Source organism: Neoarius graeffei, chromosome 15, assembly GCF_027579695.1.
Source record: "Neoarius graeffei isolate fNeoGra1 chromosome 15, fNeoGra1.pri, whole genome shotgun sequence".
In the NCBI taxonomy this organism is placed as follows: domain Eukaryota; kingdom Metazoa; phylum Chordata; class Actinopteri; order Siluriformes; family Ariidae; genus Neoarius; species Neoarius graeffei.
This window is the reverse complement of record NC_083583.1, coordinates 64,761,323-64,905,501: the sequence shown is the minus strand read 5'-3', so window position 1 is coordinate 64,905,501 and position 144,179 is coordinate 64,761,323. Positions and strand designations below refer to the sequence as shown.

The 144,179-nt window shown below is 41.6% G+C and overlaps 1 protein-coding gene across 1 annotated transcript; it reads left to right on the top strand.

Moving 5' to 3' along the window:
* Positions 1–30,753: 30,753 nt before the first annotated feature.
* col6a1 (collagen, type VI, alpha 1) lies at positions 30,754–87,617 on the top strand. Its single transcript, XM_060941756.1, has 35 exons — positions 30,754–31,170; positions 33,725–33,851; positions 34,941–35,144; positions 35,569–35,728; positions 35,984–36,097; positions 36,350–36,370; positions 36,485–36,505; positions 36,627–36,671; positions 36,935–36,988; positions 37,793–37,837; positions 37,955–37,981; positions 38,071–38,097; positions 38,189–38,233; positions 42,390–42,443; positions 43,086–43,148; positions 43,284–43,346; positions 43,527–43,580; positions 43,955–43,990; positions 44,134–44,196; positions 46,762–46,824; positions 53,989–54,051; positions 54,142–54,204; positions 54,303–54,353; positions 54,443–54,478; positions 54,639–54,701; positions 72,154–72,219; positions 75,442–75,477; positions 78,680–78,716; positions 79,254–79,262; positions 79,417–79,550; positions 79,677–79,786; positions 79,889–80,081; positions 80,399–80,573; positions 80,677–80,706; positions 86,324–87,617. The coding sequence occupies exons 1-35, from the start codon at positions 31,083–31,085 to the stop codon at positions 86,941–86,943; spliced, it is 3,060 nt and encodes a 1,019-aa protein (XP_060797739.1). The 5' UTR covers positions 30,754–31,082; the 3' UTR covers positions 86,944–87,617.
* The last annotated feature ends 56,562 nt before the right edge of the window (positions 87,618–144,179 follow it).

Genomic DNA, 144,179 nt, shown 5'->3' with positions numbered 1-144,179 from the left:
GACTGGTAAAGTTATCAATTGGTTAAAATCATACTTAAAAGATAGAAGCTTCTTTGTTACCCTGGGAAATTGTTCCTCAACGTCAATGTCCTTGACCTGTGGTGTCCCCCAGGGGTCGATTCTTGGACCATTACTTTTCAACCTTTATATGCTCCCACTTGGGCAAATTATCAATAAAAATTCAATTTTGTATCACTGCTATGCAGATGATACCCAAATTTATTTTGCTCTATCACCAAATGACTATGCCCCCCTTGAATGTCTCTACCAGTGCATCGATCAAATCAATAGCTGGATGTCACAAAATTTTCTCCAGTTGAACACAGATAAAACAGAAGTAATTCTATTTGGAAAAAAAGATGAAAGACTCAGGATTACCACTATTCTTGACACAAAAGGGATTAAAACTAAAGAAATGGTTAAAAATCTTGGTGTTTTCATTGACAGCGAACTAAACTTTGACAGTCACATGAAAGCAATCACTAAAACGGCATTTTATCACCTAAAAAACATTTCCAAACTAAGAGGACTTATGTCAAAAAATGATCTGGAAAAACTAATACATGCCTTCATCTCTAGTAGGGTTGATTACTGCAATGGCCTTTTCACAGGCCTGCCAAAAAAAACCGTCAAACGACTTCAGCTGGTTCAAAATGCAGCGGCGAGGGTTCTCACACGAACAAAAAGAGCAGAGCACATTACCCCAATTCTAAGGTCCCTTCACTGGCTTCCAGTAAGCTACAGAATTGACTTTAAAGTATTGCTGCTGGTGTATAAATCTCTAAATGGTACAGGGCCCAATTACCTCTCTGATATGTTGCAGCGGCCTAACCCAATCAGATCTACCAGATCGCAACAGAAAAATTTACTATTAAAACCAGTTGTTAAAACAAAGTGTGGTGACGCAGCTTTTAGCTACTATGCAGTACATCTATGGAACCAACTGCCAGAGGACATTAAAAATGCTCCTGCTGTTGGCAGCTTCAAATCTAGGTTAAAGACCAAGCTGTTCTCAGATGCTTTCTGTTAAATAATTAATATTTTTTACATTTTTTATAATCTTTACTTTCTCTGTATGTTTTAAATTTACTTTAATTTTATTCCGCTGGTTTCTTTTTCTTTTTCTCCTTTTTTCTTTTTGGCATTTTATTATTTTATTTCTACTATTGTTTAATTCTTATTATTTTCTTTTAATTCTTTTAATTGTTTTAGATTAAAAATAAAATTATTTTATGTAATTTTATTTCTCTATTGTTTACTGTTTTTGTTTTTGCTTCTGTAAAGCACATTGAACTGCCATTGTGTATGAAATGTGCTATATAAATAAACTTGCCTTGCCTTGCCTTGATTTTTCACTGCACATTTTAAGGAGTATGCCATATAAATAATTATTAAATACAGGACACTTTTTTTATGGAATAAAAGCATGTATTCTCTTCCCTTCTAGCAGGTTTCATTTATTTGGTTTGATAGTATGCAATATTGTTAGCGTATCACTTATCCTATGTGTATTACCTCACTCTCCCCAATGGAGAATGAGTGTGCAATATGGTTTACGATATTGCATGGTTGTCAAGACAACATAATGTCACATCGGAGCTGATGCGAATATTCAATGAGAGAGTTTTCCACTGCGCATGCGCAGAAATATTTCTTTGTTCGCTGGGAAACAGGAAGATGTGTTGAGCACCCGAAAGGCTACCAAAACTTCATTTGACATTCTTCATGCATATTTACAAGAGAAAAACATACCAACGGACATCGATAAACTGGAAAAGAGTGTGTGTATGTATAATAATAATGGCTTTTTTCATGGTATATCAGATATATTGCATTCAGCTACTTGTCTTTGGTTCGTTCAGTATCATGCTAGCTGAATTGAATATCTCTGATATGCCACTCAATGCCAGCCAACATTATTAAATGTTGAAATTCTCCTGTGCCGACATTTTAAAATTGTACTATTGTGTTGACTTTCCAGCCAGACACAATGTCACCTGTTGTTAAGGGTGGCGAGATGTAGTGAGTTAGGATCCAATAGCAGAACACAAACCAGTAAATCCAATGAATAAAAAATTATTTAATTAAAGTCCAAAAAGAGTCAACAAACAAAAATAGCAAAAATAATCCAGACAACAACAAGGTAGACAAAAACAAAGTGCTAATATGAAAAAACATGAAAAATCTCATCTCATTATCTCTAGCCGCTTTATCCTGTTCTACAGGGTCGCAGGCAAGCTGGAGCCTATCCCAGCTGACTATGGGCGAAAGGTGGGGTACACCCTGGACAAGTCGCCAGGTCATCACAGGGCCGACACATAGAACCATTCACACTCACACCTACGGTCAATTTAGAGTCACCAGTTAACCTAACCTGCATGTCTTTGGACTGTGGGGAAAACCGGAGCACCCGGAGGAAACCCACGCAGACACGGGGAGAACATGCAAACTCCGCACAGAAAGGCCCTCGCCGGCCACGGGGCTCAAACCCGGACCTTCTTGCTGTGAGGCGACAGCGCTAACCACTACGCCACCGTGCCGCCCCGATCTGAGATTATAGGAGTCTATTGCTAGCTTTGAAAGCACAGGCCATAATTGCAAGTTATTATACGGCTAGCTCCAAGGTGTACATGAAGTCTGACATGCACAAGACAAGAAAAGAAAGGGAAACAATCAAATACTACATCATACTGTAACTTTGTGACTTTGTTGAAGGTCTTGGCATATGTACGCACATGCACAATATTCATCACGTCTGGCAAAATTCATCACAGGCAAAAAGTGATGCCTCAAGTAAAATGCAATATTACTCTGCCATATTAGCAGAACCACAACTCTACAAACAGTTCTACAATAATCAAAGGTTAAAGTTGTGTGTGTGTGTGTGTGTGAGAGAGAGAGAGAGAGAGAAACCAAATGTCAAAATCATGTGTCCATCTTGTACTGACCCTGTCCCTGCAGGATCTTTCATGCTGCTGTGTGTTTGCTTAACCTTTAGTCCACAGAAGCGCTGTCTCTACCAGTGTCATTGAACTTTATATTTTATCTTTTACACAAGCTATTTTATTACAACTATTTTGCAGATAACACTACCACCCCGATTCCAAAAAAGTTGGGACAAAGTACAAATTGTAAATAAAAACTGAATGCAATAATTTACAAATCTCAAAAACTGATATTGTATTCACAATAGAACATAGAGAACATATCAAATGTCAAAAGTGAGACATTTTGAAATTTCATGCCAAATATTGGCTCATTTAAAATTTCATGGCAGCAACACATCTCAAAAAAGTTGGGACAGGGGCAATAAGAGGCTGGAAAAGTTAAAGGTACAAAAAAGGAACAGCTGGAGGACCAAATTGCAACTCATTAGGTCAATTGGCAATAGGTCATTAACATGACTGGGTATAAAAAGAGCATCTTGGAGTGGCAGCGGCTCTCAGAAGTAAAGATGGGAAGAGGATCACCAATCCCCCTAATTCTGTGCCGACAAATAATGGAGCAATATCAGAAAGGAGTTCGACAGTGTAAAATTGCAAAGAGTTTGAACATATCATCATCTACAGTCCATAATATCATCAAAAGATTCAGAGAATCTGGAAGAATCTCTGTGCATAAGGGTCAAGGCCAGAAAACCATACTGGGTGCCCGTGATCTTCGGGCCCTTAGACGGCACTGCATCACATACAGGCATGCTTCTGTATTGGAAATCACAAAATGGGCTCAGGAATATTTTCAGAGAACATTATCTGTGAACACAACTCACCGTGCCATCCACCGTTGCCAGCTAAAACTCTATAGTTCAAAGAAGAAGCCGTATCTAAACATGATCCAGAAGCGCAGACGTCTTCTCTGGGCCAAGGCTCATTTAAAATGGACTGTGGCAAAGTGGAAAACTGTTCTGTGGTCAGACGAATCAAAATTTGAAGTTCTTTATGGAAATCAGGGACGCCGTGTCATTCGGACTAAAGAGGAGAAGGACGAACCAAGTTGTTATCAGCGCTCAGTTCAGAAGCCTGCATCTCTGATGGTAGGGGGTTGCATTAGTGCATGTGGCATGGGCAACTTACACATCTGGAAAGACACCATCAATGCTGAAAGGTATATCCAGGTTCTAGAGCAACATATGCTCCCATCCAGATGACGTCTCTTTCAGGGAAGACCTTGCATTTTCCAACATGACAATGCCAAACCACATACTGCATCAATTACAGCATCATGGCTGCGTAGAAGAAGGGTCCGAGTACTGAACTGGCCAGCCTGCAGTCCAGATCTTTCACCCATAGAAAACATTTGGCGCATCATAAAACGGAAGATACGACAAAAAAGACCTAAGACAGTTGAGCAACTAGAATCCTACATTAGACAAGAATGGGTTAACATTCCTATCCCTAAACTTGAGCAACTTGTCTCCTCAGTCCCCAGACGTTTACAGACTGTTGTAAAGAGAAAAGGGGATGTCTCACAGTGGGAAACATGGCCTTGTCCCAACTTTTTTGAGATGTGTTGTTGTCATGAAATTTAAAATCACATAATTTTTCTTTTTAAATGATACATTTTCTCAGTTTAAACATTTGATATGTCATCTATGTTCTATTCTGAATAAAATATGGAATTTTGAAACTTCCACATCATTGCATTCCGTTTTTATTCACAATTTGTACTTTGTCCCAACTTTTTTGGAATCAGGGTTGTAATTCACATTTTTTTCCCTCAAGGTCCTTGTTATTCACCTAATTTGGCCTTTTGAGAAGTAACCTTGAGGTGCCTCTGTAAATGTGTTTATCCTGGAAAATGACATTGACTAATTTAAACAGTATGCATTACTTTTTTTTTAATCTCTCTCAGAATCCTCAAATAAGATGATGTAATGTTGACCAGCCTTGCTCTCATGGTCAAATATAGCCATGTACCTCATAGAACACACACACACACACACACACACACACACACACACAACCAGAAGTGACAACAACAACAAGAGCTTAAGAATGAGACAAACAGAATCAGGAACTTTAAATAGTGACACTAATTAAGTGAAATAGGTCTGAGTGATCAATGAACATGTGGCAAGGTCATGTGACATGTAGAAACTGACGAGTAGTGTAGTTCCATGCCATTCAGTGCTGCCATGACACCAGGTAGAAATGTGCACAGTTCATCTCTTAAGTTCTACACACAGACACATGGCCACGGACAGAAAGTTGAACATAAAACATGAAGAAAAAGATACTTATGGTACACAAGTCCATTCAATGGTTGCAATTTTTATTGTTTCCACTAGGAGGCAGAAAATACATATGAGAGGTATCGTGCATGTTGTGTGCTAATGTGCAATGGAAATGTGGAGCATATTTTCTCAAGGCTGAGCCCTTCTCCAGAGGAAGTTTGTCTCCCTGGAGTCATCTCGTTAGTCCTTTTAATCTAAATCTGAAACCTGATTGCCACCCTCCCACTTGTATTTCCTGTTATTATCTCCAAGCTAGAGCCAGTCAACACAAGGGAGCAGCTAAAAAGCCAAGAAGTGCCAGAATATCCAACACGAGTACACATTTTCTGCTAAAATGATGTTTTGGATAGCAGTGCTTTCCACCAATTTCTTCAGAAAACATTCATCATTCTGAGACTCTGCATGTTTCATGATTTTGTTTTTTTTGGGGGGGGGATGTTGGCAATGTTATGACACTTCTGTGGACAATAGTATTGCAATGATATGTTTTGATACAGTAAAATGAGATTGCAAATATTGTGAAGTTACAAAAGGTGAAGTCACTGTGGTTATTGAGGTCTCAGCTCCTGCTGTAACTTGCTACTGGTTACACAGAGTTCATTTGTAGGCCTACTGAACAAGATTGAATATTAGGATGAGTACTCTGGATCACACCTCATAGACTGATTCACTGTGAACATGATTGCCATTATCGTTATCCACTAGACATAATGCATCTGTAGATATAATATATTTGCTGTCTATTATTGCTTTTTCTATGAGCATGTGTTCAGTATCAAGAACTGTTTCAACTCAAAAGCACATGATGTTAACAGATGGTGTGAACTTCATTTCTTCCAACATTGATTAAAAAAACACAACAGCAACGATCAGAAGTTTCAGACTGAACACATTTATGACTTTCTTCATTTGGTCAGCGTTTTTTCAGAAACAGCATTTCCAAGGAAGAGGACTGAAAGGGAATCACATTCAACAAATCAGTTTGTTTACTAAATACTTTATATTTTTATGGATATTGTGAAATTTCTCTTGAAAAGTATGCATCATAATGTTTCTAACAACTGATCTCCTCCTAACTTACTGCAGCTGCATTTTCTCCTTCAACTCAGTGCTGACACAGTACCCCTGTGACTAGAACATGCATTTGCTAAAGCTCATCAGCCCAGATCTAGGGACTGTAAGCTTGTTCCCAGACCACGGTAGCAGACAAGTATAGGAAATAAGGGACTTTTCGTTCCTACTTCTCCCCATCTGTTAGGCAGATTACAACTACAGATTATTACACCCATCATGATGCTTATAGACAGATGAAGGATTAACAGGTCTATCACGAACAAACTGTTAGTAATTCTCTTTAATTGTATTTCTCTCTGTCTTTTCTGTCACCTTTATGTCTATGTTTTCTTTTTTGTTGTACACCCATGTACACTACCGTTCAAGAGTTTGGGGTCACTTTGAAATTTCCTTATTTTTGAAATAAAAGCACTGTTCTTTTCAATGAAGATCACTTGAACTAATCAGAAATCCACTCTATACATTGCTAATGTGGTAAATGACTATTCTAGCTGCAAATGTCTGGTTTTTGGTGCAATATCTCCATAGGTGTATAGAGGCCCATTTCCAGCAACTATCACTCCAGTGTTCTAATGGTACAATGTGTTTGCTCATTGCCTCAGAAGGCTAATGGATGATTAGAAAACCCTTGTACAATCATGTTAGCACAGCTGAAAACAGTTCAGCTCTTTAGAGAAGCTATAAAACTGACCTTCCTTTGAGCAGATTGAGTTTCTGGAGCATCACATTTGTGGGGTCGATTAAATGCTCAAAATGGCCAGAAAAATGTCTTGACTATATTTTCTATTCATTTTACAATGTATGGTGGTAAATGTGACTTTTCATGGAAAACACAAAATTGTCTGGGTGACCCCAAACTTTTGAATGGTAGTGTATGTGCTTCCCTACAAACGCTTCTCTCTCTTGTGGTCATGCCCATACCTGCTTTTTCTCACACACTACCATAGCTGTACATTCATTCTCAGTCTTATTGCACTGCATACTCAGATGCTCATAAATCTTTCAGGTAACTTTCTTCCATTACGCTAAGGTAATTATACCTCAATTTAGCATGGTAGGCACCAAACCTAAAACAAACAAACTCATCTAAACTCTTAAGCTATCTGTAATTCACAAGCATAATCAGAAAATTTGTGCTATTCAAATTAATTCCTGACCACAGATCATTGATGTTACAGGTCAGCCCACACTGAACAAGAGAGAAGATTAAAAAGATGACACTCAGTTTGCGTTTCATGCATCTCTCTCTTTGCACCTGTGACAGATAACGACTAATTATTTCATTTTGATCTATGGTAAAATTGCTCAAATAGTTTCTTCTCCAGCAGGTTTTACCACAATAATGAGGTTTACAGACTTTTCTCACTCCTACCAGCACCATACTGGTCCTGTAAAGTCCCTCCAATTCTCTGTGAACTTGATTGCAAATCTCTTTCAAAGAAATTATACCCCCAAAATATCTCCATATCTCACATCTTACCAGAAAATATAAAATTGCTAGAAGATACTGGTTGGCTACGCCATGTACAGAACAATATGAAACATACTAGGTAGCCAGTTTTGATGACATAAAAAAAACACCAGAGTATCCAAACTTTTTAGTTTTGGGATGACCCCATACTGCTGCATTTTGGTGTAACACAGGTTTAATCACTGGATTTAGCAGGCAACAATCAAGACATTTGTTATAGTAATCTAATGTAGAAGTTAGAAACAAATAATAATAATAATAATAATAATAACATCTAGTAACTTTACATCATGTATAAATAGTCTATTCCTTATTTTGGCAATATTCTCGAACCAAAATAACTAGCTGTGGCAGCGAGGGTGTAGTCAAGCATTGGTTGTGAATGGCGAGGAGTCAGGTTGAACCAGCACATAACGTAATGAGTTACACCTGTGTCAAATTACTGGCTGTCTATTAACTTGTGCCTCTGTGTGTTTTGCAAATAGCCAGTAATGTGAGAGAGCGCTGCGTTCCCAATGTGTGTGTGTTTATCATAGTATTCACTGAAAAGTGAAAGTGAGAATAAAGTGCGCCTTGAATTATTGCACCTGTTTCCAATTCCTCATTGTCCAAACATAAAAGCTGGTGCTGAAACCTGGGATTTGCGGAACAAACACCACCATGGAGTCCAAACCAGTCAGCGAGCTCCTCCAGACCCTCACTGTCGACGTCCAATGCTAGCACCAAGAGCTCCTCACACTGTTATTGAACAGGAGAAGCGCTTCCAGGCCCTGTGTGAGGCCCAGGTGAAGGGCTGGCAGGTGGTGGGGAGCTTGGTCCAGTCAACGGATACTCCAGCGGTTGCTCCTGTGGTCAAAATGGGGCCACAGGACAACCCAAAAGCCTTCCTCAAGCTGTTTGAATGCATTGCACAGGCAACTTGCTTATTGCCACTCCTGTCAGGGGAAGCACAGCTTGTGGCTTGACAGCTCCCTGTCACCAGCATGGTGGAGTACCCGGACTTAACATGGGTTATATTGTGATGGGTTGGCTGCGGATCCGAGGAACATCACCAGCAGTTCCGTGGACTGGCCTTTAGCAAAGTTAGCCACCTGATTGTGTTTGCACAGCAGCTCTGAGAGGCCTGCCCATGGTGGCTGCTGGCAGGCAAATGCAATGTGGAGGACGTCACTGATCACTTGACACTTGAGCAGTTCATCACCAACTGCCTATTGAGATCTCGATGTGAATCCACTGTCATCGTGCAGCGTCATTGGAGGAGGTGGACTGGCTGGCAAAGGTGCTTAGCCCAAGCCTCACCCATCCACTTATCCTGGGGACAGATTGGCCGGTATTTAAAACATGAAGAAAACAGTTAGTAGTGGATAGGTCCTTCATTACCACATCATGGGGGAATCCTACGGCAACATTGGCTGGGGAGGTGGTCCCAGGGTCGTCCACATTAGCTCCACGTCATGATGACATGTAGAGTGTTGCGAGCCCTGCTCCTCCTCTCTCTCTGGGAAATCCCTCAGGGGATTTCCCACTGGAGCAGAAGCATGATGAGTCTCTGAAATATGCTTTTGACCAAGTGAGAGTAATTGATGGTCAAAACCTCCAGCCTAATGTTGTGCTTTCCTTTCCATATTTGTGACCCCTCACCGAATCCAGGGACACATGTCGGCCGAAACGAATCCGAGATAATCGCAAAAGAAGCATTTTTTTTTCGAAATTTGTGATTTTTGTCTTTTTCCATCATGTGCAAGTTGAGATCTTGAAGAATGCAATCAGTATTTCAGATAATAGATTGTTTTGTTGGAAAAGCATACATTTTTTGTTGCAAATTGTCTCGTTTTTGTCAGGACTGTAGCCTGCTGGGGGGTGTGGGTAAATTACCATATGGGCCATTCACATGATGATTTAAGTCTTTTGTTTTGTTTTTTCGCGAATCAGCTGTATGATGCGGGCTGAGTGCGTGGCTACTTAACTGCATACAGGCGTGTGATTTCACTATGGAATGAATTACTAAACAGAGCGCAGAGGAGCTGAAAACCGCGACGCAAACAGACACACGGTATTTACATCGGAGATAACCATTTCTAGCAAAAAAAACCACAACCTCGTTTTCCAGATTGAATGGAATACTTGAATGATTGGATGATACACGGACCGTTCTAGGATTACATTCCATCGGAGGCATTGGTGTGTGTAAGGCGACGTTTCTCTTTCTGATGGGGTAAGTTTATTAATCTAAGGCTATGTGGTTATTTTTGCATGTAACGGAGTGTGTTGTGGTTTGGTTAAGCCTAGGTCACAACCGGACGTACGATTTTTTGGCCGTGTGATTTTTGGCGTTTCCCAAATCGCTGCGTTTTGTTTTTTTTCATGGAGGAAGACGCGCATTGGCCGTAAGTTTGTCTTGCAACCTGAAAAAAACGTAAGCGCCCGTAGAGTTTGTTTGACATGACAAAGAACCTCTGCGGCCGGTCTGCGGCTCGAAAATCAGCACATCACATGCGCGCTCTCGTGCGTTTCATGCGCACTCTCCATGTGTTTCTTGCATTTTTTGCCTGTAGACCGGCTGTAGGAGCACGGTACGGCCGGTTGTGACCGAGGCTTTACATGAAACTAGTGTTGTGTTAGTTGTGTCATCATCGTGCTATCTTTCTTTCTTACGGTGTGAGTAATTTTTCAACCACAAAACGTTAAAGTATACTTTAGGACTTATTTTTGTACTTCATAATTGTTTTGGGCATACTTTGCATGGAAGGAAAATTGACGTGGTGATCTTTGTTTGCATGAAAGTAGCATCATGCTAGCTCATAGGGGGTAGGGCTTTCCTTAATGTCATGCAAATGAGCACCATTATGTGCCCGCCCTGCACTCAGAGTAGTTGAGATGGAAAACTTTGAGGGCGATTTTCTCCCTTTTCTGTTTTAAGAAGTATACACTTTCAAAAGGCCACACATTCTTCAAATATTGTCAGATCTCCACATGGAAGGCATCATTGGAAAGCTTAGAAACTGTACTTTCTGAATCTGTCAATAACTCTAAATGCCCCTGGGCAGACATGTGTCCCTGGATTCTGTGATCTGCCACATTTTTGTATTATTAAGGATAGGCTATATCAAATGATACAGGACACTCAGAAGAGCCAACACACTTGTTGGTCCCAAAGAGCCGTAAGGAACTTTTATTCCATGCAGCTCTTCAAAATCCCATAGCTGGGCACTTGGGTCAGAACAAAACACTAAATTTTATCATGGCTCATTTCTGTTGGCCAGGGATTCGCACCGATGTCCACAGGTGGTTTTCCACCACTGACTGGAGCATGTTCAAACAGGCGGCCACCTACAACAACAACACAGATCTCCAGGAGTACACGGAGACCGTCACTGCCTACATGAGGATGTGCATGGACGACGTTACGGTCACCAGAACCATCTCTATTTGGGCCAATCAGAAGCCGCCTTCAGAGCTGGGGACGAGGTGGGCCTGAGGACAGCTAGGGCCAATCTGTTACGAGGCATCAGGGTGGCCAAGAGACAGTATTCCAGGCACATTGCTGACCATTTCAACGACAGCAGAGACACCAGGAACCTATGGTGGGGGATTCAGACCATCACAGACTACAAGCCCCCGCCACAGACCTGTGACAACTCCACGTCTCTGCTGAATCAGTTGAACAACTTCTTTGCTCGCTTTGAGGCAGACAACAGCACCACGGCACAAAAGACCCCACCACCTCCCGGCGACCAGGTGTTGACACTGTCCCCAGACAGTGTGAGGAGAGTTCTCAGGATGACAAATGCACGAAAAGCCCTGGGTCCTGATAACATTCCTGGTCGTGTCCTGAGAGACTGTGCCGAGGAGCTCACAGATGTCTTTACAGACATCTTCAACATCTTGTTGAGACAGGCTGTTGTCCCCACGTGCCTCAAAACCACCACCATCATCCTGGTCCCGAAGAAGCAGTCTCCCTCCTGCTTCAATGACTACCGCCCTGTCATACTCGCTCCCATCCTCATAAAGTGCTTCGAGCGGCTAGTCATAAGGCATATCAAGTCTGCCCTCCCCCCCGCCCTGGATCCTTTCCAGTTTGCATATCAGTCCAACCGTTCGACCGATGATGCCATCTCCACTGCCCTCCACTCAGCCCTCACCCACCTGGAGACAAAAGACTCGTATGTCAGAATGCTGTTCATAGACTTTAGCTCAGCATTCAACACAATCATTCCTCAGCAGCTCATTCATAAACTGGACCAGCTGGGACTTAACACCTCCCTGTGCAACTGGCTGCTGGACTTCCTGACGGGGATACCACAGACTGTACGGGTTGGCAGCAACTCCTCCAGCACCATCACACTGAACACGGGGGCCCCCCAAGGATGTGTGCTAAGCCCCCTCCTCTTCACTCTGCTGACCCACGACTGCACACCAACATCCAGCTCAAGTCTCTTCACTAAGTTTGTGGATGACACGACTGTAGTGGGTCTCATCAACAATGGTGATGAGACAATCTACAGGAGTGAGGTGAGCCGCTTGGCCATGTGGTGCAAGGACAACAATCTCCGTCTGAACGTGGAAAAGACGAAGGAGATTGTTGTGGACTTCAGGAGAGAGCACACCCAGCATGCTCCACTATCTATCGACGGTGCTGCAGTGGAGAGGGTGAGCAGCACCAAGTTTCTGGGTGTGCACATCTCTGAAGACCTGTCCTGGAGCAACAACACCGCATCACTGGCCAAAAAAGCCCAACAGCGTCTGTACTTCCTCCGCAAAATGAGGAGAGCAAGAGCCCCGGCCCCCATCATGCACACTTTCTACAGAGGCACCATTGAGAACATTCTGACCAGCTGCATCACCGTGTGGTACGGCACCTGCACCGTGTCCTGCTGCAAGTCTCTGCAGCGCATCGTGAGAGCAGCTGAGAGGATCATTGGTGTCTCTCTCCCTTCTCTAATGGATATTTATAACTCCCACCTCACCCGCAAAGCCATCAGGATTGCAGGTGACCCCACCCACCCATCTCACAGCCTCTTCAGCCTGCTGGCGTCGGGGAGGAGACTGCGGAGTCTCCGGGCCAAAACCAGCAGGCTCAAGAACAGTTTCTTTCCCCAGGCAGTCAGGAAGCTCAACTCCCTCCCTGTTCTGCCCCTCCTCCCCCCTCTGCCCCCTGCCACAGATTCTGCTCGCACACCCCCCTTCAGCATCTGACATGTCATCCTCACAGTTTCCCCCCAACACACACACACACACACACACACACACACACACACACATCTCATCGTTCATTAACACACTGAACTCAGGGACCGCACATCTCACTTTACCTCGCTCATTTGCACTATTCCGCACTACCTCATCTTAACAGCTGCTAGTTTGTTTATACTGCTTATTTCATGTTTCCCTGCTATACCTCAAGTGCCCTTGACTGTTTGGTTATTTGAACCAATTTATGTGTGTGTGTGTGTGTGTGTGTGTGTGTGTGTGTGTGTGTGTGTGTGTGTGTGTGTGTGTGTTTAGTCTGCGTCTAGTTCATATCTAGAGTGTTTATACTGTTTATATTGTCTGTTTGAGTGTTTAGTCTGTGTGTAGTTCTTATCTAGTGTTTACACTGTTTATATTGTCTGAATGTTTAGTCTATGTCTTGTTCTTATCTAGTGTTTATACTGTTTATTTATACTGTTTATATTGTTTGTCTGAGTGTTTAGTCTATGTCTAGTTCCTATCTAGAGTGTTTATACTGTTTATATTGTTGTTTGTTTTTTTCAATTATTCAATTTTTATTTATTGCATTGCCTGTTTGCACCGTGGGTCAGAGAGGACTGAAATTTCATCTGTGCTGTATGTCGAGCATGTATAGCATATTTGACAATAAAGTTGACTTGACTTGGCTTGTCATGAATGCCAGCTAGTAAACCTAGCAGCCATGCCAAAAGCACCACTGTGCCCATTACCATTAACTGAGCTCCCCTTCAAAAGAATTGGCATGGATCTTATCAGGTCATTAGATCGAGCTGCATGCAGGTATCGCTTTGTGTTAGTCATAGTGAATTATGCAACACGAGACCCAAAAGCAGTGCCTCCCCACAATATCTCTGCACATCATGTTGCAGAAGCACTCTTCTGCATTCTCTCGTGAGTCAGGATTCTGAAAGAAATCCTGACTGATCAAGGCTCTACTTTTATATCATGCACACTATGTGAACTGTACGGATTATTGGGAATTAAATTGAGTCATACCAGTGTTTACCATCCACAGACAGACAGGCTGGTCAAACAATTTAAGCAAACACTTAAAAAACGTGGTTCGTAAGTTCATTCACAGGAATGCTAGAAACTGGTAAAAGTGACTAGACCCTCTGTTGTTTGCAGTGTGCGAGATCCCACAAGCCTCCACTGGGTTTTCCCCATTTGAATTGCTGTATGGGCGCAAGCCCCGTGGTGTCTTTAGATAATATTAAAGAAAATTGGGAGGAAGGACCTTTACAAAGCAAAAATTAAATTAAGTACATTCTTGACCTAAGAGCAAAACTCCACACACTGAGTTACATAACCCAGGAGAATTTGCTCCAGGCACAATAACATCTATCCTGCCTGTACAACAGAGAGACCTGGCTAAGGGAATTTACACAGGGAGATAAAGTGCTCATTTTACTGCCCACGCCGAGCTCAAAATTACTTGGCAAGTGGCAAGAGCCCTTTGAGGATACACGGTGAACTGGGGAGGTCGACTATGAGATCAGACGCACAGATAGAGGTGATGCATGTCAAATTTACCACCTCAATCTCCTGAAACTGTGGAGAGAGGAGGTTCCTGTGTCTCTGGCAATGATAGTTCCAGAGAGGGCGGAGCTGGTACCAGAGGTAAGTCCAAAAGGTATGGCCCAATTCACCTTGGTCCCCTGTGGAGACCATCTCTCACAGTAACAGAGAACACAGGTTATCAGGCTGCAGGAGGAATTCTGCAATGTGTTTTCACCCCTCTCTGGTCGCACTGACCTCACAGAACACCACATTGAGACTCACCTGGGCGTGGTGGTGTGCACCTGCCCATATTGGCTCCCCAAGCACAAGAAAAATGTGGTTTGCGATGAACTCAAGGCGATGCTTGACATGGGAGTAATTGAGGAGTCACACAGGGACTGGAGCAGCCCGGTGGTCTTAGTTCCCAAGACTGACGGGACAGTCTGGTTCTGTGTGGACTATAGAAAAGTCATTGCAGTGTCTAAATTTGACGCATATCTGATGCCTCGCTTTGATGAACTGCTCGATCAGTTAGGCATGGCTTGCTTTTATTTGACACTGAATTTGACAAAGGGATATTGGTAGATCCCTTTGACTCTATTATCCTGGGAAAAACAACCTTTTCCATTCTGTTTGGTTTACACCAATTTGTCACCCTTTTGTTTGAGTTGTTTGGGGCCCTAGTGACATTTCAGTAACTCATGGACCAAATCCTCCGTCCCCACAATGCATATACTGCTATCTAATTAGATAACATTATTATGTATAGTAATGATTGGCAGTGGCATTAACAACATCTAAGGGCTATCCTGATGTCAGTGAGGCATGCTGGGCTCACAGCCAACCTGAAAAAGTGTGCAATTGGATGGGTGGAAGTACAGTATCTGGGCTTCCACTTAGGCCATGGGCAGGTATGTCCCCAAATTGTTAAGACTGCAGCAATTGCGGCCTGCCCAAGACCTAAGATCAAAAAGGGGATGAGGCAGTTCCTGCAGCTGGCTATTATAGATTAGGGATAAAATTAGCTCTTGTTTAAAGTCTTAAATTTTCTGTAAAGCTGCTTTGTGACAATGATGTTAAAAGCACTATAAAAATAAACTTGACTTGACTATAGGCGTTTTGTGCCTAACTTTTTGGATGTCACCAAACGGCTGACTGATCTCACTAAAAAGGGCCACCAGATCCAGTCCAGTGGACAGAGCCATATGAACGGGCTTTTGCTCAAATTAAAGTGGTTTTGTGGGGGGGCCCGCTGTTGCATTAACCTGACTTTTCTCTCCCTTTTGTTTTAAAGACTGATGCATCAGACAGAGGGCTGGGGGCCGTTTTGTCACAGGTAGTGGAGGGGGGGGGGGAGCGCCCAGTGCTTTACATCAGCCACAAGCTCTCAATGCAAGAGTTGAAGAACAGCACCATAGAGAAGGAGTGTTTGGCCATCAAGTGGGTGGTCCTCACACTCTGGTACTACCTGCTAGGACACTCTTTCACCCTCTGTTCCAACCATGACCCACTCCAGTGGCTCCACCGCATGAAGGATGCCAATGCGTGGATCACCTGTTAGTGTCTGGCCCTTCACCCCTTCAAATTCAAGGTGAGCCACAGCCTGGGGGAGCAGATGGTAGTAGCAGATTACTTCTCCCACTAGGGGGGAGTTAGCTGCAGGCTGGACGGCTCCCCAGCCTGAGTTGGGTGGTGGGGGTATGTGGCAATGAGGGTGTGCTCGAGTGTTAGCTGTGAACACTGAGGATTCAGATTGAACCAGCAGGTAACAGGTGACGAGTTACACCTGTGTCTAATTACTGGTTGTCTATTAATATGTATCTCTGTGTGTCTTGCAGATAGACAGTAATGAGAGAGAGAGAGCAAGAGAGAGAGAGAGAGAGATGTGCTCCCAATCTGTGTGTTTATCATCATATTCACTGAAAAGTGAAAGTGAGAATAAAGTGCACCTTGAATTGTCGCACCTGTCTCCAATTCCTCATTGTCCAAACATAAAAAGTTGTTGTACTAGCATTCTGTTTCACATCTTCTAACCACCACGATCAGTGTTTAACACATGGATAATCTAGCATAATGTCATGATAAACTGATCCAAAGACTGACTGGAAGCATATTCAGATATGTTCACCATACTTATCCCACTGAGAGGAGTTATGTTGACCTTGTAGAATCTAGAGAAAGTGCATGGTTACAACCATGTAAACTTCCTCATAAGCATGCATTTATGTACTGTCTATGAGAAGGAGATGCCCCTTGTAGAGTGGCATGTCACTGCAGGGGCCATGTGTCTGGCCCCTAAAAGTCAAGGTGATGGCCTCCACCACCCAATCAGCCAGGCTCTACTTAGAAAGGGGGGTTTCCCTTCATGGTAGGGATGTCATCATAGGGGCCCGGTGTCTAACCTAGCTGTAGGTCAAGGTGATGTCCATCACCCAGTGGGACAATCTGTGTCATGCAACTTGCTGTGATGATCTGCAATGTCCACTGTATACACTTTCTACAAAGACTTGGATTTCCAAGATTTAGTATGGAGCAGTGCACCAGATCCAGGTGATGGAGTGCACACCATTTGCAAAACAGTTTCCACATGAGAGCTTACAAGAAGAAGAAGAAGCCTTTATTTGTCACATGTACACTCAAGCACAGACTTAAGCACACAGTGAAATTCCACCTCTGCATTTAATTCATCTAAAGCAGTGAACACACACATGCACACACAAGTGAGAAATGAGCACACACACATACCCAGAGCAGTGGGCAGCTCTGCTACAGTGCCCGGAGAGCAGTTGGGGGATAGGTGCCTTGCTGAAGGGCACTTCAGCCCAACCTCAGGCCATAGCTGCCCCATGTTAACCTAACCGCATGTCTTTGGACTGTGGGAGAAACTGGAGCACCTGGAGGAAACCCACGCAGACACGGAGGGAACATGCAAACTCCACACAGAAAGGCCCCTGTCGACCACTGGCCTCAAACCCAGAACCTTCTTGTTGTGAGGCGACAGTGCTAACCACTACACCACCATGCTGCCCAAGGCAAATGCACTCAGGATTCTTATCTTCAAAAATGTCTCTTGAACTGTTGGGTCAAAGATCCACAACCTTCACTTTCCTGTAAGGGGCCAACCAACAGGTGCAGACAATCTGGCCAAGTGTGACAAATTCTAGGGAAAAGCTGCCAAGATGTTCTCTCTACTCATGAAAGCTGCAGTAAAAATTGTGCCATCACAGAAAGTTATGCTCTCACCAAGGCTGGCCATGGATGGGCTCAGTAGTGGAGCTTTCATGGACGGTGGAAAGCATCATTCAACTTTGCACCACCATGGTCACTGCTCTATCTGACTGTGGTGACTTTGTTTGAATGGAACAGCATTTTGAAGTCTCTTGGTTAGAAGAATTTGAGGGCTAGAGAGATACAGTGGTGCTTGAAAGTTTGTGAACCCTTTAGAATTTTCTACATTTCTGCATAAATATGACCTAAAACATCATCAGATTTTCACACAAGTCCTAAAAGTAGATAAAGAGAACCCAGTTAAACAAATGAGATACAAATATCATACTTGGTCATTTGTTTATCAAGGAAAATGATCCAATTTTACATATCTGTGAATGGCAAAAGTATGTGAACCTCTAGGATTAGCAGTTAATTTGAAAGTGAAATTAGAGTCAGGTGTTTTCAATCAGTGGGATGACAATCAGGTGTGAGTGGGCATCCTGTTTTGTTTAAAGAACAGGGATCTATCAAAGTCTGATCTTCACAACACATGTTTGTGGAAGTGTATCATGGCATGAACAAAGATGATTTCTGAGGACCTCAGAAAAAGCGTTGTTGATGCTCATCAGGCTGGAAAAGGTTACAAAACCATCACTAAAGAGTTTGGACTCCACCAATCCACAGTCAGACAAATTGTGTACAAATGGAGGAAATTTAAGACCATTGTTACCCTCCCCAGGAGTAGCAAACCAACAAAGATCACTCCAAGAGCAAGGCATGTAATAGTCAGCGAGGTCACAATGGACCCCAGGGTAACTTCTGAGCAACTGAAGGCCTCTCTCACATTGGCTAATGTTAATGTTCATGAGTCCACCATCAGGAGAACACTGAACAACAATGGTGTGTGTGGCAGGGTTGCAAGGAGAAGGCCACTGCTCTCCAAAAAGAACATTGCTGCTTGTCTGCAGTTTGCTAAAGATCATGTGGACAAGCCAGAATGCTATTGGAAAAATGTTTTGTGGAAAGATGAGACCAAAAAAGAACTTTTTGGTTTAAGTGAGAAGCGTTCTGTTTGGAGAAAGGAAAACACTGCATCTCAGCATAAGAACCTTATCCCATCTGTGAAACATGGTGGTGGTAGTATCATGGTTTGGGCCTGTTTTGCTGCATCTGGGCCAGGACGGCTTGCCATCATTGATGGAACAATGAATTCTGAATTATAACAGTGAATTCTAAAGGAAAATGTCAGGACATCTGTCCATGAACTGAATCTCAAGAAAAGGTGGGTCATGCAGCAAGACGTTGACCCTAAGCACACAAGTCATTCTACCAAAGAATGGTTAAAGAAGAATAAAGTTAATGTTTTGGAATGGCCAAGTCAAAGTCCTGATCTTAATCCAATCGAAATGTTGTGGAAGGACCTGAAGCAACCAGTTCATGTGAGGAAACCCACCAACATCCCAGAGTTGAAGCTGTTCTGTATGGAGGAATGGGCTAAAATTCCTCCAAGCCGGTGTGCAGGACTGATCAACAGTTACCGGAAACATTTAGTTGCAGTTATTGCTGCACAAGGGGGTCACACCAGATATTGAAAGCAAAGGTTCACATACTTTTGCCACTCACAGATATGTAATATTGGATCATTTTCCTCAATAAATAAATGACCAAGTATAATATTTTTGTCTCATTTGTTTAACTGGGTTCTCTTTATCTACTTTTAGGACTTGTGTGAAAATCTGATGATGTTTTAGGTCATATTTATGCAGAAATGTAGAAAATTCTAAAGGGTTCACAAACTTTCAAGCACCACTGTATCTCTCTAGCCCACAAATTCTTCTAACCAAGAGACTTCAAAATGCTGTTCCATTCAAACAAAGTCACCACAGTAAGATAGAGCAGTGACCATGGTGGTGCAAAGTTGAATGATGCTTTCCACCGTCCATGAAAGCTCCACTATTGAGCCCATCCATGGCCAGCCTTGGTGAGAGCATAACTTTCTGTGATGGCACAATTTTTAGCCCGATTATGCCCTAGATTTCCGGACTCTGGACTCATTCCATCAGTGGATGGAATGAGCCAGCATTAAAGCCGGTGTTTCGCCAAGGACTTCACCCCTCAGTATTGTGTGAACTAGCATGCTGCGATGAACATCTCACTCTGGACGCTCTCATTGATCTCGCCATTTGGCTCGACCATCTGTTATCCAGCCGCCCATCCCTCCAGGAGGAAGCCAAGCCTGCCATGACCTCTGATTTTCCTTCTCCCATCAAAGTTTCTTGTGCTCACCTAAAATTCTCTCCATGCTTCCATGGAAGGCGGTTGCATTCTCTCTGCTCTCCCTCTCCCTCCTTTTTTTTCCCTGCTTGTGCTTCTTTGTCTTGTCTCATCTGCTGTACTTTTTGAAGAGACTCTCCCCACATTACTTTCTAAACTAAAAAAAGCATGGAATTGATAAACTGGTCTCCTAACGAAATTGACACAGTTTTCTCGATGAGAAGCCTGGGTTTGGGGGAACCCGCTTGTCCTGCCAGAACGTTTGCGACTGGTTACGCGATGGACGCGTGGGAGCGGTGGCGAGTCGTGTGCCTGGCGATTCTTTCTGTGGAGGACATTGAAGATATCTATCTATTCAGAACCATGATTACAGGACTTTTGCTGATTGGATTAGGCATTGCCCTGGTATATCGAGGAAATCAGACAATGGTGACAGCTGTTCAAAGCCCCACAAAGCTGCCCAATATGATTGAAGCAGTGGGCAAAGCTGTCAGCACTCAGACTGTGGATATTCAGAACTTGAACCACAATATGGTTGTTATCTTGGAGAAGCTTTCGGCTTTGCAAGGAATAAGTTTTTCGGAGGCCAATTTGAACAGAATGGACGAAATGGACAGATATGGATGAGTGGTGTGGACGTGCAAAGACTGCATCTGGAAAGACCAAACAATTTATATCTTATCGACATTTGGCTCCCTGAGACAGCACTGGCCTCAGTTAAGGCTGTTGCTGAGACAACATTTCCCCCTGAAGGTCACTGCTGGGAGACGCTCTCGAATTCCTCGCATTCCTTCTTCAACTTTCCGCGGTCGCCATTTTCACCCCCAGTGTGACAAGCAGGTGCATGACCAGCACCTTCATGGCTGCAGGAGCGGGCAGTTGCTTGCTTGCGCTGGGTTACCTCTACCTCCTCCCCTGGTCCACATCTGCGAGGGCGATGAGTGGAAGACCGTCTTCAGTTCCAGCACTGGCCATTTTGAGTACCGGGTCATGCCTTATGGCCTCTCTTTAGTGCCAAGCATGTTCCAGTGCCTCATTAATGACATGCTGTGAGACATGTTGGGGAGGTATGTCATAGCTTACATTGATGACATCCTGATCTACTCCCCTGATGAAAAAAGTCATTGTAACCATGTTCAATCAGTACTCAAGCTCCTGTCTAAAAACCATCTCTGTGTCAAGGCTGAGAAGTGTGAATTTCACATGCATAAGATCTCTTTCCTGGGGATCTCTTTCCTGGGGTACATCATCAGTGCTGAGGGGGTCAGCATGGACCCCTCTAAGGTAACTGCAGTCACATCCTGGCCCGTACCCACCTCGATGAAGGAGCGCCAACATTTCCTAGGCTTCACAAACTTTTATCATTGTTTCATTAGAGGGTTCAGCACCCTCGCGGCACCCTGACCTCCCTCCTGAAGAAGGGACCCAAACACCTCCACTGGAACCCCACAGCCGAAGAGGCCTTTGTCAGACTCAAAATGGCTTTCACCACAGCCCCTATCCTTCAGCATCTGGACCCGACCTGACCTTTCACGGTCAAAGTGAGCACCTCAGAGATTAGTGTAGGAGGGGTTCTCTCCCAGCGGTTCAGCGAAAGGCCCAAGTTCCACCTGGTAGCATTCTTCTCCAAAAAGCTCACTACAGCAGAGAGAAACTATGACGTCGGGAACCGAGAGCTACTGGCCATCAAGCTCGCCTTAGAGGAATGGAGGCACTGGTTGGAGGGGGCCACACACCCCTTTGTCATTTTCACTGATCATAAAAACCTAGAGTATCTCAAGAAGGCAAAGCAACTGAACCCATGCCAAACCCAGTGGGCAACGTCACGATATCCTATCATCCTGGTACCAAAAACACCAAGGCTGATGCCCTGCTAGACATCTTCTGCCCATCTCTTCACAACCATAAACTACAACACCCAAGAACCACAGCACCCACTATTGCCTGTCTATTAATTACACCTGTCACTCATTTCCTGGTTAATCAGCCCATGCTATATAAACACCTCTCCCACACTCACTCGGGTATCATTCAGTGTCTTACCTGTCATACCAAGCCTTGTTATTCTGCCTGCCTTATCGTGCTCTCAATACTTGTTATTGTCTCATTCTTGTTACTCTTTAGTCTAGCCTTTATTACTCTGTCTGCCAATTGATCGACCCCTGCCCATCCCTCGATTTCGTCTAGTGTTTTGGATTTGTTTGCCAGTCTGTTTTCCCTGCTCTCCCCTGCACATACATCCATAAGTGCCTGCATCCTGTCAATTCTTCAGTATGTGGCAGACATTATTATGCTTGGTATTTAAATTCAGGCAGGTTGTGAAGTGTGGCACTGGCTTTTGCAGAGAATGTAAAATTCACTAACTGCAGCTGCACTATAGTTCCTTTGAGCTTGTTGGAATTTAGGGAATTGTGGTTGAGTGAATTTATATGTGAACGAGGCTCCAAAGCAGAAGTAGAGCATCAGGATGTTCCAGAGGGCAGAAGGAATCAGGATCACTGTTCGGCAGTAGATGTAATATCTGTAGCTTGACAGAGAGAGAAGAGGGGGAGGGTGGAACACAGACTATTAGGTTATCTTGTAATGGTACATTGACATGTACATTGAATACAGAGTGAAAACAGGAACTCTGGCAAGGCTAGCCATGACATCATAACTAAAGAGAGAGCCAGTACATAGCAGACAGGAGAACACCCTGGAACATAAAGAGGGCAACCACTGAGTGAACTTGAGAGAGTAGGGGAGCAACACCATCCAAACATCTCAGTTGAGCAAAACCTAAGAGAAAAGCTATTAACAATATTTGGAAGGCTGTTCCATAACTCAGGGGCTCTGTAAGTGAAAGCTCTGCTCCCTACTGTATCCTTCATTATTCTATGATCCAACAAAGATCCTGCACCTTTTGATCAAAGCAAGCATGGAAGATCATAAAAGACCAAAGGTTCACTCAGATACTGTGGTATGAGACCATTCAGTGTTTTATGGGTCATTAGTAGCATTTTACACTGCAAAAAATGGCCTTTCAAAAATAAGAAATAAAAGATTAAAACAAAGCATATTTTCTTGAATCAGGTGAAAAAAATCTGCCAATGGAACTATTCAAATTTGACTTGGTAAGATTTCTTAAAGTAAGATGAAAAATCTAACCTGTTTTTAGATTAAATAATTCCAAAATAAGATTGGGGAACTTATTATGCAAGATCTGATTAACTCAAAATAATCAAAATAGTTCTTATAACAAGATCGTACTTCTTACATTTAGCCATTCAAGTCATTTTTATTTATTTCATTTTAAGGGTATTTCACTTAAATTCATGACAAAGTCTTAGCAGTAAAAACTGAATTTAAGATAAATATACTAATATTAGGATTGTTAAATTCTACAACTAAGCATTGCTAGCTTAAAAGATTCTCCTTTTGTGACCTGTAATTAGTAAAATACTCTAGATATGAGACCAGAGACTATCTTGAATCAAGTTGACGACACATGTAGCATTGCAACAAGTTTATTTTTTTTTCCCATTTCAACATTCAATCATTAAAACATCTCTTAAGATTCCACTTCCCCAGGACCTCAGGCACCAAAAAAAAATAAAATAAAAAAAAGTATATGCATTTTGACTTACAGTGCTTACACAACGCCAAAGCAACAGTGCATTTTGGGGGCACTGACTATTCATGTGTACGAGGGGTTTACAAGATCAGGCACAAAAAAACCCAAACAAACAAGCAAGCAAGCAAAAAAAAAAAAACCCACTGAACTTAACTCACAGCATTCCAAAAAGACCTCACTAAAACGCCCTCCACTCACTCATAGCCTTTTTGAAGGCACTTGTCTGGTCTAGAGTATGTACAGCATCTAGAAGGACCTCACTCTGAATGACTGAGAAAACAGTCGCAGTAAACTTAGGATATGTAAGGGGGAGTTGAATTGTAATGAAAGATTCAAAGATTTCAGTAAAGTTCATTTATTCCCAAAACAAGCATACTTTGTTTTTTTTTCTTGAAACAAGATGAACCGCGGGCGGCACGGTGGTGTAGTGGTTAGCGCTGTCGCCTCACAGCAAGAAGGTCCTGGGTTCGAGCCCCGGGGCCGGCGAGGGCCTTTCTGTGCGGAGTTTGCATGTTCTCCCCGTGTCCGCGTGGGTTTCCTCCGGGTGCTCCGGTTTCCCCCACAGTCCAAAGACATGCAGGTTAGGTTAACGGGTGACTCTAAATTGACCGTAGGTGTGAATGTGAGTGTGAATGGTTGTCTGTGTCTATGTGTCAGCCCTGTGATGACCTGGCGACTTGTCCAGGGTGTACCCCGCCTTTCGCCCGTAGTCAGCTGGGATAGGCTCCAGCTTGCCTGCGACCCTGTAGAAGGATAAAGCGGCTAGAGATAATGTGATGTGATGTGTGTGTGTGAAGATGAACCGCATTTGACAAATGTCCAAAATGTACTTACTTGTTTTAAAAAAAACTTGTTTTATTTTCAAAGGTGCTCCAAATAAGACTTTTTCAACACATTTTGTCTATACAAGATTTTCAAGATGGACTGTCTAAAAACTAGCCTTTCTAGCTAAATGAGGTTTTGCTTGTTGGGCAATTATGTCTTATAATAAGGGTGGCTAGATGTTTTGACTTGAAAATAGACAAATAAACTTCCTAAGATTTTTATTTTTTGCAGTTATATTTAGTGCAAAATTTTACTGGGAGCCAACGCAGTGGGCATAGTGATGATATGGTCATATCTTTTCATTCTACTAAGGACTCTGGCTGCTGCATTCTGGACTAACTGGAGCTTGTTTGTGCACCTACTGGAACATCTAGACAGCAAGGCATTACAATAATCCAGCCTAGAGGTAATAAAAACATAAACTAGCTCTTATATATCATGTAGTGACATTATATTTCTCATCTTAGCATTTGTTTTCCCCAGCTATAGGACCTTAAAATATGAATCATGCACATCTATTGATATGAACCAGTCTTGTGCCTGTACAGCATGAATAACATCTGGTAGCCCTAACATGCAAAACAGGAGAGCTCTTAGGATCAACTTCATCCCTATCAAATCATTAAAAAAAGAATCCCTCAAAATATCCTTCATGGGCAGGTTCTACAGGACTTTCATGCTGGTTGTAAGAAGGGGGTGCTGTTAAGGGCCTGATCCATACAGTAAATACCCTCTGACACCTACTAGGGACTATAATCCATTATGTCATAGCTAAAATGCACATCACAGAGATGGGTATAGCAGCTGTCCAAAACCTCCCTTCAAGTGTGGTTACAAAAGCATGGTAGGAACCTGCTAACATTGCATATGAGCTGTTACACTGCAAAAAATGATCTTAGCAAGTGAAAATATTTTGAAAATAGTTGAAAGGATCTAGCATTTCCTAATAGAAGAATACAAGACACCAATTCTGAGATTATTAAACCTAGTTCTACATTGCAACCAACTTATTCTAAGATGTCTTTTCAAGTAAAAACATCTGTTCATGCAGCAAGATCATTTCACTAATATTAAGTAATTTTCTCCTCAAATTCAGTTTTCAATTTTTTTGCAGTGTAGGGGCCAACGCTGAGCATCTGTCAGTTCACAATCAGACTTGAAATCCACATGTCCACAGATATAATGTCCCTGTGGTCCTTGGAATCAGAGAATCAGTTCTCAGGGTATAAGGTCTCTGCTTAAGGGTGCAAGTTTCCATTTTGTGTGACTTACAATGAATTATTTCATCTGTGTACTATATTTGATGCCAGTTTATGACTAACAGGTTGCTTAGGCTAGGAAGGTATGTCCTCCCAGAGCAGGGGCTGTCTGAACTGGATACTGCTTCTTGAAATTGGTCAATGCCAAGGCAGCAGGTACAGCTTGTGTTTGCCTATGGCTTCCAACCTACATAACTGTGAATCCTTCAGCATGGCTGGTTAGTTACTCAGAGCTGAAGATGCATATAGTGGAACCCAGCTAGCTTGGAAACCATCCATAAGAAGCACATTATGGCAGAAAAATCACTCTAATTCACTAGCAGAATGTAATGACAGACCTCTAATACATAGTCATGTATTTAAAAGTTGGGGAATGAAACACAAATTTTAGGGAACAAAAACCCACCATGAGGCATTAATGGAGAATACTCAACTCCAGGACCAGTGTCTCTGTGGAGAGATTGTGTTGGACTAACTAAGTGGAGGCTCAGTGTTGGAGAGCAAAAATGAATGAAATACACTCAAAGCAGCTGTAAACAGGTGAAAGGGGATGATAGGATGTTACAAGTCCTTCACCAGCTTTGGAAGACAAGTTGCCTGTAGCTCTGACCATATTCACAAGCTGCACATGAGGTCTGACATTTGTATGAGGTAAGAAGAAAAATGGCTGGTTTGATATTAAATACTAGATCATATGGTCAAATCAGGATTTTTTTTCAAGTTCTTGACATGTATGTGCATATGGTGGGATGCAATAGAACCCTAGTATACCTTCATACCTACTCTAAATTGCCTATAGGTGTGAATGTATGTATGAGTGCACAGAAAGTAACCCTCCATTCTGCTGCTGCAATTCTGGCCAAATCAACCAAAAATGGTTCGCCTCAAGCCTGGATTGGGTTCGGCAGTGATGACAATGATACCATCATACAACCCCGATTCCAAAAAAGTTGGGACAAAGTACAAATTGTAAATAAAAACAGAATGCAATGATGTGGAAGTTTCAAAATTCCATATTTTATTCAGAATAGAACATAGATGACATATCAAATGTTTAAACTGAGAAAATGTATCATTTAAAGAGAAAAATTAGGTGATTTTAAATTTCATAACAACAACACATCTCAAAAAAGTTGGGACAAGGCCATGTTTCCCACTGTGAGACATCCCCTTTTCTCTTTACAACAGTCTGTAAACATCTGGGGACTGAGGAGACAAGTTGCTCAAGTTTAGGGATAGGAATGTTAACCCATTCTTGTCTAATGTAGGATTCTAGTTACTCAACTGTCTTAGGTCTTTTTTGTCATGTCTTCCGTTTTATGATGCGCCAAATGTTTTCTATGGGTGAAAGATCTGGACTGCAGGCTGGCCAGTTCAGTACTCGGACCCTTCTTCTACGCAGCCATGATGCTGTAATTGATGCAGTATGTGGTTTGGCATTGTTATGTTGGAAAATGCAAGGTCTTCCCTGAAAGAGATGACGTCTGGATGGGAGCATATGTTGCTCTAGAACCTGGATATACCTTTCAGCATTGATGGTGTCTTTCCAGATGTGTAAGCTGCCCATGCCACACACACTAATGCAACCCCATACCATCAGACCATCAGAGATGCAGGCTTCTGAACTGAGCGCTGATAACAACTTGGGTCATCCTTCTCCTCTTTAGTCCGAATGACACGGCATCCCTGATTTCCATAAAGAACTTCAAATTTTGATTTGTCTGACCACAGAACAGTTTTCCACTTTGCCACAGTCCATTTTAAATGAGCCTTGGCCCAGAGAAGACGTCTGCGCTTCTGGATCATGTTTAGATACGGCTTCTTCTTTGAACTATAGAGTTTCAGCTGGCAACGGCGGATGGCACGGTGAATTGTGTTCACAGATAATGTTCTCTGGAAATATCCCTGAGCCCATTTTGTGATTTCCAATACAGAAGCATGCCTGTATGTGATGCAGTGGCGTCTAAGGGCCCGAAGATCACGGGCACCCAGTATGGCTTTCCGGCCTTGACCCTTATGCACAGAGATTCTTCCAGATTCTCTGAATCTTTTGATGATATTATGCACTGTAGATGATGATATGTTCAAACTCTTTGCAATTTTACACTGTCGAACTCCTTTCTGATATTGCTCCACTATTTGTCGGCGCAGAATTAGGGGGATTGGTGATCCTCTTCCCATCTTTACTTCTGAGAGCCGCTGCCACTCCAAGATGCTCTTTTTATACCCAGTCATGTTAATGACCTATTGCCAATTGACCTAATGAGTTGCAATTTGGTCCTCCAGCTGTTCCTTTTTTGTACCTTTAACTTTTCCAGCCTCTTATTGCCCCGTCCCAACTTTTTTGAGATGTGTTGCTGTCATGAAATTTCAAATGAGCCAATATTTGGCATGAAATTTCAAAATGTCTCACTTTTGACATTTGATATGTTGTCTATGTTCTATTGTGAATACAATATCAGTTTTTGAGATTTGTAAATTATTGAATTCCATTTTTATTTACAATTTGTACTTTGTCCCAACTTTTTTGGAATCGGGGTTGTACATTACACCGTGTTTAGGGAAGCATAGTGGTTATAGCTGTAATCATTGCTGCTTTACAGCTTCAGGGTCACATGTTTGATCCTGGGCTAGGCTAAAATTGCCCATAGTGGGCAAATGTCTGTGTGCATGGTGTCACGTGATGAACTGATGTCCCATCCAGGGTGTGTTCCAGCATCACTCACAGTATTCCTGGGATCCAGTCTATGACCCTGACCCAGATAAAGCAGCTACTGAAGATGATTGAATGAATGAATGAATGAATGAATGAATGAATGAATGCCATGTTTACATGTCCTAACTTGTCCTGTATACTTACCATGTACTTATATATGTATTCCATGACTGTTAATGTACACAGTCCTGGATAAACATATATGTGGTGTTTTATACTGGGATTTTGCCAATGCAGTCAGTCATTCTTGTTTACCAATGCAATCATTTGTTTACCAATGCAATCTTGTTTGCCAATGCATTTTTAAGAGCCCTGCCTTCTAACCTTGCTGCTTGACCCTGCACATTCTTTCCTGGCCCTTTGACTAGTCACTTTGGCCTACCTTAAATTGGTACAAATGCTAATAAAAAAGGCTGATCCATTTCCTTTGGTACATTATTGAACATCTAATTATTCAATGCAAACAGAGCAGTCTTGTCCAACACTACATCCTAGGGTACATCACATGTGGAAAATTCTACGTCACTGATCCTGTCATGTTTAAAAAAAAATCTCCAAATAAAAAAAATGCAAAGAAAAAGTCAAATATTACAGTAGAAGACAACTGACTGATGTTACTGACCCCATATTCCATCTCTCTCTCTCTCTTTCTCTCTCGCTCTCTCACACACACACACACACACACACACACACACACACACACACACACACACACACACACACACACACACACACACACACACACACAAAAGTTCCAACAAACGAAGGCCTGCAGCTGCCAGAATCTCTCCAGATTTACACTGTCTCCAGTATTAAATGCTGATTAGTACCAGATGGCTTTTTCTTTCCTGTTCTTCTCTCTCAGTCCAAAATGCTTTCATGGGATGAAAAAAAGAAAGGAGTAGAAGCATGAGATCAGTGGAAAAAGCATGCTCTCTCCTGTAATAGAATTTTCAAAGAGAAAAGAAGCGTTGCTTTGGAAGAGAACTGTTTGTCTGATTTCCTACATTTGCCACCAGACAACTGTTTTTTTCTCTAAAACAATAAGCATTCACTGCATTCACAGACTCACACTGCAGATTACACATCCATTCATCCATATAGAGACTGTCAAACATGCATAATCTTCACCACACAAACAGCAAATGAGTGCATGCACCAACCTCGATAAGTTGCACACATACCACCTACTGCACTTGGTAGCCACTGGTGTTCCCTGTTTACTCATGCAGCATGGTCACCCTTAAGTTTCTCCTTTACCTCATCTTCCTTTGTAAGAGCTCATATAGTCCTGAGTACAGTCAGAGCTCACCATTAACATGGGAAAAATCCTGTCCTGTAGGAAAATTTGCTCAAGTTTTCCTTCTGTTTTTTTTTAAATTGAAAAATAAGCATATACAATTGGCCCAGTGTGTCAAACCTTGCTTGCTATTCATTCGTTCATTCATGAACTGTCCAACAATAACAATGGGATATACATAAATCCAGTCCAAATAACATAACGGATTTACAAAGTATATTTAGCAAATACTATTGGGTTTACAATCTTGCCAATACTGTACAATAGTAACACTAACAAATACAGAAGAGCTTGAAAAAAAACTGATGATTTTTTTCAAAATATGAAAAGAAGGAAAAATAGAAAAGCTGCTATGAAGTCTGATTTGGGCTTTGATTTCACTGATTGGGCTATATGTCCCCCCATATATTAACATGAACTAATGTGTAATTTGGTTGACAGTTTATCGAATTATGGCTTAGACTTGTGACGACACATTGGTGGCGCTGTTTCTCTTTCACAAACAGGAATATGAATGTCATCCAGTGACTCCCATTTTGGAGCTCAGTGAGTTCAGGTTACAGGTCTGATGTTGAAGAGAAGCAGATGTTTGGAAAGCTTCACCACTGTGCAGCAACAAGATCCATCATCAAACAGTCTCTCTCTCTCTCTCTCTCTCTCTCTCTCTCTCTCATCCCCTGTCTGTGAATCTTTTTCTTTCTACAACTTATGTCACCCCAGTACTCCAACATCTGAGATGTTCCAGATGCACCTATGTCCAGTTTCTGCCTAATCTTAGGAATCTGAATCACTTCATTAGTATTTATCTTGTACAGGTCACATTAGGTTGCAGTTTATCACACACATACTGACATAAAGCTCATCATTTGCGTACAGTTAAAGTGCAGTGCAGCATGCAAGACTATCGGTTCCTTCAGATTTGTTTGAGGACAGGACAGTGCAGAAAGAGGAAACATGCAGTTTCAGCAGTGACCACAGGGCTGGTCATGGTTCTGAGGTCCACTACACACGCACACACCACTGGATTTGACATGCAATCCAAAACCCCATGCGCAATCACCAGAACGCCATCTCACTGAAAGACTTAAGAGTTTTGGTTCTGCCATTATGTTTCTTTAAGTGCATTATAATATATAGCAGAGAATGGAGGGAGGATGATGGTGAACTCCTCCTTCTGAAATCTTGGGCTGGGCTTTAAGGCGCTCCTGTGGACCTGCGTACTGAGTGGACGCGCCATCCCGCCGTCCTTATCCGCTACTGCAGCCATTAAACCCAAGCAAAAGTCATTTTTTAATCCTGTTCGTCATCCAGACCTTTCACTGTATCCTCCCCTGTCACGGCTTTGCACGGTCACCGTGCAAGGAATTGCAAAAGGGCCATGGCGCAAAATAGGTTTCTTTTAGCGGCTCTTCTCTTTTGCTCAGCGTGGGCAGGACTGTCGGCTCAGGACAAACATACGTTCAGAGGTAATAATCTCTCAATTTTCTTTTTAGTTCGTTTGGTATCAAGAGTTTGACATTTGACCAGTTGCACTATTTCTCCTTATTGGTGTTTGGGCGTTTGGACACGTTTCTGTGCGTAACGCTTTGTGGAAAGCGCGTTACTCATGTCAACATTTGAGCCTTATAAAATATATTAAATCTCACTGTTTTCTCTGTCATGGTGCTAGTGATCAGCTAACAAAAGATTAAACTTTGTCATGCTTTGAGAAAGTCATGAAAGCGGTGCGCTCTAAAGACTGTGTGATGGTGAGAGATTGGAACGGCAGTGTAGTGCCCAATGCCCGAGTGATGCTGCGTAAAGATGGATGATAAGCAAGAGTTTTGCTTCTGTTTATGTAGCTAATACAGGTTAATATAGCACAGAGAATAGAATGGTGTGTTTATGATCATTATTAATTGTGTTTTGATTTGTGCTTTTGACATTTTGCCTTAAATTAAGTTTGAAAAATGCTGAAAGTGCACAACAGCCTCCAACTGGCTTTGTGTACATTTTGTTGCATTCTATATATGTTGGCAAACTATGAGAGGAAACAAAAATTGTATTGTAATTTGGTAAAGATTATTTTTTTTTAAAAACTTGTACGAGTACTTATGAGTCATGTGACCAGATCATGTGATACATACCCATCACTGGGCTGGCAAGATGGTGGCTTAGAGCCATGATTTTTGGTTTTGGATTGAGTTTGTTTTGGGTTTATCAAACACATAGTGTATCAGGTGTACAAATACACATATTTGTGCTCAGTCAGTTAGATGTAAATATGATGCTTATTTGTAAGTCCATAACACAGCAGCATGATACGCCCCAACAAAGGATCAGTTTCTGAATTCTATTTTTGAACTCATACACCACTGGCTCTTCAGGGTTTCTTAGCGTATCACTACAGTCATGAACATGTTTACATACACAAAATATTCCAGATTTTGCCCTTCTTCAACCCCCCACCCCACAATATTCCATTTAAATGGCTAATGAACCTGAATATTCCACTAATATTCCCATTTACATGCAGCCATGCATACTTGGATTAACATAAAACGCCCCCATGTTGGTTTGTATACAACGCACTGAGCTGACAGTAAGCAGGCAAGTGGCCGTGTGTCACAAACTGCCATAAAAATGTCCAATTGAGATGCATGTTACAAATGGGTTATATGCTCTTAAAACACACAATCTCAATGTATCCCACGTCTTAATGAGAAAATGCTGAATTTGGAATAATGCCAAATTTGACCTGTATCAAATTCTGAATATTGTCATATTTGGAATATTAGTGTGCATGTAAAGGTGCTTAGTGTAAACTCTACAACATACACTCACCATCCTCTTTATGAAACACCAGTGCACCTGCTCATTTATGCAGTTATCTGATCAGACAATCATGTGGCAGCAGCACAATGCATCAAATCATACAGATACAGAGCAAGAGCTTCAGTTAATGTTCACATCAAACATCAGAATGGGGGAAAAATTTGATCTCTGTGAATTATCCGTGGCAGGGTGGTTGGTACCAGATGGACTGGTTTGAGTATTTCAGAAACTGCTGATCTCCTGGGGTTTTTCACACAACAGTCTCTAGAGTTTACAGAGAATGGTGCGAAAAACCATCGAGTGAATGGTCGACAGTTCTGCGGCTGGAAACAAACACCTTGTTGATAAGAGAGGTCAGAGGAAAATGGCCAGATTGCTTCATGCTACCAGGAAGGACATAGTAACTCATATATTCACTCTTTACTGCTGTGGTGAGCAGAAAAACGTCTCAGCATGCACAAAACATTGAATTGTGTGGTGGATGGGCCACAGCAGCAGAATATCAAACCAGGTTCCACTCCTGTCAACCACAAACAAGAACCTGAGGCTATCATGGACACAGACTCACCCAAACTGAACAGTTGGAGATTAGAAAAAAAATCTCCTGGTCGCTTTCCAGTCTTCAACTGTCCAATTTGTGTGAGTCTATACCAGTGTGTAGTCTTCTGCTTTTGTAGCCCATCCACTGATGTGTTGTACAGTTGGAGATGCTTTTCTGCTCACCATGTGTGTAAAGAGTGATTATTTAAATTAGTATAGACTTCCTGTAAGCTCAGAACAGTCTGGTCATTCTTCTCTGATCTCTCATCAACTAGGTGTTTCTGCTTGCAGACCCTCCACTCACAGGATGTTTTTTTGTTTTTCACACCATTCTGTGTAAACTCTACAGACTATTGTGTGTGAAAATTCCAGATCAGCAGTTTCTGAAATACTCAAACCAGTCCATCTGGTCCCAACAACCATGCCACGGTTAAAGTCACTGAGATCACATGTTTTCCCTCATTCTGATGTTTGATGTCAACATTAACTGAAGCTCTTGACCTGTATCTGATGATTAGGTAACTGCATGAATGTACAGGTGTTCCTATTAAAGTGGACGTGAGTGTATGTACACAATAACGTTTGAGTCGATTTGTAAACTGGTTAATGAGTTGACTGGTATTTCTTAAGTTCACAGTGTAACTGATTTTTTTTCTCCTACTATAGAATGCCCTGTGGACCTGTTCTTTGTGCTGGACACATCAGAGAGTGTGGCCCTCCGAGGCGATGCACATTATTATTTCAACAAGATCAAAGACTTCGCCATTCGCTTCATCCATGAACTGAAGGATACGTATGTGATATAAATGAATATGGCACCCCTAGAGTGCATGCTCATGCAGCACTTAACTGCAACAAATGAAAATCATTTGTATAACATGAAATTTTTCAAACTCTAACTGTGACGCACGCTGATTGCCAGTGAATGTGTTGCCTTGAAAATTTCCTTCAACATGTAATACAACAAAAGTCATACATATTTTATATGGAAGTAAATATAATTTCCAGAACTCTCAGTAACAAGTGTTGCCAAGCAAAACAAACCTCGCCCAGCAGCCCTTATTTTATACCTATATATTGATAATGGTAATATTTCTCAATCATCAGCTGTCATATTATTTTCCTATGAAAATCCATGACCTTGAGTTTAATATTTCAAAGTCATTCAAGGTCAAAGATCATGGTGCCAAATGAAAGCCCAAATGGCACTTCCTATAAGTTGATAATGGTAAATATCTGTCTCCCATCAACCTTTTTCAAGTTACAGCCCTCTGAAAATCAGTGACCTTGAGTTTGACCTTTCAAGGTCACTCAAGGTCAAAGATCATGGTGCCAAATGAAAGGCCATACGGGAGTTCCTATATGCTCATAATAGTAAACATCTGTCTATAGGCAACCGTTTTTGAGTTATTATGGAAAATGTTATTTTGACCGAAGGGTTGACCTTGACCCAATTACCCCCAAAATTTATTCAGGTAATCTACGGACCATTGCCCACCTACCCTGAAAATTTGAAGTCAATTGGTGCAACTGCCAACATGCTAGATTGTTAACAGACAGACAGACAGACAGACAGACAGACAGACAGACACACACACACACACACACACACACACACACACACACACACACACACACACAAACAAACAAACAAACAAACAAACCACACTGATTAACAATACCTTGCCCCATTTACTCTGTTGCAGGCAAGGTAATCATTCAGTTGATCTTACCATGATGATTCCTTGGGAGATTGTGACCCTCCCAAGCTCCAATTTAATTTAATTCATTAGGACTACAATATTTAGTGGATATTCAAATTATTGTACTGACATTGATTTGATTGCATTTCATGTTAAATGAGTGTTCTTTTTTTTGCCAGTCGCCAGCCATGTGACCGTTATCTAGCATGGAATTCAGGAGCTTTACACTACAGTGATGAGGTGGAGGTGGTGCACAGCCTGGTGGATATGAACCCAGGTGGTCGCAATGCGCTTGAAAAAGCCATTTCCTCTATTAAATATATTGGCAAGGGAACCTACACTGACTGCGCCATTAAGCAGGGTCTTGCAGAGCTGCTCATAGGGTATGTAAAGACACACACATTTCAGATACAAGAAGTATCTTTCCAAAGTCAACAACAGGCTGTGTTAAATTTCACTGAAGGTGTAACCATGCAAATTGTCTTAAGAATTAATTAGAATTGGATTCTTAATATGAATTAGTATTAATTTGCTTGGGAAGATGTAGTCTGGTTTAGACTCCGATAGTAAAACTGTTAGCAGCCTAGTTGGAGTGTGTTCTCAAATTTGTATGTTTTTACACATAAAAATGTTTAGAAAATCAAAGCTTAATTTGCATAAGTTCTTTATTGTTTGCCCAAAAACTGTCCTTAACTTTCCATTATAAATGAGTTTGAGTCGAGGGAAACATGGTGAAATTCTTGACCAGAAATGGCTGCAATATTCCTGTAATTTCCTAATTCCACACACTTTTTTTTTTGTCTCCAGTGGCTCTTACTATCATGAGAATAAGTACCTTGTGGTTGTGACAGACGGTCACCCTATCAGTGGTTATAAAGAGCCCTGTGGAGGGATTCAAGAGGCAGCGAACGAGGCCAGGCAGCATGGCATCAAAGTGTTTGCTGTGGCCATCACCCCAGACCAGGAGGTACTGCTCCCTGAGCCAGTACCATTTCTGGCATTTGGGAAAAAATATATAATTCATTAAAACAGAGTGTGTCCCTTTGAAAAGTTAGATGTACAGTATATTAGGAAGCGGTTTTAATCTCTGGTAGCTATAAGATGGGAGATGTTCTATATATTAAAAGCTTGCATTTAGATGGATTATAAATAGGTCTAATTATGACTGTTTTTATTTTTTTTTTATTTTTACCTTCCCTGACTCCTGTTATGCTTCTATTAGGAGTCCAGATTGTCTGTCATTGCCACAGACATGAGGTACAGGCAGAACTTCACTGCTGCGGACAAAACCTCATCCCTACATATGGATACAATCAACACTATCATTGAAATGATCGTGAGTCCACCTATAGAGAATGTCACCATATTCCTGTGAATTTTGTAAGAGGATTATTATATCTATGAACAGTTGGTTGCTTTTACATGACAGCATGGTTTAACATTGAAGGAGTACAATTTCCTATTTGAGGATGTCAGCATTCTAATTACTGTAGAGTTCACTGTTTATGGATTATTTGGATTCATATCTTGGTTTTGATTTTGCTAACTCTATTATTCTTGTTGTTTATATTCTCAAACCAATGACCAGACCAATGAAACAAAGGATGTGGTATGTTCATTTAACCTACTTTGTTTAATAATCATCTTTGCATATATTTCTCTGTAATTTTTTATCATAACTCTAATGGTGTAAAACTTATTTTTCTCACCTCTTTCTTTGCAGTGTTGCTCCTTTGACTGCACTGTGAGTATTACTGGTGACCCCCTCATCACACCAGCACAGATGTGATTACTTACACTGTGGAATCTGTATTCTTTTAAATGGCTTTTTATTTATTTATTTATTTATTTATTTATTTTGACAGGCGCCCAGTGGTCTAGCTGGCCGCCCCGGGGAAAAAGGATACCAGGTAAGCCTGAATGTACTGTATATATTAAATATCATAAAATATAAATGCAGTTAGCCCTGCGATCATTTGGCGACTTGTCCAGGGTGTACCCCGCCTCTAGTCAGCTGGGATAGGCTCCAGCTTGCCCGCGACCCTGTAGGACAGGATAAAGCGGCTAGAGATAATGAGAGGAGATGAGATTTTGACAGTTCTTGAAGTTACAGTACATATAGCAGGAGCCATATATGCATGCTGTCACTAATGTTCCTGTTATGTCTTAACAGGGGGAGCCTGGGAGACAAGGCCTGCCAGGAGAGAAAGGAGAAGCTGGAGCACAGGTAACCCACCAATTACATCACATTACCTTGTATTCCAGCACATCCTTCTCTGTCATAACTTCACTATACTGTACTTTCAGAACACATTCATGTAGACATCTGCTTATGTAGACAGATAAATGAGACCTATGTTCTCTGACCTATGTAAGTGCATGACGAAGGTGTTATTTTTCTTCTTAGTCATGTAGTTTTCCAACTCTCATATTTTCAGTAGTTGTTAAATGTCCCACATCCTGGCTTTCCCAACTGGTGTGTAATCCCACTGGAATAACTTAGCAAAGACTTGTAAGCCTGACATTTTGCGGCATTCACAGCCAGTAAGGCTTTTGCCCTATACAGGTTTACTCTTTGCACTCCCTCGCATTACATTGTTCTGGAACAGGATCAGCTTCCCCATTAAACAGTGTGTGTACTAAGCCAACAATTCCATTATTTTAAGGCAATGGTTTATAACCATGTCAACTCAGCGTAATTTATAGTATAAAGCAATTTAAATAGGCATAAGCACACAATCCTGGGTAAGCTTACAAAAATCTAGGGATTAGATATTACAGACAGTGGTTTTGCTATCTCTAGGAAAAGGAAGGATGAGATGAGGACTGTAGGAGAACTGTACAGCAATTCTAATAGAGCTGACTTTGCTAATAGAGCCAGTTTGTATTCAAAATGATGAGCTCAATCATGCAAATAAATGAAATGGTTTGAAAGTTGCTCACTCACATTTGTTTAATGATTGTCTAAAGAATCTTGCTTTTCTTATTGCATATTTGTTGTTGTTATTGTTGTTTTTTTCTTGGCTGATAGGGAAGGACTGGTGATCCTGGTCCAGTTGGTTATCAAGGCATGAAGGTTTGTTTTTGTAGTTATTCCAAAAAGGAATATTTATGTTTTACCTCATTTAAGATTTAGTAAGCGTTCTCTTACTGGAAAGGTAGCTTATATATTTGCTTCTGGACTTTCTTTTAGGGAGACCAAGGAGAAAGAGGACTGAAGGTGAGAAGTCACAAGTCACGCTGGCAAAGAGACAATCTGGCTGAGCCTTTTTTTAAAAAACTAATCTAATCTTGTTCTTTTTTATGCAGGGAGAAAGAGGCCACAAGGGCTTCAAGGTAAGGCTCCAGTCACTGATTAGAAATTGTTTTCTGTAAATTTGCACACACATTTTGCTCAAGTTATAATATTACTCAATTATCCTTCTAGGGTGACAAAGGACAGTCTGGAAGGGATGGAGTTGATGGGGCTAAGGTGAGGTTTTTATTTATTTATTTATTTATTTATTTATTTATTTATTTTCTAATTTCATATTTTGTAAATTATGTTGAGTGCTTGTAATGAAATAATGACATTATTACTTCCCTCAAGTCTGGATACACTTTGCTATCTGCTGTAATATCTGCTGCCCTGTGCTTGAGAGATGTATCAAGATATTCTGTTCCCCATTAGTGAAGTGTCTTCACACACAGTTTTACTTATGTAGGGTTTTTTGGAATTGTTGGATCATTTGATGATTTTGAAATCACCCTTTGAAAGTGAACCTAAACATAAAGCATGAAAGGTGGGGTCATGTAAGAGTGAAAGTGAAAATTAACCAGGAGAAGCAATCTGTCAAGTGCAAAATTGACTGCAAATGCTTTTGCTATCATAACAGCACTGGCACTGCTGACTATTATGGAAATCTTATTTTAAGAGCCTGGTGTTTTGTTTTGTTTTTTTAATTGGATGTGAATAGTTTTTTTAGTTGTGGTCAGGCTCCCATCCGAACTGATAATCGCAATCATCAGTTTTTCTTTGGCTAATCAGACACAAGGTACACCACCACTCTTGCCAGAGTAGTTGGGGTTAGGTGCTTTGCTCAAGCAACCTTTTGGTTAACCATTAGTCCATGGCTTCCCCATGTTCAAAAACATTTTATATTTCATCCATGCACATAAAAAGGACAGACACAGCAGGACAGATGACTATTGTTTGTTCCACAACTGGTGTAAATATACAGTCCAGTCAAAAGTTCGTACACCCCTACTCATTCAAAGATTGCGAATTCGCTTAGTGGTTAGCGTGTGTACCTCTTGATCAGGAAATTATGAGTTCTACTTGCTGCCGGGTCATACCAAAGACCATTGTAAAAATGGTACCTACTGCCGTCTGGCAAAGCACACTGCAATATAGATGCAAGTGGGGAAGTCAAACTCTAGCAACAAACCAGAGGACTAGCCCCCCACTGTAACCCTAGCTGTATAGGCGAGAGGCCGAGGGCTATCGAAACGAGGATTGGCGCCACACCCATACACCTCAAATAGCTGATTAGTACTGGGACAGGAGACTGCCTGGGAAGACCAGATTCTGGTGTGAGAGGGACTTTGACTTGACTCATTCATAGGTTTTTCTGTAATTGTGACTATTTTCTACATTGTAGAACAATTCTGAAGACATCAAAACTGTGAAATAACATGGAACATATACAGAATTATGTACTAAGCAAAAAAAACAAACAAAAAAACATATTTTAGATTCTTCAAAGAAGCCAGCATTCACCTTGATGATGCTTTGTATACTACTGGCATTATCTTAACCAGCTTCATGAGGTAGTCACCTGGAATGCTTTTCAGTTAACAGCTGTGCCTCATCAAAAGTTAATTAGTGGACGAGTTTCTTGCCTCTTAATGTGTTTGAGATCAAATATTAATTAATAAAAATACAGTAAATAGTCCTATTCCACAACTGTAGTAATCCATATTATATCAATAACTGCTCAACTAAGTAAAGAGAAACAACATCCATCATTACTTTAAGATATGAAGTGACTTTTAATTTATAAAAATTAAGAAAAACATTGAATTAGAAGGTGTGTCCAAACTTTTGACTGGTAATGTAAATGCTTATTAAAATAGAAGCACAACAAAAAGATGATTCATAAAAGCTTCCTGTGTGAAATGGCCTTCAGTAGCCATGAGTTGGCATTAAGTAGCTGTAAGAAAATAAGAAAAATATAAATAACCAAATATAAATATCCGTAAAATGACCAAACCATAAATAGCATTTTCAGTCAGTTTTTCCCTTGAGGTCCAAGTGAGATCCAATAACTTTCACATTCTCCCTTGCATGGCTTCTTTTTATGCACTATGCAAGTAGCACTCACCAGTACACAGTACCATTTTCTGAATATATATTTTTTTTCTTTTTGAATAATGTATCAAAGATTCAATTTCAGTCAGATTACTGTGGTATTCATGGCAGGGCTTCACAATTACTTAATTGTTAAAATAATTAAAGGGCACATATCAAAAACTCACTTTTTCAGTGCTTGTGCGCATACATTGAGATATCTGGAGTGCCTACCAACCCACAAACTCCTGAAATAAGACAACATTTCTTTGGGCTTCAACAAGCTGTTCAGATTTGGCTTGTCTTTCTATGTTATAAGCTGAGCTCATTAGAATTATGTCACCCCCTCATCTGAGTAACTTCACTCATAGCTTTTGAAAAAACTTGTGAATGACAAAAGTGCTACCTGATTGGATGGCGGAAGAGGGGGGTAGGTTGAGCAGTGGCTCATTAAAATTTAAAGGAACAGGGCTGTTTGGGTGAGAACGGAACTGTGGTACTTTATTCTTGTTGTATTTTGACCAAAGCATGTCACAGACATTTCATTAAGACCTCAGGGAACTGTGTCAACTTGTGGGAAAGGGGTATATGTCACCTTTAAAACATCTTAAATACAGTATGATAACTGTATTTAGTGCCATGTTTCAAAATCATTTTTGAATTATGAATATTTGTATTTAAAATAAAAATGTGCAGACTTGTATTGAAGTCTCCACATTTGTGACACTCCCACTAAAATATCAACGTAAACTGTAATGAAAAAATATCAGCAAACTAGTTAGTTCTGCCACTAAAGGCCCGGTCCCACTGCACTTACGGATGCAAAGAGGATGTAAAACGTAAAAAAATCTTTGCCATCCGTTGGAAAACGCTATGAATCCGTTGTGTACTCATTGCATACGTGCTTCATACGCTCTATCCATCGAGCATCCGTCCACTGTGATTTCATCCGCGCAAAAAGTTTTGAGCTGCACAATACTTTTAGAACGGATGAACTTTCCGCCGTGTACGATGTAAATCCGCGACATATACGAGCAACAAACGTTCTATGTCCGTTATCATCCGTTAAACGTCTGCTGTATCCTCTCTGCATCCTCTGGGCATCCTCGCAACTCACATCCGCTGCAGCTGAAAACGGAAAGAGGGAGGAAAGATAAGGTACATGAAACGTCTATTCATCGTTAGTAGCACGGAAATAGAAAGGATGTAAGCGTATGCATCTCGTATATAAAGTATTCAAAACGGACAAAGCGTTTATATCTGGGATGTATCTCGTATATTTAGGATGTCTGGAGTATGTCTAGAGTATGCAGAAGGACACCTAGCAGCAGTCTCATCATCACAGTCAGTGTCAGGGGGTGGGGTGCTGGTTCTGACCTTCTTCACCTTGCCAGGGCTTGAACGAGTAGGCATGGACTTCCTTTTCTTGCCTGATTGGCGCACCATGGTGTTGATACAAGATGTAGTAGAGATGTATCAATGTAGCCTTCTTCAAAAACGAGATGTAGTAGAGATGTATCGATGTAGCCGCCAGCACGTCTTTCTGCTTTATGCTGACGGCGTGCGTGCTGCATCCCTTTATATCCGCGGAGCAGACGCAATTCATACCCCCCGCATGCGCAGTGAACGGTCTGCATCCGATATACATCCGCGCAACATCCCCTTTGTTTCCGTTAGGCGTACGTGATGCATCCCCTTCATCCGCTATGCATCCGCTCTTTCTGCTATGCGTCCGCTTCTCAGTTATCACCGGTAACCCCTTCAGAGCTGTCATCCACTTCCATCCGCTTTCATCCGCTAGGCTTCCTATGAACATGCGTTTAACATCCCCGCTATATACTACCCACGTCCGTTCTTTTCCGTTCTGTTTTCGCAAATTTTCGCCAATTTTGTCCATTTCTGGAGCGGATGAAAACGGATAGAGCCACCCCCGAAATTTTGCTCGTCCGCTGTGTCCTTTTTGCATACGTTTTGTGTCCATCGGCCAGTGGGACCGGGCCTTAAAATGAAAAATATTGAACTCTGTAAGTGAAATGCAATCATATGTCATTACAAAAATATGACTGCATTGCACACGCTCAGTAAACCCCATTATATCAGATCATTCCATTATTGTGTTTTATGGCAGTCATACCATTTATAAGACATTGTCAAATCAGCAGCTGCTTCAGATTCCTCCTGAGACTTCTTCCCATACTCTAGCTTTTTACATATTTCCTCCATCCTGGAAATCCCTCACTGTTATCCATATCAAGCTCAATATTTATATTGGAGTGTGTTTTTATGTTTTGTCTTTCAGGGTGAGCCAGGGTTTGATGGTCTACAAGGTTGCAAAGGGTCACCTGGGCACGATGTAAGTCTCAGCCTTTTCAAGATTTTAAATGCTTCTTCTTCCAAGTGTGTGTGTGTGTGTGTACTAGGAGACTTTAGGTTACTGCTCTGCAGCATGACCTCATGAGGGCACAACTCTTGCAGTATTGCCATGGTAGCATGATAAATATTTTAAAAGGATAAGACCCTGTCTGAGGATTCAGTGTACAGTATACCAGGGATTTTTTTCTACATTAAACACCTGCTGCTGAATAAAGTGTAGCTATAGAAATTCTGCAATCCCTTCAGCAATCCTTGATTGGCTGAGATGCAGCATTTTCCCCCCCATCCATAGCTGATTGGATAAATCTATGGACATACTGCCCCTCAAGCCACATGATTGCATTTTTCATATGTCAGTCAGAGACTATGCACTGAACAGCTGTTTATGCTCAGCGTGCATCTGGAGCACAGGACTGAGGATGTTTGCTTCTCAAAGACCCAAACATTTACCAGACCTGACATCCTGGCCACTCTCTCCGATCACGCATTAGACTGTTTGTACTTTATTTACATTCTTTAATGAGTCTGATTATAGACAAGTGTGACTTTTTAGTCTAGATCTGGTGACAGAAACCTACAGTTCTAAGCAGGCCTATGGGACATTTTTCTTCTTTTATTAAAGGGTCTCCCAGGAGAACCAGGCCCAAAAGGAGACCCTGGTCCTTATGGACAAAAAGGAGCAAAAGTAAGAAACTGATTTTATATTTTTGTTCATTTTTTTCCCCATTGGTCAACACTGGAAAGAAATTTGTCCTGTCGTCTTCACATGACCATGGTTGAGATTTTCTGTGATCTGAAGCTGAATGTATTTTCATCTTAGGGAGAACCTGGCGCAGATGGTGGAGCAGGGAGACCTGGTAACTATGGACGCACTGGAAATAAGGTTCAAAGCTTACAATCTTTGCTTTTGCTTGTAGTATCTAAGATCATTTTAGTGCATCAAGCTGGGTTGATCCAGTACTGTGGTCTGTGAGAGCCACAGATGTTTTTCAGTGCCACGTCCCTTTATGACCCTTTAGGATGCTGTCCCATCAACTCATCCATGATGTATTTTTTTTCATAGGGTGACAGAGGACCGAGAGGAGCGAATGGGGATAAAGGAGAAAGAGGAGATGATGTAAGTGGTTTTGTTTCTTCTTCTTTTTCTCAGCTGTTCTGCATGGTGTCTCAAGCACATGGATTCCTAATTTTACTTGATTTTGACTCATAAAATTCTCCAAGCCATTGAATCAGTTTATTATAGGCTGAAAACCATTCCACTTTATGCCATGATACTGTTGTTCTGAGCATTGTGTGTTTGTATAAAATGGGTCTGAATGGCCAGTAAGTTTGGCACACTGATGCAATTATAGTTTGTTTGGCACATTGCTCATGTGTATCAGTGTGTAAATGTGTTAATGTTTTTCATTTGTATGTTTTTGTAGGTGTGTGTTCTCCATAGTCTATTATAGGCCAATGATAAATAACAGTGATACGTTTTCTGGTTTTTAGGGATCACAAGGACCAGATGGCCTGAGAGGCGAAAGAGTAATATTTATAATAATATTTTCATTGGTTACACTTAGAGGCCTGGTTTTTTTTTTTAGTTTTAGATTTGATTATGTAGACATGTGCTATGTAAACTGTAGGTTTCCATGAATAAGGCATTTTATAATTTAATCCTTTTGTAGGGTTTACCAGGTGAGAAAGGTGAACCAGGTGCCCGTGGGAACAGAGGACCAAGAGGAGACTCTGTAAGTTTTTATGTTACTCTTAGGGAATTTAGGGTTATCTGACCTTATATTCAGCATAATTACAGTTTAAAGTGCTGGTTATGATATTTGGAGCATTTTAATGGGAGGGTAGTGTCATGATTGATATGTGTCTTCACTGATATTATGGTGGAATTTAAGCAGTTTTATAACATATTCATATTTATTTTTTTGCGGTCCGGTTTCCATCAAATCCTGTGCTCTGATTGGCTGGCGAGTGGGTCCGTATCGTACGGTACGGACCCCAGTTACGGACCCCGGTTACGGACCTCTGGCGACTCGCTCGTTCACAACAACAACAAACACAGTAGCAATTTTTGTCAACATTTATCTTTTTTATAAGATTTATTTCAGATTTTTATCAAAAATCTTATAAATTTTTGCCAGCATTTCTCAGCATAATAGCATTAATTTTACAGCATGGATAGTGATAACGACAGTCTTCACAGCGAAAGCGAGTTTTACTACCCCAAGGAAGAAGAAATAAAATAAAACATTTCAGGAGAAAGCTAAAAACCTGTAACTGTTGCTAACGCCGAGCAAAAACATGGCTGAATCTTGAATGACTCAATTTTGTATAAATAGGGGACTACATAGGCGGCAAAATGTCGTTTTTTTTTTCCTGCCATGGAAGTGCACTTGTATACCGAGGAGGAAGCAATTTGCATTACAGCCGTGAATGAGGATTCAAAATAGCATTAATTTTACAGCATGGATAGCGATAACGACAGTGTTCACAGCAAAAGCGAGTTTTACTACCCTGAGGAAGACAAAATAAAAGAAAACATTTCAGGAGAAAGCTAAAAACCTGTAACTTGCTAACACCGAGCAAAAACATGGCTGAATCCTGAATGACTCAATTTTGTATAAATAGGGGACTACATAGGCAGCAAAATGTAGTTTTTTTTCTGCCATGGAAGTGCACTTGTATACCGAGGAGGAAGCAATTTGCATTATAGCCATGAATGAGGATTCAAAATGGCGGCTCGCCTCGGTTTTCCCTTTCAGGCGCTCTCATTTTTTGTTTGAATTTGGTAAAGAAAAAAATAAACATATTATTTACCGGCTTAAGGTTGGTCCATATGGTGAAATACCGTGACCTCGGCCTTGAATCCTGACCTTGGCCCAGAGGGCCTTGGTCAGTATTTTCAAGACCTCGGTCACGGTATTTCACGATATGGACCGACCTTAAGCTGGTAAATAACATATATGTATTTACACATTAATCACATACAGTTACGTTTACACAAGCTCACTGCATGTGGCCCATTCTATAATTGCGGGTACATTTCAAGTGTTGACTCTGGTAGTCATCATCTGTTATCATTAAACAGGGCAATCCATCAGTAGAATTGATGGTAACAGAGTTGACATTTTTCCCAACATTTTGTGTCTTAACTCCACATGCTAACCTCAAACTAGCTACCACATGGCATGTATAAAAACAGAATTTTATGGATTTTAATCATATTGTTGTTTTTAAAAAATGAGTGAGAGATTCACTCCAATATCACAATAACAGAGTTGACGGATAATTAATCCACTGTTGGTGTAGCCTCAACATTTTGTTCAAATTAATGAGAGAAGAAACATAACATACCTCACTGCCTTTCTGGAGTTTCCTGCCAGAGAAAGTGACTTCTCTTGGTATAGGTGTCATGCATATTATTAAGTCTTTGTGGATTTTATGTGGTTTTATAACAGTTGACAAGAACATTGGGACAGATAAAATATATTATTATTATTATTATTATTACTGAAATTTTACATAATACAGAAAATAGACTTTCTATTCAACTGATTTTATAACAGTCAATAGAATAAGCCCCAAAAAACAGTTGAATTCAAGTTCAAGTTGAATGTATGAATCAGAAGTTGAAGACAGACAATAATGTGGGGGTAGGTGTCATTTAGTCAATGTTTTGTAGATAAATTGGGTCTAAAATGGACATCAAACATTGCTATTGGTAAAAGTTTGTCATAATTTGCATTACTGTTCAAAACTGATTCAATAAATATTTCTTTTGTGGAAAATAACAAAAGGTTTATCTCGGAGATGCAAAATGTACCCTGAATTCTAGAATGACCCATATCTACTGCATTTAATCCAGTAAGCTGAAGTTAGTATAATGTATAGGATCACTTGAAGTGTAGTGGTGATCTACTCTACCATATTGTTCATTCAGGCAGGTACTTTATAAACAGATGAAATGTTAGTAATAATCTCTGTAGGAATGTATTTTTATACCCATCAATATAAAGACAAGCAGGTATTGCCTGCATTTAATGATGCCTGTGGAAAACAGTGAATGTGATTGGGATCTGGGGAACGAAATTCTGGAGGAAATCACTGGAAAGGGAAAAACCTGTCAAGATAAACTTCATTGTTAAACTGCACTAAAGTTGAATATTTTAGTAAATGTACACATCATATTATTGAGGGGAAAAAAGAATGCTGCATACCACCTTGAACATGAATGAATGTAATGACGAAATTAATGAAGTAATAATTTGAATTTTTAAAAAAGTGACCTTTGAACGTTGTAGGGTGAGCCAGGTCCTCGGGGCGAGCCAGGACGTGAAGGATCAGCTGGACCTAATGGTGATCCAGTAAGTGACAAAGTCATGCATGCTTTTAACTAATCTAATGTAAACCCTAACACTTTTAGTCGTATCCACCAAAATGTAATTTTCGACATAGATAAAACGGTGATAGGTTCAGAATCCTTAAACATCACCAATGGCTTTTTTTTTCTTCATTACAAAGAAAAATGGTTGAATAATTAAAACATGAAATATATGAGGACTGCACACAGGATTGAGGACTTGGTTGACTAGATGATATGTGAGTCTTCTAAACTTCGAAGAGGCTTGAAAGCCAGAAGCTGATCTCAGAACTCAGGCATTTTGTGAGGCTCCGCCCCATTTGTCTAAAGACACAGATGTTGGTTGTTGGTTAAGAGGCACACCAGAGACCAGAGGAAGTGTCCGTTTCAACTGATTTAGGTAATGAGATGATATGAAAGAAGTAAAAACAAGAATAAAAGTTTTAGATTTATAATATCCTGAGTCTGACTGGTTCCCAGATGTCCCAGAGAGGCTCCTCAGTCCAAATCTAAGTTACTGACTCATTTTAAGGGACCCTTTAGATACCTGATTATTTCTGTTGCTTTTATCTCAAATTCCCCTTAGTTATTGGCCAAGATTTTCTTGTACATGTCTTTTTTTCTTTTTCTTTTTTTTTTAATTGCAGTATAAGACTGCATTTTCCAGTTACTGTCTTCATTTTAAAAGTTGAATCTGACCGTCTGGACATGATCACAGGCCAGCTGCAACGTTTCCTACTGTGTCGTATTACAGTGTGACAAAATCATGATTTAGCAAACCTAATCAGAATTTCATGACCATTACAAAATTAGATTGAAATTTATAAATGTTTCCAGTTAAGATAATTGATGAATAACTTCATGCAAACATCCATTCTCAGCTACACACACTTGTAAATCTCTGAGCCTCTCACATCACTATTGAGATGAATGGTCACTTCAGTTTCATAATTTTACCATGGGTATCTTTCATTTAAAAAAAAATGCACAGTGTTTGCTTTGTGAGGTCAAAGATTCTTCACTGCAACAAATGTCATCTTAGCAAGTGAAAATAACTTAAATATACTCACACTTTTCTAATATTTCCTATTACAACCCCGATTCCAAAAAAGTTGGGACAAAGTACAAATTGTAAATAAAAATGGAATGCAATAATTTACAAATCTCAAAAACTGATATTGTATTCACAATAGAACATAGACAACATATCAAATGTCGAAAGTGAGACATTTTGAAATTTCATGCCAAATATTGGCTCATTTGAAATTTCATGACAGCAACACATCTCAAAAAAGTTGGGACAGGGGCAATAAGAGGCTGGAAAAGTTAAAGGTACAAAAAAGGAACAGCTGGAGGACCAAATTGCAACTCATTAGGTCAATTGGCAATAGGTCATTAACATGACTGGGTATAAAAAGAGCATCTTGGAGTGGCAGCGGCTCTCAGAAGTAAAGATGGGAAGAGGATCACCAATCCCCCTAATTCTGCGCCGACAAATAGTGGAGCAATATCAGAAAGGAGTTCGACAGTGTAAAATTGCAAAGAGTTTGAACATATCATCATCTACAGTGCATAATATCATCAAAAGATTCAGAGAATCTGGAAGAATCTCTGTTCGTAAGGGTCAAGGCCAGAAAACCATACTGGGTGCCTGTGATCTTCAGGCCCTTAGACAGCACTGCATCACATACAGGCATGCTTCTGTATTGGAAATCACAAAATGGGCTCAGGAATATTTCCAGAGAACATTATCTGTGAACACAATTCACCATGCCATCCGCCATTGCCAGCTGAAACTCTATAGTTCAAAGAAGAAGCCGTATCTAAACATGATCCAGAAGCGCAGACGTCTTCTCTGGGCTAAGGCTCATTTAAAATGGACTATGGCAAAGTGGAAAACTGTTCTGTGGTCAGACAAATCAAAATTTGAAGTTCTTTATGGAAATCAGGGACGCCGTGTCATTCGGACTAAAGAGGAGAAGGACGACCCAAGTTGTTATCAGCGCTCAGTTCCGAAGCCTGCATCTCTGATGGTATGGGGTTGCATTAGTGCGTGTGGCATGGGCAGCTTACACATCTGGAAAGACACCATCAATGCTGAAAGGTATATCCAGGTTCTAGAGCAATATATGCTCCCATCCAGATGACGTTTCTTTCAGGGAAGACCTTGCATTTTCCAACATGACAATGCCAAACCACATACTGCATCAATTACAGCATCATGGCTGCGTAGAAGAAGGGTCCGGGTACTGAACTGGCCAGCCTGCAGTCCAGATCTTTCACCCACAGAAAACATTTGGCGCATCATAAAACGGAAGATACGACAAAAAAGACCTAAGACAGTTGAGCAACTAGAATCCTACATTAGACAAGAATGGGTTAACATTCCTATCCCTAAACTTGAGCAACTTGTCTCCTCAGTCCCCAGACATTTACAGACTGTTGTAAAGAGAAAAGGGGATGTCTCACAGTGGGAAACATGGCCTTGTCCCAACTTTTTTGAGATGTGTTGTTGTCATGAAATTTAAAATCACCTAATTTTTCTCTTTAAATGATACATTTTCTCAGTTTAAACATTTGATATGTCATCTATGTTCTATTCTGAATAAAATATGGAATTTTGAAACTTCCACATCATTGCATTCCATTTTTATTTATAATTTGTACTTTGTCCCAACTTTTTTGGAATCGGGGTTGTATAAGATTACCATAAACCGAATATAGGTTTATTGTACCTATTTCTAGACATTTTTACTCATTTCAAGCTTTAAATTTGTTTCTGTTGCCAGATATTTTTTTACTATATTCAGTGTATTTCCTCTTGCTAAGATGTGATTATTTGCAGTGAAAGGAATAGGAAAAAAAATACTGTAATAACATACTAAGAACACAAGGTGATATTTAAAAAAAAGGGTTTATTTGTCAAAATGCAATTTTAATAATCAGAGTGATCACCTCTCATACATATTTTTCCTAAACTTGAATTTGACAACCTAATACAAACTGACTGAGTACACTTTTACTTTTTTAACTTTCACTGGAACATTTTTTTTTTTTGCCAGTTGGAAAGGGTAAGGAAGTAGATGAAGTTGGAAATCTTGATGAGTTTCATAATATATGAGTAAAAGCCACGTATTTTTTTTTCCAAATCCTCCATTTAGTTCATTCTTTCTTGTTCCATGATTCCTTCTGAGGAAAAATAACAGCTGCATATAAACAATAATGTAGTTTCTATGGAGTCATAAATGTATTTCTGGCTTATGACTCAACGCTTAAAAAATCGGTAGAAAGTTGAACACTAGATAAGTGTAACTTTTGTTGAACACTGCAAAAAAATATATCTTGGCAAGTGAGAATATATTGAAAATAGTTGAAACCATCTAGCATTTCCTATTGGAAGAATACAAGACACCAATTCTGAGATTATTAAATCTAGTTCTAGATTGCAACTAACTTATTCTAAGATGTCTTATCAAGTAAAAATATCTGTCCATGCAGCAAGATAATTTCACTAGTATTAACAAATTTTCTCCTCAAATTCAATTTTCAGTTTTTTGCAGTGAACTTGTTTTATGCAATTTTTCATGGGTGTTTCAATGGCCATGCAAACATACCCTAGGATTTAGACTTAAAAATGGATTAAAAATATCTGGTTGTGACAATAAACGGAATCTGATCTATGTGTTGATAAATGTGGCAGCCTGTTGTTTTGCATTTGCATGAATCTCAACCAAAAGTTCTGTATTTTAACCTCTGATTACCCCTAAAGGTGAAAAGGAAAAAATTGCTTTTAAAGACTCATAGTTCCACTGAGACAACACAGTGATTGTCTAATAAGGACTGAAGACCTTTGTGTGATTTTGTTAAATAAATTTTCCCATCATTATTGTTCATTACTGTATTGTTCATAAATTAATGGAATATGGAATTAATGAAGAGTACATTTTCCCCATTATTATTGTTTGCCATGGGGCAGCACTGTGGTGCAGTGGTTAGCACTGTCGCCTCACAGCAAGAAGGTCCAGGGTTTGAGCCCAGTGGCCGACGGGGGCCTTTCTGTGTGGAGTTTACATGTTCTCGCCGTGTCTGTGTGGGTTTTCTCCGGGTGCTCCGGTTTCTCCCACAGTCCAAAGACATGCAGGTTAGGCTACTTGGTGGCTCTAAATTGACCGTAGGTGTGAATGGTTGTTTGTCTCTATGTGTCATCCCTGAGATGATCTGGTGACTTGTCCACTGCAAAAACTGGCTATCTAACCAAGTCTTACAAGCTTATATTCAGACAAGAAAACTTTTTGATCTTGTTTTGAGAGTGATATGCGAAGCAATAGCAGATTGTGTAAAATTATTAATCTTGTTTTGAGAATATATGTCTTCTATTTCTTCCTAAGTTGCTAAATCATAAAATTAGTTACTTTAAATGCATATTAGGCCAAATTATATCACTGAGACACTGTTTGAGATCACATTCAATCTTTCACAACCATTTTTAGTTGTGAAAACTTGTTTCAGGACCTCCCAGTAACAATCACACGCTTAGTTAAATAATGATGACATAGTGTACAATGTATGTCATTAATTGCATCATAACTTTTTGCACGTTTGTGTACGCAGTGTTTCAAGCATTTGTTGCTATTTGAAGAAGCAATTCAAATAAATATTGTTGAAGAGGATACTGTGCTTGATTTCATTTAGTGTAAATGCTTTGTCTTATTTTAAGACAGAAAACCTAAAAACAATTATTGAATTCAGACTATTCATCTTGTTTAGTTGCTCCTGTTTTAAGATCTTTTCTTTCAAAATTAGAAAGAAACAACAATCAAAGAAGCACTTACAGGCTAATTTTGAGTTTATTTAACTTAATGAAGAGCTTGAAATGAGTGTTTAACCACTTGTTTTAAGATATTTCTCACTTGTCTAATGCCTATATATTTTTTCTTATTTCAAGAAATCTTACCAAGTGTAATTATCTTACTGCACTGGCAGATTGTTTCACTTGATTATAGTCTAAATGTTCTCAAATTTATTATGTTTTTCCTTACATTAGGATGGCTAGTTTTTGCAGTGTCCAGGGTGTACCCCGCATCTCACCCATAGTCAACTGGGATAGGCTCCAGCTTGCCTACGACCCTGCAGAGGATAAGCGATTATGGATAATGGATGGATGGATTGTTTGCCACCAAATTAACAATAAGTACTATATTGCTATTTGAGAGAAAAATGGCGTCTGACTTTTGCACACTACTGTAGCTATCCAATAACTTGATCAAATGTAACGTAACATTCATCGTGTGAGGAAATCGCACTTCACAAGAAAGCATGATTTTAGATGTCTTTAAGCAGACTGACTGTTTTCTCAGCATGTTCTTGCTAAATGCCTCCTTATCTAGTTATGTGATCTTTGCACAGAGTCTAAGCAAGATTTAAAAGTGAATCAAAACAATTCTGCATTGTGGTGGAGAAATATATTTATAATTTCTTAAAGTAGAACTGTCAAAGTGTGCTATAGAGAGAAAAATGCAATTTTGCATTTTTCTTAACCAGAGTGATTGCCAACGAATTTTCCCAGACCACCACATGTATACAATTAACTGGTAATGGATTATATGTTTAGTTTTGACTCTCCATCTATCCATATATCCATTGTCCTACTGAGGGTCATGATTGATCCAGTCCCAGCTCATGCTGGACAATTGACGGGGTACACCCTGGACAGGTCACCAATCTAGCACAGAGAGATAGACAGTCATTCACACTCACACCTATGGGCAATTTAAAGTAGCCAGTTGACCTAATCAACATGTCTTTGGACTGTACGAGGAAACTGGAGCACCTGGAGGAAACCCACCCAGACACGAGGAGAACATGCAAACTCCACACAGAAAGGCCGCAGTCGGCCGGCAGGTTGGAACCTGGAACCTGCATGCTATGAGATGACAGTGCTAATCACTGCATCACTGTGCCACCCCTTAGTTTTGACTAAACATAATAAATTATTAGGTACAGGCAATTGACAAATTAATGGAAAAACCAACAAAATGTCTTATTAAAATTGCTGAGCTGCCACAATTCAGCAGAACAGCCTCAATGTGTCTTGACATCCCTAGTCTCTGGAACTATTATAACAATTCATACAGTATAATAGTTCTAATAGTTGTTTTCAGATCTTTTGCTATGACATTTGAAATTGAGCTAAGATGCAGTCAATTCCTGTTGATTGTCCTTGAGATGTTCTACTACTACTGTGATTAAAGTGTGTATTTGGTAAATTTAGCTGATTGGACATGGTTGGGAATGGCACACACCTGTTTATATAAAGCCCCTGAGCTGACTGAGCAAATAAACGGCCATGAGGGCATAATGACTTCCAGTATAAGATCTTGGAATGTAATCTGCACAAGGGAACCATAAATTTTCTGAAGTTTTAAAGATTCCAAAGACCACAGTGACTTCCAACATTTTTAAATAGAATATTCAGAAACAACTGTCCAGCCAAACAGCAAATGGGGAAAGCATTTGGGAAACTATAAGGGAAGGATCAAAGATCCCAAATATCACTATGACAGAACTCTAGAAGTAGAGAATGTGCCAGAAGGACAGCTACAGTATCTCTACAACAATCAGGCGTTTATGGCCAAACACAGGTCACTTCTCACATGACCGCTCTCAAGGAGTTTGTCAAAAGGCAGTTTTCTATGGTTAAAACTCTGGTCTCATTGGCCTGAATATGCTAAGTGTTATATCTCAATGAGAACCTACAGCCTACTGCTCATCACCTCTCCAAGTTCATCCCTACGTTGAAACACAGCAGTGGCAGAATCATGCTCTGGGGATCGCAGGGACTGGGTGGCTTTTCAGGATTGAGGGAAAGATAATGGAACTCAGTACAGAGATATCATTAAAGAAAATCTGCTCAAGGTTCACCTTCCTACACAACAGTGACCTGAAATACTCAGCAGTGTCTGTCCTTAAATGGCCCAATCAGAGTCCAGACTTGACTCAAAGTCTAATAAAGAGTAAAGAGTCTGAATAAATAAATAATTTACAATATGTGTATGCTTTTTCATTATTTGGCATTTTTTGTTGATTAATGAGAAAAAAAATCTATTAATTCATAATATATAACTCATAAGTCATTGTCATTAAAATTTACATTTTCATTAAATCTCAGGGTGAGGCAGGAAAGCCTGGGTCTCCAGGTTACCGTGGTGATGAGGGTCCCCCAGGACAAGAGGTAGGTGATTTTAAAACCTAGAGCATGGCATTTTCTGCTCTTACATACTGATTACAAAACACAGTATGTTCATCCTTTTTCTTTTTTTAGGGTAGTAAAGGGCCCAGAGGAATCAAAGGCGCCCCAGGAGACAGAGGTCTTATGGGAGAGAGGGTGTGTTAGTCTTGTTCACATTCTGTATCAAATAAACAAAGAGGCAGATTTCTACAAACAGGAATCTACAAACCGGCCAATGTGATTATGTTGTTTAGGGAGACGACGGACCACCAGGAAATGGAACAGAGGGTTGCCATGGTTTCCAGGTATATCAGTACTCTCATGAAAATGTATTCAAAAAAATCTCCATTGTTTCATTGAGGTTGATGTACCTTTTGTCTTTTCCCCGTCCTAGGGTTATCATGGTCAAAGGGGAGATCCTGGAAATTCTGTAAGTATCAAGTGCTCAAAAAGTTTTCTCTTTCATTCACAACTGGTTGCTTTTACTAGTGTTTTTACTGACATTGGATAATATTAATGGTGAGATTATACCTAGTCTGTTGTCCAGTCTGTAAAGCTCAATTCCTTATTCATTCTCTCGTCCTCTTCAGGGAAGCAGAGGAACACCAGGGCCCAAAGGGGATGACGGCGAACCTGGTGAACCTGGTTCAGATGTGAGTACCTAAGAAGAGTCAAAATAGTTCAGTAGCACTGGTGCAATTGTTGTTTTCTCACCAGAAAACCATATTGCAAATACCTTTCTTGACCACACCTCCTGTCCTATTTCTGACCTTCATCTGTCTATCACTTCCCTCCCTTTCCTCCCTGCCCTTTAATTGTCTATCCTTCATTCAACTCACTATTTTTGTGTCAACTATAAAGTGTTTACTGAGACCTGTGCAGCTTTTCTCTTTGATGGTAGCATGGTTTCTGGCACCAGATTTACGTAAGTGTAGGCAGCTGTATCTATCTTGTTATGGACACAAGGGAAACCTTTAGCAGACAGGTAACATATTTTTACTACATAAATTAGACTTTGATTCAAAAGGATGCCTTGTGACAGTATTTAATGGTGTGAGAAACATTTTGAGGACATTGCTCTAGGCTATTTCTTTCCATTTTTGAACTAAAAAAATGGAAAATGACTTATGAATCCTATGATTAACAGAAAGTGAAAAGTTAAGCTTAATGCTTACATTTTGAATAAACTGCTGTTGTATTATTTGGGCTGTCATGGTTGTCTTTTTGAATAACACCAACTAACTCCTGCAACTTGGTCTAGTATATATCTGCTGGAGTTTGTTATACCTTATTTTACAGGGACACATCAGCCCTACCTACAGCAATAACGTCTTTTATAAGTTTTTATCCCCCGCTGACCGAAAGGCCCAAAGGGGGATTATGTCGTGGCGATTTCTGTCCGTCCCGGGAAGGGTGCTCACATTCTGAAATCAATTCCTCTCACAATTTTTGGAGGAATGTCTCCAAACTTGGCAGGATTCTTTGGTATACATTGCTAATATGCATATTGTAATTTCGTTAAATTTGGTCACATTTTACCAGAATTACAGCCCTTGATTTAACAAAATTATAATTTGCCAATTTCATGAAAATATGTTTTCCTTCTGAAATCAACTCCTCTCACAATTTTTTGGAGGAATTTCACGAAACTTGACAAGAGGCATTGTTATATGTCGGTAGTATTGTTATTTCGTTCACATTTTACCAAAATTATGGCATAGTTGCCAGCAGGGGATATTGTGCTTTCAGAGCACTCTCGTTCTAAATAACATCACTGCACAGGACTTGAAAATTTGTACTTAAAATCACAAACATTTCAACAGTTTTTCACTTTTTATACCTTACTCTTGTGGACTATAAGAAAGTGAGTCAATATTAGAAATACACTATATGCTGCCTTCTGACCACAGGTAACATGTCCAATATATGACCTGTAAATCTGAACTTCTGCACAGTTAATTTCCATCTCAAAAAGTAATTTTTGGCAGCAGAGAGACACAAAAATCTGAAGTTTGATTTTTGGACTATTGTGGACATGAAAAGTGATTGTGAACCAGCCCTTTGATGATAAATAGTTTTGGTAGCAACTCTTAGATTGTTCTCCATAAAGTGTTTCTTTGGAAAGTCAAAGTTCAGCCAACAATGCACTTTACTGATGCCAAACTCCTCAGCCACCATGCTGATTGTAATAAATCACATATGCTCCATCTGACAGATGAATCTTCAGCCCTAACAAAACACCACTTGTACAGCCAGTTCGATATTGAGATTAGACACAGGAGCAGGGTTTTTTTTGTGTGTGTGTCACACACACACACACACACACACACACACACACACACACACACACACATTGCCATGCACTGTAAAAAATGATTTGTTGTTTTAACTTAAAGTTAGTGCAAAGGCTGCCTTAAAATTTTGAGTTCACTGAAATTAATATAGTAAGTTCACAACAATTTAACTTACTATGTGAATTTCAATGAACTCGATTTTAAGGCAGCCCTTGCACTAACTTTAAGTTAAAACAACAAATCATTTTTTACAGTGTGTGATTTCAAGTGTATTTGGTTCAAGCCACATCAAAGAGGTTCTCTAGTTTCAGTACATATGTGATGTATTATATGTTAGAACAACAGTGTGAATAGCATTGGATTGGCTGGGGGAAAAACATGGGGAAAGTTGCCATTCATGACTACCAGTATGGTGGAATGGGTTGAAACTGACCAAACAGGAAAGTGGAAGACAACGTGTTGGAAAAGTTTGCAAGATATTTTTGTAGAGAAAGCTCAACAAATGCAGAACAAAAATTAATTAAGATTAGTCTTGCATTATATTGGAACACATTATTAAAGCTAGGGTAGGCAACAATTGAACAAACCAGCAAGAGTAAGCTTGATTTTGAAAGTATCCAACTGAAAAATCCCACGCCCCTCCCTCCAAAGCCACTCCTCCAAAGCACATGAATACACACTGCCTGACTACTGCTAGAGGATGAGTCTGCAAGATGAATCTTTCTCATAACTACAAAACACACAAATAAACTACATCACCACATTTGTAAAATGTCTCGTTCAAAGTCAATATCGATGAAGATAAATACCATCAAACAACATTCACTCCCAACTACAATGCAGCCACTAGCAAACATATACACAGATAGATTACGTAGTGTAGCTAACATTAGTGTTAGGCTAATACATACAGTACTGACATATGTAGTTAGTTAAGTTGATTACATAGATCAGGAAAATAACAAATTCCCACCCAAAACAGAATAAACCAGATAATTACCTGCTCAACAGAAATCCAGCAATTATGGTGTCACTTTTCAGGCCTTTTCAACTCCTTCAGTTGTCGCCATCATTGAAAAGCCATACCGATGTTCACTCTAGTTTGACTTCTTGCTTTATCCAACCTCTTTTTCATCATAGCCTTTTCTACTTCAATCTTTCTTTTCTTGCTTTGTTTAGCAGTGAAACCTGTTGCAGGTATAATAAGTGTAAATGGAAATTTTGGCTGCCTTTCTTTTGCCATTCTTGGGCAATTAGCTGGCTGGCTTTAGCAATATATCTGCCTAGCCTTGTGGAAGACTCTGGTCACATGCAATGAGTGCATGGGCAGAGTGAACACAGCTAGGCAGGTAGACAGGCAGGTAGGCCATCCAGTTATTTCATGCAGACCAAATTAAATGATTGGACAGGGTTTTTACAGCCCTGCGACTGCAGCTGGTGATGGATTTAAAAAAAAAAAATTTTCATCAGTGCATATGGTTTATTAATTGCTTTCAAGATGTAAAGAGAATTTCAAGAAATATAACAAAAAATGCTTCTAAAATAAATTGCTTACTCTAGCTTTAAGTTATGTCATTACAGGTTCTTAATTTAAATAAAATACAATTACACTGAAATGGTTTTAAGCACTTGTGTTTGGAATATAGTCTTCTTTAAAGCAGTGTGTTGTGCTCTTTTGGAGGAGTTGTGTTTACACATAACTGCTTCATATTTGCTATATGTACCGTGCAGCCATTCAACTAAACAGCATTAAGTCTTGAGCATTTTTCACGTTGTCTGTGTTTACATGATGTTGGAAATCCTGTCCAATTGAATAAACAGTTCAGTCTCACTGGGTTGCTAATGAACAGTGGCTGAAAATGTTCTGTGAAGAGTTCATTCTAGCATGGGTTTGTTTATTGTTCATGAGTTATGGATGATGGAGAAGTCTAGTTGGAGAGTCTGGTCCCAAAAGGACAGCCTGAGGAAATGCTAGATTATGTATTATTGGACATTTGGCTCCTTAACAAGTTTGTGTGCTTTTGCAGAACAGTACTGTAATAATTTGTATTTTGATGAGGTTTGTGTTCTCAGATCCAAATAAAGTAATAAAGAGGGAGGGTAAAGGCTGGCACGCAAACTAGGATTTGGGCCAACTTTCCCATGCAATCCAATGTAATGTCATGCAAGCTTAGCTCACACCTGGAGCCCACATGGTGATTTTACAGTTGGTTAAATAAATGGGTCCAACAAGTAAAATTCAGTATGTGTTTGATGAACTGTTACACTTGTTTGTATTTCAGTAATGAGATTGGTTTGATTGGTTACTTGTAAGTAGTCATAATTAAAAGTGCTTTCAGTTGTGTGTTTTCAGGCTCACAGTATCACAACATTCAGTCGAATGTAAAGAGTATTCTTGGAAAACAGGCTTATTTGTTTAACTCTGTCAAAGACAGTAAATTCAGACATCTCATCTCATTATCTCTAGCCGCTTTATCCTCTTCTACAGGGTCGCAGGCAAGCTGGAGCCTATCCCAGCTGACTATGGGCGAAAGGCGGGGTACACCCTGGACAAGTCGCCAGGTCATCACAAGGCTGACGCAGAGACACAGACAACCATTCACACTCACATTCATACCTACGGTCAATTTAGAGTCACCAGTTAACCTAACCTGCATGTCTTTTGGACTGTGGGGGAAACCGGAGCACCCGGAGGAAACCCATGCGGGCACGAGGAGAACATGCAAACTCCGCACAGAAAGGCCCTCGCCGGCCACGGGGCTCGAACCCAGACCTTCTTGCTGTGAGGCGACCGTGCTAACCACTACACCACCGTGCCGCCCTTAAATTCAGACATATTAGGCAAAAATTCTTTATGCATCTCCCTTATCTCAACATTTCTACCTCCCCAGTGCTTATGGGCTGAACCACATTTGACAAGTAAAAACATATGATATCAGAGGGACTTTTAAACCTTTCCGTAAAACAAGGAATGGTGTGTCTACAAAAAGTAAGAGAAGATTAGAAAACATTGCCATAACTCCAGTCATGTCACCTGACCAATAATCTACTTGTTATAATAATCATCTGAACAAGAAGCACAAGCTGAATAAGAAATGTTTGAACTCATCCTCAGAGGCCTCTTGATTAAGGGCCTTGTTTTTGGCCATAACGTGTATGCTTTTGGAGCACAGAAATGTTGTACAGACCAAAAAAATGATTTGCAAAATTATGGTGATTCCAGATTCATTTTTTACAGTGTAGTTTCACATCTAAGTCCAAAAAGCCTGGCTAAAACCCTTTTTTCCCCCTGAAAAGGTAAAAACTGGTGAGTGTAACCACTGAAAGAACACGCAGTGAAGCAATTATGTTTACTTCTGACAGTAAAAGTCTAAAATCAGTGAAGATCTTAGTTTTTAAAAATGTACAACCCCAAATCAGAAAAAGTTGGGATGGTATGGAAAATGCATACGTGATTTCTAAATTTAATTTGACTTGTCTTTCATTGCAGACAGTATGAACCCATGAGATTTCATGTTTTGTCTGGTCAACTTCATTTTATTAGCTCATCCGGTCGACAGGCAATGAACTTTATACCATCGTGCTGTCTGTCATCTATCTGTCGTCTGTCGTCCGTCCGGCGTCATTCACATTTCACGAAAATCGCTTCTTCTCTCTCAATTCTTCACCAATTATTCTTCTTTCTGGCAGGAAGGTAGGTCTGCCTGGGGTGCATATAACTTCTATCCAGATTTGCTTAATTCAATTACTAATGAAGTTATGGACTAATTTAAGTCTTAATGAGCAGTTCAACAAAAATCGGTTCTTCTCAGTCAATTCCTTGTCATTTTGGATTCTTTCTGGCAAAAAAGTAGGTATTCCTAGGGTGTATAGAGCTTGTATATAGCTTGCAACATTTATTGCACAAGGTGGCCCACTTTAGATCGTTCCTTCTGGACTAGATGGGGCCGGAGTGAGCTACGCCATCATTGGTAGTCTCATTTGTTTATATACATCCATTCCTGCATTTCAGGTCTGTAACATGTTCCAAAAAAAGTTAGGATGAGGCAATTTAGGGCTAGTAATGAGGTAAAATAATTAAATTATGATGTAATTTGAAACAGGTGATGTTACCTAGTGATTGTATTCATGATTTGTTACAAAAGCAGAAAGTCCTAGACTTTGAGGAGCAAAGATGAGCTGAAGATCTCCAGTTTGTCAACAAATGTGTGAGAAAATTATTAAAATGTTTAAAAATAATGTTCCTCAAAGAAAGATAGGAAGGGACTTGGATATTTTGCCCTCTGAGGGGCATAATATCATTAAATGATTCAAAGATTCTAGAGGAATTTCATTGTGTAAAGGGCAAGAGCACAAGCCTAAGCTGAACACCCGTGATCTTTGACCCCTCAGATAGCACTGCATCAAGAACCGTCATTCATCTACAGCTGATATAACCACATGGGGTCGGGGTTACTTTGGCAAACCTTTGTCAAGCTACAATACAGAGTTATATCCACAAATGCCAGTTAAAACTTTACTGTGCAAAAAGGAAACCTTATGTTACCTGTGTCCAGAAACACCATTGACTTCTCTGGGCTCAGAAGTATCTAAGATGGACCATCACACAGTGGAAACATGTATTGTGGTCAGAAGAAACAGCATTCCAAGTCTTTTTTTGGAAGAAATGGACATTGTGTGCTCTGGACCAAAGACAAAAAGGACCATCCAGACTGTTACCAACAAGTCCAAAAGCCAGGGCCTGTCATGATATGGGGTTGTGTCAGTGCCCTTGGCAAAGGTAACTTACACTTCTGTGATGGCAACATTAATGGAGAAATGTACATTGAGATTTTGAAACAACAGATGCTGCCTTCAAGACGACATCTTTTCCAGGGATAATTCAACAAGACAATGCAAAACTACATTCCAAAAGCATTATTGCAGAAGAAGAGGGTGTGAGTGCTGGACTGGCCAGCCTGCAGTCCTGACCTTTCCCCAATAGAAAATGTATTGCAAATTTTAAAACGAAAAATGTGACAATGATGACTGCATACTGTTACACAACCTTAAGACCTGTTTGCAGGAAGAATGGGACAAAATAACACCTGAAACGCTTCATCACTTGGTGTCTTCAGTCCCTAAAAGTCTTTTAAGTGTTATGAGAAGGAATGGCAACATTACAAAGTGGTAAATGTTTTACCATCCCAATTTTCAATGCAATACAGGTCAAATATTATTTACAAATTGTTGTTTTCAGTTTTAATTTCAATTTCAACATACCATCCCAACTTTTTCTGATTTGGGGTTGTAAATTTAAGATAAACTGAAATAATTGGATGTATAATCAAGAAACACACTAATCTGCTCAGTTCTTTTAATGTAGGGATGCTTACTGTTATTGATATATATTTATTTTCACTTCACACACGCTGCAAAATGATGCCAGTGTTTGTCCTGAATATAGTATACAATTGTGTTTGTATGCGTTGTCTTGAAGATAATGTTAATATTGTGAAAGGGAGTTCTAGTACTCTTCCTATGCTCTGTCTTCTTCTGTTTTGGTTCATGTAAAGAAGACAGACATGTGTCTTTCATGTTAAGTTGCAAGTTGAAACTCAACAAATAGTTACTTGAAACAAGATCAGACAGTCCAAAATAGCAGGCAAAGGAGTATTGGTAAATACAGAAAAAGGTCAAAACCATAGAATTAATATAGTAAGAGTATCCAAGCAAAAGAAGAACAAATCAGAGTGTCTCAACAGGAAAATAAACCATAACAAACATAGCAGAGGTTAAATCCAGAAAAACCTAAACCAGCAGACAAATGGCATGAGGTTTAGAATTGTATGCAGAAGACAAACAAGATTTAGAAATGATCTGACAGGAGTAATTACACTGTATATTCAGAAGTTAATGAGCTAAGTGAGATAATTTAGTAGGCTGGTAAACTTGAATGAGGCTGACTGGCTGACTGATTGGAGAAGTGAGAATGACTGAAATCTGGGGGATCCTGGGGTTCTCTCCCAGCAAGTCCTAGTTGGGCATGTGATAACGCCAACTGCAAGTACGTCCTCAGTGGTTAAGAGCAGGCTTGTTGAGATGTGAATGGTAAAAATTTATGAAGACTGTACTTGACCCTGCTCCTCTCCTCAGGGCTGTATCTTTACCAGTCAACAAGGTATTGCATGTGTCCTCCTCAATGGGTCTAACAGGTTTCAAACTGAATATGCCATTGCCACCGCAATGTCCAGTGGTGGGCAGTGTGTTCCCTATCACCCTCCTTACAATAATGAATATGGATTCATGGGCTTTAACGTTCAATTGTGTAATTTCCATCATATAGGAATTGCTACGTTAAGCAGCCAGTTGATCGTGTCTCGGTCCAACAATGCCAGGCCTCTATGGCCATGTGGGGTGCCAAAGGTCGGGCACTCATTGATGATGTGCGAGACCGTCTGGCTAGCCCCACATTGGCAGGCGTCTGAGGGGCTTGCTCCTGTCATCTTCAGGAATGACTTGGTCCTCCCCCAGCCTGTTTGGAGGTGGTTGAGCTGAACCCATGCCTTCCGCGAGAGGGTATGTCCAGGTGGTCTTAGAGAAGGGGTGCTGATGAAGGAGTGCAGGTTGGTGTTTAAGTCCTTCCATTCATCACTCCATCTCCTTTCCATCCATGTGTCGGAGGCAGGGCCAGATCTTATAAGCTCGGCAGCTCTAGTGGCGAAATGTTGCCTCGAGATCCGTTGGAGTATGTCCTGCGGTACTGGGATGATGCTATTTCTGCCAGGTTGAATTGCCTTCTCTGCGAGTTTGAGGATCTGAAAGTCGCGCCTTATTTTTGATGGATGGATTCTGGATAGTACGGGTAGCATCTCTGTTGGAGTTGGCTTCAGAGTGCCAGAGATGATGTGCATTGCTTCATTGAGGACAACATCAACTGATTTGGTGTGAATACTATGAGACCAGGCCGCTGCAGCATATTCGGCAGTAGAGTAGTCAAGTCAAGTCAAGTTTATTTGTATAGCGCTTTTAACAATAAACATTGTCGCAAAGCAGCTTTACAGAATTTGAACGACTTAAAACATGAGCTAATTTTGTCCCTAATCTATCCCCAATGAGCAAGCCTGTGGTGACGGTGGCAAGGAAAAACTCCCTCAAACGACATGAGGAAGAAACCTCAAGAGTATACAAGTGCGAGGACTGATGTGCGCAGTGTCGTGAAACTGGCTCCCCACTCTAGGCCACAGAGTTTCCTTATTAGGTTGACGCGCTTGGATGTTTTGTTGACGACGTTCTTTAAGTGAGGCCCAAATGTTAAGCTGCAGTCAAATGTGACGCTTAGGTAAACAGGTACAGGGTCGAAGCTTAGCTTCTTGCCCTCCATTCTCACTTCAAGCTCCGTTTTGGCAAGTCGGGTCAACAGGTGGTAGATCGAACAGACAGTCTTTGACTCACTTACTTTCAGATGCCAAAGACGAAAATAGCTGCAGAGAATAGATAAATCTGTCTCTAGGATGGTCTGGATCTCCTCGTATGTTTTGGCTTGGGCCGCAATTGCACTGTCGTCCGCATACAGGTACTTAGTTGCTGAGGTAGCAGGGTAGTCCATGATGTAGATGTTGAAGAGGATGGGAGCAAGTACAGATCCCTGTGGTAAGCCGTTTCGGAGCTGGCGATTTCTGCTTCGCTCACTGCTTGAGGTGGTGACATAGAAGGATCGGTTCTGGAGCATGAGCATAATGAACTTCACAAGCTTCACATCAGGGATCGTTTGTAGGAGCTTCAGATAGAGGCCACGATGCCACACGGTGTCGTAGGCGGCTGTTAGATCGATGTATACGACTCCAACTTTTTCTTTCTTCTGAAAGGCACCTTCTATGTCATTTACAAGGCGAACTATTTGGTCTGTTGTGGATCTACCTTTACGAAAACCTGCCTGGAATTGTGGAAGATTTATTTCCACCATGTCGTTGATGCGTGCCAGGATTACCCTCTCCATCAGCTTGTATGGTATACAAAGCAGTGAGATTGGCCTGTAGCTCTTGGGATCTTCAGCAGGTTTTTTAGGTTTGAGGATAGCAACCACATTGGCCTTGCGCCAGATAGCAGGGATGGTCAGGGTTGACAGGCAGTTTGAGAGGAACAGGCGTAGCCAGTTAAGGACGTTGAACCCCAAGTGCTTGAGGAATTCTGTGTGGACCAGGTCTATTCCAGGAGCTTTGCCGTTTTTCAGGCACAGGATAGCATCTATGAGTTGTTCTAAAGTCACTGGTCCAGAGAGGCCAGATGAGGCAGGTTGTGATGCAGTGGCTTCTCTTATTTCCCTGTTAACCTCATAGGTGTGACGCTTGGATTTGGTGCTCTTGTCTCTCCATTTCCCGTTCTCCACAAGCACAGACAAGATAGAATTAGCAGTAACAAGGCAAGGCTTGGGTTTGCTGCTTTGTCCTGAAAGGTGGTTGATCATACTCCATGCCTTCCGGCTTGAATGGGTAAAGTCGATTGATATGACCCTTTCATCCCAGCGTGCTTGCCTCTTTTCTCTGAGGATCTGCATTAAGTGGTTGCTTTTGGATGGTTTCTCCTCAATTCTAGCGGCGTTATAGGCTTGGAAGGCTGCCTCGCACTCACTGTCCCAGCAGGGGATATAGCTGTTACGTCTGCCCCGGGCAATGGAGGCCTTAGCGGCTGAGTTAAGCATGGATGTGAAAGCCTTGTACGTCTCTGACGCTGGTCGAGAGGGGTCTGGGAGCTCGGAGAATAGCGAGTCGGCGAGCAAGGTAAATTTACTCCAATCTGCTTTACGAAAATTCCATCTCTTTTTCCCGAGACTATTGACCTTCATCCCTACTTCGGTACTGATTATAATTGGGCAGTGCCCAGATCGGGGAAATTTATCCAGTACAGATCTTTTACATGAGCTCGCCAATGAGTTTGAGACAAAACATAGATCGGGGTTAGTCCAGGTCTTATGTCGACCAGAGAAAAATGACTTGCCGTCATTGGCATTGTAGAACAGGTAGAGGTCCGATGCTTCGGCCCATTGGGCAATCATCTCTCCATTAGTATTGGTATCCAGGTAGCCCCGTAGGGTATTTCTGCTGTTGAAATCGCCGCAAGCAATAGTTGTAGAAGTAACCGAAGGGAGGTGATGAATGCAGACTATTTCAAGCGGGGGCTTGTATATATTTACTACAGACACATCTCCAATGGGGCGGCACGGTGATGTAGCGGTTAGCGCTGTCGCCTCACAGTAAGAAGGTCCGGGTTCGAGCCCCGTGGCCGGCGAGGGCCTTTCTGTGTGGAGTTTGCATGTTCTCCCCGTGTCCGCGTGGGTTTCCTCCGGGTGCTCCGGTTTCCCCCACAGTCTAAAGACATGCAGGTTAGGTTAACTGGTGACTCTAAATTGACCGTAGGTGTGAATGTGAGTGTGAATGGTTGTCTGTGTCTATGTGTCAGCCCTGTGATGACCTGGCAACTTGTCCAGGGTGTACCCCGCCTTTCGCCCGTAGTCAGCTGGGATAGGCTCCAGCTTGCCTGCGACCCTGTAGAACAGGATAAAGCGGCTAGAGATAATGAGATGAGATGAGACATCTCCAATGGTGGCACAGATCCACTGTATTCAGTTGTTCTCTGGCGATCTTTGAATAGATGTTACATCATGTGCGTATGTCGCTAGTCCATGATGTTTGCTTGGTATAAAGGCTATGGTATTATAGCCTTCGATGTTAAGGTTCTCTTCTGCAACGGCATGGGTCTCTTGCAGGAGTATAACGCTGATGTTATTTTTATCTGCAAAGTGGCGGATGAGGTCTTTTTTAGTTCTTGTTAGTCCTTCAGCATTCAGCTGTAGGATACTGATATTGCTGCTAGTCATAACTTCAAGTATGTATAGCTTCCTTGATCTGGAAATTGAGTTGCTGAGATTAGCTGACCTAAGTCGTTACTAGGATCACCACGTAGAGGTTCTCAGCTTGATCCCTTGGGCTTTAACAAGGAGACATGAAACAAGAGTGAAATATGGTACTGCTGAAGGAACTGTATACTTTAAGTAGCAATTTATTCCACTCAAAACTATAAAAGTTTAGTGGGGTGCCTCCATGACAAATATCTGCTTGCTATTTCTGTGGAGTACAAGGTTCTCCAATCTTTGATGGTTTTTCCCCCAAATCTGTTCATTCCACTTTATCCATTCATTCATGGTTGGGCAGTCAATAAGCAAGGACAACCCAACATGCACATTAATAGGGTCAAACCAGTTAAGAAATGGCTTAGGGAACTTTGTGCTCTTTTGACCCACAGCAGGTAACGCAAACCAGGTGACCTTGAAGTGAGTGGCGCTACTCTCAGGGTGCAAGTTTTATGGTCATCAGTTCCAGGTTACCAGTATCATAGCTTGCCAGAGAAAAATGCTATGCGGTACATTTTTGGTGGATTTCCCTGCTGCTAAGAAATCACAGCCACGACATACGATTTTCCCTCTATTTTTTCTTGTTTATTGCCTAGCAGGGTTGATGATAAATTACGTTTTTCATTCATCAATCCTGATAAGATTATACACACCACTGAGATTAAACTTGGCAAAATAGCTAGGTCCTCTCAGCTGTTCAAGGGATGAAGGCATGAAAGGGAGTGGACAGGGATACTTCATGATAATGCTATTAAGTTTTCTGTAGTCAACACATGGCTGAAGGCCCCTTTTTTTCAACACAAAAAAGGGTTCTACAGCAGCTGGAGACTTTGAGAGCCTGATATACTTTGGACCAAAGACCTCTGAAATACAGTTATCCAAAGCCTTACCTTCTACTGGGGACAGAGGACAGGGCCTAACCCTGGGAGGTGAGTAACCCACTTGAGCTGTATAGAGTAGTCATACAGCTGGCATAGGAGAAGCACAGTGGCCTTCTTCTAATTAAAATCCTCCAAGAGGTCATGATACAAGATAGAGATCTCTACAGGAATCAGATTGGAAGGCCTTTTAACAGAGTTGGATGTAACTAGCAGTTGGGGCTTTAATATACATGAGTGCAAACAAGAATCTGGCCAGGAAACAATATTTAATAGTCCCATTAAATCTGTGGGTTATATTTTAAGGAACTAGAGAAGTCCCAGAATACTATGGTACTGCGTAGACTTGATTACAAAGAGGGAATGTTCCTCTTGCTGACAAAGAGGATAAGAGGTCGTGTGATGCAAGTTGGAGTCAGTCTGAGCCAGATCCAACGAGTCTCTCATACAGTGCTTGAATCCATATAGTGGGCGAGACTGGTGAGATGGAGGTGTCTAACTGATCAACAAGTTAATATTCAATGAAGTTTCCTGCAGCACTAGAGTCACTCAGAGGTGACATGATATGGGATACTGGGGACAAATGCAGTGGTTGAGATATGAAACGCTCAGGAATGATCACTGCATTAGCACAAAAGGTCACCTTGACACACTTTCTTGAATTGTGAACCCTGTATAGTCAAGGTCAGGTTTCACAAGTTACTGATGATGGGTCCTAGCTGTCTGGAATACAAACCCATTACCTCCTCTGATGCCTCCTGCTCCAAGGGTTCTGGGAGTTCAGTGTGTAATAGTGGAGAGTTGTCACCCTATCATCTGGAGCTCATGAGTTTGAATCCTGATGAGGCCATAGCCATCCATGGTCAAGGAGTCCATCAGAGCAAAATTGGTCAAGCTTTCATGAATCACAGCAACATGAGCCAATCAAGTGTGTTTTTGATCTCATGCATGCAGTAGTGGTTAGTGATTTCTGCAGAGCGTTTTACATTGACCCCTTGATGTTGTATGAGCAGTTTGAAAAGATGCAGTTGGCTGTCTTCGCTTGCCTTAGAGGTAGCACATGATGGTCTTTGCCCTCCCTGATTGGTATCTGCCATGTGATAGGGGAGACCTGTGTGTGGGTCGGAATTGGCTAAGATTAAATCTGGGAAAAATAAAAATCAGTCTGCTCTGAAACCCTTCTATAAGCAACCAAAACAGTCTCATTCCAGCTGCTACTGACAACCAATGCATTATGGTCAAGCACATTACAGAAGAAGTAGGAGATGGGAAGTTGTTGAGCAAAATACAGCAAGTGCCTGAGCAAAAACCACTGGCATTGCAAAGAGTTGCTGTTGTAATTCTCTGAGAGAGGTAAGAGAAAGGGTAAGGGGAACATTTTGGCATTAGAGCTTGGAGAAGAACCGATGTTCTGGTATGTCTGAGGAAAGGGATGATGTCAGGAAATTGCCACTGCAGGGGACTGAGGGAGGATGGCTGTTATGTATGCCCCTGTAACAGTTCCTGATGTGGGTGGAGCACAGAAGCACAGCAGGCGAGAGTTGATGTTCACATACATGCTTTTTATTTGACTTATTTTAGCTTTTCAGCTTCCTTCCTTCCTTCATTAACACACATGCATTGGGGTCGGGGAGATCCTCTTCTCTGCTCTCCCCCTCCTTTTATGCTCGATCCCTGCAACAAACAAACACACCCACACACATTAATGGACACCAGGTGTAATGACTTAGCCACTTACCTTCCCCGACCCTGCCCTCCATTCACAAACTGCCGCTTGGCCACGCCCCCATTGCCACAGCCCATCAACTGAGACTGTAAGAATGGAAAGTTGTTGTTGATGTTGGCCATAGAGTCTTCCTTGAACAGTGGAAGAGTTTCCAAACCTGCCATTTCCTTGGATGACAAAGTCTTATGCCCAGAGTTGGCTGGTATGAATGGGTTAGCAGTGCAAAACTCCCCTCTCTTTCAAACATAAAAACACAGTTCCAGTTTTGGTGTCCAGTTTTGTTTTTGGAATAATGTACATGGAATGATATGAAGAAGCAAAACAGCCTGATTTCTTTCCAGCCCAGACTGTAGACTTATACAGCTTATCTGACCATCATCTCAGCTGTTTACGCCAAGTGAAGCCCTAGATTTCATGTACATTTGAGCTGATATTTTGCTGTCCATGCTGCTGATACACTAGAACAAAACATCAGAAGTGACTGAGAATGTGAAATACAATTGCGTGTGAACAAAGTTGGTTATTTATCCTGCCATCCTTTTCCCTCTAAAATCTGTTTGGAAGAGAAACAGATTGAGCACATAATGTCCAAACCAAGTGTAGACTGTCCAAATGCAAATTACAGAAAAAGGACAGTTAACAGAAATGTATGTTTAGTTAATTTATTTGGTATTCAGAGAAAACAGGGCAGTAGCCTAGGAGAGCATTGTAGGCTTGAAACACAAGACAAAAAGCACAAACAGCTGCCTTTCTGCATGTATCTGGCTGCCTAAAGGTAAGTAGGGGTGTGTGTGTGTGTGTGTGAGAGAGAGAGAGAGAGAGAGAGAGACAGACAGACAGACAGAGAGATCATTCTTATTATTGATTATTAACCAACTATGCCGCTTTTCCACTACAAACGTGGCTGAGCCGTGCCGTGCTGAGTCGAGCTGAGTCGGGCTGAGCGGGGCTGTTGGAGTTGCATTTCGACTACAACCGCGCTGAACCGTGCTGGCTGGAAGTGGGTGGACACATTGGGTGGAGTTAGCGAAAGTGGGTGGACGTCACGTGATGTCGTTAAGCAGCGCAAACAGTGACATCAGTGACAGTGGCGGAACAAGTCAGAGCCGGGCCGGGGGCGGGGCAAATGACCGGGCCCTTTATTAAAGCAATCATAACATCATTTTAGGCTACAAAATGTCCGCAACTGCGGTGTTTACCAATTTCAACACTACCGGGTGCAACTATGTTATTTAGTACATCAAGTCCTTCAAACGAACATGTAACTCAGAAACAAAAAACATTAGGATACTGTACATGGCTCATAATAAAACATCAATAGCCTATACTGCGCACATTATTTGAAGGGCATACGAATGAGCGCTCAGAGGTTGCAACGGTGACAGGAAGAGTCAGAAATAAAAGGAGGGCGGTGCAAACCTCACTGAATGCACTGTGTTTACCAATTTCAACACTACGGGGTGCAACTATGTTATTTTGTACATTAAGTCCTTCAAACGAACATGTAACTCAGAAACAAAAAACATTAGGTGACATACTGTACATGGCTCATAATAAAACATCAATAGCCTACTGCGCGCATTATTTGAAGGGCATACGACGAGCCTTGCGCTCCGCGAACTCGTCCACGATGCTCTATGTCACTGATTCAGTGAGCTTTTAAGCGGTAGTCTCACGACCCGGATAGTAAACAATAAACATGGAGGACATGGTGTCGTTAGTGTTGCTGGTCTTGGTGCTGTGGCTTGTTGTCACCGACAACGCGGACAGATACTGGCAAGAGCGTATAGATGAGGCGAGGCGCATAAGGCTTCAGAAATTCTCGTAATTCGTAATTATTCTTCTTCCGGGTTTGCGGTGTTTACAGATCCCAGCGCGCTCGCGGGGCGTGTGTGGGCATGTGAGGACACTCCTCCTCACCAATCAGTGCACAGGGGAGTGTCTGCTCACGCCCCCAACCTCACTCGGCACGGCTTGGCTCGCTTCAGCCCCACTCCAAAACGGTGCGAGTTTTAGGGGCTAAGCAGGGCTGAAACGAGCTGAGTCGTGCTGGTTTTTGGTAGTCGAAACGCGAGCCGTGTCGGGCTGAAGTGAGCTGAAGCGAGCTGAAGTGAGCTGAAAAAGGGTAGTGGAAAAGGGCCATTAGGGGCTAAGCAGGGCTGAAACGAGCTGAGTCGTGCTGGTTTTTGGTAGTCGAAACGCGAGCCGTGTCGGGCTGAAGTGAGCTGAAGCGAGCTGAAGTGAGCTGAAAAAGGGTAGTGGAAAAGGGCCATAATAGTTTCATTTTACCAGCCATTATTACATATGATGGACTGTTGGACACTGAAACTTATGACGACTGCAGGTTAAGACTCAATAGTACTCAGTAAACAATTACTCATGTGGTTTATTACACAAGTTATGAGTTGATCTTGTATTTCCTTCAAAGATAGTGAGAGGAACTTTTTTTTTTGTATTGGATGTCTGTTTACCTCGAAGTACGTAGCAAAGTCTGCTAGTCGGCTAATTTAAGGTGGAACATCAGAAGCTTTTTTGCTCGCTGCTTAGTATTTAAAGGATGATGAGTATATTGAATGAGACATACCATTGCACGTGTTTACAAATTTGCCAATTTTGAATATATTGTTTGTATTACTCAGTTCACTGAATTATACAGAATAGTGACAATAGTGGCACCTTTGTTTAATTCTACAGTATTACATCGGGCATACATTGTCCTCGGGCTGCTCATGGGGTCTGCACTGTCTTTTTGAGAGGTTCTATCAGACTATATTACAAATTTGAACCATCTCGATCATGCCTGTGTCTCCCTCATATCTAAATCTGCAGTTGTTTTTCAGGGGTGAGCCATGTTCTGTTCATTAAGGCTATTTTTAAAAGTTCTTGTGTGATTAATTTAATGGGGTTTCTGCAGTGTCTTTCATACCCAAGGGGTTTGACTTTGTCAGATGTCTGTGGAAGTAATTACAGCAAGGCAAAACAATCTTTCATATCATGACTTTGATGCTTGTCGGCTTTAAAGTGTGGAATTTGAGGGAAATAGAACTAGTATGAGTGAGGCAGCTGTAAAAGAACCACAGCTGGTTGGTATTATCCAACCAGTGTGACCATGATCTAGTCAAAACAGCATAGATGCACTTGTATTAATTGGTTTGTGCAAGTTAATTTAATAGGAGCTGAAAGCTTGAAGCTAGAAATACTTGTGCTTCAAAAATAGATTATATTACATGTTAAGATTATTCTGTGCAATTATTCAATATTTCTACATGGGTTGTATTTAACTTTTATTGACTTTGGGTGTCTTCTTATATTTTGTAGAACGATAAACCAGGATCACCTGGGCCGAAAGGAGCAAAAGGACATCGAGGGCCTGAAGGATTACCTGTGAGTAAAACAAACAAACAAACAAACAAACAAACCCTAATTAAATTTTCCCTCAATTTGATTTTACTGCTCTTGCTATAACCCAGCGTAGATCATTGTACATTTTATTGTATGTCCTGAACACAGTGCTTTTTCATGTTACCTTCAACTAGGCAGTCAAGTGAAACCAACCTCCACATCTTTCCAAACTGCAGCTCATGCTGCATATCACAGGGCAGAATAACACACTCCTCCATGTATGCAGGACACTTTGCCCTGCTCTACATACAGTGTCTTGCAAAAGTATTCATCCCCCTTGGTGTTTGTCCTGTTTTGTCGCATTACATGCTATAATTAAAATGGATTTTTGAGGGTTAGCACCATTTGATTTACACAATATGCCTACCACTTTAAAGGTGCAAATTGTTCTTTTATTGTGACACAAAGAATAAATAAGATGAAAAAAAAAACAGAAATCTGGAGTGTGCATCGGTATTTACCCCCTTTTGTATGAAACCCCTAAATAAGAGCTGGTCCAACCAATTCACTTCATGTCACATAATTAGATGATTAAGATCCACCTGTGTGCAATCAAAGTGTCACATGATCTGTCACATGATGTCTGTATAAATCAACCTGTTCTGGAAGGACCCTGACTCTGCAACACTATGAAGCAAGCAACATGAAAACCAAGGAGCACTCCAAATAGGTCAGAGACAAAGATGTGGAGAAGTATAGATCAGGGTTCGGTTATAAAAAATATCCCAAACTTTGAATATCCCACGGAGTACCATTAAATCCATTATAACAAAATGGAAAGAAAATGTCACCACTACAAACCTGACAAGAAAAGGCCGCCCAACAAAACTCACAGACTGGGCAAGCAGGGCATTAATCAGAAATGCAACGAAGACACCAAAGATAACACTGAAGGAGCTGCAAAGATCCACAGCGGAGATGGGAGTATCTATCCGTAGGACCACTTCAAGCCGTACACTCCACAGAGCGGGGCTTTATGGAAGAGTGGCTGAAAAAAGCCACTGCTTAAGAAAACATGTTTGGAATTTGACCAACAGCATGTGGCAGACTCCCCAAATACATGAAAGGAGATTCTTTGATCAAACAAGCCTAAAATTGATCTTTTTGGCCATCATGGGAAATGCCATGTGTGGCGCAAACCCAACACCCTGAGAACACCATTCCTACAGTGAAGCATGGTGGTGGCAGCATCATGCTGTGGGGATGTTTTTCATCTGCAGGGACAGGAAAGCTGGTCAGGATTGAAGGAAAGATGGATGGCACTAAATATAGGGCAATTCTGGAGGAAAACCTGTTTGAGTCAGCCAGAGGTTTGAGACTGGGACGAAGGTTCATGTTCCAGCAGGACAATGACCCTAAACATACTGCTAAAGCTACACTGAAGTGGTTTAAAGGGAAACATTTAAATGTCTTGGAATGGCCTAATCAAAGCCCAGACCTTAATCCAATTGAGAATCTGTGGCATAACTTGAAGATTGCTGTACACCAATGCAACCCATCTAACTTGAAGGAGTTGGAGCAGTTTTGCCTTGAGGAATAGGCAAAAATCCCAGTGGCTAGATGTGCCATCTAATAGAGACATACCCCAAGAGACTTGCAGCTGCAATTGCAGCAAAAAGTGACTTTACAAAGTATTGACTTTGGAGAGTGAATACCTATGCACACTCTAGATTTCTGTTTTTTCATCTTAATTATTGTTTGTGTCACAATAAAACAATAATTTTCACCTTTAAAGTGGTAGGCATGTTGTGTAAATCAAATAGTGCTAACCCCCCCCAAATCCATTTTAATTCCATCTTGTAATACAACAAAACAGGACAAATACCAAGGGGGATGAATACTTTTGCAAGACACTGTAGATAACCTCACAGACATCCATGATTGGCTAGGGTTGCTGTAATTAACAGGAGAGAGACAGTATGCAATCCCTTAACCCTGAGAGCACAGCCAGTCTTGCTCACATGGATGGCTCTGGCATCATCTGAATTAAATCTCCAAATGGTGAGGTAAATGCCATTCTGTTGTACAACGCTGGAGCCTTGTTCACAGTTCAGAAAGAACCAAAGTTTGAGAACAAAGTGTTCAGTAAACAAATCGTTCTCATATTTTTTCCTGAATGTTAAATAAAAGGCAAAAAACAGATTTTAAAAAAAGTTGACTACTTTTGAACTGTGGGATCAGGTGTGTAAGATCCTGTATTAAGAAAATAATAGCAGTAAAAACTCCTTTTCTGTGCTGATGTTGTATGTGTATATATACTGGGCACAGATTTTGGACCAGTTCTGAATGTTGTTTCATGAGTTACAAGCCTGGGGGAAGAGCCTGCTTGCTCTCAGGCAGAAATTCCATCATGGTCCCTTCTGGACACCATCCATGAAGGAGGAGACTTCTACCTCAAAAATGCTCTTATTTGGAGCTTGATGTCTCTAACGGCTTGGATCAACTTTTCCCTGGCAGAAATCCTTCTATGTAAGAAGAATGAAAGGCTTGCCTTGTACTATCCAGGCCAGCACTATAGAAGGAGCAAATAATGTTCACATTTTCTGTGTGATCAGTAGTGCAAGTTAAGTGTATTCTGTATATACATATACAGTATCAATCAAAAGTTTGGACACACCTACTCATTCGTAGCTTTTTCTGTATTTTGACTATTTTCTACAATACTGAAGGCATCAAAACTATGAAATAACATATAGAACATATATAGAATTATGTGGGGAAAAGTGTTAAATAAAATACATTAGGTCTTTTAGATTCTTCAAAATAGCCAGCATATCCCTTGATGATGCTTTGCACACTATTGGCATTATCTTAACCAGCTTTGTGAGGTAGTCACCTGGAATGCTTTTCAATTAGCAGGTGTGTCTCGTCAAAAGTTAATTAGTGGACGAGTTTCTTGCCTTCTTAATGTGTTTGAGATCAAATAGTAAATAATAATAATAATAATAATAATACAGTAAATAGCCCTATTCCACAACTGTAGTAATCCAAATTATGTCAAGAACTGCTCAACTAAGTAAAGAGAAACGACATCCATTGTTACTTTAAGACATGAAGTGTATTTTAATTAATAAAAATAAAGAAAATACATTGAATTAGAAGGTGTGTTCAAACTTATGATTGGTGCTGTATACACACACACACACACACACACAGACACACATTTATACATATTTTTTTCAATCTTTCCTTTCTAATGACCAGGGACCTCCTGGACCTCCTGGGCCTCCTGGAATTGATGTAAGTTGGGCTTGAACTATCAGACTTGTCCATTAAATACATTGCATGTTGCATGCATCTACATCCTGATTCATCTGATTCGACAAGTTTAAGAGTGCCAAATCCTTTTCACCCCTTTGGACTCCTGAGAAAATACATACAAATGAGAAATTACTGTTTGTACTGAAACATGATCATAACTTCTTCTTTAACGTTAACACTAGTGACATTGTTTTAGTAGCAGTGATGTCATCCAATCTGAAGTAATGAGGATTGAATCAGTTTTCTTAACATAATTCACTCTTTGAGAATTAATCAAAACCAAAATGTCCAAAGTGTTTTGAAAGAAAGTATGAAGTGTTCTTTCTGAACAGTGGTTCCAGACTAGGAGCTCACAGTCAAGCACCATTTTCCTGCAGCGGAAATAACAAACTGTTCAACTCACCCCAGGCCAATTCTCATTGAAGTATTTCCGTTTTAACTGCTTAAAAGCTGGAATAGTTTAACACAGCTGATGTTATCCAGTTAACATGAGCTATCGATCTACGTGCTATCTACTTGCTATCAAATGTGAGCACACATTTGGCTTACTGCATGGTTTTTAAATTAAAAAAACAAACAAACAGTACCTGTGTTTTATGTAGTAATAATTCAAGAGTTTCTGAGAGGATCTCGAAGCAACTGCTCTGTATAAAGGTACAAAATCCAGTGAGATGTTTATGCCAGTAGATTAATTTTATTAATCTTGACAGGTATTAAACTTGTATAAGCCAAATTCTGATATTTGAAGATTTAAAAAAAAGTTATTTTGTTAAAATTACTGTTAATTATCTCTCAGTATGCCCTGTGATGACCTGGCGACTTGTCTAGGGTGTACCCCACCTTTCGCCCATAGTCAGCTGGGATAGGCTCCAGCTTGCCTGTGACCCTGCAGAACAGGATAAAGTGGCTAGAGATAATGAGATGAGATGAGATCTCTCAGTATCACAATGAGTTCCTTTCTTAATATTACCACAGAAAATGTTCTTCATATATATTTTTAATAACGGATCTCAACTCCTCTCTATACTTTTCTTTTGCTTGAACATTTTTTTTGACTTCTTGTAGAAGTTAATCAGTGTTGTACTTGATGAAAATTATTTATGAGTTTATGCATCCCTGTTTTAGATTTATTCTTTCAGGAATCTGTACTTGCAACGGCTGAAGAGAATAAGTAGCATATCTAAAAATCTGATTGCACATGCATATTCCCCAGCTTTATTAGGGTTTTTAGTAAATCGGGGCATACGTTTTTTTTTTTTTTTGCTATAACTGTCTTCTTCATTGTGTCTTAAGGGTATGCAAACATTTGTGCTTACATTAATTGATAGTAGCGTTTATCATTCTGTGTGTGAAGGGTTATTTTAATACAGAAATACATTCTCGAATATGCAGCACTCTTGTTAGTACTGCCGTGCCAGATTATTAAAGGTGCCCTTCCACCAGAAACGTTTAATACTGTCTCTTTTTGAAATACCATAGTTCACTCTGAGTTGCATATGCATGCTGCATGTGAAAATGTAATTCTACTCCCATTCCCTGTATTAGCTTATGAAAGAAAATAATCGGAAAAACGAGAGGATCAGAAAAAGCCATACGAAGTTACGTCACTTCGAAAATTAGTATTCATGGCCTCGCCCACCTTGGCTTGTGACTGCCCATGGGAAGAAAGTGCGAGGAGAAAGACGTAATTCGCCCCAAGCCGCAGCGCGGTGCTCCGCATCCGTTTCGTTTCTAACGGTGGCTCCAGCCCGACTTTGCACGCTCGTAACTCGGGCAGGGGAGGTCCCAGCCTCCCCAGACTTGGCAGCCAGCGACCTCTGCCCCCTCCCGAAGGAACCAGTGCTGCCAGGGCGGGCTAGCTCCGCGCCACGGGACGTAATTCGCCCCGAGGCGCGGCGCGGCGCTCCGCATCAGTTTCATTTCAACTGCGGCTCCAGCCTGACTTTGCACGCTCGTAACTTGGGCATGGGAGGTCCCAGCCTCGGCAGCCAGTGGCCTCTGCCCTCTCCCGAACGAAAGAAAGAGTGCTCCCTGGGCGGGCTAGCTCTGCGCCTCGGGACGTAATTCACCCAACCCTAACCCTAGGTCCCAGCCTCCCCAGACTTGGCAGCCAGCGACCCCTGCCCTCTCCCGAACAAACCAGCACTGCCAGGGCCCGTCAGCTCCCAGCCAGGGGACGTTATTCTCCCCACACCCGCCGAGGCGAGCTCCGCTCCGTGCCTCATGCCTTGATGAGAGCCGCTGCCGCAGGGAGTATTCAATTAAATAAATAAATAAATAAATAAATAAATGAACAAATTAACGACTCCCTCCCAGTCACACACACACACACACACACACATGCGCACGCACATACACACAAGCGTTCTGGTTGGGGAGAGAGCTCCCTTCCTCTGCTCTCCCTCTCCTCTTATAGGGCGCGGTCACTGGGGAAGACACACAAACACACGTTAATTCCCGTCAGGTGCAGTGATTCTGCCACTTACCTTCCCTGACTCCGCCCTCCATTCACAGACTGACGCTCAGCCATGCCCCCGCTGCCACATCTACATTGTTATTGGTCAAAACATCGATGTCGAGACCATAATAGCCAATCGAAACAGTTTTTACAAAGACACCCACATCCGCTTGTTCTGACCCACTGGAGGTAGCGTCACAGTGCTGTTAGCCAATCAGAGGTAACACGTTTACTGATTGCTGTTAGCTAATCAGAGGTAACACTTTACATGTCATGAATATTAATGATTAAGAGCTGAAATCCTGTTGTTCTCCCACCACCCACTCCTCCACCAAACTAGAACAGCCTGAAACAGGAGAACCACAGCATTTTTTTCACCAAAACCGGCTCACAGGGCATTCATTCATAGACCACCACACAATTAATGAAAAAACGATGCAAGGGGACCTTTAATGAAAACAGGAAAATACACAAAAGTGACCTTTATATCATGGCCAGGTGGCATAATTTGCATCTATTTATACATTTTAGTTTTAAAATATGTTTTTAAATAAGAAACCGGTTTCTCCCAGTAACTAGAGTTCAGGTGGGTGTCCTGTATTACAGAGTTTCTTTTAAGACTGACTTAGAACGTAAGATTTATTGTGTATCTCAGAGTTAAGCTCTTAGTCAAGGGGGGGTTTGTTGCTTTTTTTTAAATTAATTAAATTTTTTTTTTTGTAGGACTGTGAGATCCTGGATATTATCATGAGGATGTGCTGTAAGTAAGCTGTGACCATTGCCATTTTTCCAAAGTCTTTTGACCCATAATATTTTTCCTAATCCTCCCCCTGGTAGGTTAAAACTGAGCGCACACTATCAACTTAAGACAGATTTGGGGAAATTTATTTGCAAGTTAAAAAAAAAAAAGAAAAAAGAACGACAAGCCATACTAGAAAATAAGGACTATGACCAGCTGTTCATTAAGGCCACTGAGCCATTTTTGTGAATTCCCATAAAAATGTCATACATACATACTAGATTGGGCAAAACATATAAATACAATAGTTGTAATAGAAAGAGAGAAGCTTGATATGAACAGATGGGTGTGAATTGAGAGCTTACTAATAATTAAACTAATAATTGTGATTTAATGCCAAGAAAAGCATGCTTTTCGAAGACCATTTCAGAGCAACAGCATATGCTGCTTTGTCTTTACTGGGCTAATTTTTAATCTCTGCTTGTTTTATTACTTCCTTTCACACAGTGCAATGGAAAATCTAATTCTCAAGGGTTTTATTTTTATTTTTTCTTTCAGCTTGTTGTGGTGAGTAGACTTCTCATCTCTGGCTTTCAAATGTGCAAGAGGAAATGGCTCCAGCACTATTTGGTTTGGATTAGAACTTGTGCTTTTAAGGAAAAAAAAAAGAGAGAAACAGTTGTTCTTAGAATTGAAATTTTGCTGCTTTGTGTTTGTTTAGAGTGCAAGTGTGGACCCCTGAACATTACCTTTGTTGTGGACAGCTCTGAGAGTATCGGTGCTAACAACTTTGCAATTGCTAAGGACTTCATCGTAGCTGTTATTGACAGATTGGTCAGGGATCAGCAAGTCAAAGTAAGGCTCTTAAAGTGATTTTTTTTTCAGTTGTATGTGGACAAACGGATTGAAAAATTACCATTTTAAAAATAAAGGGTTTGTGTGTTCTGTGCAGTCAAATGCCTCTTTCCATATTGTGTGCAGTTTGGCTTAGCCGATTCTCATGTTGGTGTGGTGCAGTACAGTGGTGAAAGGGCTCAAGAGGTTGTGAAGCTTGGTGACCCCAACATCACCAACATAAGAGAACTCAAGGAGTACATTGATCAAATACTTCATGGAAATATTAAGTACCTTTGGTTAAACATTTGCCTGCCTGTCCTGTATGTCTGATTTCTCGTCTTGTCCCCCCCCTTAAGGGCTATTAAGCGGTTGAATTGGTTGGCTGAAGCCACATACACCGGAGAAGCCCTTGAATTTTCATGGAATAATTTGATCAGACGGCTAGACACGAACTACTCAAACAGTGTGGTGCTAGTCCTGACTGATGGTCGTTCAGATACTAAGAGAGACAGCGTGCCTCTAAACATACTGTGTGGCCGAGGCCTACAGGTAAGAATATCCATGCCGTTTAGAAAGTTTAAGGGTCTTTTCTTACCTCTAGCATGAAATAATACATTTTATCTCCTTAAAACATACCCTGTTCAGTAATAGTAGAATGCCTGGTGCTTGTCTCTATTTCTTTAGAGCACATTTTTAAATTGATTATTTCTTTGAAGATATGCTATATTTCATTGGACTAAACAGAACCATAAGGAACATAGAAGACTTTTCCAACTTTAATAACTACAGTTTACATTTTAAAGAATATAATACTCGCATAACTTGTTAAAAATGTCTTGTATGATACAGTACCTGTTTTGTGATAGGTTGTTGGTGTAGGTGTTATAGACTATTCAGGTACACAGCCCAACAGTGATCAGGTGCAAGACGTGAGCTGTTCAAGTGATCGGGATAAACCAGGCACCTCCTTTGTCCTTAACAACTTCGGCATGCTCCTGGATGATGCTTTCCTCCAAAATGTAACCAACAATATGTGTCAAAGTAAGAGGCAGACAGTGCATAATGTTTTCCTTTCCTTTAGGAAGCAACTGACCTACAGTATATGGAACATGAAAACAATTTGTCCCATGTTTTTGTTTTTCAGATAAGAAGTGCCCCAATTACACTTGTCCAAGTAAGTGTTTATATAATTTTAGATGAAAGAAAGATTCTGCCCTGTCTACTTATACTAAAATAGAAAACAGGTGAATGTTTAAGCCAGTATGGCCAAAGGTTTTTGGACACTTGACCATCACACCCATATGTGGTTCTTCTCAAAACTGTTGCCGCAAAATTGGAAGCACACAGTTGTGTAGAATTTTTTTTTTTATGCTGTAACATTACATTTTGCAGGGCTCGAAATTCATATATTTTTTCACCAGCCAGCTGGACTAGTTACCCTCCAAAGTAACTAGCCAAAAAGAAAATCAACTCACCAAAATTTGTTCATGTATGAATTTTACTTCTGTCAAAAGTAACACAAAAGAGAGTAGTTACCATTGTTCATGACTAATGTGCATTTATTTCAAGACCCGAGTATTTTGATACTGTTTTTTTTTGCACACTTTACAAATTGGCATTTGCTGTTCCACGTCCTCCTCGCGATATCCAAAAAAATGCCAGATGACTGACCCCTTACTAGTTCTTTTAGGAACCAATTCGTCTGCTTCCATTTTTTATTTGTCGCTGAAATTGACAGAGCTTACACGGTAGCCAATGCAACACCAGCGATTGCACGAACTGAGTCAGCGCTGACTAGAAACCAGAAACTGGAACTAGAAAATCTTCCCGCAAGCAGTGTTGCCAGATACTGCTGACGTTTTCCAGCCCAAAATATGTTCAAAACCCGCCAAAATGCACTTAAAACCGCCCAAATGGGCGGGAAACCACCCAGTCTGACAACACTGCCCGCAAGTTCCTTTCAGCACCTAGATGTCGCCCGGGATTGGTTGGCGAGTGTGTGACGTTATTGTTTTTTTTTTACCCTTAGGCAGCCTCTCACGTTACTGCCTGAGGGACAGGGAGAAAACCACCGGAACAGGTTTTAAACAAACGCAACAAACATGAAACAAACGCAAGTCGGCAGATGACCATAAAATACTCAATAGTTATGATATAATAATTATATGTATCTCACACAGAATTTTCGGAGATATATCGAGTATATTCGATATATCACACAGCCCTAGTCTGAATCTTTGTTTGATATATATTTTTCATTTTCAACTAGCCAGCCGGGCTGGCTAGTGACAGGAATTACCCGCCAAATGACAAATTAAGTCGCCGCGGGTGACTGGACCACCGCAAATTTCGAGCCCTGTTTTTGTCTTCACTGGAACCAAAAGGTCCAAACCCGTTCCAGCATGACAATGCCCCTGTGCACAAAGTATCCTGCACAGAGCCCTGACCTCAACCTCAGTGAACACCTTTGGGATAAACTGGAATGCAGACTACACCCCAGTCCTCCTCACCTAACATCAGTGACTGAACTCACAAATGCTCTTGTGACTGAATGACAGCCACGCCCTAAAATCTAGTGGAAAACCTTCCCAGAAGAGTGGAACTTATTATAATAGCAAAGGTGGATTGAATTTAGAATGTGATGTTTACTTATCAGCAATTGGACATGTAATTGGTCAGGTGTCCACATACATTACCAGTCAAAAGTTTTGGCACCCATTGTAATTCAATTTTTTTCCCTTTATTTTTATTAATTAAAATACACTTCCGGCGGCACAGTGGTGTAGTGGTTAGCGCTGTCGCCTCACAGCAAGAAGGTCCGGGTTCGAGCCCCGTGGCCGGCGAGGGCCTTTCTGTGTGGAGTTTGCATGTTTTCCCCGTGTCCGCGTGGGTTTCCTCCGGGTGCTCCGGTTTCCCCCACAGTCCAAAGACATGCAGGTTAGGTTAACTGGTGACTCTAAATTGACCGTAGGTGTGAATGTGAGTGTGAATGGTTGTCTGTGTCTATGTGTCAGCCTTGTGATGATCTGGCGACTTGTCCAGGGTGTACCCCGCCTTTCGCCTGTAGTCAGCTGGGATAGGCTCCAGCTTGCCTGCGACCCTGTAGAACAGGATAAAGCGGCTAGCGATAATGAGATGAGATGAATACACTTCCTGTCTTAAAGTAATGATGGATGTCATTTCTCTTTACTTAGTCGAACAGTTCTTGACATAATATGGATTACTACAGTTGTGGAATAGGGCTATTTACTGGATTTTTATTATTTACTATTTATTGTTTGATGGTCTTAAAAGCATTAAGAAGGCAAGAAATTCCACTAATTAACTTTTGATGAGGCACACCTGTTAATTGAAAAGCATTCCAGGTGACTACCTCATGAAGCTGCTTAAGATAATGCCAATTGTGTGCAAAGCATCAAGGTAAATGGTGACTACTTTGAAGAATCTAAAATATGAAACATTTTGTTTGGTTTTTTAACACTTTTTTCTTTACCACATAATTCCAGATATGTTCCAGATGTTATTTCATAGTTTTGCTGTCTTTAGTATTGTTCTACAATGTAGATAGACAAAATACAGAAAAACCTATGAATGAGTAGGCGTGTCCAAAGTGTTGACTGGTACTGTACTTTTGGCCATATAGTGGATATGCATTATTTTGCTTTTGTCCAATGAGCCTTTGGCATTTAGATCTAGGAAAAACATACAAACTTACTTGTCAGCCACTGGGTTTTCAATATGGAACCAACAACAGAAACTGGATAACGTCCTTTTATTTAATACATAGACATATTTAAGCGAGCTCTTTAACAAAATTTTAATCTAAAAATGTACAGTGGTGCTTGAAAGTTTGTGAACCCTTTAGAATTTTCTATGTTTCTGCATAAATATGACCTAAAACAACATCAGATTTTCACACAAGTCCTAAAAGCAGATAAAGAGAACCCAGTTAAACAAATGAGACAAAAATATTATACTTGGTCATTTATTTATTGAGGGAAATGATCCAATATTACATATCTGTGAGTGGCAAAAGTATGTGAACCCTTGCTTTCAGTATGTGGTGTGACCCCCCCTTGTGCAGAAATAACTAAATGTTTCTGGTAACTGTTGATCGGTCCTGCACACCGGCTTGGAGGAATTTTAGCCCATTCCTCCATACAGAACAGCTTCAACTCTGGGATGTTGGTGGGTTTCCTCACATGAACTGCTCGCTTCAGGTCCTTCCACAACATTTCAATTGGATCAAGGTCAGGACGTTGACTTGGCCATTCCAAAACATTAACTTTATTCTTCTTTAACCATTCTTTGGCAGAACGACTTGTGTGCTTAGGGTCATTGTCTTGCTGCATGACCCACCTTCTCTTGAGATTCAGTTCATGGACAGATGATCTGACATTTTCCTTTAGAATTTGCTGGTATAATTCAGAATTCATTGTTCCATCAATAATGACAAGCCATCCTGGCCCAGATGCAGCAAAATGGGCCCAAACCATGATACTACCACCACCATGTTTCACAGATGGGAGAAGGTTCTTATGCTGGAATGCAGTGTTTTCCTTTCTCCAAACATAATGCTTCTCATTTAAACCAAAATGTTCTATTTTGGTCTCATCCATCCACAAAACATTTTTCCAATAGCCTTCTGGCTTGTCCACATGATCTTTAGCAAACTGCAGCCAAACAGCAATGTTCTTTTTGGAGAGCAGTGGCTTTCTCCTTGCAACCCTGCCATGCACACCATTGTTGTTCAGTGTTCTCCTGATGGTGGACTCATGAACATTAACATTAGCCAATGTGAGAGAGGCCTTCAGTTGTTTAGAAGTTACGGTACCATGGGGTCCTTTGTGACCTTGCCGACTATTATACGCCTTGCTCTTGGAGTGATCTTTGTTGGTCTGCCACTCCTGGGGAGGGTAACAATGGTCTCAAATTTCCTCCATTTGTACACAATCTGTCTGACTGTGGATTGGTGGAGTCCAAACTCTTTAGAGATGGTTTTGTAACCTTTTCCAGCCTGATGAGCAACAACAATGCTTTTTCTGAGGTCCTCAGAAAGCTCCTTTGTTTGTGCCATGATACACTTTCACAAACGTGTTGTGAAGCTCAGACTTTGATAGATCCCTGTTCTTTAAATAAAGCAAGGTGCTCACTCACACCTGATTGTCATCCCATTGATTGAAAATACCCGACTCTAATTTCACCTTCCAATTAACTGCTAATCCTAGAGGTTCACATACTTTTGCTACTCACAGATATGCAAGATAGACAAAAGTAAGAACAAAATCGAACCAAAACTCCAAGAGTGGCAACACGCCTACCGTAAAGGCAGAAGCACATCAGACCTGATTTTCGCCATCAGGCAGTTAACAGAGAAGTCATGGGAGTATAACAAATAAAAGCAATATTGCTTTTATTGATCTAGCAAAAGCATTTGATTCTGTGCCACACAAAAACTTATGGAACATTCTCAGTATGAAATATGACATCAAAGGAAGACTGTTAGAAGCAATTAAAAGTACCCATGAACCTTGCACCTGCACTGTTATGACTGGATATCCCCACAACAAATGGTTTGATGTCAAAAGTGGTGGCAGTGTCCTTTCTCCTATACTGTTTATTGCATACCTAGACATTGTCCTTCAAGAAGTTAACAAAGAACAGACTGACATATTCCAAACTTTTGGATATGCAGATGACATTTGCCAATGGGAAAGGAGTATAGACGCAATAAAGTATGCCTTAGAAAGGTATGATGATGAGTTCACAAATGCAGGAATGAAAATGAACAAAGAAAGTGGCAAAACAGAAGTCCTGGTCTTTGGTAGAAACCCCCCAAACACTGAAATTACAGTCAACAGAGACACTATTGGGAGGGTTGAACAGGCCAAGTACCTAGGCTCAGTTACATCCAAAGAATCAGGTAACAAAGCTGAAATCACAGAAAGAATCAGCAACTTCAGCAGACAAGCTGCCGCCCTCCAACCAGTGCTCTGAGACAAACTAGTTTCAAACGAAGTAAAGAAGACAATTTTTAACACCATTTTAAAACTAGGCCTTCTATATGGCTGTGAATCCTGAGTGTTAACCAAGAAAGACATCAGTAGACTACAAGCTGCGGAAATGAAAGTGGTCCATACCATGCTAGGGAAGACGAGAGCGGACAGACTGAGAAATACCCACCTAAGAGGAATCCTTGGTATAACATCGATAGAAGAAGACATAGAAAGGGCATCCCTTAGATGGCTAGGGCATGTCGAAAGAATGGAAGATGGAAGGATTCCAAAAATAGCATTCAAATACAAACCAAAGGGCAAGCGCCCTCTCGGCAGACCTAGGAAAAGGTGGAAGGACAACATACAATAAATATTAACAAAGTACAAACTGGGCAGACTAGACAGACTTGAGGAGGAGGGGGTCTTCCAAGACCGAGAGGAATGGAGAAGGCGATGCTCTCAACTGACAGGCCCTAAGGCCTATCTGGGGAAGATGTAAGATGTAAGAAGAAGAAGATATGTAATATTGGATCATTTTCTTCAATAAATAAATGACCAAGTATAATATTTTTGACTCATTTGTTTCACTGGGTTCTCTTTATCTACTTTTAGGACTTGTGTGAAAATCTGATGATGTTTTAGGTCATATTTATGCAGAAATGTAGAAAATTCTAAAGGGTTCACAAACTTTCAAGCATCACTGTAAATGTATTAAACCATAATCTTCAAACTATAAATCCTTGAGATTTTGTTTTCATGACCTTTAAAACACCTGTCTAATATTTTGTGTTTCAGTTTCCTTTACGGATTCCACCGATATCCTGATTATGATGGATAGCTCAGCTAGCGTGGGTGCCAGAAACTTTAAGTTGACCCAGAATTTCACAGACAAGCTGGTCAAGCGCTTCCTGACTGCAGATAAAAGTCAAAACACTGAGGTCCGTGTTGCCGTTGGGCAGTACAGTGATACCGCTAAGCTAGAAGCTGGCTTTTTTAACAATTACACTGTAGTGGCTGCTCAGCTCGCAGAAGCCAAATTCCAGAATGCTGGCACGCAGGTGATCGAGGCACTCCATTTTGCCATTGACCAATTCAAAGGAGGCCGGAACAGGAAGAAGAAGCTGCTGGTGTTTTCAGATGGGCGCTCACAAGGCATGAACACTAGGCAATTAGAAGAGATGGTAAGGGAAGTTAACACAAACGGCATTGAGCTTTATGTTCTGGCTGTTGAGAATCATCTGAATCAGTACAACCTGCAGATTTTGGCAAGTCGTGGACGGCCTGATGACAATATCTATGCCTCCCGCCATCTAATTAGAGCTCCTGACTATCACTCCTTGCTTAGGGGAGTATTTTACCAAACTGTGTCCCGGAAGATTTCACTGGATTCAGTAGTGTATGTCAGGTCTTCTTAATACGCAGGAGCTGATTGTGAAGTGGGAGGGTGAAAAGTAATACATACACAGGGGGTGGGGCAATAGAGCACAAGTTGTTGTTGTTGTTTTCATTAATTTGTGATCCATATTTCATTTTACATCATGTAGGGATTCTCTGAGTTATATATGAGAGATACCGGTATGTCATTTATGTGCCTTTGAAAGTTAAAGGGATTAAGAAAAAGAGTAATTTCACAGTCATGATTAAAAAGCATGTGCATTTCCTCGATGTTAGGATCATTCATATACATTGGATTATTTTCTCGAAAACTACTTTCTCATCTCATCATACCTTCATCAACATTATCATCTCCTTTAAACATACAGTACAGTACAAGCAGTTTCCTTCGGAATCAATAAAGTTTTCTGATTTTACATGCTCAGATTGTCTTTTTGAAGCCTGAATAAATCAATTCCCATTTTTATCCTCTTTTATATTTCATATCACTTGAATGTAAATTTGGTGCTATCAGCATACACTCAGGCTCATTTAAATGCAAACGCAAATTTGAAATGTTATAGTGCTTTTAATCAAAGATTGTTTTTACCAATGGGAATATGTAAAATTTTATACATTATAAATGTATTTTAAATTAGTCATGGGGATGCTGTAGAGGGACTTTTTTCCAATAAAGAATGCTTCACCCACTAAATCTATGTCTTTTGTGTAACACTAATCAAACATCCCACTGACCAGCAGTGAATTTAACCAGAGTTAGCGAAATTCCTCATGTTGCTTTAAATCTGTGCCAATTCATTGTCATTAAAAAAAAAAAAGTCTTATGATAAATTAATAAGTTGAAACTTGGAAAGCTTGTCTAAAACAGCTTAAACAAAGTGTTCCAAGTGAGCTATATTTTATTCATGTGTTAGATATACTGTATGGGTCCAGTTTCTAGAGTGCCTTGGCATTACATTAAACTTCAAGGTTGTGGCTTTGACTTATGATGTCTAGCAAGATAAGTTATTAATGAACAGTCATGTCATGTGGAAATGATATACAGTACCTTGCAAAAGTATTCATCCCCCTTGGTGTTTGTCCTGTTTTGTCGCATTACAAGATGGAATTAAAATGGATTTTTGGAGGGTTAGGCACCATTTGATTTAGACAACTTGCCTACCACTTTAAAGGCACACATTGTTTTTTTATTGTGACACAAACAATAATTAAGATGAAAAAACAGAAATCTGGAGTGTGCATAGGTATTCACCCCCCAGAGTCAGTACTTTGTAGAGCCACCTTTTGCTACAATTACAGCTGCAAGTCTCTTGGGGTATGTCTCTATTAGCTTAGCACATCTAGCCACTGGGATTTTTGCCCATTCCTCAAGGCAAAACTGCTTCAACTCCTTCAAGTTAGATAGGTTGTGTTGGTGTACAGCAATCTTCAAGTTATGCCACAGATTCTCAATTGGATTGAGGTCTGGGCTTTGATTAGGCCATTCCAAGACATTTAAATGTTTCCCTTTAAATCACTCCAGTGTAGCTTTAGCATACAACGCCATACATGGCATTTCCTATGATGGCCAAAAAGTTAAATTTTTGTCTCATTTGACCAGAGAATGTTCTTCCATGTGTTTGGGGAGTCTCCCACATGCTGTTGGGCAAACTCCAAATGTGTTTTCTTCAGCAATGTTTTTTTTCTGGCCACTCTTCCATCAAGCCCCACTCTATGGGGTATACAGCTTAAAGTGGTCCTATGGACATACTCCCATATCCACTGTGGATCTTTGCAGCTCCTTCAGTGTTATCTTTGGTGTCTTTGTTGCATCTCTGATTGATGCCCTCCTGTGAGTTTTGGTGGGAAGCTTTCTCTTGTCAGGTTTGTAGTTGTGCCATATTCTTTCCATTTTGATATAATGGATTTAATGGTGCTCCCTGGGATATTCAAAGTTTGGGATATTTTTTAGAACCCAACCCTGATCTATACTTCTCCACAACTTTGTCTATGACCTGTTTGGAGTGCTCCTTGGTTTTCATGTTGCTTGCTTAGTAGTGTTGCAGAGTCAGGGTCTTTCCAGAATAGGTTGATTTATACAGACATCATGTGACAGATCATGTGACACTTTGATTACACACAGGCAGATCATAATCAAAAAATTATGTGACTTATGAAGTGAATTGGTTGGACCAGCTCTTATTTAGGGGTTTCATACAAAAGGGGGTGAATACCTATGCACACTCCAGATTTCTGTTTTTTCTTAATAATTGTTTGTGTCACAATGAAAAACAATGTGCACCTTTAAAGTGGTAGGCATATTGTGTAAATCAAATGGTGCTAACCCTCCAAAAATCCATTTTAATTCCATCTTGTAATGCGACAAAACAGGACAAACACCAAGGGGGATAAATAATTTTGCAAGGCACTGTAATAGAATTAAGTTCTGTAAAAACTGAGTTTTGGGTGAAAGATCATGTGTGAACTTTGTAGCACATGGAGAAGATGCCCTTTAGACAAAGGTTCAATGTGTTGTTTGTTCTGAGATGCTTTTCAGCTCACCACAGATGTAAAGAGTACTAATTTGAGTAGCTGTAGTCTTCTTGTCAGTTTGAACCAGTCTGCCCATTCCCCTGTGACCTCTCATCAGCAAGGCATTTTAGCTCACTGGATGATTTTTTTAACCATTCTGTGTGAGCTCTACAAACTGTTCCATGCAAAAATCCCAGAAGATTGGAACTTTCTGAAGTGAAATACCCCAAACAACCATCTGGCACTAACAATTATGCAACAGTCAAAGTCGCTGAATTTATATTTCTTGAATCTACCATTGGTAAATGCTTTTTAATGACAGCTCTGTTTTAATATGTCAAGTTTTTTTAAACTTTAAAAATCATGTTTTAGGAGTGTTAAAATAAATTACCATTTCTTACTCTTCACTCCTGGGTGGATCATGCATTGTTTCTCCTGAACCCTTTAACTATTAGATGGAGTGTCCTCTCTCCAGAACCCTTGCATAGACTTTTCCTTAGAGGCTGTAAAGTGTAATTCTCCTCCAATTGGAACATACTCTCTGGTCCCCTTTAAAAAAAAAGGGGGGGGGGGGACCACTATCCACTGCAAAGGGACTGCTAAAGATTTCCATTTCTGGCCAAATCTCTTCCAAGCTTCAGCCTTACCACCATGAAGGTTTCTATAGTAACTTCAGCTGCAGAAACAGGCTCCCAAGCACCAAAGATTTCTGGCACTGTTTGTAAAGTCCACTGGGTTCAGTTAAGTTCCTGAATATGATCCTTCCATTGCTGAACAACAGAGTAGAAATCACAACCTAGTACAGGTCAACACTTCCTTACACATTAACAGAGTTTGTGCATGGTCTTGTCTTTTCCAGTTTGAGGTCACCTGAAATTCTTTCCAACATCCTCCCATACCTCAGCTTTTGCTTCTACAGCTGCATTTGTTGCAGCCCTTTCTTATGTCTCAGTTGAATAAAGACAGCTTTCAGTGAACATTAATCAGAAGACCTTCTTCTTCAGCTTGACAGACTCAGATTCAGACTCAACACTGCACAAAATATACCAGAATCCAGGGATGATTTGCCCAGACATTTCCATGTTGGGTACTCTCTGATCATGGCATTGTCAAAAAATCTCCAGGTATGATCCAGATCCTTGCAAGAATTTAAAAAAGATATCTCTGGATTCTTGGAGTTTTGGTACAGTGTAATGCCTCAACCTTAAGTCAGTGCAACAGAGTATCTTACTGAAGCCACCATGAGGAACTCTCAAATAACCCAGAATGTGCTCTTGTGAGTTTGCTAGGTACATCTTCCTGGTGCTTTGTGCAATGTTTCTTTCAATGGGGCCACCCCCAACAAAGTACGCTTGATTTTCTTCAGGGAAAGATGACTGCCTGACATGCTACAATCATGGATCAATGCAAAAATAACATAATGCATTCAAACAATGTGATAATGTCCACTGCTTTAACAAACCCACTAGAACCACTGCTGTCATCAGTGAACTCAGGCACACTGCAACCATCAAAATGTAAGGAAGCATTTCTGAACAGCTGATGTTCTGTGTTCTGATAGATACTGTATGCCTGATTGGTAATAACAACATATTTCTGGCATGTGGTCAGCACACTCTTCTTGAGATTCACAAGAGCACCTTAGCACCTGAACATGTGCCAGCATGAATGCATCTTTGCCTGCCTTTTAGAAAGTGAAACTATCTCCAGATTGTCTGGTTAGACAAAAAGCAATGGCCATGGTTTACAAGCCTTAAAGAATTTTTTAGAGGTTATGTCTCCTGATTGTATGTACCTATCTCCTGTTGAACTTTACGTTATCGATAGAGTTGTGATTCTTTCCTATTTGGAGGCCAGGTTGGGCAATTTGTTGCAAAAAAAAAAAAGATGGCAGGACTCCTGAGTGACTGTTGCTTTAGCAGAGCATTTAGGGGGAAATGAACAGGACAACTATGTACAGACAAAGCTCTCTATGAGATACGCAGATGAAAAGTGACTAAGGACTGTAGCGCGGACAATGCGTGGATGGAGCACAGAGGACGGCAGGACAACGTTTGGGAGGTAGTAACAGCGTATTTTATTAATAAACTTTTCAGTCTAAAAGAACTCGCAGCACACAGACACACTCTCAGCCTCCACTCCCGGGTCGCGCTCCCTCTGCTCTCTCTCAGCCTCTTAAAATAGGGAGCGGTTTACTGGGAAAACACACACAAAACACAGGTTAATTACCGTCAGGTGTAGCGAATCTGCCACTCACCTTCCCCGGCTCCACCCTCCTGTCACAGACCGATGCTTGACCACGCCCCCGCTGCCACATACCCCCACCGCCCGACTCAGGCCGGGCGCCCGTCCGGCCCGCAGCCGACTCCCCCCCCCCTTGACGGGAGAGGAAGTCCGCCACGACCATCTGCGCCCCCGGCCTGTGGACCACCTTGAAGTTGAAGGGTTGGAGTGCCAGATACCAACGGGTGATCCGCGCGTTGGCATCCTTCATGCGGTGGAGCCACTGGAGGGGCGTGTGGTCCGAACAGAGGGTGAAAGAGCGCCCCAGCAGGTAGTAACGGAGGGCGAGGACCGCCCACTTGATCGCCAGGCACTCCTTCTCAATGGTGCTGTAGCGCCCCTCACGCACTGACAGCTTGCGGCTGATGTATAGGACTGGGCGGTCCTCCCCCTCCACCTGCTGGGACAAAACGGCCCCCAGCCCTCTGTCCGACGCATCCGTCTGCAACAAAAAAGGGAGAGAGAAGTCAGGGGAGTGTAAGAGTGGCCCCCCACACAGTGCAGCCTTTACCTCAGAGAAAGCCCGCTGGCACTGCTCCGTCCACTGGACCGGATCTGGTGCCCCCTTTTTAGTGAGGTCAGTCAGCGGGCTGGTGACGTCCGAATAATTAGGTATAAACCTACGATAGTAGCCAGCCAGCCCCAGGAACTGTCTCACCCCCTTTTTGGTCTTGGGCCTTGGGCAGGCCGCAATCGCTGCAGTCTTATTAATTTGGGGACGCACCTGCCCGTTGCCCAAGTGGAAGCCCAGATACCGTACTTCCACCCGCCCAATCGCACACTTCTTCGGGTTGGCTGTGAGCCCCGCTCGCCTCAGCGACCTAAGGACGGCCCTCAGGTGTTGCAGGTGCCGCTGCCAGTCATTGCTATAAATGATGATGTCGTCTAGGTACGCGGCCGCATAGGTGGCGTGCGGCCGGAGGACTCGGTCCATCAGCCGCTGAAACGTAGCGGGCGCCCCAAACAGCCCAAACGGAAGTGTGACGAACTGGTGTAAGCCGAACGGTGTGGAAAAGGCCGTTTTCTCTCGGGATAATGGAGTCAAGGGGATCTGCCAATATCCCTTCGTCAAATCCAGTGTCGAGTAAAAGCGAGCCGTGCCTAGTCGATCGAGCAGCTCATCAATACGAGGCATTGGGTATGCGTCGAATTTAGACACCGCGTTGACTTTTCTATAGTCCACACAGAACCGGACCGACCCGTCGGCCTTGGGAACCAAGACCACCGGGCTGCTCCAGTCACTGTGGGACTCCTCGACGATGCCCATTTCGAGCATGGCCTGAAGTTCTTCCCGAACCACCTTTTTTTTGTGTTCGGGTAGTCTATAAGGGCGGCTACGCACTACATCCCCCCCCGGGGGCGTCTCTATGTGGTGTTCTATGAGGTTCGTGCGACCGGGCAGGGGCGAGAACACATCCGAAAACTCGGCCTGCAACTGGGCGACCTCCGCGAGTTGGGTCGGGGAGAGGTGGTCTCCACAGGGGACCGGAGAGGTACGTGATGCCAATGACCCTTTGGGGACCTCCGGCCCCAGCTCCGCCTTCTCCGGAACTACCGACACCAACGCCACGGGGACCTCCTCATTCCAGAGTTTCAGCAGATTGAGGTGGTAGATCTGTCGCGCCCCCTCCCTGTCCGTTCGCCTAACCTCGTAGTCGACGTCCCCGACTCGCCGTGTGACCTCAAAGGGTCCTTGCCACTTGGCGATTAATTTGGAGCTCGATGTGGGCAACAGGACGAGTACCTTCTCTCCCGGAGTGAACTCTCTAAGGCGCGTGCCCTTGTTGTACAGGCGGACTTGCCGTTCCTGGGCCTGCCGCAAATTCTCCTGAGTTAGGTGGGTGAGCGTGTGGAGTTTTGCGCGCAGATCCATAACGTACTGAATTTCGTTTTTGCTCTGTGAAGGTCCCTCCTCCCAATTTTCCCGCAGTACATCTAAGATGCCGCGCGGCTTACGCCCGTATAATAATTCAAACGGGGAAAACCCCGTGGAGGCTTGGGGGACCTCTCGCACTGCAAACAACAAGGGTTCGAGCCACTTATCCCAGTTACGTGCGTCCTCACTTACGAATTTTTAAATAATATTCTTGAGGGTGCGATTGAACCGTTCAACTAAACCGTCCGTCTGTGGGTGATAAACGCTGGTGCGGATCGGCTTAATACCTAGTAGCCCATACAGTTCGCTCAGTGTTCGTGACATAAACGAGGTGCCTTGGTCAGTCAGAATCTCTTTCGGGATTCCAACCCGGGAGATGACGTGGAAGAGGGCCTCTGCAATACTGCGTGCTGAGATATTGCGAAGAGGCACCGCTTCCGGGTATCGCGTTGCATAGTCCACCAGGACTAATATAAAGCGGTACCCTCGTGTTGACCGATCTAATGGCCCAACGAGATCCATCCCAATTCTTTCGAACGGGGTCTCGATTAATGGTAGGGGGCGCAAGGGCGCTTTTGGAATGGCCGCTGGATTTACTAACTGGCATTCGCGGCACGCCGTACACCACTTACGGACGTCGCCGCGAATCCCCGGCCAATAGAATCGGGCCATTATCCGGGCGAGTGTCTTATCCTGCCCGAGGTGTCCAGCCATGGGATTAAAGTGGGCCGCCTGGAATACCAATTCCCGGCGGCTCTTTGGAATTAATAACTGGGTGACTCGCTCTTTCGTCTGAGTGTCCTGCGTCACTCGATATAATCTATCCTTCAAAATGGAAAAATAGGGGAAGGACGGGGTGGCGTTCGGCTGGAGCGTTTGACCATCGATTACTCTCACTTGGTCAAACGCGTGTCGCAGAGTCTCGTCTCGCGATTGTTCCAGTGGGAAATCCACGAGGGATTCCCCAATAGAAAGAGGAGGGGCCGGCGGCTCCTCCCCCTGTCGCGGAGGTGATGTAGACGGCTCTGCGACCGCCGCTCCAGCCAAAGCGACACCGGGACCCTCCCCCGTCAACCGGCAGGACCCACTCTTTACTAGGCGTGCCATTAAACCCCGAAATCCCGGCCAATCGGTCCCCAAGATCAAAGAGTGGGTAAGGCGAGGATTAACCGCCGCCTTCACTATAGATTTTTCCCCTCTAAAATATATGTGGACTGACACCAACGGGTAGCTGTGAATATCCCCGTGCACACACAACACCTTCACCCCTTGTGCTCCCCCCAATGCCTCGTCTTGCACCAGGCTTTGGCGGATCGAGGTCTGATTGCAGCCTGAATCCACCAACGCCTGATATGTAGCCCCTTGTACACTTACCGGTATGCGATACGCTCCGGCCCGATCGAGGGCAGCCTCTGGCGCGTCGGGGATCCGCACCACCGCCCCCACCTCCATCGCTGCACATTGTTGCTGCAGGTGGCCCGGTTCCCCGCAGCGCCAGCAAACCAGCCCGGGCCTCCCCTCTGCAACTGTGTTCTGGGGCTCACTCACCTGAGGGGGGGGAGAGACAGACACAGAAGGGAGAAACGGGAGGGCACCACGGGTGCGGCGGGCCGGCTGGGGTGGGGCCGGCCCCCGCCTCCGTGGTGGGGGAATGGGGCGAGGACGGGACACGGGAGGAGGGGGGGAAGACAGAGAGAGAGGGGGGGAAGACAGAGAGAGAGAAGAGGAGACAGAAGACGATGTCATCCGTTGTCCTGCCGCCGGTACAGCCGCCAGATGATCCTCCGCCAGTCCTACGGCCTGATCCAGCGACGCCGGGCGGTGGCACTGGACCCACTCCGCGGTTCCGGCTGGTAAGCGGGCAACGAACTGTTCCAGCGCCACCTGGTCGATGATTCCCTCGGCGTCGCGATCTTCGGCCCTCAGCCACCGCCAGCAGGCGTCCCGGAGCTGCTGGCCAAACGCGAACGGGCTGCCGGCTTCCTCCATCCGCAGCGCGCGGAAGCGCTGGCGCTGCTGCTCCGGCGTGCGCCCCACGCGCTGGAGGACGGCCCGGCGAAGGTCAGCGTAGGCCAGCCGGCGGTCGGCGGGGAGCTGTAATGCGGCCAGCTGCGCCTCTCCAGTCAGGAGGGGGAGGAGGCGCGCCGCGCGCTGCTCCATCGGCCACCCCGAGGCTTCGGCGACCTGCTCGAACAAGGTGATGAAAGCCTCGGGGTCGTCCTGCGGGCCCATCTTGGTCACAGTGAGGGGAGACGGGCCCGCGGCCGGGGCGCTGGTGGACCCCGCCGACGCGAAGAGCCGCCGGAACGCCTCTCGATCTTCCTGTTGAGCCAGCACCAGGGCTTCGAAGCGGCGCTCCTGCTCCGTTCGGAGCGTGACGAGTGCCTGGTGCTGGCTCTGCTGAGCCGTGGCGAGGGCGTGGACCAAGTCCGCGAACGGGGAGGATTCCATGGAGCTGTAGCACTGGTGCTCCACCTTTTCCCGGGTTTCGGCACCACTGTAGCGCGGACAATGCGTGGATGGAGCACAGAGGACGGCAGGACAACGTTTGGGAGGTAGTAACAGCGTATTTTATTAATAAACTTTTCAGTCTAAAAGAACTCGCAGCACACAGACACACTCTCAGCCTCCACTCCCGGGTCGCGCTCCCTCTGCTCTCTCTCAGCCTCTTAAAATAGGGAGCGGTTTACTGGGAAAACACACACAAAACACAGGTTAATTACCGTCAGGTGTAGCGAATCTGCCACTCACCTTCCCCGGCTCCACCCTCCTGTCACAGACCGATGCTTGACCACGCCCCCGCTGCCACAAGGACAAATTTGTTGTGCAACAATTTCGATCAGGTAAGAAATTGGCAACCCAGCCTCCTTGACCCTATCCAGGTGAAGGGATTGTACATGTAGGCATAACAGGTGAAAATTCAAATTCAGTCCAAATTGCTTGAAACTGCTCCCATTGAATTCAGAATTGAATGCAGAACAACATACTTTTTTACAGAATTAAAATATGTTCATCTGTTCTTGAGATATTACAAATCAAAGATTGAAGAAACGGCTTAATTTTTAGAAAGCCGCCATAATATTCCGTATGAAGATCACATGGTCCAAAATGGGCCTCATTAACCAATGAGATCAAATGTTTTTGCTTAATAACTTTTCTATTTTTCAAGATATTTACATGCAAAGTGGTAGGCACGTAAATGGTTGTACACTGAATACAAAGTTTGAAAAATTAGTAAAAAAAATTAAGCAAATTAGTTTTTAATTCAGATTAATTATGCCAATTAGGTAAAAACTTTAAATCGGTACACTCAATAAAAAAGGAAATAAAAGATTTCTAATACCCTCTTTGTGCTCTATAGGGCTTTGTATTTCACAAAAGCAGGGTCTACTAGTGTTTATATGAAAGAATATAAATGATTATTTTGATTAATATTCACAGATTTCAAGGCTAATGCTGAAAAAAACTGTGTGATCCACAATCAATAAACAATTTAAATTAATTGAATTGAAATTGACACTCGCGTTTCTGATTTCTGTTTTTTTATATTATTCTGACCACTAAGAGCTCAATATTTTTTAGCAAAACAACTACAGTTGTATTCTAAAATAGTTATTTACATGAAACAGCTTGATTTGAAAAAATAAGTAGGTAAAGCTATGAAAACTCACTTCAAAGTCTTCCGTGAATCATAACATTAAAGCTAGCAGATGGAAAATTTTGCTGAATACTTAATCAGAAACAGTGAGAGGAAGAGAACATCCCTATAAAAGTTATCTGACTGATATTCACAAGTGATTCAGTCAGAAACCCATCAGAAAAGAGAGAGCCTGACTGCTTTCCGGTGACTCAAAAAGCACCAGCAGTTTCCCAACATCCCACGAGCAGAGAATGTACTCTGTTGCATAGACATCCTATTATTACGTAGACGGAGCATCCAACATAAATTCTAAAAGCACTGACGAGACACGGGGCCGCCATCTTGGAGTGGTGATACGCTGCACTCAGTGTAATGCGCTGGCTCGCATTTTTTTGTCATACATGTAGCTATGATAAAGGATAGCGGCGGGGTTATTATTCATAGTTGGCTTCACGTTAATAGAATATCCTGATATTAAGTGAACAGACGTCGGATATTAATCACCGTTTCCTCAACTTCAACAAGTTGAGGAAACGGTGATTAATATCCTACAAAAAATGTGTGAATACTAAATACATTAGATATAAACAGCTTAACGTTTTTCTATCGGCTACAACCACCAATCTGTTGCAATGGATAGGGTAAATTCAGGTAAAGTGGGACACTTTTTTAAATAAAATGCGGTTTTAACAATCTAAATCCATTATAATGATTCAAATGTGTGTATGTTTTCTTTAAATAGATTGTTAAGAACATATCAAAGGGGAAATTAATCTAGTCAGTGAATTTATAAGAGCCTTTTACATCCTTCAACACAATCTGACACCCCCTTCAGCAAAGCTGATGTATTCAGGTTGAGTGGGGCACTTTGTTTGGTATGTAGGACAATGTGTGATGACCATATATTGACCACAAACTTTTTTTTTTGAAACCGAGAAAAATTTGACAGGTTAACATAGGTTAACAGCCCTACCCCTAACACAAGCTAGACTGTACATTTATACCCGTTGGCGTTCACAATCATCATAATTTCTTCATCATTTATTTCGACTTTATCATATTTAATTTCATTCATGTCTATTATTGTCATAGTCTTATGTATTAGACTAGTGCTACCTGATGAAGATTTAAGTCTCTTAGCTCCTTCTCAGCTCTGGTAATATACTATTTAAAAAAAACAACAAATAGTATGGTAATGTTAAATCTTACTTGTGAAAAGTAATCCCCCTGCTTCTGTTTGAAATGGTTCGCTCGTTTGAGCAGGAGTACGCTGAGCACCAGCCTGGCATCTTGTCTCTTGTCTTCTTCTTCAGTCGTGTAGTATGGTGCAGTAATAGACATTACCTTGATATATATGAGTATCTCGCGCTTATCTCACCACTCCAAGATGGCGACTGTATTTCTCGTGTCAGAACAGCCAACGCTCCGTCTACGTAATAATAGGATGTCTATGCTCTGTTGTACCAACTTCAACCTGCCATTACTCCCAAAGTACTGAACAGATCTTAACAAGATACATTTCTTTTGAAAGTAGAAATTATAAGCTGCTTAATGATAGTATTCATGATAGAAAATATTCAAGAGTTAAGCAATGACAAAGTTGTAAACTTAGACGAGTGTCTGCATGGACAGTTTTCACAGCACAGCCAGCGAGAGTCTGATATGCCTAGTACATGGCCCAGCATGGTAGTGTGTCTATAATGGTTTGCTCCAGGATGAGATCAAAACTGTGACAAATTCTGGGACCAGAGAGTGTCTCCCTGTAATTAGGACTAGAATATTGCATTTTTTGAGCTTGGGTCACAGCAAGCAACTCCAATCCAGCCTTTGTGTACAACAAAACAACACAAATAAGCAATGATGTGCCTCATTGTGCGTGCTCTTGGCATCTCACTGAAATCGTGGGGATGTTGCCAGAAATGCCTACAAAAATATGAACTCTGGGTCACAGTGTAGTGAAAAAAGGCACAGAGTACATCAGGCTGCATCAGAGCTTTCCCAGGATGGATTGTCCCCAGGCAAACTGTGCAGGCATCATCGTGATCTTTCTCATGCAGAGAAAACCCACAGCCCAAAGTACAGGGACAAATGCCCAGTATTTCTGAGTTAAGGCTGGACTACTATATGGAAAGCTATTAGGAATCTAAACAGCAGCTAATTTGGAGACTTTCTACAGCAAGTTTGAAAATGTTAGTAAAACCTTTCAAAAATAGTCCTCTGTAGAAAGCTGACATGCCAAGTGAAGATGCTGTTGTTCTCACCAATGTAGCAACTCACTGAATTGAAATCTCATCTCATCTCATTATCTCTAGCCACTTTATCCTTCTACAGGGTCGCAGGCAAGCTGGAGCCTATCCCAGCTGACTACGGGTGAAAGGCGGGGTACACCCTGGACAAGTCGCCAGGTCATCACAGGGCTGACACATAGACACAGACAACCATTCACACTCACATTCACACCTACGGTCAATTTAGAGTCACCAGTTAACCTAACCTGCATGTCTTTGGCCTGTGGGGGAAACCGGAGCACCCGGAGGAAACCCACGCGGACACGGGGAGAACATGCAAACTCCGCACAGAAAGGCCCTCGCCGGCCCCGGGGCTCGAACCCAGGACCTTCTTGCTGTGAGGCGACAGCGCTAACCACTACACCACCGTGCCGCCCTGAATTGAAATATCTGTGGTAAAGTAAAAATTTTGAGTTTACAACCTAACAATCTAGAATAACTCAGACATACAAGATGTACAAACTATATCTGAAAAAAAATGTCTAATTGGGTATTGTAACAACTTTATCAGGGTGGGAAATGGGGAACTAGAGACAGATGCTGGAATTCAAGTTTTTTTTTAACTGATATGCTCAGAGTTCTTCTGTCTTCATTTTTCATTATGTACATCAAGTTTCATAATTTGTCTGTTTGTTGAATATAAACCAGTAATTTACATGGACATTTCAAAAATTATGCAATTCTATTTCCAAATAACTGTACTCCCCCCCACACACACACACAATTCCACAGAAGGTAAACTGTGCTTCTTCTGTGGAAATTGGGCCTTGTTGATGTGGGAATGGTTTAGAAAGGGGCGAAGGTTTGGCAGAACAGCCTAGGCTAACAATTCCCAGCTGCGATGTCTCCAAGCAATACGATTCAACATCTGCAAGAAATCATCTCCAGAAGGGCTTCTCAAGATGAAGGATGAAAGTAGCAAAAAAAAAGTTGCACTGCAAAAAAGGACAAAAAGACAGCAGAACAGAAAGTTGCACAAGAGTTTTCTTTTAAAAAAAAACAATACAATTATTTTCTCTTTAATTTTTTTACGTTCTGAAGTGGGAGTGAGGTGAAGTGGAGAGAGAAAGGATGAACTTTTCCATAAGCCAATGCCACAATGTGTTCCAAATGTGCTGAATCAATTAGAAGAGCTAGTGATGGTCAGGGTTTTACAAAAAGAGAGAGAGAGAGAGAGAGAGAGAGAGAGAGAGAAATCAGGTTAAATGAAATCCCCAGTAAACAGTACTGTGGAAAATGTGAGTCATGAACGAACCACTGAAAGTTGGCCATCCACCAGCAAACAGAAGCAAGATGAAGAAAAGATGAAGAATTTCACATGGCTGGTAAAGTTTTCATGTTTTGTATGTATGAGATTCTTTTTATTCTGTTTTCTGGATTCATTCTGAAAAGTGTGTCAGATGACTGGTGTACACCAAGTTTGAACAAAGAATGCCAACCACAAAAACAGCAAAAGAATACAGATTTCTGATTTTGCATCATGTCACTCGGCACATTATTTCACTCAGTCAGCAAAGTCATACTCAGGAAACTCCTGTGTTTCCTCTGGCTTGCACACCAAGTGACGCCCAAACAACTAAACAACCATAAAACCACAGCTTGTTTGCATCAAGGGGTGACTCAGTGGAAGTACCCAGTCATTCATTAATACTCGACTCTTAATAGCAAGACTCTTCTAAATTTCAGTTGAGACATTCTTTCCCACTGAAGACAAGACTCAGTTTTTTGAATAAACCTACTGTTTAGAAGTCCTCAGAGAAGTTGTGGACTCAAATTAGAAACCAGTAAGCAAAGAGGGAAACAATTACCATGAATATTGGATGCCATTATATTAAATTGCATTGTATATTGAATGTAGTACCATTACATGCAAACTAATGCCTCCTTTTCACTGCATTAATTTTTTTTTCTGCAATATTGCACTATTATACTGATGAGCCACTGGGAGTGAGTGAGTAGAACTAGCTAACTAGCTATGTCACTGCCCCCTGTCCTTTATAATGTGGCATATAAGGGTGTAACTGAATATGAATACATTATTCAGATTGAGCAGATAATGCATCCAAAATTAATACATATACAGATCCAAACTGTACATGGAGTATTTAGGAGTTTATTTTATTTTATTTTTAGAAAGCTTGCCAGTTTCATACGTGAGTGCACTGGGATTGTACAGGATAAAAGCAAAAATAGTTGAGGGGGCACAAGGTTTTTACTTAAATGTGCAGTTTGAAAGAACAGCTGTTAAAGGAGCTTGTGTGGAGGGTTGGCAAGTTTTCAGGGTCAACAGCCCAAACTATTTGGCCAGGGGATGAATTGTTTTCTCAGTCTTTTCATGAGAAACAAGTCAACAGTTGTGCACATTTCTGATTCACAATGTCTATCTACAATACACAGATATTACACACAGAACCTGGTCATCCCTGTTCATGGAATAAAGATTAAGTTCCTTCACCTTATATGATTCAGAGATCCACTATTTGTTTTTTCATTTGTGGTTTGCTCCAGGAGTCCAACCTCAACATTGTATTACTGATATCCAAATAAAATAATATTTCTTCCATATTTTGGTACAAACAATTAAAATGCTTTTATTTGTACAGCCCCTGCTCCATATCGCCCATGAAGGGAGCACACTGTGTACAGGGCAATAGACTGTATCCCTGCTGGGCTCTCCAAAATAATCCATCCATCCATTATCTGTAGCTGGGTCAATCCATGTGAAATCACCAGAAGCCTCGCCACTGACTACCTCATATTTGCTTCATACTTTCTGGAAATATTGTCAGTGTGCCCAATAAATAGTGTACAAAATTTTAGGCTTGTACCTTCATTAGTTTCTGAGATATAGGGGCTTTTAAAAAAGGGGCGTGACCCCAATTTCACTGTTGAAACGCGTGCTACAGAAAACGGACCTAAATTCCATAAGTCATTACTTTTAAACTATTCATGCAAGATACATGAAATTTTCAAGGATTGTTCTTCAATGCTAGACGCCTTTAAATACTAAAATAGAAAGTTCACAGTTCAATATTTGCCAAGTTATGGCTTGCTGAAAATCATAAAACAACAGCCAATGTACTCTTCATCCATTTGCAGTGTATATTAGAGCAAAGAATGAAGATGGTAAAAAAGTAACGAAATGTATCTCTATCTGCATAATAAGTGACTGCCTTAAGCATGATACAGTGGCCGTGCATGTATTCTTAAAAAAGGTTTTACCATATGTATGCCATTTACATCCCCAGCTGAAAAAGGTCATTTACTTCAGTGACGGATCAGCAGCCCAATACAAAAACTATAAAAATTTCACAAATCTAATAAAGCATGCAGACGATTTTGGACTTTTGGCAGAATGGCATTTCTTTGCCACTTCTCATGGTAAATCACCCTGTGATGGTATTGGAGGCGCTGTAAAGTAGTCAGCAGCTCGAGCTAGCTTACAGACAGTTATGAGTAATCACATACTAACCCCATCTGATCTGCTTTTGTGGGCAGAAAAACATACCAAGAACATCCATTTCATCTGGGTTGGTACAGGGAAAGTTATGGAGAGTGGAAAAGCATTGGAGACAAGATTTTCAAGGTCAGCTACTATTCCTGGAACAGGAGACAACCACTCATTTGTTCCAATCATGTCCAACCAGCTGCAGGTCAGCAGGGTGTCAGGTGGTCCTAGCTTCATTGTGGATATGAGTGGGAATCGGCCACAAGTAATGCATAAAACCCCTTTTAAATCAGCAGTCTCTCTGGCAGATACAATTCCTGGTAAATATGTTGTATGTTTGTATGACAGACAGTGGTGGATAGGCAACATTCATGCATTATCAGAGGAGGAACAAGATGTACAAGTAACATTTATGCATCCTCATGGTCCCTTTCAGACTTACAGCTGGCCCAGGAGAGAGGATAACTGTTGGGTCCCTCTGCTGCATGTCATGAAAATCATTGATGCAGTATAAACTTCCATCTGATGTGGAAAAGCAAATCAGTACACTGTTTAAGCTCTTCAAATAAAGTATTTTTAAGGTTATTTTTCCTACACTGTAGGTTTGTAACTGTATTGTAATATGTCTTAAAACAGCATTTCCATCTATCGTAAAACATGCCATACTTGATATCTTAATATTTATAGTTTGGTTTAGGGTACCAACTTCATATTTTGTGCATTTGCTAATCAAAACAAGTATTCCAATGGTATAAGTGTTTTTATGGTAGACCTTGTCATACATTTGTAATATGCATTTGAATTATAGGCGCAAAATCTTTTTTTAAAGCCTAATAAATCAGAAAGTTTGATTTCTTTTGAACACATACCTAGTTGCCTAAAGAGTACTATAACATGAGTAATAAATAAGAAAATTTGAAATATCTGGTATAATTTAATGTGGAGATATGGGGCGTCAAAGTTGCTCCAAAGCACATTTTTTTAAATGATTTTCAGCAAGCCATAACTTGGCAAATATTGAACTGTGAACTTTCTATTTTAGTATTTAAAGGTGTCTGGCATTGAAGAACAATCCTTGAAAATTTCATGTATCTTGCATGAATAGTTTAAAAGTAATGACTTATGGAATTTAGGTCCGTTTTCTGTAGCACGCGTTTCAACAGTGAAATTGGGGCCACGCCCCTTTCTAAAAGTCCCTATATCTCAGAAACTAATGAACATACAAGCCTAAAATTTTGTACACTATTTATTGGGCACACTGACAATATTTCCAGAAAGTATGAAGCACATCTGAGATGGTCAGTGGCAAACATTTTTCTAAATCTGGTGATTTGGGGTGGAATTACCCAGCTGCTTATCCTGTACAGGGTCACAGGCAAGCTGGAGCCTATCCCAGCTGAGTATGGGCGAGAGGCGGGGTACACTCTGGACAAGTCGCCAGGTCATCACAAGGCTGACACATAGAGAAAAACAACCATTCACACTCACACCTACTGTCAATTTAGAGCCACCAATTAGCCACCAAGACTGCATGTCTTTGGGGGAAACCGGAGCACCTTGAGGAAACCCACGCAGACATGGGGAGAACATGCAAACTCCACAGAGAAAGGCCCTTGTCGGCTGCTGGGATCGAACCCAGGACCTTCTTGCTGTGGCGCACCCAAAATAGGTGACCACAGGTCTTTAAGTGTATTACTACTTTTGTTTAGTATTTCATATTTCTTAACTATTATTACTTTAGAACGGCCTAGTGCCTAGTAGGAACGTAAGCGTGTGACACAGGTGCCGCAGTTGCGTCTGGGTTGCTAAGGGGGCGGACCACCGCTCAGCCCTCAGATGCACTTTGGATGAAGTATGTGAAAGCAGCAGCCTGTGTCATCTCATCATTTTATCCACCTGTTTTACAGGTTAATACTGGGTAAACCCCCCATCATTGTTTTAGTGCCTGTAACTCATGACTGTTAGTTTGATCATTTGTTTTTGTGTGATTTCGAACTCTAAATATAGAAGTAATATTAGAAAGTTTCCCATTGTATGAAGCGGCTAGCTGAGGTAAACGTTCAGCAGCCGTCTCATGAGCTATCCGTGGCGGTAAACTAAAGTGCCTCAGACTGTTAGCTGCCGTCTACGAGCTAACTGGATTCCTTGAGATCCTATTCATTTATATAGCGAACTGCTAACTTAGCATTGTGAGCTCCCGAACACTGTTGACACTTTTTAGACACTGTTATTTCACGAAGTTTCATGGGTATAAATACGTTCACCCACTGCTTGTATGAAATGGACAATATACAATGTTTTTTGAGTATAAATAAGTTAAGACACACTGGAGATAAGATACATAATCTAACGAAGTTTCAAGAGTATAAACAGATAAATACACACTGGTTATAAGACATGATTATTTTAATAAGTTAAACGAGGATAGAGGATTAAATATGCTGATGTACGGAATGCTATATTGTAAAGTATGGACACGGAATACAGTTTTGATATACAGTTAGCCTGTAACAATGAATGTAAATACTGAGATATGACACTGAAATGAATGGCTTTCATCTTGAATAATTGATTGAGTATAAAGTATGCAACTGTAATCACTTGAATACATTAATATTGTCATTTGATAAGTAAGTTTGAATGGTTGAATGTTCTAATCTTTGTGTTAGTCCTTGCTATGAAATGGAATTCTATCCAGTATGACTGTTCAGCCAGTTGGTTTATTAGGCAGCTACATGTAGCCCGTATTTAAAGAAATGAAGACCAAGTTTAATTCAGCCATATTATCGCTTGTGTAAAGGTGACTGTGAATGTATGTTTGGAATACATGAGCATGTTTAATGAGTGCTGACAATATGAATGTATTGAACATGCTTGGTGATAAACCACACGTATAAGAGATTATTGCACATTGATATTCTAACATGATTGGAAGTAAATAAAAGATGCACTTTGGATGAAGTATGTGAAAGCAGCAGCCTGTGTCATCTCATCATTTTATCCACCTGTTTTACAGGTACATTATCTTTATTACTGCTGGTACCACTCTTGGGACCCGTAATATTGCTGTGAGGTGACAGTGCTAACCACAACACCACAGTGCCGCCCCCAAAATAATCCATTAATTCATTTTAAAATATTAACTTGTATGCTTATTGCAGGTGTTGTTCATCATTCTTGAATGATCATTTGCCATTGCTATTAAAAGATACAAAATACAAGACAGCTTTATTACCACTGTACAAGTACAATGAGACGTCATTTGGAGCAAGACCACAGAAGCCTAGTTAAGGGTAAAACTATAAAAAGTACAAACTATGAGATATACAAAAAAAAGCATACACACCATATATACAGTGTCCTCCACAATTATTGGCCCCTTTTGTAAAGACGAGTAAAAAGAGTTAGAAAAAAATCCACCTTTTGGTGAAGTAGCGTCATCTCACACTGAAAAAATGAGAGAAATCCAACCTTTAATTACAATAAATTTATTCAGAGAAAAACAAATCCATCATCAAGAAATAGTTATTTTCAACAAAAACACATGTGCCTGGAAATTCTAGTGAACACAATGTAACTGAAGCATGTTTCCAATTTAAATTGTACATTTCTGAGTTGATTGGAGTGTGTTGGAACTTTCAAGCTGTAATCCATGACTTCCTGATCAACTGGGGTACAAATATGAGGTGACACAGAGGCCAAATTCCCTTAGTTATACATCAACATGTAGATAAAGAGAACACACAAACCAAATGAGGGAGAAGTGTGTTGACCTTCATAAGTAAGGGAATGGGTATAAAAAACAACTACTCACCTGAAAATGTCTATTTCTACTGTTAGGGTAATAATAAAAATGTGGACACCAACTGGAACTGTGACAAACCTGCCTGGAAAAGGACCCAAGTTTATTTTTCCCCCCATATACAGTACAGTGAGGAGGATGGTAAGAGAGGCAAAAAAAAATCCCCAAGGATCACTGTTGGTGAATTACAAGAAAAAGTAAAATCTTGGGGTTTCCAAGTCTCCAAAACCACCATCAGAGGCCACCTCCATGCCAACAGATTATTTGGAAGCTATGCAAGAAAAAAAGCCTTTTCTCTCAGTTAACTGCAAATGTAAGCACTTGAAGTTTGCGAAACAGTACTACAACTTTGACTGGAAATGTTTTCTCTGGTCTGATGTAACATAAATGGAGCTTTTTGGCAATAAACACTCAAGGTGGCTTTGGCGTAAAAAGAAGAATGGCCTAGGGCAGGTGTGGGCAAACTTTTTGGCTCAGGGGCCACATTGACTTTTGAAATTTGCCAGGCGGGCCGGGCCAACACCAAATTCATACATATCGAACATAAACCAAAAAAGCTTTAGTGTTATTGTAAGGCCTTCACTGACAGAGACCCAAATGCAGATCAGATTGACACTTATTTTAGTTCTCAGTCAACAAAGGCAGAGCAGAAAAATGCTTGCAGTTCAATAGATTGGCACTGGATCCATCCAGAAAAGTAACACACACAAACACACACACACACACACACACACACACACACACACACACACACACACACACACACGTGACAGTAAGAAAAGTAGCACACTTAATTCTTAAATTACATCTTTGAGCTGCCAGGATGAGTAGGATGCCAGTGTATTTGTATATTTGTATCATTTTATACATACAACTAAATTGCATATCATTAAATTGAACTAAATTACATATCAGTACATATCATTTTTGTACATTTCACTGAACTCGTAGATTTACACCTGAGTGTTTTTTTTTAACCATCCACTTCCAGCCTGCCAATACAACCAACCACCATTAGTAGGAGAGGTACCACACCATTCCAAAATGTTTGCAGTTCAACAGTTTGGGTACCACACCATGCGAACATGTTTGCAGTTCAATGGTTTGGCACTGGATCCATCCAGCCCACAAAATCAAACAAAACAGCTCAAGAAAGCAAAAAACTCCAAACTGGTTTTCAGGTTCAAAGTCACTCACTGAAATATTTCCAGTCCTCAAAAAATCAAAACACAGGTTCCAAACAGGTTTTCATATTCCAAAAGGCCACTCATAGATCAGAATAACCTCCACAGGCAAAAGTCCAGGAACAGATATAAGCAGAAGCAAGGTCAGCTGCTCATAATACACCTATAATAGCAGACAGGGACATAAATGAGGGGCGGAGCAGACACCCAAAAGCACATGGTACTTAAAAACAAACACCAGCACTACAGCAGCCACCCACGACAACCAAAATTACTAAGAGTTATACTTTTTATATTATTATGTCTGTAAACATGTGACTACCATCTTATTACAGCTCCAACATAGTTTTAAAAAGAGAAAGTGTTAATACTCACATTCACTCAGCAACCGCTGAGCTGTATTCGTCCGTGCTTGCGCTGACTGGTTGTTAGCATAATTTGGAGGAATTATGGAAGAAAAGTGCCATTTGATGTTATATTCCTTTAAAACTGCAACGGTTTCTTTGCAAATAAGGCATACAGCCTTTGATCGGACTTCAGCAAAAAAAATTTAGTTGTCCATTCTTTACTGAACACCCTGCACTCACTGTCCACTTTTCTTTTTTTAGGACCACTCACTGTAAAGTTTTATCCTGTGTTCTCGAGATCATCAGTGGCACGGGCGCCAGAATGACTTCCATGGCACGTGCTGCACCACTCTGCAAATGTAATCTCGCGTGAATATGACTGACTGGAAAGACGGATCTCTAGAACACCTGTCTACGTGATAACACTGACGCTTATAGTTTATAGATCTGCTCAATCGTGTTTATATGATTGTCTTCCGCGGGCCAGATTAAAAACGCCAACGGGCCGGATGTGGCCCGCGGGCCGTAGTTTGCCCACCTCTGGCCTAGGGTGTAATTTTGGTTAGGGACGCTCCCTACCAATATTTAGCCGCTACTGTGTAATCACGATCAATAAAACCGATGTCCTAACCTGAGCAATGATTATATGGCACACAAAGGGTTAAATGTATGACACTGCTAATAATCCCCCCTCTAACGTAGATATACATTCTCTGATTAGCTACCTGTTTCTCACTAACTTACATGGTTGGCTATCCCAGCTGTCACTCCATCTGCTGTAAAAGCAGCACACTTCCCACAGCAGCCGTGACTACCCGCCCATCAACCCCCCGTATCTCACACGTACACACCTGACCTACCCCACGCACCCCCCACTCTCCGTCAGCCTACAAATTGAGCTGGACTTCGATGTCCATGCATGCTTGCCCTACGACTCGCATGCTGACTTGAGTATCATGGATGACGGCCCCCCTCCCAAGAAACGAGACATTCGTTCATTCTTCTTCAAAGTCAAGAATGTAAGTGCAGGGTTTCCGTCGAGCTTTAAAAACTCAACAAAATCCTTTTGATGTATGGAAACCCTTCATAAAAGTATTGCTGCAGCTCCTTAGGCAGGTTTAGCAATGTGACAGGACGCATCAGAGCTAGGCTACTGCATAGCTGCAGAGAAAAGGAATGCTGGAGCAATGTAACTTGGTGTTAGATAATATCCTCGATGAATGACTGTTAAATTTATAGACCTAATGGTTTTACAGAATGTAAGTAGTCAGATGTGGCCATGCAGATGTGCGACTTGCATTTCAGAATCAACAGCATGACAGCCGCTGAGTCTGCCGCTGAGTCTGCTGCGTTCACCGTTTTACAGAGACCTCTTTCTACTACTAGGCCAGGCTAGATACAACAAATCCATGGTCCTTTACTGCCACCTACAGACGAATATTGGTAACTGCAGCATGAACATAAAAGAAGTCACAAGCACATCCTTGGGCGTAATTTTGGGTAGGGACGCTAGGGACGTGTCCCTACCAATATTCAGCTGCTACTGTGTAATCACGATCAATAAAACCGATGTCCTAACCTGAGCAATGATTATATGGCACACAAAGGGTTAAATGTATGACACTGCTAATAATCCCCCCCTCTAACATAGATATACATTCTCTGATTAGCTACCTGTTTCTCGCTAACTTACATGGTTGGCTATCCCAGCTGTCACTCCATCTGCTGTAAAAGCAGCACACTTCCCACAGCAGCCGTGACTAGTCAAGTCAAGTTTATTTGTATAGCGCTTTTAACAATAAACATTGTCGCAAAGCAGCTTTACAGCATTTGAATGACTTAAAACATGAGCTAATTTTGTCCCTAATCTATCCCCAGTGAGCAAGCCTGTGGCGACGGTGGCAAGGAAAAACTCCCTCAGACGACATGAGGAAGAAACCTCGAGAGGAACCAGACTCAAAAGGGAACCCATCCTCATTTGGGCAACAACAGACAGCATGACTATAACATTAACAGTTTTAACATGAAGACAGTTTCGTTGATGTTGTAAACTCTTCATTGATGGAAACTTGAGTGCAAAACTGTCCATGACAACTGCAGTCCTAAAGTTAGCAAGTCAACTGTAGTCCTCAGCCATAAAAGCATTACTATAAGAGTCCAGAGCATCCTCCAGGTATAACCCTCAGCTGTCCTCATGGGGCCATCCTTCACAGGAGCGATGCGATAAAACTCCGACCAGACACAGGGCACCAGGATGGATTAAGCAGGTCTGAGGGGCAGAAGAGGCCAGCATCTCAATCCCAGGACCAACATGTAACTCAGAGGGACAGATGGGGGGGAAGAGAGAGAGAGAGAGAGAGAGAGAGAGAGAGAGAGAGAGAGAAAACACAGGTTGTTAGGTATGCCCTAAAAATGACACAAGTATTAAATCTGTGTGGTAGGCTCGCAGAGATGAGAGTCTTGACATCAGGCATAATACACAACAATGGCATGTTAATATGGTTAAAAAATATCATGACCTGCTCTGGCTGGATGCTTGATTGGGTGATGGGAGCACACTCCTCAGCAATGATGAGATGCAGATGGAACCCTTAGGGCTGGCCAAGACAATTCAGTTACATTTCACCGGGTCTGGGACATGCGACAGAATGTCTGACGGCCGATTCCCTGCAGGCTACAATAGCCAGTCGAGGTCTCCACCCTCTCCACCAAAAGATTTCCTGTTGACTCCATGTAACTCAGAGGGACAGAGTGGGGGGTGGGTGGGAAGAAAACGCAGGTTGTTAGGTATGCCCAATGTCACCTGAATAAGTAGGAACAGTATACATATTGCACTGAGTACAAGCAGGGACTCCGGCAACTAACTATGACAGCATAATTAAAAGGGGAGAGCCAGAAGGTAACACAGGCATGAAGGAGCCCCAGGACATAAAGCAGCCAGCCACTACACTGTCAACAAACTTGAGTGAGCAAGCAAGTGGGGACTGACAGCATCCATACATCCCAGTTTACCAAAACAGTATGTCTGAGGACTCTCTAGATCTACACCTTTACCTCATAAACACCATTAACAAAAGGCTTGACTAAACAGATATGTTTTCAGCCTAGACTTAAATGCTGAGACTGTGTCTGATTCCCGAACACTACTTGGAAGGCTGTTCCATAACTGTGGGGCTTTGTAAGAAAAGGCTCTGACCCCTGATGTAGACTTCACTATACGAGGTACCAGCAGATAGCCTGCACCTTTTGATCTAAGTAGGCGTGGCGGATCATAGAGGAGCAGAAGTTCACTCAGGTACTGTGGTGCGAGACCATTTAGTGCTTTAAAGGTCAACAGTAGTATTTTATAATCAATACGAAATTTGATTGGGAGACAATGCAGTGTGGATAAGACAGGCGTGATGTGGTCATATTTTCTAGTTCTAGTAAGGACTCTTGCTGCTGCATTTTGAACTAACTGGAGCTTGTTTATGCACTTATTGGAACATCCAGACAGTAAGGCATTACAATAATCCAACCTGGAGGTAACGAAAGCATGGACTAGTTTTTCCGCATCATGTAATGACATTAAATTTCTTATCTTTGCAATATTTCTGAGATGAAAGAAAGCTATCCAGGTGATGTTATCAATGTGAGTTTCGAATGAAAGACTGGGGTCAATAATCACTCCGAGGTCTTTTACTGCTGCACGTGAAGAAACAGAAAGGCCATCCAGAGTCACTGTGTAATCAGAAAACTTACTTCTAGCTGTATGTGGTCCTAGTACAAGTACTTCAGTCTTGTCAGAGTTAAGCAGAAGGAAATTAATAAGCATCCAGTGTCTAATGTCCTTAACACATTCCTCAATTCTATAAAGCTGGTTTCTCTCATCAGGTTTTGCAGAGACATACAACTGTGTGTCATCAGCATAACAGTGGAAACTAATATAATGTTTACGAATAATATCACCCAGAGGTAACTATAGAGAAAAAAGCAGTGGACCCAAGACAGAACCTTGTGGAACACCAAACTTTACCTCAGTACGTCTAGAAATATCACCATTTATATCAACATACTGATAACGATCAGTTAAATACGAGCTGAGCCAGGAGAGGGCCGTTCCCTTAACTCCCACAACATTTTCTAGTCTATCCAGAAGAATGGAATGATCAGTGGTATCAAATGCTGCACTAAGGTCAAGCAACACAAGTAGCGAGATACAGCCCTGATCAGACGCCAACAGTAGGTCGTTTACTACTTTAACCAGTGCTGTCTCTGTGCTGTGATGAGGTCTAAATCCTGACTGATACATTTCATGGATGTTATTCCTATGTAAATATGAGCATAACTGTTGTGCCACAGCTTTTTCAAGGATCTTGGAGATAAAGGGGAGTTTTGATATTGGCCAATAATTGGACAGCTGACAGGGATCAAGGTCAGGTTTTTTAATCAGGGGTTTGATAACTGCTAGTTTAAAGGATTTGGGTACATAGCCAATCGTAAGAGAAGAATTTATTATTTTTAGAAGTGGTTCAATTACTTCAGGCATTATCTGTTTGAATAGACATGTAGGTAAGGGATCTAGTACGCAAGTTGAGGCTTTTGATGCAGAGATTAATGAAAGTAATTCAGTTTCTTTAAGGGGAGTAAAACATTCTAACTGATGATCTGATACAGTTATATAGTTAACTACAAGGTCACTTTCATTGTCTGACCTTAAAATTGGTAGTTTGAATTTTTTGTCGGATATTCTCAATTTTGTAATTAAAAAAAATTCATGAAGTCGTTGCTACTACATACTGCAGGTGTGCATGTGTCTATAGTGGACTTATTCCTGGTTAATTTTACTACAGTATTAAATAGGAATCTAGGATTATTTTTGTTATCTTCTATTAGGGAGGAGAAATATGTTGATCTCACAGCACTAAGAGCTTTTCTATACTTCAGGAAGCTCTCCTTCCATGCTAATTTGAACACTACCAATTTTGTTTGATGCCATTTACGTTCCAATTTTCGAGTGGTCTGTTTTAATGTGCGAGTGTCATCATTATACCAGGGTGCTAATTTTTTTTGTCTCTGACCATTTTCCTTTTTAGAGGAGCTACATTATCTAAGGTATGGCGGAATGTTGACTCTAAGCATTCAGTTGCCTGATCAAGTTCTGCAGGGGCTGACAGTGACCCAATCAAAGTTGATAACTCTGAGAGATCATTTATAAAGCTCTGTGCAGTAGTTGACATGAATGTACGTTTAATACAGTAGCGTGGTGAGGTGCATATATTATTACTCAGACATAGTTTGAATAAGATGAGATAATGATCTGAGATAACTTCAGACTGTGGAAGTATGACTATATTGTCTACATTTAATCTGAATGTTAGTATTAGATCAAGGGTGTGACCACCATTATGGGTCGGTTCTATGACATTCTGCTTAATCCCTACTGAATCTAAGATGGACACAAACGCTGTTTTTAAAGGGTCTTCTGGGTTATCAAAGTGAATATTAAAATCTCCGACAACTAAAGCTTTGTCTAAGGAAATAACCAGATCTGAGATAAAATCTGCAAATTCACAAAGAAACTCAGAATATGGCCCCGGGGGCCTGTAAATAATAAGCAATGGAATTAACTGGGTAGACTTATTTTTCAAGGCTACATACATTATATGAGTATGAAGAACTTCAAATGTATTAAATTTATAACCAGGTTTTTGTGTTACACCTAGATAATCATTATAAATAACCGCAACGCCTCTTCCTCTGCCAGTTAGACGAGGCTGGTTATATAACTGTATCCAGGAGGACTCGCTTCATTTAATGTTATATATTCATTTGGCTTAATCCATGTTTCAGTTAAACAAAGTACATTAAACTCCTGAACAGTTAATGAGTTCATTAACCATTAGCGCTTTAGATGTAAGAGATCTAATATTTAATAGCCCCACCTTTAGATCAAAGGTGCTGGCAGCAGCTGTACAGTCAGTATGATCTAATTTTATATTGATTAGGTTACTGGAACAAACTCTCTGAAAATTTCTACCTTTTTCTTGAGCTCGGGGAACAGACACAGTCTCAATGTAGTGGACCCTGAGTGACGACTCTGTGCAGCTAGCAGACAGTCAGTTTAGCCTGTTCATCTGCTCCCTGGCCTTGGCTCTGGATTGTCAGAACTTAACTAGACCTGTTCTGAGACTATGACCTATGCTGCAGGAAATGAGAGCAGCACCTTCCCGAGTGGGATGGCTACCGTCCCGCCCTAACAGGCCAGCAGTGCCCTCAAAATTAGCCCAATTATCTATAAAGCCCACACTGTTTTCAGAGCACCACCTGGACAGCCAGCAGTTCAGCGACCATAATCTGCTGTAAGCTACATCGCCACGCCGCATTGGGATGGGGCCAGAGCATACTAAAGCATCGGACATTGCCCTCGCTAATCTAAACACCTCTACAAAGTTACTCTTAGTAACCTCAGACTGACGAAGGTGTAGATCATTAGCTCCTGCGTGGACTACCCGCCCATCAACCCCCCCATATCTCACACGTAGACACCTGACCTACCCCTAGGCCTGGGCAAAAAATCGATGCGGTTTTAAAATCGAGTGGGCACGTGAAATCGATTCATTTTTTAAGAAACTCGAGTTTTACGGTTTATTTATTTATTTATTTATCCACTGTCTATGTGTCGCTCATGTTTTATAGCCCACGGCGCAGGCATATCATTTTTTACATTCGCCAATGCACTATCCTTTGTCGTTCATGTTTCCAAGACCATGGTGCACGCATGTCATTTTTATATTCACCAATCCACTGTCCCGACATCAATTTCCAGGCCGCAAGCCCGCAGCGCACGCATTTTTACATTCGCCAAAGAACCCTCGAGGCTTTCCGTACACGTCCTGCAGTTTCTCTAGTTCAAACAAACATGGCGAGTGAAGACGATGAGAAAGAGAGGCTCCTGCCCAAAATAGGCACAACTACATCAGTAATCTGGAACTGGTACCGCTTTGCTGAAACAGATGAAAAGCAAACAACACCGCTTTGCAAAGTGTGTCTGAAACCAGTTGTCGTTACCTGCAGCAGCACGACAAATCTGTTTCAACACTTGAAACGAAAACATCCCGCCGAATGGGAGAAATGCTGCGTTCTACGGAAAGAAAGCATTCCTAGCCGTACTTCCACTGCTAAGTCAACATCTGCCAAATAATCCACTCTAGCGCAAAGCTTTTCAAGCTGTGTCCCGTACGAGAAGAGTGGGGCAAGATGGAAAGCTATTACGGATGCAATTACATACTTCATAGCCACCGACATGCTTCCGATTTATTCAGTAGAGAAGAGGGGGTTTCAGCATATGCTAAAGGTTCTGGATGCTCGGTACAACGTTCCTAGCCGCAAGTACTTTTCGGGTGTTGCGCTTCCTCAACTGTACAATCTTACTCGACAGAAGGTGTTAAGCGAGTTGCAAGGAATTGATTTTTATGCTGCCATACAGTTGCTGAATACAGTTATTGAAGCCTCTTATGAAAATAAATGTGTTTTGGAAATACATTTACCGTGAGCAGTCATTTTATTTTGAAGGTGGTCATTGAATCGAATCGTGAATCGTGAATCGAGTTTTTTATTAAAAAATCGAAGGGTTTTTTTTTGGGGTGAATCGCCCAGCCCTACCTACCCCACGCACCCCCCTCTCTCCATCAGCCTACAAATTGAGCTGGACTTCGATGTCCATGCATGCTTGCCCTACGACTCGCATGCTGACTTGAGTATCATGGATGACGGCCCCCCTCCAAAGAAATGAGACATTCGTTCATTCTTCTTCAAAGTCAAGAATGTAAGTGCAGGGTTTCCGTCGAGCTTTAAAAACTCAACAAAATCCTTTTGATTTATGGAAACCCTTCATAAAAGTATTGCTGCGGCTCCTTAGGCAGGTTTAGCAACGTGACAGGATGCATCAGAGCTAGGCTACTGCATAGCTGCAGAGAAAAAGAATGCTGGAGCAATGTAACTTGGTGTTAGATAATATCCTCGATGAATGACTGTTAAATTTATAGACCTAATGGTTTTACAGAATGTAAGTAGTCAGATGTAGGCTACTGCATGGCCATGCAGAAGTGCAACTTGCATTTCAGAATCAACAGCGTGACAGCCACTGAGTCTGCCGCTGAGTCTGCTGCGTTCACCATTTTACAGAGACCTCTTTCTACTACTACTAGGCTAGGCTAGATACAACAAATCCATGGTCCTTTATTGCCACCTACAGACGAATATTGGTAACTGCAGCATGAACATAAAAGAAGTCACAAGCACATCTGCAGTGAAAATCATAACACACGTTACGAACACAGAAACAGGCAACAAAAAGACATAATATGGAAAATGGAGGGGCAACAAAAAAAAAACAAAAAATGGGGAGTATACTACAAATGCAATACTAATGTAATCATACTATAATAGGCAATCACTAAATTATATATCCTGAGCTTAGCCTGCATGAGTAAAGCTGAGAACTCTGAAGTTGCCTCCTTGACTTTGATTACATGACATTTAGCTGATGCTTTTATCCAAAGCAACTTACTGTTACTATTTTGATACAGGGTATTGGTCACAGTCCCTGGAGCAATGTTGGGTTAGGTGCCTTGCTCAAGGGCACTTCAGCCATGGATGGAGATGTAGGGAGAGGTAAGGGTGGGATTTGAACCTGCAACCTTGGGATCCAAAGACCAACTCCCTAACCATTAGGCCACAGCTGCCCTCATTAACTTATAAGATCTGGATGACATGAAATTATGATTGCTAATGGAAAAAAGCACCTTTCAGAAGCTCTGCCTTGAATCACTTTTGTGTCCCCACCAATGTCAAAATCAAAGTTACTCCCTTGAGAATGGCTATAATGAAAAGAACCAGATCCCAACTGTAAAATGTGATGGAAGTTCTGTGATGATTTGGGGCTGTTTTTCCCCCAAAGGTCCTGGAAACCTTGTTAGGGTACATGGCATCATGGACTCCATGAAACATCAGGACATTTTAAATCAAAATCTGGCTGCCTCCTCCAGGAAACTAAAACTGGGTCGTCATTGGATCTTCCAGCAGGACAATGATCTGAAGCATATGTCCAAATCAACACAAAAATGCTAAACTGACCACAGAACTGACCTTCTGCCATGGCCATCTCGGTCACCTGACCTGAACCCCATTGAAAACCTATGGGATGAGCTGAATAGGAGAGTGCACAAGAGAGGGACTGGGACTCTGGATGATCTGGAGAGATTGTGTAAAGAGGAATGGCCTCAGATGCCCTGCTCTGTATCTCCAACCTTATAAAATGTTATAGGAGACTCAGTGCTGCTTTACTGGCAAAGGGAGGTTGTACAAAGTATTAAATGCAGGGCTGCATAATAGTGGCACATGTGTTTTTGTTGAAAAAAATTATTTCTTGATGAGGGATTTGTTTTTCTCTGAATAAATTTATTCCAATTAAAGGATGGATTTTTTCATTTTTCAGTGTGAGATGAAGCTGCTTCACCAAAAGGTGGATTTTTCTAACCTTTTAACTAATCTGGGGGGGATAATCATGGAGGGCACTGTATATATATATATATATATATATATATATATATATATATATATATATATATATATATATATATAGGTCCGTCTCAGAAACTGGTCACTCATTTGGGACATTATGGTCAAAAAATGAATTTTCTAATTTTTTTTTTTTTTTTGCATTTACTTAACACTCAATGTTTCTTTTGTCATGTTTAATAAGAATAAAGATAACATCTTGCTTTATCTGGCCTCCACTGTGGAAAATTTTAACAATGTTCTGAAGTTCACTTATGTAACATGGAAACATGTATGCATTTAAAAACCCTCTTTAATAACCAAGGAATATCTTTTTCTGTACATATATTTGTTTCTTTAAATACAATTATTGGATAGAAAAACAAAAACATATGTTATCATTATTTTTAAATTTTACTCCTTCGTTTCGAATGTTCATCAGTTATCATACATTTTATTAAATTTTACTTTGTTGTGCCTGCAGGATGTCATGTAGATATACCCCTTATTTTGTACTAAATTATCAATTAGCATAATAGTAACACACGGACAAAAGTTTGAAACTGTCACACAATATCCCACTGATTTATTCAATTATTTGCTTTTTATCATCAACAACGTAACATGGAAACACATTTTTTTCCTCTTTACTAGTTTCTTTTTACAGTGAATATATCATTACTTACATCACATCTGAACAAGTTGCAGATTTACACACTGTATTAAAATTTAATCATTCTCATAATTTAAAATTAAATTATATTTTGATTACAATTCAAATGTTTTTGTAAAATTGATTTACATATAAACTACATCATGAAGAATTAAAGCCCCTCCTTTACAGATGAGTGAAAATATTGAATAAATTTCCTCTTTTTGATTGCTTGGGTTAAAAATGCCAAGTTACGATGACTGAATTGATTATTCACTTAAATATGAATAATATGTTACATTTTGGGTATTTGATATGGCGAAATAGGACTGTTTGCAAAATGACAGTGAAATATAAGCAGTATCAGTGATAATGTTAAAAATGACCCTTTCAATAATGCATACCCTCAAAACGATCCATTTTCTCATCCTGATCAATTACATACAAAGAACTACTGAGATATGCAACCCTGATTCCAAAAAAGTTGGGACAAAGTACAAATTGTAAATAAAAACGGAATGCAATGGTGTGGAAGTTTCAAAATTCCATATTTTATTCAGAATAGAACATAGATGACATATCAAATGTTTAAACTGAGAAAATGTATCATTTAAAGAGAAAAATTAGGTGATTTTAAATTTCATGACAACAACACATCTCAAAAAAGTTGGGACAAGGCCAAGTTTACCACTGTGAGACATCCCCTTTTCTCTTTACAACAGTCTGTAAACATCTGGGGACTGAGGAGACAAGTTGCTCAAGTTTAGGGATAGGAATGTTAACTCATTCTTGTCTAATGTAGGATTCTAGTTGCTCAACTGTCTTAGGTCTTTTTTGTCGTACCTTCCGTTTTATGATGTGCCAAATGTTTTCTATGCATGAAAGATCTGGACTGCAGGCTGGCCAGTTCAGTACTCGGACCCTTCTTCTACGCAGCCATGATGCTGTAATTGATGCAGTATGTGGTTTGGCATCGTCATGTTGGAAAATGCAAGGTCTTCCCTGAAAGAGATGTCGTCTGGATGGGAGCATATGTTGCTCTAGAACCTGGATATACCTTTCAGCATTGATGGTGTCTTTCTAGATGTGTAAACTGCCCATGCCACACGCACTAATGCAACCCCATACCATCAGAGTGTCACGGAACAGACAGGAGAGGAGATCAAATGCGCTCAAACCACAGTTTATTAATAATAGGGGAGTTGGAAGAATGTGTGTGGGTGAAGTCCAGTGGCAGGAGAACTGAGAGGCAGGGATGGCTGGTACTGACTAGGCCCAACCGTGCTTAGCTTCAGATATGAGACAGGACCAGGCATAGTCAGAGAGGAGTGGCTGTAGGGCTAAGCAAGCTGGAGATCAGGCAAAGGTACAGGAGGGGCAGGCAAGAGGCAGAGTCGACAGAAACAGAAGGCAGATCAGGTTACCGGGGCTGGAGAGCAGACAGAGTCAAACAGAACCGGAAATCTTCAGGAGTCAGAGTAGTAGGAATACAGAGCAGGTTATCAGGCTGAGAGTTGCAGATGATCTGACACTGAGGCTAGGGAGAACTGCAGCTTAAATACACCCAGGGGGAAGCAGGTGATCGGCAACAGCCAATGACAGTCACTGAAAGTTAATAAGAGGAAGTGAGTGCGGGCGTGGCCGGTAATGCTGAGTGGAGATGTTACCTGAAGAGAGAAGCCCACAGGTAGGACCATGACAGAACCCCCCCTCAAGGGACGGCCCCAGAAGTCCCTAGCCACAGATCACCAAAGACGGGCAGGAGGAGGGGGAATACCAGTGGAGGGTTAGAACTCCTCAGACCGGTCAGTGTCCATAGCCTCCACACCCTCTTCACCGTCAGAAGAATCGTCATCCCAGGACCCCCACCCAGGATTCGGTTCGGTGTCAGGCTCAGGTGTTGGAGCAGGGGCAGGGTCCGGGAGTGGATCTGCACGGTGAGAACCCCTACGTCGGCCCCGTCGGATGGAGGACTGGTCGGGGTGTAGCCTCTGGAAGTCGGCGATGAGGGCCGGATCCAGAATCCTTCCAGCAGGAACCCACATCCTCTCCTCAGGACCATAGCCCTCCCAATCCACCAGGTATTGGAGGCCCCTGCCCCTGCGTCGTGACTTCAGCAGTCGCCGGACGGAGTAGACCAGGCCCCCGTCGATGAGACGAGGAGGAGGAGGAGGAGGAGGAGCAGCTGGGACCAGCGGGCTCTCATGTACTGGCTTGATCTTAGAGATGTGGAAGGTGGGGTGCACTCTCATGGACTTGGGCATTCGGAGCCGGACAGCAGACTGGCTGATTATCCTCTGGACAGGGAATGGTCTGACGAACCGAGGTGCTAGCTTACAAGACTCCACCTGGAGGGGCAGGTCCTTGGAGGGTGCAGAGCTGGCAGGTGGAGTATGGGGGGTTAGAGTGGCGGCCCGTAAGCAGGTCCGGTGGCAGTCCTTGCCCCATTCTCTTATCGCGCCAGTGGTCCAGTGGAGGTGAGGACTGTGTTGGCGGAGCCATGGATAGCCCAGGATGAGAGGTTGGTCGGGGGAACGGAGCAGGTGAAACTGGATGGTTTCGTGGTGGTTGCCTGACAGAGTCATCAGGACAGGGGCAGTGAGGCGGGCGATGGTGCCAAGAAGATGGCCATCCAGTGCCCTGGCTGGAATGGGAGAGGATAAGTGAAGGCTTTGCAGACCCAACTGGCGCGCAAGCTCGGTGTCCATGATGTTAGCCTCGGCGCCAGAGTCGACCAGGGTGGTCAGGGTGTGGGTGGAATCCAACAGACGAAGGTGAACTTGGAGCATAGGTTTCTGGCTGGTGGAGGACTGGAAGATCATTGAGCCCAGCCGGACCCCTCCCATGTTCAGTGAGCTCGTCGCTTTTACTAGGCAAGAGGCGACACGATGACCGTCACCCCCACAGTACAGGCACAGATTGGAGGTGATCCGACGCTGGCACTCTGCCGGGCTGAGGGAAGCACGGCCGATCTCCATGGGCTCTGCCTGGTCCAGAAGGCTCGGCGGAGAAGCAGCAGGAGACGTAGAAGGGGCTGGGTTACTCTGTGCGCTGGTGACTGACTGAGTCTGGCGGGCCCTCTCTCGTCAACGGGTCTGGACCCGGCGGTCAATGCGGATGGCCAGGGCAATGGCCTCATCGAGTGTCGATGGCTGTTCGTGCGAGACCAATTTGTCCTTAATGTAGTTGGCCAGGCTGTGCAGAAAGGTGTCCACCAGCGCCTGCGTGCCCCACTTGCTGCGCCGGGCCAAGGTCTGGAAATCGATCGAGTAGTCAGCCACTGTTTGTCTGCCTTGGCGAATACTCATCAGTCCTCCGGATGCCTCTACTGATGATGAGCCCAGGTCGAAGACCTTAGTCATTTCCGCTGAAAACAAGGTGAAGGAGGCACACGCCGGTGTCCGGCATTCATACTCAGCAGTTCACCACAGGCGGGCGTGGCCAGTCAGACGAGTGATGACGAAGGCCACCTTCGCTGCCTCCGATGCGAAGGTTCTGGGCTGCAAGTCGAACAGCAACCGGCAACTGGTCAGGAAGGCACGGACTTGGGAGGGGTCACCGTCAAAACGCTCCGGACTGCCGACCTTGGGTTCCGGGGCCTCGAGTGTTGCAGGAGCACCTCCCGGAGCTGGTACGTCAGCGGCAGGTATGACAGGGGCTGATGCAACGAGGGACTGTGGTGATTGGGCGGTGAGCAGCTGGAGTGCTTGGTCCAGTCGTTGTTGCTGCTGCTGCTGTTGATGACCAAGCTGGATCAGGGCTGCAATGTCGGCAGGCATGCGACTGACATCATCTTTGACACCCTGCAGCCGGTCTAGGGCAGAGGGTTCAGGCGCTGACTCCATGTTGTGGTCAGATCGTTCTGTCACGGAACAGACAGGAGAGGAGATCAAATGTGCTCAAACCACAGTTTATTAATAATAGGAGAAAGGGGAGTTGGAAGAATGTGTGTGGGTGAAGTCCAGTGGCAGGAGAACTGAGAGGCAGGGATGGCTGGCTGGTAGTGACATCTGAAGTCTCCCATCAGGTCCTACTGACCAGGCCCAACCCTGCTTAGCTTCAGAGCAGAGACAGGACCAGGAATAGTCAGAGAGTAGTGGCTGTAGGGCTGAGTGTGCTGGAGATCAGGCGAAGGTACAGGAGGGGCAGGCAAGAGGCAGAGTCGACAGAAACAGAAGGCAGATCAGGTTACCGGGGCTGGAGAGCAGACAGAGTCAAACAGAACCGGAAATCTTCAGGAGTCAGAGTAGTAGGAACACAGAGCAGGTTATCAGGCTGAGAGTTGCAGACGATCTGATACTGAGGCTAGGGAGAACTGCAGCTTAAATACACCCAGGGGGAAGCAGGTGATCGGCAACAGCCAATGACAGTCACTGAAAGTTAATAAGAGGAAGTGAGTGCGGGCGTGGCCGGTAATGCTGAGTGGAGATGTTACCTGAAGAGAGAAGCCCACAGGTAGGACCATGACACAGAGATGCAGGCTTCTGAACTGAGCGCTGATAACAACTTGGGTCGTCCTTCTCCTCTTTAGTCTGAATGACACGGCGTCCCTGATTTCCATAAAGAACTTCAAATTTTGATTCGTCTGACCACAGAACAGTTTTCCACTTTGCCACAGTCCATTTTAAATGAGCCATGGCCCAGAGAAGACGTCTGCGCTTCTGGATCATGTTTAGATACGGCTTCTTCTTTGAACTATAGAGTTTTAGCTGGCAACGGCGGATGGCACAGTGAATTGTGTTCACAGATAATGTTCTCTGAAAATATTCCTGAGCCCATTTTGTGATTTCCAATACAGAAGCATGCCTGTATGTGATGCAGTGCCGTCTAAGGCCCCGAAGATCACGGGCACCCAGTATGGTTTTCTGGCCTTGACCCTTACGCACAGAGATTCTTCCAGATTCTCTGAATCTTTTGATGATATTATGCACTGTAGATGATGATATGTTCAAACTCTTTGCAATTTTACACTGTCGAACTCCTTTCTGATATTGCTCCACTATTTGTCGGCACAGAATTAGGGGGATTGGTGATTCTCTTCCCATCTTTACTTCTGAGAGCTGCTGCCACTCCAAGATGCTCTTTTTATACACAGTCATGTTAATGACCTATTGCCAATTGACCTAATGAGTTGCAATTTGGTCCTCCAGCTGTTCCTTTTTTGTACCTTTAACTTTTCCAGCCTCTTATTGCCCCTGTCCCAACTTTTTTGAGATGTGTTGCTGTCATGAAATTTCAAATGAGCCGATATTTGGCATGAAATTTCAAAATGTCTCACTTTCGACATTTGATATGTTGTCTATGTTCTATTGTGAATACAATATCAGTTTTTGAGATTTGTAAATTATTGCATTCCATTTTTATTTACGATTTGCATTTTGTCCCAACTTTTTTGGAATCGGGGTTGTATGTTATTTTTCCTCGATATGAAATTTCAATCAATTTCGCCTATAATCTGTGAAAGAGGGGCTTTAAATACAAGGAGGCACAGACAGCCAACCACTTTCGTGTTACGAACGTAAGATAAAATCATTAATTCCACAGTTGCTCACAATTAATATCAATTCTTCTCAGCTAACTGTGATTATTATCATTTATGTAGGAACTGAAACAGTTAGCGACATATTTAAAAAAAATTATTCTCATTCACTCTTTATGGTTACAAATTCACTCTCGTAATAAAGAAGCACGATCTCAGACAGCTGACCACTTCGTTACGAACGTGAGATAATCATTAATTCCGTCATTTCTCACAAATCACATCAACTTTTCTCAGCTCTGTCCATTATTATTATCACTTCTGAAAGGAAATGAAACAGTCTTAATAAAATAATTCTTGTTCCCATTTTATGGTTTAAAAGCTCACTATCATAATAAATAATTACATGTGGCCGTTTCTGTATTACGAAAGTGTGAAAAATTTTAACTTCTCTAATTCTTCATAAATAATATAAATTCTTCACAGCTAGGCCCGATGGTCATCAAATATTAATGTCAAAGAAAGTTATTCAATATGAAATGCCTAAAACTAAGCTGATGATGTGGCCCATTATGACCAAATGTTCAAATCCATCATTGTGGCAAAATGACTGGCTGTAGATTCTATCAAAAGTTCGATCTAAATTGACCATGATTGCAAAATGTTGGCCAAAAATACGCAAGCACTACGAAACATGAAAGTAAGATGAAAAAGAAACATTCTATTGCCTTATACTACAATACTAAAACAAAATAAAACTGTCAAAACTCACCTTTTCAGTGATAATGTCCAAACAGATCACCCGCGTAACAGAAAGACCTCAAATGGAAGCACGATCAACTTTTAATTGTTGGAGTGGAAAATTCCATTCTACACATGCAAATTGTTAATGCGTGTCCTTCCCCGCACACAAATAACTCGCTACGGTAAAAAATAGACCACAACTCATTTTATAGCTCAGAAATTCATACAAGGCCAGCTACCATCATAACATATTCTGTAATAAACATATTCTATACCTACTTTCAGCTTTCATTTTAAAAAACAAAATCGCAGATTTATAACTAAATTTTTATATGGCGTAGTGATTTTAAGTTACTACTTTTGGTGAGGTAGTGACCTTGACCCTGAGGCTTTTTGTTTCGATCAAAACACATGATCATTGGTTTTGGGTATGCGGAAAATGGAGTTACAACGGTGATCAAATATTTTGCATGATGTTTTATTACGGTTATGATTATTCTGTGAGTGCACCAATCCTTAGGTGTATAAAGTTACAACTTAAAATACAATTAGTGATAACTGTAGACTTTTCAGTGGACTACAACCTTTTTAAGGAAATGCAATGTAGTCAACTATTTATCATGTCCCAGATCAAGCCGCCATTTTTCCACAAATTTGCAGAATTTTTGCCAAATTCTGAATATTCACATCAAAGATTTAGTTTTATCTGTTTTATTTCTTTCATTGTTTTATTTCAAATTAAAACCAACATCACCATTCAAAAATGTATAGTTTATTGACTTTGAGTATATTTAGTGGGGTACCCCCACAGTACCCAGTTTCTGAGACAGACCCATATATTTGTGTATATATATATATACACACACACACACACACACACACACACACACAGAAAGAATAAAAGAAAAACTTTCTGGAAAATTATACAGGTGTTATAATGAAATGTTGCTTAAAGGACCCCAGAAAAACTCCAAGATCCAACATCCAGCTTTATAGAAGATTCTGACAGTATATCCAGCAAATGTTGCTGATCTTTCTGCAATGTAACAAACTCAAAAGTAAATCATATAGAATATTATTTCATGGTTATGGTTGTTAAATATAAATAAGTTTCTTGATTTGAGGTTGCTTCGATGTTGTTTTGAAACATAGTTAGCTTGCTTATCCAGTCACATTAGGCAGAAGATAGAAAGCTTGGTAGAGTTTCACAGGCTATCTGATTCATAATCTAATTATCACCACCAATGTCATTCAGGTCTCCATCAGTGAGCAGTTGATAAATTAAACAAAACAGACTTCAAGTTGAAACTTCAAGGAACTTCCCAGTTACACAAATGTATTTCTGTCAGAGCCTCTTTTGTCAAAACTGCAAAATATAAAAATCTTAGGAAGTTTATTTGTCTATTTTCAAGTCAAAACATCTAGCCACCCTTATTATAAGACATAATTGCCCAACAAGCAAAACCTCATTTAGCTAGAAAGGCTAGTTTTTAGACAGTCCATCTTGAAAATCTTGTATAGACAAAATGTCTTGAAAAAGTCTTATTTGGAGCACCTTTGAAAATAAAACAAGTTTTTTTTAAAACAAGTAAGTACATTTTGGACATTTGTCAAATGCGGTTCATCTTGTTTCAAGAAAAAAAAAACAAAGTATGCTTGTTTTGGGAATAAATGAACTTTACTGAAATCTTTGAATCTTTCATTGCAATTCAACTCCACCTTACATATCCTAAGTTTACTGCAACTGTTTTCTCAGTCATTCAGAGTGAGCTCCTTCTAGATGCTGTACATACTCTAGACCAGACAAGTGCCTTCAAAAAGGCTATGAGTGAGTGGAGGGCGTTTTAGTGAGGTCTTTTTGGAATGCTGTGAGTTAAGTTCAGTGTTTTTTGTTTGTTTGTTTGTTTGTTTGTTTTTTGTGCCTGATCTTGTAAACCCCTCGTACACATGAATAGTCAGTGCCCCCAAAATGCACTGTTGCTTTGGTGTTGTGTAAGCACTGTAAGTCAAAATGCGTAGACTTTTTTGTTTATTTATTTATTTATTTTGTGCCTGAGGTCCTGGGGAAGTGGAATCTTAAGAGATGTTTTAATGTTTGAATGTTGAAATGGGGAAAAAAAAATAAACTTGTTGGAATGCTACACGTGTCGTCAACTTGATTCAAGATAGTCTCTGGTCTCATATCTAGAGTATTTTACTAATTACAGGTCACAAAAGGAGAATCTTTTAAGCTAGCAATGCTGAGTTGTAGAATTTAACAATCCTAATATTAGTATATTTATCTTAAATTCAGTTTTTACTGCTAAGACTTTGTCATGAATTTAAGTGAAATACCCTTAAAATGAAATAAATAAAAATGACTTGAATGGCTAAATGTAAGAAGTATGATTTTGTTATAAGAACTATTTTGATTATTTTGAGTTAATCAGATCTCGCATAATAAGTTCCCCAATCTTATTTTGGAATTATTTCATCTAAAAACAGGTTAGATTTTTCATCTTACTTTAAGAAATCTTACCAAGTCAAATTTGACTAGTTCCATTGGCAGATTTTTTTCACCTGATTCAAGCAAATATGCTTTGTTTTAATCTTTTATTTCTTATTTTTGAAAGGCCATTTTTTGCAGTGAAGGAACCTTATTTACATGCAATATTTGCAACAAGTTGTATTTGGCGGGTGGCTCTGTACTGGGACCTCCCTGTCTGTTCATGTGCATACGTGGAAAGCTGTCCATGTGCTTACACAGAAAGGCTAAAGCAAGGAGTGCTGCAGCAAAACCTCCCCATGGGGTACAAAACAGAGCAGGTATTAATGACAGAGATTACATTGATTAACGTCAGAATATGGGACCTCCCTGCCCTTCCATGTGCCTATGTGGAAAGCCTTGAGGCAGGGAGAGCAGCTCCCTGCCCTATGTAGTGGATGTTCATTATGTCTAACTATTACAGATATTTTAAGTTCGTTTCTTAAGGCCCGGTCCCACTGCACTTACGGATGCAAAGAGGATGTAAAACGTAAAAAAATCTTTGCCATCCGTTGGAAAACGCTATGCATCCGTTGTGTACTCATTGCATACGTGCTTCATACGCTCTATCCATCGAGCATCCGTCCACTGTGATTTCATCCGCGCAAAAAGTTTTGAGCTGCACAAAACTTTTAGAACGGATGAACTTTCTGCCGTGTACGATGTAAATCCGCGACATATACGAGCAACAAACGTTCTATGTCCGTTATCATCCATTAAACGTCTGCTGTATCCTCTCTGCATCCTCTGGGCATCCTCGCAACTCACATCCGCTGCAGCTGAAAACGGAAAGAGGGAGGAAAGATAAGGTACATGAAACGTCTATTCATCGTTAGTAGCACGGAAATAGAAAGGATATAAGCGTATGCATCTCGTATATAAAGTATTCAAAACGGACAAAGCGTTTATATCTGGGATGTATCTCGTATATTGAGGATGTCTAGAGTATGTCTAGAGTACGTAGAAGGACAACTAGCGGACAATCGGTCTGCATCCGATATACATCCGCGCAACATGCCCTTTGTTTCCGTTAGGCATACGTGATGCATCCCCTTAATCCGCTATGCATCCGCTCTTTCTGCTATGCGTCCGCTTCTCAGTTATCACCGGTAACCCCTTCGGAGCTGTCATCCACTTCCATCCGCTTTCATCCGCTAGGCTTCCTATGAACATGCGTTTAACATCCCCGCTATATACTACCCACGTCTGTTCTTTTCCGTTCTGTTTTCGCAAATTTTCGCAAATTTTGTCCATTTCTGGAGCGGATGAAAACGGATAGAGCCACCCCCGAAATTTTGCTCGTCCGCTGTGTCCTTTTTGCATACGTTTTGTGTCCATCGGCCAGTGGGACCGGGCCTTTAGACAAGGATTTTTTTTAAGCTTGTTACCTCGTTAACAGTTTCGGCGAGAAACTCCCGCCTTCTTCAGAAACAGTCACCAGATGTCGAGTGGTGACGTGCCTTATCAGCTGATGTTGCGTTACGGAGGCGTGAACGTCCCGCCCAATTTGACAGGTAGTTCACGCCTCCTGCTGTCAGGTCGCTCCTCCAGGACGGCGCTCCAGGTGTGCGACAGCGCGTACGCTCCCTCATCCCGGTTCATCGTCCTCTGCGCCCGCTTGCGTATCTCCACTGCCTCTAAAATCCAACGCTGGAATCTATTTTCTTCAGCGCGAATGACTCTGGCCTCTTCCCAATTCATTATGTGATTTTGCCGTTTGCAGTGGTCTGAAATGGCTGATTTTAGGTTTTCTTGGTTTGCTTTTTCTTTTTCGGATCTTGTGAGTCTTTTTGTTGTTTCTTTTTCACACTCTATTTGGTGTTCTTTCCTTCGAGTATGGAAGCATCTGCCCGTTTCACCAATATAGACTTTATTACATGAACGGCAAGGGATTTCATAGATGACGTTGCATTTATTGTCCGGTTGTATTTTGTCTTTGGGGTGAACTAGCAGCTGTCGGAGGTTCTTGTATGGTTTGACCGGGGTGTTGATGTGGTATTTCCTCATGGATCGTTGGATGCGTTCTGTGACTCCTTTTATGTATGGTAGTGTGACAAATATCCACCGTGGGCAATTCGGAAAGGGAAATTACAGACACAAATAAAAGAAAAAAACAAACAAACAAACAAGAAAAAACACCGAAAAAACAAACCGGGGCTTTGTCACACTACCATACATAAAAGGAGTCACAGAACGCATCCAACGATCCAACGGTTTTTCATCTGCAGGGACAGGAAAGCTGGTCAGGACTGAAGGAAAGATGGATGGCACTAAATGCAGGGCAATTCTGGAGGAAAACCTGTTTGAGTCGGCTAGAGGTTTCAGACTGGGACAAAGGTTCACGGTCCAGCAGTACAATGACCCTAAACATACTGCTAAAGTGACACTGGAGTGGTTTAAAGGGAAACATTTAAATGTCTTGGAATGGTCTAATCATAGCCTAGACCTCAATCCAATTGAGAATCTGTGGCATAACTTGAAGATTGCTGTACACCAACGCAACCCATCTAACTTGAAGGAGTTGAAGCAGTTTTGCCTTGAGGAATGGGCAAAAATCCCAGCACATCTAGCTTAGCTAGATGTGCTAAGCTAATAGAGACATACCCCAAGAGACTTGGAGCTGTAATTGTAGCAAAAGGTGGCTCTACAAAGTATTGACTTTGAGGGGGGTGAATACCTATGCACACTCCAGATTTCTGTTTTTTCATCTTAATTATTGTTTGTGTCACAATAAAAAAAACAACGTGCACCTTTAAAGTTGTAGGCATAGTGTGTAAATCAAATGGTGCTAACCCCCCAAAAATCCATTTTAATACCAGCTTGCAATACAATAAAACAGGACAAACACTAAGGGGGATGAATACTTTGCAAGGTACTATATATATATATCTCATCATCTCTAGCCACTTCATCCTTCTACAGGGTCGCAGGCAAGCTGGAGCCTATCCCAGCTGACTACAGGCGAAAGGCGGGGTACACCCTGGACAAGTCGCCAGGTCATCACAGGGCCGACACATAGACACAGACAACCATTCACACTCACATTCACACCTACGGTCAATTTAGAGTCACCAGTTAACCTAACCTGCATGTCTTTGAACTGTGGGGGAAACCGGAGCACCCAGAGGAAACCCACGTGGACACGGGGAGAACATGCAAACTCCGCACAGAAAGGCCCTCGCCGGCCATGGGGCTCGAACCCGGACCTTCTTATTGTGAGGCGACAGCGCTAACCACTACACCACCGTGCCGCCCACTATATATATATATATATATATGTGTGTGTGTGTGTGGATACAATTGTTTTAATGGGAAATACACCACTCATATTTTTCAGATGAGCTCTATCTGGGGGCGGCACGGTGGTGTAGTGGTTAGCCCTGTCGCCTCACAGCAAGAAGGTCTGGGTTTGAGCCCCGTGGCCGGCGAGAGCCTTTCTGTGCAGAGTTTGCATGTTCTCCCCATGTCCATGTGGGTTTCCTCCGGGTGCTCCGGTTTCCCCCACAGTTCAAAGACATGCAGGTTAGGTTAACTGGTGACTCTAAATTGACCGTAGGTGTGAATGTGAGTGTGAATGGTTGTCTGTGTCTATGTGTCAGCCCTGTGATGACCTGGCGACTTGTCCAGGGTGTACCCCGCCTTTTGCCCGTAGTCAGCTGGGATAGGCTCCAGCTTGCCTGTGACCCTGTAGAACAGGATAAAGCGGCTAGAGATAATGAGATGAGAACTTGCGTTTTTTTTGTGGTTGTGTCTATAAAGAACATTACACAGTGACACAATGATATGAAGATATGGCGTTCACACACACACACACACACACACACACATACATACATACATACATATATACATATATATATATATATATATATATATATATATATATATATATATATATATATATATAATTTTTCTTCCCAACAGCCCTGTAAATCATTATTTTCCAGTGTTCATAGTGATTGGGTTCACAGTACGTTTAATTAATTAATTAATTAATTAATTAATTATAGCCCACACCCATTTCTGGTTTAATCTGAATAAAAAAAAAACAGATACAAATATTTTGTGAACTAAAGAGATACAGATACAAATACTGTTGATACAAATAAAACAAAAATACAACCATATAATTATAAAATAATGTAAAAAAAAATACAGAGTATTAGTGTTAGTGATAATGGGCATAAATTAATTGATATCTGGTGTCTACATAAAACGCACGTGCACACACACACACACACACACACACACACACACACACACACACACACACAGTATTTCAAACTACAGTGGTGCTTGAAAGTTTGTGAACCTTTTAGAATGTTCTATATTTCTGCATAAATACGACCTAAAACATCATCAGATTTTCACACAAGTCCTAAAAGTAGATAAAGAGAACCCAGTGAAACAAATGAGATGAATAAATATTTAGATAAATATTTTTGTCTCATTTGTTTAACTGGGTTCTCTTTATCTACTTTTAGGACTTGTGTGAAAATCTGATGATGTTTTAGGTCATATTTATGCAGAAATATAGAACATTCTAAAGAGTTCACAAACTTTCAAGCACCACTGTATAACCAGCCAAATGCATTGGAATATAAATTACAAAGAACATATTGCTTAACTTTGACTAATAATAATAATAATAATGTGTATACTGTCTAAATATGTGTGACCTTTTTGTGGTCAATGAATAAATGTGGACTTTTAAAACCAAAACCATTGTTATCTCACTCCTTACACATATTTTCAACTGAAATTAATTACTTCTCGTCACTTCTAGACAACATTCCTTATAGTTGCACAAGTTGAGCAACCTCATTTGGATCTGAAAAATTATTTCAGAATGACTCAAATCATCATGTACCATAAAGAAAGAAAGAAAGCACAACTTTATTCATCACACACTTGTAAAATTCCTCTCTGCATTTAACCCATCTGAAGCAGTGAACACACACATGCACACACTCATGAGCAATGAGCACACACACATACCCAGAGCAGTGGGCAGCCATGCTAACAGCTCCCAGGGAGCAGTTGGGAGTCAGGTGCCTCGCCCAAAGGCACCTCAGCCCAAGGCCATCTTGGGACTGTGGGGGAAACCGGAGCACCTGGAGGAAACCCACGCAGACACAGGAAGAACATGCAAACTCCACACAGAAAGGCCCCTGCCAGCCGCTGGGCTTGAACCCAGAAGCTTCTTCCTGTGAGGTGACCGTGCTAACCACTTACACCACCATGCTGACCATAATATGAATGACAAATTCCTATTTTAATCTCTAGTCACATGAAATTGTGTAAGACCTGCATAAAAATATAATGTTTCATATGTAAACACACAAACACACAAATGTGTTGTCGTGTCATTCAACGTTTTAACAAAATTTGATTTTTTTAAACATTTAAAGTCTGAAAACTCTGAAACCATTGGGTATACTTTTAATTATTATTATTATTATTATTATTTTTTTTTTTTAACAAGCAGCTTGGATATGTTGACACTGTCTTCATAATTTATTTGCTGGTGTTCAAGGCTCCTGTGTGGTATCTGCTTAGATGTTAATGCATGGCCCCAGCATTTTCCTTTGTGAAAATACAGTATATTACTGCTCATTTCCCATCAAAGTGGTGACCAAATATCTGAAGAACAGGAAATTAGAAGTAACACTGGTGTTATAATTGCGATAGTACACTCTGTACCTGTCTCCAGTAGGTAATCTAAATATGTAAGCATTACATCTGGTGATTATGTCTGGTATAATGGTGATAAAAAATTGTATTTTCTGATACATGATTCACTAAAATAGAGTAAATGCGAGACTTTTTTCTATTTAGAGTGCTTTGCAAAAATATTGAACCCCCTTAAAAGTCAATAACTCTATCAGGATGACAAATGACACTTACAGCCAGTATTTTTCTTGCAAACTGCAACTAAACATTTCCAGTAACTGTTGATGAGTCCTGTACACTGGCTTGGAGGAATTTTAGCCCAATCTTCCGTCCAGAACAGCTTCAGCTCTGGGATGTTGGTGGGTTTCCTCACATGAACTGCTCGCTTCAGGTCCTTCCACAACATTTCGATTGGATTAAGGTCAGGATTTTGACTTGGCCATTCCAAAACATTAACTTTATTCTTCTTTAACCTTTCTTTGGTAGAACGACTTATGTGCTTAGGGTCATTGTCTTGCTGCATGACCCACCTTCTCTTGAGATTCAGTTCATGGACAGATGTCCTGACATTTTCCTTTAGAATTCGCTGGTATAATTCAGAATTCATTGTTCCATTAATGATGGCAAGCTGTCCTGGCCCAGATGCAGCAAAACAGGCCCAAACCATGATACTACCACCACCATGTTTCACAGATGGGATAAGGTTCTTATGCTAGAGTGCAGTGTTTTCCTTTCTCCAAACATAATGCTTCTCATTTAAACCAAAAAGTTCTATTTTGGTCTCATCTGTCCACAAAACATTTTTCCAATAGCTTGTCCACGTGATCTTTAACAAAGTGCAGACAAGCAGCAATGTTCTTTTTGGAGAGCAGTGGCTTTCTCCTTGCAACCCTGCCATACACACCATTGTTGTTCAGTGTTCTCCTGATGGTGGATTCATGAACATTAGTCAATATGAGAGAGGCCTTCAGTTGCTTAGAAATTACCCTGGGGTCCTTTGTTACCTCACTGACTATTGCACGCCTTGCTCTTGGAGTGATCTTTGTTGGTCGACCACTCCTGGGGAGGGTAACAATGGTCTTGAATTTCCTCCATTTGTACACAATCTGTCTGACTGTGGATTGGTGGAGTCCAAACTCTTTAGAGATGGTTTTGTAACGTTTTTCAGCCTGATGAGCATCAACAATGCTTTTTCTGAGGCCCTCAGAAATCTCCTTTGTTCATGTCATGATACACTTCCACAAACATGCGTTGTGAAGATCAGACTTTGATAGATCCCTGTTCTTTAAATAAAACAGGGTGCCCACTCACACCTGATTGTCATCCCATTGATTGAAAACACCTGACTCTAATTTCACCTTCCAATTAACTGCTAATCCTAGAGGTTCACATACTTTGTGAAAATCTGATGATGTTTTAGGTCATATTTATGCAGAAGTATAGAAAATTCTAAAGGGTTCGCAAACTTTCAAGCACCACTGTAAGTGTGTTGAGGTAAGTTACAACCGTCTCTGCACACTGTTTGGAAAAGATTTTTGCCCGTTCTTCCTGGCAGATTTGCTCCAGGTTCTTCAGCTTGGTTGGATGTTTTTTGTTGACTGCAATTTTCAAACAATGCCATAGTTTCTCGATGGGATTCAGATCTGGACTTTGACTTGGTCACTGTGCAACATTCACCTTTTTGTTTTTAACTGCTGCTTTTCTTTGGCCTAGTATGTGGGACCATTGTCCTGCTAAAGGCTAAAGTTTCTCCCAAACTTTAGTATTTTTTCAGCAGACTGAAACAGGTTCTCTTATAATATCTGCCCTGTATTTTGTTCCCTTCATTCTCCCTTCAATTTTGACAAGAACCCCAGGTTCTGAGGAGGAAGTGTCCCCAAAGCATGATGCTGCCACTACCATATTTCACTGAAGTGATGGTGGTAATTCAGGTGTGGCATGTGTTAGGTTTGTACTACACATAGTGCTTTGACACTTGCCTAAATACATCTTTCTCTTGATCTCATCACATCAACAATAAAGCCACATCTTCACCAGATCACTCTCATGCTTTCATATGGCTCTTTATATCATTTCTTTCAAGACACTCTTCACAGAGTTCTTGAAATGGTTGTTTGGTGCTCCCTCAGTCACTGTACTCTGTAACTCCTTCAGAGTGAATGTTGACCTCACTGTGGCTTCCCTCACCATCTCATTTTTGTTTTTGCTTCCACTTCTGAACCAGCAGTGTATACTGGGATGTCCAACTTCTTCGATATAACACTGGGTGGCCAAAAACAAAGTCTCAATTTGGATTTAACTAAGCAAATACATAAGAGCCTTTGATTGGATAATTACTGCAGTGATTAATGTTTCAGCTAGCAACAATTCTTTTAACCCTAACTGATACAGTGTGTAGCTTCTCATCTCTTAAACAAACATGTGGAAAGATGTAATATGGAATCAATTTTGTGCCAAAATGTTCATACAATACTTTTGAAATATCAAACAAAAACAATAAATCAAAATTCAAAAAAAAAATTTTTTTAAGTCAATTTTTTTTAGACTGGCAAACAAATTATTCGTGTAATTGTGCAAAATATCAGTTTTTTTATTTGTTTGCCAGTCTAAAAAAAATTGACTTTTTTAATTTTGATTTATCGTTTTTGTTTGATATTTCAAAAGTATTGTATGAACATTTTGGCACAAAATTGATTCCATAGATGTATCCCATGCTCATGGAAAAGATGTTACTGTGTTTCAGAAGGGTCAAATTATTGGCCTGCATCAAGCAAAGAAAACAACTAAGGAGATTGCTGAAATTACAGAAATTGGGTTAAGAACTGTCCAACGCATTATTAAAACCTGGAAGGATTGTGGTGAACCATCAACTTCGTGGAAAAAAATGTGGTTGGAAAAAGATTCTGACTGACCCTGGTCAGAGATTACTTTAATCCTGGTGAAGTCAAATCGTAAAAAAAAAATCACGAGTAGAACTCACAGCTATGTTTAATCAGACCAGTGGCAGCTGGTAGTCTTTCAAACAGGGGAGGCTGGTCGGTTAGGATATTTCCAGATTTTAAAAGAAAAAACACATCAATTTTGCCCATACTCTTGCCTCTGATCTGGCTGATTGTTGGCAGGGTCACAAACTGTGAAATAACAGGTTCTTTTGGCCCATTAGCCTACTGTCCAATATACATGATGGTGGTGTTGGGGGGGGGGGGGGGGGGGGATATTTTAACATTTTATATTTTAAAATTGTGGCATGTTGTTTAAAAATTGATCATTATTGAAAGCAGCTCTTTGTCAGGAACCTCAGCAGTAGAGCTGGGTGCCACACATTTCATTCAATGACACTTTCCCTATATTTTACTTATTTTGACTGAGAAATGTTTTATTGACAATTTTGATAACCCTTCACTTTTAATCCAGGTCTGTAGTGTGAAATGTTCTCGGCTGTGTTTTTGTTTAAAAATGTTTTCCAAATTGTAGCTGTGTTTAATTCATATCCAGAAAAATATATATTCCAATATAATATACTCACCATAAACATTTTAAATAGATTCTATATTTTTGGTCCATCCATGACATATTACTAAAGTAGCCTATTTACTGTTGTTGATGTGGGTCACTTGCTGTTAGCCAATTCACTTTCTCGTACCAGGAGAGCTGAAAGGAACGAGTATTATTCCCTACCTTTTTCACCAAGTCAATTTGAGGCGTTGCTCTACCCTGCTCTTTAATTTTAATTTTTTCCTCGAAAGGAAGACTGGCAAATGGCTTCGCCAAAATTAAATCAGCAATGCTTGGCATCCGTGCGCAGCTTTCTTGCTAGCTGACTAGCCCCCTCAAGTTCAGTCACTCAAATAAACAAAATTTCTGGAACTAAGATAGCAAACTTGACAACACCATATTTACACTTTATTTACAATGATAATATATACAAACTAAAAAATCTGGTAGAAACCGTATGTAATGAATTAAATCGAAATGTAAGCTGATCTCTTACAATACACCACAGCACTTCCGATTCCACATGCGACTGAACTGAGATTCACCGCTGCCTGTCTATATTTGAAATGAACTGTCAATCAAAGAAAATATCCGGCCGCTTTCACCAATCACCAGTCTCCTCGTGGAAAGCTTTGCCATGTCCCTCCCATGTGAGGCTCGGAGTCCGTGGGCGGGCGTTTTCGCAGTATTTGTCCAATAACCGTCTTGCATTTTGAGATTGAAAAGCGCAGAGCTCCCAAATGCCATTGAAGTCCACTGAGGCTGGGAGTCCATGAGACTCGGTGGGCGGGCGTTTTCGCAGTATTTGTCCAATAATCGTCTTGCATTTTGAGATTGAAAAGCACAGAGCTCCCAAATGCCATTGAAGTCCACTGAGGCTGCGCTGCATCGCGCTGTCACGAGAGGGAAAAACTCACACACACATTAAAGTTATAAGGGCATTTTTAGAGGAGGCTGAGCCTCCCTCATTGTCTTAGAGCAATCGCCCGTGAATCAGACCCTCCAGGATTTCGCGATGCTGCGATTTGCAACTTCAATGCAAATTCAACCAATCCCCACGAATTCAGGGCGGTGTTGCAATTATATCCAATCACCGCAACTTTCCCGCAAATTTGACCAATCGTTGGCATCGTCTTGAGGTGATGTCAACAAACTACCTCCGCCTTACTTCCAGTGTTGCCAGATTGCGCGCTTTCCCGCCCAGTTGGGGGATTTCAAGTGCATTTTGGCAGGTTTTGAACATATTTTGGACTGGAAAACATCAGCAGTATCTGGCAACACTGCTTACTTCTGTGTATACGTTCAAGAGAAGCAGCATGTGCGAGTCAGTGTTTATATAGGCTTAAATTCTGTTACTGAAAGTGTGTGATGTTTACAGTGAAGGACTGTGCGCACTTTACATTATTTATTTTACTTAATACAAGAAATTAATGGATGCAACATTTTTGCCAAAATGGTATTTTATTTTTCATTGTTTAGGCAGCTTCAGCATCATACTGTGAGATTCTGTTCAAATTGTTTTTTTTCTTCTATGAAGCCTGAGCCATTTATTTTATTAGTTTATAATTATTGTTTAATTTAGTCTTCAGGAGAGACTGCCTGCACACAGTACTAGTATTAATAGTTTTTTTTTTCTTACATGAAAGCTGAGGCATTTATATTATATTTTAAGGTAACTTCATGTTGTGCTGTGAGGTTCTCTGCACTTTAACTTTTGAACCAACAGGTGCATTTGGATAAGTAAAGCCTATTTTTCTGCATTTTTGTAGTCCTGGTAATCTTTTATATTGGTAAAGTTGTTTATAGGACCATTTCTCAGTGTCTTTGTTTTTTTAATCAATAGTTTTTCAGTAATAACTTAATATTTAACATATCACTCAATTTTAATCACAAAAAGAGAAAATCGCAACAATTTCTCACAACTTTCACTTCCTCCTGCAATGTAATCGCAACAAAAATCTAAAAAACACCACAACTTTCATCGCAATTTTTTGGAAAACCCCCTGCAACATCAGACATTTTAGCCCGCAACAATCACAAAAAAGGCCCGCGAAATCCTGGGGGGACTGATTAATAGTGAAATTAAGAGCATTTCCACACTTACAATATGATGAGAACTCACAGGATTGGTACTAAACAGCTGTGTGGCCAAAAGAAACCCACTTGTTAGTGAAACTGATCAGGAGAAAAGGCTTCACTTTGTTCAGGAGCATAAGATTGGATTCTGGAGCAATTGGAAAAGGTTATGTGGTTTGATAAGTCCAGATTTTCCCTATTCCTGAGTGATGGGTGTGCCAGGGTAAGAAGGGAAGTGCATCGTGGCCACTGTACAAGCCTCTGAGAGCAGTGTTATGATCTGAGGTTGCTTCAGTTGGTCAGGTTGAGGCTCAGCAATATTAAGGGGCAATAAAATAAAGTCAGCTGACACCCTGAATGTACTGAATGACCAGGTTATCACATTGTGGCAGCGGGGACATGGTCAAGCATTGGTTTGTGAATTGAGGGCGAGGCCAGGGAAGGTGAGTGGCAAAATGATCACACTTGTGTGTAATTGATGCGGTATGTGTGTGTGTTTTGCAGTGATGGATGAGGGCTGATAAGGAGGGAGAGAGCTAAGAGGAGGGAGCTCTCCTAAACAGAGCATTCGTGTGTGTGTGTGTGCGTCCGTGCGTGCATGAGTGAGAGAGAGAGAGAGAGAGAGAGAGAGAGAGAGAGACCATTAGTTGTGGCTGAAAAACTAGCCATAAATAAAAATGGGAAAATTACCACTACTACCCGCCTACCTGTGCTTCAGTGTTCCACCCACTCTCACATTTACACTGGTGCCAAAACCCAGGATACTAAAGGGAACCACCTGCATGGAGTCCTCACCCTTCAAGGACTTCGTCTATGCCCTCACTACCACCCAGCAGAATCAGCACCAAGCGCTGCTTGTCCTGCGCAAGGAACAGGAGCAGCCCTTTGAAGCCTTGCTGCAGGCCCAGTAGGAGGCTCAACAGCCATTCCGAAACCTGCTCATGTCAGGGGGGCCATTGGTTGTGGCTGAAAAGCTAGCCATAAATAAAAATGGGAAAATTACCACTACTACCCGCCTACCTGTGCTTCAGTGTTCCACCCACTCTCACATTTACACTGGTGCCAAAACCCAGGACACTAAAGGGAGCCGCCTGCATGGAGTCCTCACCCTTCAAGGACTTCTTCTATGCCCTCACTACCACCCAGCAGAATCAGCACCAAGCGCTGCTTGTCCTGCGCAAGGAACAGGAGCAGCCCTTTGAAGCCTTGCTGCAGGCTCAGTAGGAGGCTCAACAGTCATTCCGGAACCTGCTCACATCAGGGGGGCCATTGGCTGCTGTGTCTGTGGGCTTCCCCCACATCAGCCTAACAAAGATGGGGCCTCATGATGACCCGGAGGCCTTCCTGGCCCTGTTCGAGCAAGCCATGGAGGCGTGGGGGTGGCCATTTGAGCAGTAAGCAGCTTGCTTACTGCCGCTCCTGACTGGAGAGGCCCAGCTCGCCGCCCAACAACTCCCCACCGACAACTGGCTGGACTATGCCGACCTAAGGTGAGCCATCTTGCAATGCGTCGGCCACACCCCAGAATAACATAATCAGTGCTTCTGCACGCTGACTCTGGAGGAAGTTGGCCTGCTGTTCGCATTCAGCCAACAGCTCCGGGACACCTGCCGGGACTCTGTGTCATGCTTTTGACCAAGTAAGAGTAGTCGATGGTCAAACTCTCCAGCCAAATGCAGCACTCTCCTGACCATACTTCGCAATAATCAAAGATAGGTTATACTAAGTGATGCAGGACACTGAAACTTGTGAAAAAATAACCCAGTTCTAAGTTCCAAAGAGCTGTAGGGAACTTGTATTCCATGCGGCTCATTTTAACCATATGGCCAGACAGCTAGGACAGGATAAGACACTAGCCTGTCTCATGGCCCGTTTCTCTTGGCCAGGGATTCATGGGGATGTCCGCAGGTTGTGTGTGGCATGCTGCGAATGGCAGTTGGTGAACCCAGTGGCCACACCAAAGGCACTATTGCGCCTTCTTCCCCTAATTGAGATCCCCTTCAAAATAATTGGAATGGATCTCATTGAGCCATTAGATCGGTCTGCACAAGGGCATTGCTTTATTTTAGTCCTGGTGGACTATGTGATGCGATACCTAGAAGCAGTACCAATGCATAACATTTCAGCATGCAATGTTGCAGAGGCACTGTTTAAAATTATGTCCCAAGTTGGGATTCCAAAAAAAAATCTTGACCGATCAGGTACCTACATTTATGTCACATGCTCTTCGTGAACTCTACGAGTTACTAGAGGTTAAATCCATCTGCACCAGCATTTATCACCCACACACAGACAGCTTGGTCAAACGGTTTTACCAAACCCTTAAGAACTTAATTTGTAAGTTTGTCAGCGTAGACACAGAATTGGGATAAATGGGTTGAGCCCCTATTATTTGCAGTACAAGAGGTCCCCCAAGCACCCACAGGGTTTTCTCCATTCCAATTATTGTATGGGTGTAAGCCTCCTGGCGTCCCTGGCGTCCTAGACACGCCAGGGGAAAATTGGGAAGAAGGACCTTCAAACAGTAAAAACAAAATTCAATACATTTTCGACCTGCACACAAAACTCCACATACTCCATCACTTCACCCAGGAGAATTTGTGGCAGGCGCAAGAACATCAGACCTGGCTGTACAATAGGGGAGCCTGCCTCCACTTCAGGAGATAAAGTGCTCCTATTATTACCTATGTTGAGCTCAAAATTACTCACTAAGTGGCAAGAGCCCTTTGAGGTCACATGATTAATTGGGGATGTCGACTATGAGGTGAAGCAAATGGATGGGGCGAGGTGCTGCAGATATACCATGTCAATCTGCTTAAACAGTGGAATGAAGAAGTCTCCGTGGCATTGGCATCGGTAGTTCAGGAGAAGTTGCAAGTTGCAAGCAGAGTTTTCCAATGTGTTCTCACTCCTTCCTGGCCACACTCACCTCATAGAACACTATATTGAGATGCCCCTGGGGGGGGCGAACATCCCTTATCGCTTACCTGAACACAAGAACACAGTGGTTCAGGATGAACTCAAGGCCATTTGAGATGGGAATAATAGTAGAGTTGCACAGTGACTGGAGCAGCCCGGTGGTTTTGGTCCGCAAGCCCAACAGATTGGTCTGGTTCTATGTGGACTACAGAAAGTTCAGTGTGGTGTCTAAATTTGACGTGTACCCAATGCCTCGGATTGATGACTTGCTCAATTGGTTAGGTGCCACTTGCTTTTACAGGACACTAAATCTACTCAAGGGATACGAGCAAATTCCCTTGACTCCTCTATCCCAAGAGAAAATGACCTTTTCCACCCCGTTTGGCTTACATGAATTCATCACCCTTCTGTTCAGGTTATTCGGGGCCCCGGCAACATTTCAGTGGCTCATGGACAAAATTCTCTGCCTGCATGCTGTCTGTGCTGTGGCCTACCTGGATGATATTATTAGACATAGCAATGATTGGCCGTGGCACATAAAACACCTCAGGGCAGTGCAAGAGTTGTTGAGATGTGCAAGGCTCACAGCTAACCCAAAGAAGTGTGCAATTGGATGGGTGGAAGTATAGTATCTGGGCTTCCACTTGGATCATGGGCAGGGGCATTCCCAAATTGATAAGACCGCAGCTGTTGCGACCTCTGCAAGGTCCAAGACCAAAAAGGGGGTGAAACAGTTCCTGGGGCTGGCTGGCTACTATTGTACAACCCCGATTCCAAAAAAGTTGGGACAAAGTACAAATTGTAAATAAAAACAGAATGCAATAATTTACAAATCTCAAAAACTGATATTGTATTCGCAATAGAACATAGACAACATATCAAATGTCAAAAGTGAGACATTTTGAAATTTCATGCCAAATATTGGCTCATTTGAAATTTCATGACAGCAACACATCTCAAAAAAGTTGGGACAGGGGCAACAAGAGGCTAGAAAAGTTAAAGGCACAAAAAAGGAACAGCTGGAGGACCAAATTGCAACTCATTAGGTCAATTGGCAATTAAGGTCATTAGGTCATTAACATGACTGGGTATAAAAAGAGCATCTTGGAGTGGCAGCGACTCTCAGAAGTAAAGATGGGAAGAGGATCACCAATTCCCCTAATTCTGTGCCGACAAATAGTGGAGAAATATCAGAAAGGAGTTCGACAGTGTAAAATTGCAAAGAGTTTGAACATATCATCATCTACAGTGCATAATATCATCAAAAGATTCAGAGAATCTGGAAGAATCTCTGTGCGTAAGGGTCAAGGCCGGAAAACCATACTGGGTGCCCGTGATCTTCGGGCCCTTAAGGCCAATTTATGCTGACAACGCAGTCCTTGCAGATGGCGTCGCAGATGGCATCGCAGATGGCGTCTGCATAGCCCCCCCACCTTCGCAGATGCTCTGGGCGCACCTCCCAAAAATTGTGACCACTGCAGAAGCCTCGCAGACAGCGTCGCAGACAAGAGGGCTCTGATTGGTCCACTCTACATCCGCTGTACACGCACTTCCACTTCCCTACTTTCCCGGTTTGGTTTGTTTTCACAACCGCCATTTTTAAAAACACGAGCGAAGATGGAGCAGCACGAAGAGCGGTTGATCGAGGAAGTGAGGAAGTACGTACATCTATGCGACTCCAGTTCTAGTCATTATAAGTAACCGGAGGATAAACACTCCACTAACCACACCCACCAACTACTCCTAGCGATTTCGCGACTTCGCGCCCCCTTGCATTGTGGCGGTGAATAACATCGCGCACGCCTATTACTCCCCGCTCAACGATAAATTACAACTGTCTGCGAAAAGCTATCTGCGAAAGCCTTGTCGCAAGAGCATGCAGAGGCCCTTAGACGGCACTGCATCACATACAGGCATGCTTCTGTATTGGAAATCACAAAATGGACTCAGGAATATTTCCAGAGAACATTACCTGTGAATACAATTCACCGTGCCATCCGCCGTTGCCAGCTAAAACTCTACAGTTCAAAGAAGAAGCCGTATCTAAACATGATCCAGAAGCGCAGACGTCTTCTCTGGGCCAAGGCTCATTTAAAATGGACTGTGGCAAAGTGGAAAACTGTTCTGTGGTCAGACGAATCAAAATGTGAAGTTCTTTATGGAAATCAGGGACGCCGTGTCATTCGGACTAAAGAGGAGAAGGACGACCCGAGTTGTTATCAGCGCTCAGTTCAGAAGCCTGCATCTCTGATGGTATGGGGTTGCATTAGTGCGTGTGGCATGGGCAGCTTACACATCTGGAAAGACACCATCAATGCTGAAAGGTATATCCAGGTTCTAGAGTAACATTTGCTCCCATCCAGACGACGTCTCTTTCAGGGAAGACCTTGCATTTTCCAACATGACGATGCCAAACCACATACTGCATCAATTACAGCATCATGGCTGTGTAGAAGGGTCCGGGTACTGAACTGGCCAGCCTGCAGTCCAGATCTTTCACCCATAGAAAACATTTGGCGCATCATAAAACGGAAGATACGACAAAAAGACCTAAGACAGTTGAGCAACTAGAATCCTGCATTAGACAAGAATGGGTTAACATTCCTATCCCTAAACTTGAGCAACTTGTCTCCTCAGTCCCCAGACATTTACAGACTGTTGTAAAGAGAAAAGGGGATGTCTCACAGTGGTAAACATGGCCTTGTCCCAACTTTTTTGAGATGTGTTGTTGTCATGAAATTTAAAATCACCTAATTTTTCTCTTTAAATTATACA

What these genes read in the sequence shown, in the direction of transcription:
- col6a1 (XM_060941756.1), top strand. Translation starts at nt 31,083, where the DNA reads ATGGCGCAAAATAGGTTTCTTTTAGCGGCTCTTCTCTTTTGCTCAGCG. An exon ending in GAGGCCACAAGGGCTTCAAG is followed by an intron (nt 38,098 to 38,188) that starts GTAAGGCTCCAG and finishes TTATCCTTCTAG; the next exon opens with GGTGACAAAGGACAGTCTGG. An exon ending in AGGGTCCCCCAGGACAAGAG is followed by an intron (nt 54,052 to 54,141) that starts GTAGGTGATTTT and finishes TTCTTTTTTTAG; the next exon opens with GGTAGTAAAGGGCCCAGAGG.